The sequence below is a fragment of the Eumetopias jubatus genome, unplaced genomic scaffold (genome assembly GCF_037043125.1).
Source record: "Eumetopias jubatus isolate StellerSeaLion01/CBP00866 unplaced genomic scaffold, mEumJub1_p1.0 scaffold_4, whole genome shotgun sequence".
Taxonomy (NCBI): Eukaryota; Metazoa; Chordata; class Mammalia; order Carnivora; family Otariidae; genus Eumetopias; species Eumetopias jubatus.
The window spans coordinates 179,657,776-179,801,954 of NW_028274810.1; the positions used below are offsets into that span (position 1 = coordinate 179,657,776).

General features: G+C 39.4%; 2 pseudogenes; one reads left to right on the top strand and one right to left on the bottom strand.

Moving 5' to 3' along the window:
• Positions 1-24,039: 24,039 nt before the first annotated feature.
• LOC114216419 (non-histone chromosomal protein HMG-14 pseudogene) lies at positions 24,040-24,573 on the bottom strand (annotated as a pseudogene).
• Positions 24,574-51,919: 27,346 nt separating this feature from the next.
• Positions 51,920-80,525, top strand: LOC114213899 (large ribosomal subunit protein uL16-like; annotated as a pseudogene).
• The last annotated feature ends 63,654 nt before the right edge of the window (positions 80,526-144,179 follow it).

Consider the following 144,179-nt stretch of genomic DNA (forward strand, 5'->3'; position numbering starts at 1 on the left):
TAGAATTGAGCTGTCTAATGATATGAAGAGAAGTTAGCTGGATACATTGACCTCCATAAGAAAGATAAATGTATTACTTAGACTAGCTATATCATGTCCGTGCACCAGAACACCCTCTTGCAGGATAGTGCTTGGATTGATACTGCTAACATTACCTCTCTATGCCTCCAGGGCTGATCCCTTACAAACTGCCCCTGGAGACATTAGCACATCCTTTTAGTTACCATCAAACTAGGTGGCCTGGGAGCCATCCCCTCATTTATAGCTACCTTTACATATCTTTTCTCTGACCCACTACACATTGATTATAAACTTAATTCCTGAGTGGTGGCCTGATGCTCCTTATTCCCAAGTTCTTGGAGGAAAATAGTATCCCAGTAGCCATCATTTATAAAGAATAGTAATATAATAAGATTAATAAAAATAGGAAGGAATTACCCACAATCTCACACCCTTTAATGATCATTTTAACATTTTTGTACATCTCTTTCTATCTTAACATGCATTTTGTGTCATTATAATTATAGTACACTATCCATAGATGATGCTTTTCTCTCCATTCCAGGCTTTCCAATGGAATACAGTAAAAAACTGAAAGCAAAAGCTGAGAGGCTAGAAAAGATTCAGAAAACAAAAGCTGAGAAATAGGAAGGTTGATAAGGGCAGGTATAATGAGATAGTAAACCAGAGAATAAAGAATAAATTTTGAGTGAGAGATGTGACAGAAGAGGTTGGCAAATCCTTTCTACAAAACTAATGATAAAACTGAACAGAATAGTCAAAAACATTTCGGGCTCTAAAAATTGACCACAAGTAAATAATAAATTGAGACACATTTATTGACAGATAAACTTCTGAATTTCAGGTATGAACAGTAAAAGTCTGTGGTGTTCTTGTCCAGGGAGGTTGCCTTGCCCAACACTACCCCACCTCTACAAGGACGAAAACCAGCAGCTCTACTGTGGGGGCTGATTTGATTTAGAGTGGAGGGGGAAAAAAATCCACACTCAGAGGCATTGCCAGTAAAAGTAACAATCTTGTAAACATATGAATAGGGCAGATCTAAGGTTGCAACCCTGGTTGAGGGAGCAGCGGACTAATAGACTGTCCAGAAATTTAACAGGGAGATCTCTAAAACTCAATGAGCCATGTGGTAGATAAGGTCTTCTTACCTCCTGGCTGACTGGGAGGCTGCATTCATGTGCAGGAGTGACCAGAGAGAGGACATGCTTTCCAAACACTGACTGGAAGGCTATATGCATGCTTAGGGAAGATGTGAGAGGGCCTGGCAGAAAGCAGAAGCCATCAGACTTGAAAATGCCTGAACTTCAAATGTGTTTCCAAACCACGCATGGATACATCTGCATAGGGTTGAACCTAATTGGCATCAGATATTTGAGCACAGTCTTTAACCAATCATTAGCTGACTACTAAGCCATGCAGACACATAGGCAAACTCTAGAAAGTCAGACTAGGATGTAAAAATAAGATTATAAAAAATAACCAGAGATATCAGCACCTGTACATCATGGGGGTTACAGATACGGCAGATTTAGTCCAGAGAAAATTACTAAAAACAAACAAACAAAAAAACCAGGCAAAAAAATTCCAACAACAACAACTCTCTTACATACACACACAAAATCAGAACCCAGGCCTATTATAATACATTACCTAAAATTCTCAGTATTCTACAAAATATTATGCAATCATGCAGAGAAGCAGGAGAGTGTGACCCACACTGAGAGAAGAAAGCCAACATTATAACTTATAATGCTTATGGTAGGCCTAGATGTTGTATTTAGCAGACCAAGATGTCAAAGCCAGTTATTATAAATATGTTCTAAAGGAAATCATGTTTAAAGAATTAAAGGAAAATCTGACAATGACTCAATAAATATAAAATATCAATAAAACAGAAACTTTTAAAAAGAAACAAATGGAAAAACTAAAGTTAAAAGATATTAACTGAAATGAAAAATGCACTAAACAGATTCAACAGCAAAGTTAATACGGCAGAAGAAAGGATCACTGCTCTTGCAGATAGACCAAATTTATCCAATTTAAAGAACAGACAAGGAAAAGACAGAAGAAAAATTAACAGACCCTCAGAGATAAGTAGGACAACATCAAATTTACCAACATAATAATGGGAGTCTCAGAGGGCGAAAACAGAGAAGCAGAGAGAATATTTGAAGAAATAGGACCAAACACCCCAAATTTGATGACAAATATCCAAGAGTTCAATTAGATAATGAAGATAGACATGAACTTGCTTAACCTGATAAATGGAATCTATGAAAAACATACAGATAACATTATATTTCATCATAAAAGACTGAATGTTTTTGTCTTAAAATCAGGAACAAGACAGGACATTAATTCTCACCTTTTGTACTCATTGTATTGGAGGTTCTAAGACATGTAATAATAAAAAAGCAGAAAGAACAAAGAAAGGAAAGAGAGGAAAAAGAGAAAGAAGAAGGGGAGGGGAAGAGAGAAGAGAGGAAGAGAAGGAAGGTTGGAAGGAGGGTCACCCAGGTTTGAAAGGAAGAAGTAAAACAGTTTTTATTTTTTGATTGTCAGATGACATTATCTTGTATATAGAGAATCCGAAGGAATCAACAAAAATTACTAAAACTAATAAATGAATTTAGCAAAGTTACAGAATACAAGATCAATATACCAAAATCAATTTCAAAATACCAGCAGCAAACAATCTGGAAATGAAATTAAAACAATATCATTCACAGGAGTATCAAAAAGAATAAATACTTAGGGATAAATTGAACAAAAAGAAAAAGACTTGTGCACTGAAGACTACAAAATATTATTGAGAGAATCTAAAAAGATATAAGTAAGTAGAGAAATATCCCATGTTTATGGATTGGAAAAAAATAGTGAGGATGTCAATCCTCCCCAAGTTGATCTATAGATTCCATAGAATCCTTATCAAAATCCCAGCAGATTTTTTTTGGAGAAATTGGTTATATGATCCTAAAATTTATATGGAAATGCAAAGGAACTAGAATTGCCAAGACATTTTTTGAAAAACAAGAACAAAGTCAGAGCATTTACATTGCCAAATTTAAAAATTTATTATAAAGTCACAGAATCAAGAGTGTGTGGAATTTGCATAAATATGTAAATCAAAAAGCAGAATTCAGAGTCTAGAAATGAATTGTTACATTAATAGTCATTAATATTTTATAATTAAACATTTTTATTTTGAGATCATTGCAGATTCACATGTAGTTGTAATACATAATACAGAGAGATCTCATGTATTCTTTACTCAGTTTCCCCAATGGTAACATCTTGCAAAAACTATAGTATAATATCATGGCCAGGATACCGACATTGATATAGTCAAGACAGAGAACATTTCCATCTCCACAAAATTCCTCTTGTTTCCTTTATAGTCCCACACACTTCTCTTCCCGCCTCTCATTCTTGACCTACGGTAATGACTAGTCCCTTCTCCATTTCTATAGTTTTGTCATTTCAAAAATTCTATATAAATGAAATCACATATATGACATTTTGAAACTGGATTTTTCAGCTGGCATCATTCTCTGGAGGTTCATCCAAGTTGTTGGGTACATCAATAGCTTTTTCTTTTTTATACTGTTGAATTTTTCTTTTTCTTTTTATTGCTGAGCAGTATTCAATGTATATATCTACCAACAATTTGTGTAACCAATCACCTGTTAAAGGACATTTTGGTTGTGTCCATTTTTGGCTATTTACAAAAAAAGTTTGCTAAGAAGAATTGTATACAGTTTTTGTTTTGTTTTGTTTTGAAAGAGAGAGGATGAGTTTGGGGGAGAGACAGGGAGAGAAGGAGAGAGAATCTTAAGCAAGCTCCATGCCCGGCACAGAGCCCATTGTGGGGTGCAGACTCATGACCTTGAGATCATGACCTGAGCCGAAACCAAGTTGGATGCTTAACTGACTGCACCACCCAGGCGCCCCTGTATACAGGTTTTTGAATAAACACAGTTTTCATTTCTCTGGGATAAATGTCCCAACTGCCAGATTTATAATAGTTGCAGTTTATTTTTTAAAGAACCCTGCAAACTACTTTCTGGATTAGCTGTACCATTTTACAGTCCCATTAGCAACATAAGAGTGATCCAATTTTTCTGCATCTCTGCCAATGTTTGGTATTATCACCATTTTTTATTGTAGCCATTTTGAAAGGTACGTAATGGCATCTCATGGTGGTTTTAATTTGCATTTTTCTACTGGCTTTGCTGATACACAGTGTCTTACTTATTACAGCTGTATCCTAGGCCTTAATAATGGAGAGTTACATTCCTCCCATTTTATCCTTTTTTTTTTTAAGGTTGTTCTAGTTATTCTAGTTCTGGTCAATTGTTTTTTGAGAAATGTGTAAAGACATTTCTATGAGGAAAAGATAGTATTTTCAACAAATGGATCTCTGACAATTGGAGATATATATATATGCCAAAAAACAAACATAGACTCTTATCCTCACATCACACACGAAAGTTAACTTAGATGAATCCTCGACCTAAATGGGAGATCCAAAACTATAATTCCAGGAAAAAATATAAGAGGAAATCTTTATGGCCTTGGATGAGGTAAAGATATCTTAGTTATATATCCAAAGTACAATCCATAAATAAGAAAGACTTCATCAACAGTAAAAGCTTTTGGTCTTTAAAAGACCCCAGTTTAGACAGTCTCCTCAAAACATGGTGTTGGGAAAATTGGACAGCCGCATGCAGAAGAGTGAAAGTGGACCATTTCCTTATACCATACACAAAAATAGACTCAAAATGGATGAAAGACCTAAATGTGAGACAGGAATCCATCCGAATCCTAGAGGAGAACACAGGCAGCAACCTCTGTGACCTCAGCCACAGCAACTTCTTCCTAGACATGTCTCCAAAGGCAAGGGAAGCAAGGGCAAAAATGAACTATTGGGACTTCATCAAGATAAAAAGCTTTTGCACAGCAAAGGAAACAGTCAACAAAACCTAAAGACAACTGACAGAATGGGAGAAGATATTCACAAATGTCTTATCAGATAAAGGGCTAGTATCCAAAATCTATAAAGATCTTATCAAACTCAACCCCTGAAGAACAAATAATCTAATCAAGAAATGAGCAGAAGACATGAACAGACATTTCTGCAAAGAAGATATCCAAATGGCCAGCAGACACATGAAAAAGTGCTCAACATCATTTGGCATCAGGGAAATAGAAATCAAAATCACAATGAGATACCACCTGACACCAGTCAGAATGGTTAAAATTAACAAGTCAGGAAATGACAGATGTTGGTGAGGATGCGGAGAAAGGAGAACCCTCCTACACTGTTGGTGGGAATGCAAGCTGGTGCAGCCACTCTGGGAAACAGTATGGAGGTTCCTTAAAAAGTTGAAAATAGAGCTACCCTACGACGCAGCAATTGCACTACTAGGTATTTACCCCAAAAATACGAAGGTAGTGATCCAAAGGGGCACGTGCACCCCAAAGTTTATAGAAGCAATGTCCACAATAGCCAAACTATGGAAAGAGCCTAGATGTCCATCGACATCTTCTATCCATTTGGATAAAGAAGATATGGTGTACACACACACACACACACACACACACACACACACACACTGGAATACTATGCAGCCATCAAAAAATTGAAATCTTGCCATTTGCAATGATGTGAATGGAACTAGAGGGTATTGTGCTAAGTGAAATAATTCAATCAGAAAAAGATAATTATCATATGATTTCACTCTCATTTGGAATTTAAGAAACAAAAAAGAGGATCATAGGGGAAGATAGGAAAAAATAAAACAAGACAAAATCAGAGAGGGAGACAAACCATAAGAGACTCTTAATAATAGGAAATAAACTGAGTGTTGCTGGAGGGGAGGGGTTGGGGGGATGGGGTAACTGGATGATGGACATTAAGGAGGGCACGTGATGTAATGAGCACTGGGTGTTATATAAGACTGATGAATCACTGACCTCTACCTCTGAAACTAATAATACATTATATGTTAATTGAATTTAAACAAAAAAATTTTTCAAAATAAAAAAAGATCCCAGTTTAATAAGTAATCACCATGGTTTCACTTTACTTTTAGGAAAGCCTGACTTGGAGAAGGAAAAAACTTAATTTATTTATTCCTAGACTCTTCCTATATCTCTCCAAGAATAAGTAGATACAGAATGCTCTTGAGTAATAGAAGTTAGTGAGCTGGAATAATGGAGCCATATCATATCAAAAGACCATTTTTCTTCACTAAAGTGAATTTTCAAAGGTGGTATTTGTTATACAGCCAAGCATTTCCTAAACGAGCTCACAGTCAGCTGCTGAAATACCGAGGAATCACCATGCCATCATACTTCTCCAACTTGTGATATGTGAATGATATAATATGAATGATTACTTTTGCTTAAAGACCTCAAATTCTCTTATGATGAGCAAATAATATTCTTCAACTGGAATCACAATTGTTTGCAAATTAATTATCTATGTTTCACTTGCCTGCACAGTAATCATGAAACTCTAAAGGAAATGTGGTGCTTTTGTACCTGTATCAATTCAGAGTACAGCTGTGTGATCACTAGTTTGGATCACTGAGATGGAATCATCAAAGTCTAGTCAGTGATAAGAAATTATGCAATTTTTGTCTTTTCCAAGCATATTTTATATTCTGCTGGTCATAAACTATATTCTTTTTGCAATAAAATGATTGCTCAACAGGACAAATGTGGTATTATTTTCTAAATTCCAGTCTCTCAGATTGTTTAGTATACACCAGCCTTCAACATTTCTACAGTCAGCCATGAGTGTTTATGTAATAATCAACCGAGCCCAATCACTTAAGGGCAACTTTGTTGATGACCTTGCCAGAGGCATTCTGTTTGGCACACAGGGTTGATGGACTCTTGGTCAGCACACAAGTGACAGAAAACACTTCTGTCTCAGTGAATTGACTTCTTTGATTCACAGAGTTCACATTAGAGATTGAGTTGCCAAAACTCAGTAGTATAGCAAATTATACTTCTGTGTCCCTGACTCATTTCTTCCCAAGGTGTTTGGGGTGGTCACCTGTGGTTTAATTTGCAGAAGACCCCTCATTAGAATGACACAGAGTGCTTCCATACTTCAATTTTTAGCCTGATTTCAATCTCCAAGTGACAATTTTTTCCCTTTTGGCTGAAACCTAACGATTAGTTTCACAATTTGCTTATTTTGGCAGATCATATTCATAGGAACCCTTTCCAAAGATGGAAGAGGCACATGAGGAAAGGTAAGAATGAAGAAAGCTATAAACCACACAGGCTCTCATGTCAGCTGTTTTTCATTGAAAACTACTCAAGCTCCACCTCTGGTGATCACCTCAGGTGATCATGGGCAAGTCAATTAATATCTCTAAGACTCATCTTTAAAATGGAGATTGGTTGCTTTTTTTTTTCTTTTAGTACAAAGAAGATATTATATGTAGAATGCTTAGCATAGAGCCTCACAGAGAGTAAATGTTCAGTAAATGTTGGCTGTTATTGGCATTAATTTTTTCATATTTTAAATCCATGATGACAAAGTTTTTTCAGGGCAAATATTTCCTTCACTAAACTTTAAAATCGTAAGAACAGTGATAAAGAAATGAAGCACTAAAGCATTGAGCAGGCCATCGTATTTAACTTTATAGTTTATTTAAGATTTGCCTACACCTCAAATTTTGGAAATTTGGTTAATGGTTGTATATATTTAAAAATTGGAGTGGTTATTTTAAGAACTAGCACTGGGAACGTACAAAATAAATTTTTCTTAAGTTCCAGTTTCTTCATTGGTAATGTTGGATTAGTAGTGTCTGTCTTAATGACTATATCAACAGGCGCACTAATGGTAATGTCAGAAGACTAAACCTACCTCATGGCACACTTTTGGTGATGATCAAAAAGAGCAACAACCTGAAGAGAAGGTGAGGAGTCTAGTACTTCTAAGATTAAATTTAAGCACAAGTAGAACAACTTTCACAGCCATATTATTTTTCTGCCTAGACAAATTTCCTTTTTTGAGGTGCAAGGAAAATCTAACAATCTGCCTTGTTACTGGGGTGTTAAAGCCTTTTAATTATTCATGTGGATAGACTTATACCTATCATCTTGCTATTTTGTTTTCCATTTGTTTTATTTGTTCTTTGAGTTTTTCTCTCTATTCCCATCTTCTTTTGGATTAATTCAGTGCTTGCTAATAATGGATTTTATTTCCTCTATTGACATATTAGCTATATCTAATTTATTTATTTATTTATTGTAAGATTTATTTGTTTATTTGAGAGAGAGAGAGAGAGAGAGAGAGAGAGAGGGAGAGGGGCAGAGGGAGAGGGAGGCAAGCCGACTCCCCATTGAGCAGGGAGCCTGACATGGGCCTTGATCCCAGGACTTCAAGATCATCACCTGAGCTGAAATCCAGAGTCAGGTGCTTAACTGACTGAGCCACACAGGCGCCCCCCTCTCTTATTTTTTCAAGTGGTTGCTCGAAGGCTTACAATAAGCATCATTAACTTACTATCGTCTAGCTTTGTATATTATATTATGTCACATATAATGTGATACATTACAGTGCATTATGCATTTTTTACCCATTGTATGCTTTTTGCTATTTTTGTCATACATTATACTACTCTACTACATATGTTATATAGGCTATATTATTATTATTTAATTAATCAATTATCTTTTAGAGAAATTGAAAGAAAAGAAAATTAGTTTATATTTACCCACATTTTTACCACTTCCAGTGTTCTTCATTGTTTGTGATGATCCTAAGTTCCTCTTGGTAGCAATTCCATTCTTGTAGTGCAGCTCTGCTAACGATGAACTCTTTCAGCTATTTTATTCCTGAAAATGTTATTTTGTCTGCATTTTTGAGGGATATTTTCACTGAGCATTGAGTTCTAGATTAGCAGGGGTTTATTTTCAAAGCACTTTAGATATTATTTTATTGTCTTCTGACTTTTATGATTTCTGAAGACAAGCCCCTGTACATTCTTATTTTTATTTTTCTTATGAAAGCTATGTTTTTTCCTCTGAATACTTTCAAGGTTTTGTATTTGTCTTTTGCATTCAGTACTTTGACTACAATGTGCCTAGGTATGCTGTTCTTTATTCTGTTTGGTTTTCCCTAGCTTCTTAGATCTGAGAGTTTTTGGGTTTTTGTTTTTGTTTTGTTTTTATTAAATATAGGTAATTTTTGACTCTTATTTCAAGTATTTTTGTGCTCCATTTCCCCACCCCTGAGTTTCTGGAACTCCAATTGCATTTAGACTGCTTTATGTTGCCCCACAGGTCATGCATCGATATTTACTTTTCCTGATTTTCTTATCTCTGATCCTCATATTGTAAAAATTCTATTGATCTATCTTTAAGTTTAAGTACTTCTTTTTGCTGCTTACAACCTGCTGTTAAAACCATATGGTGAGTTTTTGATTTCAGATATTGTATTTTTCAATTTTATAATTTCCACTTGTGTGTGTGTGTGTGTGTGTGTGTGTGTGTGTGTGTGTGTGTGTCCTTACATTTGACCTTCCACTCTGCAGTAACTTGTGCCTGGTTGAAAAACTTCAGAAGGGAAACTATAAGGATGAATGATAAAATGAGCAACCAGTTACCCTTTATATAATCAGTAAAACAATATAAATTACTACATTCCCAAAACATTTGATGTATATACGTGTTAATTTTCACATTTGTTCTAAACGAGACTTAAATTTAGAAAATACAGTTTCTAATTGGATCATAATAATGTAATGGCAAATGAAAGTGTGGATATTAAAATATGAGACCTTCACTTATTCTTTAGAAGAATGAAAAGCTTCAGAGTAAATAGCCATGGTTGCCTCCCTCTTGAAAGGTCCTAACAATTATGTTTCTTCCCTTCACTTTGCTCCTGACTCTTAGTCATTTTATCCTGGGGGAGGGAGGAGGATGGGCAATCCCTGGCCCTGGGGAAAATCAGAGGAATTGAACTTCCAAGACTGAGGTAAAAAATTTTGGGAAGTAAACATTTTGTAGTCTACCCAAGTCCAATTCAATTTGGACTGTGTTCTAAAGGAAGATTTAGGAGAGACATTTCTCAGCTTTAGGACTAGAGAAAAAGAGCCATGTGAAGTCACCCAGGATGGAAAACTGAGGCTTGAACCTCTGGTCTTTGCCACGTCCCCCACTGGTGCATTGCAGGGGGGATGTATACAACCCCTTATAGCTCATTTTTGTCTATCCATTTGATTTTTTTATAGTTCCCATTTCTCTGCTATTTTTCACCATTGTACATTCATTCATCTTTCCCTACATCTGGATCATGACTGGCTCTCTTTCTTTGAATTTCTTTTTTACTTTAATTATGAGCTATGCATTCCTGCTTACTTAAACATCTGTTGTATTTATTATTGTTTTATAATTGTCATTTCTGTTGTGTATTTTATAGTGTGGATATGTTCTATAGAGTCTGGATTACATTACCTTCCTCTAAAGGGTATTGAGTTTTGTTTTGGTAGCCAGTTGAATTAATGGTGAGTTCTTATCATCCTATGCATCTTTTTTATATTCTTTATTAGGAGACTCTCTTTTGTTTTGAACTTCGTCCTAAGGCACCTCTCTTATTTGAGTGTGTGGCTGCTCAGCAAGCAGACTATACTCTGATTGGACTGGAGTGCCAATGTTTCTTAGCACTCTGAACCTCTGATGTCATCATATGGGTCGCAGCTCCAAGGCACGGGAGCCTTGCTTCACAGATATACCTGCAGATGCAAAGCCCTGGGCCCAGGACTCAAGATTTCTGCAGATGTATGGAGTGACCCTCTGAGCTTCTCTAATAATCTGTCCTGCAAATTCCAGCCGTCTCAGCAGTGTAGTCTGTTCTGCTCATCTCAGCTCACTGAGACTGCTGCTTTGCTTGGGTTCCACCTCTCTGCCCCAGAAGGAATTCACACCCAGGCAGAAAATTGGGTTATTGTGGAGCTTATTTTGTGTGTCTTCCTTCTCACAGGGATCATAGTTCTGTGCTACCTATTTTTCAATACCCGAAAGCAATTGCCTCATATATTTTGTCCAGTTTATGGTTGTTATTGTGGGAGGGCAAATCTCCTAGTTACTCTGTCAAAGATGCAAGGTGGAAGTTCTATATTTAACTTCTGTATTCTGATTCCAGATGATCAAGGGTAAGCTTTAAATCTCAATACGATTTATCCCAATGCCTACTTCCCTGGGCCAATCCCTAGTCATTGTAAATGTGCTCCGGATAGAAGAGTAAAACATATCTTAAAGGAAGTATTTTCTTCCTAAGAGAAAACAGTTGATAAAATAAATCTATACAATATTATAAATATTAGAGTCAAGTGTTAAATATTTTTGCTTTGTTTTATTTCTTGATTCTTGCAGATAATTAAGAATTGACTATCTTACTAAGAAGAAAGTATGTAGCAATACAAGCCTTTCTCAAGAAACAAGAAAGGTCTCAAATACACATCCTAAACCTACACCTAAAGGAGCTGGAGAAAGAACAGCGAATAAAGCCTAATCCAGCAGGAGAAGAGAAATAATAAAGATCAGAGCAGAAATCAATGAAATAGAAACCAAAAGAACAGTAGAACAGATCAACGAAACTAGGAGCTGGTTCTGTGAAAGAATTAATGAGATTGATAAACCCCTGGCCAGACTTATCAAAAAGAAAGGAGAAATGACCCAAATCAACAAAATCATGAATGAAAGAGCAGAGATCACAACCAACACCAAAGAAATACAAACAATTATAAGAACATATTATGAGCAACAATATACCAGCAAATTAGATAATCTGGAAGAAACGGATGCATTCCTAGAGATGTATAAACTACCAAAACTGAACCAGGAAGAAATAGAAAACCTGAACAGACCCATAACCACTAAGGAAATTGAAGCAGTAACCAAAAATCTCCCAACAGGGGCGCCTGTGTGGCTCAGTCGTTAAGCGTCTGCCTTCCGCTCAGGTTGTGATCCCGGGGTCCTGGGATCAAGCCCCGCATTGGGCTCCTTGCTCTGTGGAAAGCCTGCTTCTCCCTCTCCCACTCCCCCTGCTTGTGTTCCCTCTCTCGTTGTGTCTCTCTCTGTCAAATAAATAAATAAATTCTTTAAAAAAAAAAAATCTCCCAACAAACAAGAGCTCAGGGCCAGATGGCTTCCCAGGGGAATTTTACCAAACATTTAAAGAAGAATTAATACCTATTCTCCTGAAACTGTTCCAAAAAATAGAAATGGAAGGAAAACTTCCAAACTCATTTTATGAGGCCAGCATTACCTCGATCCAAAAATCAGACAAAGACCCCATCAAAAAGGAGAATTACAGACCAATATCCCTGATGAACATGGATGCAAAAATTCTCACCAAAATACTAGCCAATAAGATCCAACAGTACATTAAAAAGATTATTCACCACAACCAAGTGGGATTTATCCCTGGGCGGCAAGTTTGGTTCAACATCCGCAAATCAATCAATATGATACAACACAGTAATAAAAGAAGGAAAGAACAAGAACCATATGATCCTCTCAATAGATGCAGAAAAAGCATTTCACAAAGTACAGCATCCTTTCTTGATTAAAACTCTTCAGAGTATAGGGATAGAGGCTACATACCTCAATATCAGAAAAGCCATCTATGAAAAATCCACAGCAAATATCATTCTCAATGGGGAAAAACTGAGAGCTTTCCCCCTAACATCAGGAATGCGGCAGAGATGTCCACTATCACCACTGCTATTCAACATAGTATTAGAAGTCCTAGCCACAGCAATCAGAAAACAAAAAGAAGTAAAAGTCATCTGAATCGGCAAAGAAGAAGTCAAACTCTCACTCTTTGCAGATGATATGATATTTTATGTGGAAAACCCAAAAGACTCCACCCCAAAACTGCTAGAACTCATACAGGAATTCAGTAAAGTGGCAGGAAAAAAAAAAAATCAATGCACACAATCAGTTGCATTTCTATACACCAACAACAAGACAGAAGAAAGAGAAATTAAGGAGTCAATCCCATTTACAATTGCACCCAAACCCATAAGATACCTAGGAATAAATCTAACCAAAGAGGCAAAGAATCTGTACTCAGAAAACCATAAAATACTCATGAAAGAAATTGAGGAAGACACAAAGAAATGGAAAAACGTTCCATGCTCATGGATTAGAAGAACAAATATTATGAAGATGTCAATGCTACCTAGAGCAATCTACACATTTAACGCAATCCCCATCAAAATACCATCAACTTTTCTCAAAGAAATGGAACAAATAATCCTAAAATTTGTATGGAACCAGAAAAGACCCCAGTTAGTCAGAGGAATGTTGAAAAAGAAAAGCAAAGCTGGTGGCATCCCAATTCTGGACTTCAAGCTCTATTGCAAAGCTGTAATCATCAAGATCGTATGGTACTGGCACAAAAACAGACACATAGATCAATGGAACAGAAGAGAGAGCCCAGACATGGACCCTCAACTCTATGGTCAACTAATCTTCAACAAAGCAGGAAAGAATGTCCAATGGAAAAAAGACAGTCTCTTCAACAAATGGTGCTGGGAAAATGGGACAGCCACATGCAGAAGAATGAAATTGGACCATTTCCTTACACCACACACAAAAATAGACTCAAAATGGATGAAAGACCTCAACGTGAGACAGGAGTCCATCAACATCCTAAAGGAGAACACAGGCAGCAACCTCTTTGACCTCAGCCGCAGCAACTTCTTCCTAGAGACATCGCCAAAGGCAAGGGAAGCAAGGGCAAAAATGAACTATTGGGACTTCATCAAGATAAAAAGCTTTTGCACAGCAAAGGAAACAGTCAACAAAGCCAAAATACAACTGACAGAATGGGAGAAGATATTTGCAAATGACATCTCAGATAAAGGGCTAGTATCCAAAAATCTATAAAGAACTTATCAAACTCAACACCCAAAGAACAAATAATCCAATCAAGAAATGGGCAGAAGACATGAACAGACATTTTTCCAAAGAAGACATCCAAATGGCCAACAGACACACGAAAAAGTGCTCAACATTGCTCGGCATCAGGGAAATCCAAATGAAAACCTCAATGAGATACCACCTCACACCAGTCAGAATGGCTAAAATTAACAAGTCAGGAAAGGACAGATGTTGGTGAGGATGCAGAGAAAGGGGAACCGTCCTACGCTCTTGGTGGGAATGCAAGCTGGTGCAGCCACTCTGGAAAACAGTATTGAGGTTCCTTAAAAAGTTGAAAATAGACCTACCCTACAACCCAGCAATTGTACTACTGGGTATTTATCACAAAGATACAAATGTAGTGATCCGAAGGGGTATGTGCACCCCGATATTTATAGCAGCAATGTCCACAATAGCCAAACTATGGAAAGAGCCAAGGTGTCCATCAACAGATGAATGGATAAAGAAGATGTGGTGTATATATACAATGGAATATTATGCAGCCATCAAAAAACCCGAAATCTTGCCATTTGCAATGATGTGGATGGAACTAGAGGGTATTATGCTAACGGAAATATGTTAATCAGAGAAAGACCTGTATCATATGATCTCACTGATATGAGGAATTCTTAATCTCAGGAAAAAAACTGAGGGTTGCTGCAGTGGTGGGGGGGTGGGAGGGATGGGTGGTTAGGTGATAGACATTGGGGGAGGTATGTGCTATGTTGAGCGCTGTGAATTGTGTAAGACTGATGAACCATAGACCTGTACCTCTGAAACAAATAATACATTATATGTTTAAAAAAAAAAAAAGATAGTAGGAAAGGAAAAATGAAGGGGGTGGAAATCGGAGGGGGAGACGAACCATGAGAGACTATGGACCCTGAGAAACAAACTGAGGGTTCTAGAGGGGAGGGGGGCGGGGGGATGGGTTAGCCTGGTGATGGGTATGAAAGAGGGCACGTTCTGCATGGAGCACTGGGTGTTATACACAAACAATGAACCATGGAACACTATATCAAAAACTAATGATGTAATGTGTGGTGATTAACATAACATAATAATATTAAATTAAAAAAAAGAAAAAAGAAAACACATGAGTGTAAACACCTCCAATTGTCCAACTTGAAGACAATGGTTGGATTTGTATGCTTCTCCTCTCACTCCTTACTGTCATGGGAAGATCTAGGAAAAATCCCAGTCTTGTAGTCTGAACTCCCTTGCTCAGACCACATTCCACGTAATGACTATTATTTTCCCTCATGTATATTAAATAAGAGTTTATACTTGTGTGGTTGTTTTGTAGAATATAAAAGTACTAACTCCAAAAAAAAAAAAAGAATTGACTATCTTATACTAAATGTTGTTTTCTATATCTGGCTTTTTATCAAATAACAATTTCTTTTTTTTATGTTTGATAATAGGACTTTGGTCATAAGGCAGATTTAAATATCTGTTCATATAAGAATCATCAAAGAGATGCTCTAACACTAATAGTATGGTCTTATCAGAAGACTGTTGATCAGAATTAATAAGCATCTTGGCTTACAAATTCAATATTTATTGTAGATTTCAGCTTCTAGGTTTAGTAGTGGAATGTACTGGCTTCCTAGAGGGTCCAATAAAGCTTGTAACCAGCTGTTCTGGTTAATTGTATCCTTTAGTGTCTCTCAGAGAAAAAGGATGCTAAAACTTTAACCTCAAATTTATTTTTGTACCTTGCCATATACCCTAGGATGAAAGGTCGAATTTCATACAAATTCAGTGCATCAGAATATTGAATGAAATGTGTTTTCATATCATTGAATTGCAGATTTGCTGGACTTTTATCTTACTGCACTCTTTCTATTATGAAGCTTTGAAATCCACACTCTCCTTGGTTCATTTCTCATATACACTTTTGGGTCAATTACAAGTCTGCCTCACTGCCTGCCTTGTTCTCTGCCAGCAAGATAAACACTGAACAGAGCCTTTTATCTTAGCAGGGCCTCTCCAGACACTGCATTAGAACAACTTTGCTCTCTTCAATGTATTATTTATGGGATTTCAAGTTTTTCTTTCACTGTGGGTGTGAACCCAAAACTTTCTTATGCAATGTGGCAGATGTAGTGATAAGTACAAGTGATTACCTGTCTTCCTGTGATTTTGTCTGTGGCACTTCCTTTGGCTAATGGCTTTCAGCTGAGCTATTTTCTGGCACTAACATTATGAACTTGGGTTTACAGGATTTTGTGGCTGAGGACTATTTTAAACTCAGGCATGTTGAAAGGTGACATACTACTGTGTTGGGCAGAGGATATTTATGGTGACAATGGCCATAAATCCATTCACAACTGTGTATCATTGCTCTACTTACCAAGATAACCTGACCACATTAGAATGCTAGTTGCCCTCTGTTTTTGGTGAATGTTCCCTTAGACAGTTTCTCGAAGACACCACATCAACCACCTCCATCAAAATCATCCTGGGTGTTTGAGCCACACCTAGACCTGTATCAAGTGTTCAGGGTTGAAGCCTGGAGCTTGCATTTTACTTATTTTTATTTTTATTTTTAAAGATTATTTATTTATTTGAGAGGGAGAACAGAGCATGAGAGAAAGCATACACAAGTGGGGGGTGGTATAGAGGGAGAGGGAGAAGCAGACTCCCCGCTGAGCAGGGAGCCCGATGTGGGGTTTGATCCCAGGACCCAAAGGCAGATGCTTAGGGGACTGAGCCACCTAGGTGCCCCTGGAGCTTGTATTTTAAACAAGCATCTGAGGTGGCTCTCAGGCACAGAAAAGTTTCAGACCATTTTCTTGATGAGATTTTTTTTAACTAACATATAATGTATTATTTGTTTCAGGGGTACAGGTCTGTGATTCATTAGTCTGACACATTTCACAGCAGTCACCATAGCACATACCCTCCCCAATGTCTATCACCCAGTCACCCCATCCCTCCCACCCCCCACCACTCCAGCAACCCTCAGTTTGTTTCCTGAGATTAAGAGTCTCTTATGGTTTGTCTCCCTCTCCAGTTTTGTTTTGATTCATTTTTTCCTCCCTTAATGAGAGATATTTTAAGATCCAAATTGGCAAAATATTGACTAATTAAGTCTATGATCTGATAAGTTCATATAGCATATGATTTCACATAAATTTTTGGTCTGGAGTTTTGCATATATATACCTATTGCAGTAAAGTTTTCTGTAGCTTGGACAAGAGATGGCACCTCCACAGGGTGTGAAATTCCTGTTTTGTCTGTATTGTCAATTTCAGTTAACAGCCACACCATTTCCCAACTTTCCTAATGGGATATAGCAAAGTCACCCTTATGGTTCAGGTCCTTCTTTTTTAAGATCATCAGTTTTCTGAGCCAATTTATTATTACAATTGTAGAAAGTGATTATGCCATTGTCTCTCTCTGAAGTGGGACTGCTGTTGCCTCCTGAGATCCACGTAACTTTCTTCAGACTTTGTTGCTCATGTCAAAAGTATAAGTGGAATTCTCCAAAGGATGTTCTGATTCTCTGATATGACTAATGAAGAAACTGCTGGGATGCCTGGGTGGCTCAGTCGGTGGAGCAGCGGACTCTTGGTTTTGGCTCAGGCCATGATCTCGGGGTCCTGGGATCCAGCCCTGTGTTGTCTCCATGCTCAGTGGGGAGTCTGCTTGAGGATTCTCTCTCGCCCTTTCTGTCTGCCTGCCCTGCCCTGGCTCATGCCCACACTGGTGTGCGCATTCTCTCTCTTTCTAGGATGAAAAAATAAGTCTCAAAAAAAAAAGTGCTCTTAAAAAAAATTACTCTGGATGCCTATTAGGCTTCATACTGCTTCCTGGTTTATTTTTTAGAATGTGCAAGACCAGATGCCCAAAGTGGCCACTTACCTTTTAACTGGTCTCCATGCTTCTTCTCTTACTCCCACAATAATTTCTCACAGCAGCCTGAGTGACCCTTAGAAACATAATTCCAATCAAAACCTTCCAATGGCTTCCTGGAGTGGATGCTCTGTTGCACCGCCCAGATACCCCTCCCCAGGACTGAAGTACTAATTTCCTCAGATTCTGGGATGGGTGGCAGCTGACAACCCTCTGCTGGGTCTCTTTAGGAATTGCTCTGCTGAAGAGTGTTACCTCATCCAAGCCCCCCTCATGGCCACCTGCGTCCATTGATGGTTGATGCAGGCATACCGAGCCTGCGTTTTTAGCCTTTCTAGCTTCAAGCTCCCAGTGGAATAGGCTACATCACAGTTTGACTTCTCCCTCTGCCAGTCCTGCTTCTTTCACTCTTCTGTAGCTATAGATGCCTAAGATCCCTTCCCAGAAACATCCTGCCCAATGCATTTCCACCTCGGAGTCTATTTCAGGGAACTCAACCTGCCATACTTCCCATTTCAAAACCCATCCAGACTCCCTCCCGGCAAAACCATGTGCAGATTAGACCTGCCTGACTCCATGCTCCTCTTCCCATTTGGTCCTTTCCATGCATTCCATTACAGCCACCCTTGGTTTTCCTCAGACACTGCAGGTTTGTTCTGTCCTTAGGGTTTTTGCATTTCCTTCTGCCCAGAACAGAATTGTCCCCCAGAATTCTGCATGACCTACTTCCTTCTCTCTCAGGCCTTTTCTGACCACCCTTCCTAAAGAGAGTGTCCTGCTCACCCATCAGTCTCCTTTCCCGGCTTCACTTCACAGTGATTCTCAAGCCAACATTTTATTACGTATTTATTTGTTTCTTATGTTTCTCCTACTTGAATGGAAGGCTTATGAAGTCAGTGTCATGTGCTGCTCAAGAGCAGTGCCTGACAAGTAGCAAGCACTCAAGAAATATTTTTGAATGGATGGATGAATGAATAAATGAATGAATACATGAATGACCCCAACTCACCTGACCCACTCATACAAAATAGTCAAGAATGTACACCTATTTTGTTCTCTGCCTCTTAATCTTCGTATCCAATAAATATTTTCACATATTATTTTATGTGCATTTCTTAGCTCCCCCATGTATTGGCTGTGTGACCTGAGTTAAATTATTTAGCCTATGTGCCCCAGTGTTCTCATCCATAAAAAGCACACAGCAGGGTTCTTGTAAAGATTAAAATGGTTAGAACAGTGCCTGAAATGTGGCAACTACTTCATAGGTATTAATCAGCTGTTTTTAGAATTATTATTATTATATCCTTTGACCTGAAATTAAAATTTACATTAAATGATAAAAATATCCCATCATAAATAAATTTACTTACTGACTTCTGTTTGACCTTTTGGTTGCTTCCAAGTGGCTTCATGATCATAAAATACTGTAGTAACATGGTTGGACATGACTTTTTTGTGCATCTGTGATTATTTCCTTGGTCCACAGCCTGTAGGTAGAATTGTGGCTTCAATACCATTTTCAGAGTGGGCTACCTGCTGTAGTAAGTAGACTAAAAAACTTGTGATGGCTCAAATACAGTTTATTTCTTACTCAGTACTCAACGTGGGTGTTGATGTGCCTCTCTCCTCTGGTGGTACTGAGTTCCACCATCTTCCAGACAAGCCCTCTAGGGTTATTGCACAAGTCTGCTCCAGCCAGTGGAAGGAGAAATAAAAGATGGGGAAAGCACACCCCCTAACCTGTGTGGCAAAGAAATGATGCTCCTCTCACCCGCTTATGTTCCACTGGTGAAAGTGAGTCCCATGGCCTCATTTAGATGGTAGAGGGATTGGAAATGACCCTGCCTACCTTAGTCACTCCTCCCTAGGTGAAGGGACACATGAATCTGTGGTGGACCTGTAGCTCTCTTAGCCATAGCACATTTTTAATACTGTTCATAGATCATGCTAGAAAATCATCCAGAATGATTTTGTTCACGTACCTAATGAGTCAAAATTCATACTTCTCACAACAGAGGCAATGTAATAAAATAAATAATTATTGGGCCTTGTAATATTTCTTTGAGGTGTTGCCCTCTCGTTTTGGGGTTTAAAGGTGCCAAACAATTACATCCTTTTTTTCTCTGAAAGTTCTGAAACAAATTGAGAAGTACACCCAGAAATCAGTTGGTGAACATAATATTGGAAATCCCATGAGTTGAACAGAGACTGTGTTTGGGTCTGAAGTCAAAAAAGAACTTTCAATGATTCCCCCGCTCCTTCCCAATCTGTACTGGTGGCTTGCTACTGGAAAGGGCTGTGTCTAAAGAGCATGGTTTATAAGGGGACTTACCCAGATAGCTGCCCTGAAAGTGGTAGCCTATGTTGTACTCATCAAGCCTAGGAAAGCAGAAGCCAAAAAAGATGGGCTTCCTGGTCTTCCCAGGGAGGCTGATTCTCTTTACCCAGGTATATTTATTAGCTAGGAATAGAAGGAACTAAAAAGAAAATTAACACTTTGAGGATAGCACAGTATCCAGAATAAGAGCCACCAGACCAGGCCAGACATAGAGAGTGAATCTTGTGCTCAATTTGACTAGTCAGATGAATCACTCCCCTTCCATTTGGAAAAACCTGTGAGAAGTAGAGAAAGAATGGAGGTTTCCTTTATAATAACTCATGAAGAAGCAGAAGTCCTAAGTGTATGGGCTGGGATTGGGGTTGATTACCTCTTCTACTCACATTAATCCTTCTAGTAGTTTCCAGTTTTCACAAAGGAAAAAGAAGTAAGGTTCAGACTCCATAGAAATAGCATATCTCACTTTTTTAGTGGAATTGTGGAGAACCTAGCCACACCGTCACCCATAACTGAAAAGAAGACTGTATAATATAGCCTGGAAATATGCTCAAAGCAAGACAGATTTTGGTTGGACACTCAAATGACTCCATAACACCGTCCTTTTCCCTGAGCATTGATTAACTCTTCTGAATCTCCCTTTAGTAAATACAAGAGTAGTAATGTAGGGAGAGGAAACAAAGGATTGCTTTTTCTCCCTTTGAATCTTAGGTAGTTTCCATACTGCTCCCAGGTTGGGGATGATGTAAACCAGAGGATGCTGTTGCTACGTCATGGCTCTGTTTCACTGACTAGTGTTAGAGGGGCAAAGGTTATATTTGATAGACCTGCTAGCCCTTTCTCATTTTTCTCCCCTTAACCCACACAGATGTGGTCTAGAAATGTCCAGTGCCTTGAGTAAATCCCCTCACAATTAAGTTGTGGCATATTTGTTAGGTATGAAAATTCCTGGCGGAGCTAAGAAGTGTGCATTGACCTTCTAATGCACTTGAACAGATTCACTGAGAGCTGGCTAATTTAAATAAAACCTTTGGTAGTTAAGAATTTCCGAGAATTGGGGCACCTGGGTGGCTCAGTCGTTAAGCATCTGCCTTCGGCTCAGGTCATGATCTCAGGGTCCTGGGATCGAGCCCCGCATTGGGCTCCCTGCTCCGCGGGAAGCCTGCTTCTCCCTCTCCCACTCCCCCTGCTTGTGTTCCTGCTCTCGCTGTGTCTCTCTCTGTCAAATAAATAAAATCTTTAAAAAAAAAAAAAGAATTTCAGAGAATTATGCTAGGCAGTCATTGCCAACCAGTATTCTTGGCATAACTAGGGAGCTACTGACAAATTTTACTTATTTTATTTTTTACTTTTTAAAAAGATTTTATTTATTTATTCGAGAAAGAGAGACTATCACACACCTGGGAGCAGGGAGGGGTAGAGGGAGAGGGAGAAAGACTATGAAGCCGACTCTGCACTGAACACAGAGCCCCACTCGGGGCTTGATCCCATGACCGTGATATCGTGACCTGAGCCAAAACCAAGAGTTATTAGATGCTTAACTCATTGAGCCACCCAGGTGCCCCTACTGATAAACTTTTAATCCAAAATATGATCTTGCTCTCAAGTAGCTTAGCATGGAAATTAGCATGGAATTAAAAAAGAGTGGTTTCTAGAAAATGTGAAAAAACAGCCTGTTTTAGAAATTATACAGTACATAATCTGCCCCTACCTGATGATCTTAAAGGAGGCTATCTTGCTTCTCCCTTCCTCTTCAAACTTGGGAACAATAGCGATGAATAACTGCATGTCCTTCAGCATTTTAGCCACTTACACAGATGTCTTGAAAGATAAGATTTTATTTTGGGCAGATGACAACTGAATGATGTGCAAGCCTCAGGCCCAAGTTTAATAGGATAGGCTAAAAATGTTGACAATATTTTAAACTGTGAAAAAAACTTTTATCATTTTATTTGGAATGATACCCCGAGCTTATTCCATATATCTCTGTTATGAAAAGAAAATATTTTATCTAGGAGTAAAATCACTTTCTAAAACACAATTTCTTCTAAAAACATAAATCAGCACACTTTTCAAAACTGTTTAAAACTGTAATTCCTCTGGGACCTTAAAAAAATGCCTACAGGTATGTTATCACTGAATGTCCCAACTCAAACCGCATGCTTTATCAGTAAGGACAAAATCCATCCTACATCTGCCAGAGAATGGGTTGTGGTAAGCTCATTCACAGATGCTGTTGGTGGAAAGCTGGCTATCTTAGCTCAGGCTACTGTAACAATACCATAGACCTGGGGCTTAAGTGAAAGACATTTATTCCTTACAGTCTGGGAGGTTAGGAAGTCCAAGATCAAGGTACCAGCAGATTCTGTTCCAGGTGAGAATCCTCTTCCTGGCTTACAGATGGCTTCCTTCTTGCTGTATCCTCACATGGTAAGGGGGGGGGGGGGGAGAAAGAGGGAGAGAAAGAGTTCTCTGGTATTTCCTTATAAAGGCTCTAATCTCATCATGAAGACCCATCTTCATGACCTCATCTAGACCTAATTCTTACCCAAAGGCCCCATCTTCACATACCATCACATTTGGGGCTAAGGATTCAACATATGAATTTGGGGTGGGGAGATACAAACATTCAGTCCATAATCATGGGTTTACCACATCTTGTGTTGAGTCTTTGAGACTCTGGACCCAATCTAAAAGCCTGTATCAGGCTGGTGGAAGAGTCAGGGGCACAGGAAAGAAATGCAATCCCACAAAATTTCTGCTTCTCTTTAATTCTCAGAGCTGATTGCCTTGCTCTAGCATTCAAAACTAGAAAGTGTTTCCATCCATGGCCATGCCTGACTCTGAGGCCATGTTAGAACATCAAGGAAGAGTGTCCAACAGGAAGAAGCAAACTCATGGAATATGTCAAAGGGTAGAATTTGAAGTTATAACTTAAGATAACTTGGCAAATATCGGGCATAGAGTTTTCTAAATATTTAATGCTATTAGTATTTTGAAAGATGGTTTGTACATTTCCAAGAAAACTAAAACTTTCTTGAATAGTTATAATTACATTATTTTTAAATAACATATAACAAATATTGAATCTTTCGTTCTATTATCCAGTATTACTTATTGAGTTTTAGAAATAGATTCCCATTGAGCTATTAAAAATTGGACCTCTTCAACTAACTTTAGTAGTTTTTTTTCCTTAATTGAGTTTTTATTGGTTGTTTTGAGGGTCAGTACAAACATTTCAATTTGTACACAATTCTTAACGTAGGTACTGAAAATCTAAAAAAAACCATGTAGTTGTGATTCTTTTCTAAAAGTTATTCCAGTGACCTTCCAGCTTAAAATTTGGAGGCAAATTTTCCTTAACAGTATATCAAGTACCAAGATCTTCAAATGCTGATACACTGTTACATTGTTAAGTCCCATTACTTCGCGATTTAATATCATACACTACATACTCAAATTCTCAATCTTGCACAGTACATTACCAGAGTTACTAGGAAAACTGTACTACCACGACCAAGATGTTACAGAGTGCCCAAGAATTCTGACCGGGAGAGCCAAGATCTAGGAGTGGTTTTCTTTCGGAAACAATTCTACCAAAAACAACATGGGAATAGAAGTAATTTAAAATATTCAAGACATAGTAAATGCACGACCGACTCCAAATTACCATTTAGTATTATAGGATATAAAAACTACCCCATCTATGGAATGTTGAGCTGACACCCAAGACAATCAAAGCCTCCCACATTCAATATCCCACTATTTCCTGGTTGTACCAAAAAATAAACCAGCAAATGATTTCTTAAAAAAAAGCATTTACACTTAAAAAAAAATGGGATGAGGCGGGATTCCCTCCTTCTTAAAAATGTTTCTAGAGCTACTAAAAAACTTGCATTTACAAAATAGTTGATAAAAATATCCCTCTGGATTGTACAAGAAGGACGACAGGGACCACTGATAAGACATGGTTTATGGTATTAATCAGACTTGGCTTCTTTCTCTCCTGCTTCATCGGAGGCTGGACTCTCCTCATTTTTAGTTTCTCCGTTTTCTGCAGGTAAATCTTCTTTCGTTTCTTGGTTGGCCACTTCAGCCTGGTTTCCCTTTGCTCCCCCTTTCCCCTTTGTTTGCACTTTTTCGTCTGAAGATTTATCCTTTCCTGCCGCCTTTTTTGGCTTCGTTTCCACTTTTGCAAGAGCAGGGTTAGCTGACAACCTCGCCGACATCTTCTTGGGCGCCTCCTTCGCCGCCCCCTCGGCGGAGCTGACCTTCCTCTTGGGCATAGTGGCGGCGGGGCGGGCGCGTGCCGGGTGCCTGCGGGCCGCCGCGCGCCGAGAGCCTTCGCGAAGCTGGGCTGCCTGGCCGCTACCGCTCCTCCCGCCGCCGGAGCTGCTGCGACCCGCCGCAGGGGCGGTGGGAGAACCGGATGGAACCGGATTGGGAGCCAGCCCCCTCCTCCCGCCGCGTCCCACGGCTGCGGGCTCCCCCCGCCCCCGCCCATTGGCTGTGGGGCCCACCGCGCCGCGGCCCGCGCCCGGAATAGGTGAGGCGGGCAGTCCCTCGACCTAACTTTAGTGGTTTTTTAAACAGTGTTATCTGTGCTATATGTTTACTCAGTTTTAAATCATTTTTGAGGAACTAGTAATACACCAGAAACATGGAGATTTACATAAGTTGAAGGACATGATATTATAAAAGGTGACTGTATAATTTATTATCCAAACCAGAATGATTTTTGAGAGTGATAAGGGGCATATTAATAATGATATCGAGACAACAAGCACATACTGAGATTATCCTTGTCAATAGGAGCAGGGGTCACCCTTATTCTTTGTGTCAAATTACTTTGTCTATATTTATGAAATGACCGAGTTGGTTTAAATCAGGAGTCTGTAAACTATATCCCCAAGGCCCAATTCAGCCTGATGTATAGCTTTGTAAATAAAGTTTTATTGGAACATTGCCCCAGGCGTTTGTTTACATGTTTTCTGTGACTTTTGCTCTACACTGGCCGTGCTGAGTCAGTATAGCAGAGGCTGCATGGGCCACAAAGCCTACAATATTTATTATCTGGCCCTTCACAGACAAAACCCCGGGCTAGATCATATCTAAGAGCTAATGTAGATCTAACATTTTGTGATTCTTTATCATTCTTGTTGCTTTAACTAACATATTTTTTGTTGAATAAAGAAAATACTGTGCTCGGGAAATTTCATTTCACGTTTGCTAGATTAAGTCTTGGTGCAAAGCAGCTGTTAGACATTAACCCTGGAAGTGAACCTGGTGAGGGTTTGCTGATCTGTTTCTGGGAAGGTGTGGTAGAGGTGTATCAGATGACACCTGAGTAGCCGGAGGAAGAAGAAGGGGAGTGGGTAGGTTGTGGGAGGCTCTCAGGATCCTGGAAGAAGATGATTCATCAAACATCTGGAGTGGGAAGGACACCATAATCCCAAGAGCCCTGACATATTTTAAGCTTACCAGTATGTCTGGCAGTCACTCATTAATCCTAGCTTCATAAGAACATCTAAATAAAAAATCCTACATCGTGCTCATTGATTTGAATAAAAAATTTTTTTGTCCTAAAACTTTGTGTTTGAATTGCAATCTTTTGAATGCATTTGAATAATTGAATTCTGCCTTGAAGAACTTGAACAGTGCTTTAGAGGTAGATCTGTGTATGTGTGTGAGGGGAGTGGATCATGTAGATCCTTGTATAGACTTTGGCTTTTTCTACCAGTGAGATGAAAGCCACTGCAGGGGTTTGAGATATCTGACTTATGTTTTTAAATGCTGAATACAGAGAGCCATTATGTGGAGATCAGAGTAAATGGAGTTGAACTGAATGAATATATAATGAATACATATTTATTCCAGTTTAGTCAGACTTCTGTATTTCAGGATATACATATTTTAGGATGGAGTAATGAACACACACACACAAGTCATCAGCATAAATGATATTCACAAGCATGAGACCAGAGGTTGTGAAGGGAATAAGTACAGATAGAAGTCAGAGACCTAAGCCCTTGGTATAGCATGCTTAGGAGTTGGAGAGATGAGGCAGAATCTAGAAAAAAGAGTAATGAAGAGTGGCAGGCCAAAGAGGAGTAAAATCAAGTGTTATGGATGCCAAGCGAATGATTACCAGTAGGAGGAAGTAATCTGCAGCAAATGCTACTGATTGGTCAAGTAACATGAGCACTGGAAATTGACCATTGGATCCGATCACCTAGAAGTCGCTGGTGACACTGAAGAGCAGTTTCAGTGGTTTGGTATGGTTGAAAGACTGATTGGTGTGCATTTAAGAGAGAATTGAAGAATAATGTAAGTCACTGGGTGAGGCAACTCTTTCTTGCTTCTCCAGCCAGAGACCGCCAAGAATATACTGTGAGCAAGCTGGGTTTGTTGCTCATTACAGTGAGGAGACCACACACCATGGAGAATGGTGGGCATTTCAGCAAGATGTTTGGTAATTTGGGGGAAGGTGTAAGTAACTGGATCTTTGCTCTGGATTGGAACTGTCTGGAAGCAGAGATAATCCTATGACTGGCTATCTTAATAAAGCTTATCAACAGAGCTGGGCGACTTGAGTGAGGTCAATGTTGTCATTAGGAAAGAAGTAGCCATCACTTATATTAGGAGAGGGTGGTGGTTTTGTAGTTTGCACAGTGACCTTGTTTTTGTCTGTCCTTAGATAAAATTATGAAGTGTTTTTGTTTTTTTTACTACTTTATCATGGTCACAGAATGACCTTCTCTGATGTCAATGTTCTGTGAAGTTGTTGCTGTTCAAAGGAAAAACACCAAGGTCTAGCTGTGAGTGCTGTGTTATTAGTAGACCATTAATGAGGAAGGACTCAGAGGGAAGAAGTAGTTTGTACAAGGTTTGAGTTTTGTAACTGAACATTATTATTTGAGATCCATCTCTTGTTCATGAAACAAAAAAGTTAACATTTTTTTTCTGTCTCACTTTTTCCACCTCTGAGGCTCCAAGTTTTGGGGGCTTAGCAGTTACCTAGCACAGGTAACTGCAAGTTTCATACACTGGCCATAAGATGGTAAGATGTGAAATCTTAGTAAAAGTCTGTTGTAACGCAACAGTCTCATTAGGTTTATTTGGCTATAGAAACAAATAGGTTATCCATTTCAAACTGATTAATAAGACACTTGGAAATATTTCCTTGAATATGTCAAAGCCCAGAGTCTTTGTGTGGTCTCTTTATGATTGTGTTTCTTATTTGGGAGAGATGAACTACTTTTCTGTATAATTGGGAAATAAAGGCCATTAGGCCATGGGTTAGTACCTACTAGCAGTACTTAATTCTATTGAAAATTGAATAGTTACTTAAAAAATCCTTCTTATTAAATTAACTGGTAACATTATTACATTAACAATTATTTTGGATAATAAGATTTGTATTTTCTTAGTATATTTTTGTTTTGTACACTTGGTGAGAGAATTCAAAAAGTATTTTCAAAAAATGAAAATTAGTATAAATTTGCATAAATTAGTCCCATGGGAAGTTTAATTTTATCTCCCACAGTTTAAGTGATTTTTTTTTTTCTGCGGTTATTCAGTTGGATGAACCAAGAGTAGTTACCATAACAACTGTGGTTATTACCACTGAGATAAGTGGTCCTGTATTCCACCAACACATTTATCAACATGTTCATAGTACAGACATTAAAAATTCACAGCATAGAAAGAAAGTATCTCTCATAACACCAGCCACCAGGATCCCTCTCTAGATACACTCATGATTATCAACTTCTTTCATATCAAGAGGTAATCAATGCTTATACAAGCATGTAAAACGTATTCTTTTTACCTTACATGAATGATTTGCATTTTCTTTTTCACTTAACAATATATCTTGAGGATTGTTCCATTACAAAAATATATAAATAAACCAATTTCTTTCTTTTGAGCTGTTAAAGGAGTATGTTTTATAGCTATGCAGATGTTGTTTCAATAACCCATGTTGTTGAATGTTTAAGTTATTTTCAACCTTTTACTATCATAAATAATTGGTCATTGAACGACCTTATATATGCCTTGTGTATTTGAGGGACAAATTTCCAGGGAGGCAAAATTTCTGGGTCCAAGGTCATCGACATTTTAAATTTCAGTAGCAATTACCAAATTTCTATGTACGGAGATTGTACCAATTTCCAGGGTACTAAAGTTGTACCCTGACATCTTACTAAACTTTATTTTTGTTATTATTTAAAAATTATTCTCAAGTATTTTTCAGTTTTACAACCAAATTATCTACAATAATGACAATTTTATTTATGCTTTTCCAGTTTTATATATCTTATTTGTTTTCTTTTTGATTGCTTTAGCTAGTATCTACTAGCACTGTTAAATAATAATGGTAGGAGTAGACATTGCAGTCTTGCTGCTGGTGTAATAGAAATGTATCTACTATTCTCCACTAAACCTTTTGTGACGTGTGTGTATACACAGTCATTTATTCATCTTAAGTAAAATTACACTTATACTTACCTTAAGACTTAAAAAATATTAAAAATGGATATTAATTTTTTACAAAATGTTTTCATAGCCAGCATCTATTTGGGTGATTCCTAATGTTAAACCAACCCTGTATTACTAGCATAAACCCTGCTTAATCGAATGCAATATTGTTTTATAGTATGCATGGATTCTTTTGGTTAAATATATTTTATTAGTATTTTTTCATAAATATATTTTTAAAGATTTTATTTATTTATCTGAGAGAGAGAGAACACTCGAGAGAGCACAAGCAACAGGGAGGGGCAGAGGGAGAGAGGAAGCAGACTCTCCACTGGGCAGGGAGCCCTACATGGGGCTTGATGCTGGGCTCGATCCCAGGACCCTGGGATCATGACCTGGGCGGAAGGCAGACGCTTAACTGACTGAGCCACCCACATGCCCCATTCATAAACATTTTAAGTGAGGTTGATCTCTAGATTTCTTTTCCAGCATTGTCTCTTATGAATTTGGGTATCAAGGTTTAAATAAAATACTTTCCTTAAAATAATTGGGAAAGTCCCCTTTACAGTATATGCAGGAACAGTTTAAACTCACGTTAAAATTATCTATATGGTTTGCAGAATTCTCTTGTGAACACATCTGGACCTGATGCTTTTTGATGGGGAGGAATCCTTTGACAATTTCCTTTATTCTTCTATGAAAAATAGTGAGTTTATATTTTTGCTATATTCTGAGATCGGTTGTAATAAATTATGTTTTCCCAGAAAATTATCCTTTTCAGGTTGTAGAGTTTAGTTTTCTTGTTTTGTAATTGACTTTGGTTTTAATGTATTATCATGTGTACTTAAAATGAGTGGGAATTCTCTTTTCAATACATAAAAATATTTCTTTCCAGTATATAATATATATTGAAAAGATAATTCTTTTCATTTAATATATGCATGTATGATCAACAGGATTATGCTAAGTTTTATATGCCTTTGATGTACATATCTGATAAAGATAAAATTAATGGAACTGAATAATTCCCACTGTGTTTTTCCTGTTTTTCATGCTCTCTTCCTGTTTTGTTAATGTTAAAGCTATGTTACCTAGCAAATAGGGACTCCAAATAGTCATCAGGTCTTTGTTGTGGACTCCATCTTTTGTCAGTTTAAATAACATTTAAATTTGGCTCTTATGTGTCATTTTTGGGGACTTTCTGTTCTGCTCCTTCTGTGTTCTTCATCTCCCACCAATGTGATAATCTCTTAGTTACTACAGCTGTGTGAGAACTCTTTACGTCTAGTAGGACAGTCTGTCCCCATTCTATCCCACTGGGCCAGTCATTCTTCAACATTGTCTTATCTCTTATTTGGTTCTTTGCTCTTTAATGTAACTTTTAGAAGCAAATTGTCATGTTTCAAGATGCGTGTGTTGGAATTTTTATTAGAATTGCATTGTACCCATGAATCATTTGGGGCAAAATTGCTATCTTTACAATATTAAGTATTCTTGTCTGTGGATAAGAACATCTTTTCATTTGTTAAGTCTTCTTTAATTTCCTTCAATAAAGCTTTGGAATTTTCTTTCTTTCTTTTTTTTTTTTAAGCTTTGGTATTTTCTATGAGTGGATCTAGAACATCTTTTGTTAGATTTATTACTAGGTATTTTATAATATTGTTGCTATAATAAATAGCATCTTTTCAAATCATACTTTCTAATGGTTTGTTGCTGATTAATGTGTAGAAATGCAATTGAGCTTTATATACTGGCCTTACATCTTTCTGCTTTGCTAAAGTCTCTAAATATTTCTAATCAGTCATGCTACCTGCACATAATTACATTTTTATTCCCTCTTTCAATCCTTATGTCTTAAAATTTTTTTTCTTGGCTTTTTGGCTGACTAGAACTTCTACTACCAGGTGACTAGGAGTGATGTTAGTGCACATCTCTGTTCCTGATTTTAAGAGAATACTGATAATACTTTCTGGTTCAAGATGATTATTCTAATGTATTTTTATAGATGTGCTTTATCAGGTTAAGAAGTTCCCTTCTATTTTGAGTTAATTAGCAGTTTTAATTATGAATCATTGTTAAATTCTTTAAAAACTTTTTTAAGATTTCATTTATTTATTTGAGAGAGAGAGAGCGGAGTGAGAGAGAGAGAGAGAACACGAGCGGGGGAACAGCAGGAGAAACAGAGGAACAACAGAGGGAGAGGGGGAAGCAGACTCCCCGCTGAGCAGGGAGTTGGACAAGGGGCTCAATCCTGGGACTCTAGGATCATAACTTCAGCCAAAGGCAAACGCTTAACCGACTGAGCCACCCAGGCACCCATACACTTCTTTTTCTGAATTGTGTCTTCCTTTTGTCCATTTTACTGAGCTTTTTGTATTTTATTATCAATCTCTAAAAATTCTTTATATATTCTAGAGACATGTTCTTTGATACTCACACACATACAAATATATATACACAGTGGAGTCTCATTATTCATGGATTCCATAATTTGCTAAAATGAATTTGCACCTTCAAAATCAAACTCAGGGCACTTCTGTGGTCTCTTACAAATGTGAGGAGAGTTGTGAAAATTTTGAGTCACCAAATGTGCATGTTTCCAGATGAGGTCAAAGCGATGCTCTGCTTTCTTGCTTCAGCTCATTCTATAAATAAGGGTCCTTTTTAAAGCCTACTGAGTGCCAAGTTTTACATTTTTGTTATCTCATCTGCCGATGATTTTGTTGTTTTAAATGGCCCCTAAGTGAAGGCTGAAGTGCTGTCTGGTGTTCCAAAGTGCAGGAATGCTGTGATGTACTTTATGGAGAAAATACATGTGTTAGAGAAGCCTCATTCAGGCAGGAGTTAGAGTGAATCAATAATATATATTATATCAAGTGATGTATTTAAAGGGAAATACACACGAAACAAGGTTACGTATTAGTCAGGTGATGAAAATATTGTGACCAAAGGCCTGTAGGAACCTAACCCTGTATTTCCTCTAGGCCCAATATTTTAGCATTTGCTAATTTCATGACTTTATAGAATTTAACTATTGCAAATAATGAGAATTGACTATATGTATCATCTATCTATATACCTACCTATCTATCATCTAAATTTTCTCCCAGTCTGCAAACTGATGTTTCATTTTGTAACTGGTGTCTTTTGAGGACCAAAGTTTTAAAATTATGTGAAGTAGCATTGATCATTTTTAAAAAAGATATTACTTTTTGAAATTGACCTAAGAAATAAAATCTTTGTGTATTTTAAGTTTTCAAAGATATTCTATTTCTATCTAAGACCTTTATTTACCTTTTACACTTGTGTGTACAACCTATGTTAAGTTCATTTTTGTGTGTGCTGTGAGAAACGGGTTGTGACTTGTATCCACACGGCTCTCTTGGTTCTTCAGTGTCATTTGTTGAAAATACTTTTGTTTCTCCACTGAATTTCATCGGTGCCTTTGTTGAAAAGTAGTTGACCATCTCTGTGTGGGTTTATTTCTGAAGGCAATTCTGCTCTGTTCATCGGTCTGTTTATAATAGAGCATTATCATAATTACTCTGGCCTTAGAGTAAGTCTTGACATCAGTTTGTGTGAACCCTCCAACTTTGTTCTTCATTTGCAAGATGGTTGTGAGTATTCTGTATCCCTCTAATTTCCACATAGGTTTCGGTATCTGCTTGTCAGTTTTTACAAAAATGTTTATTGGTGCTTGGATTTGAGTTGCACTGAATCTAGAGATCGGCTTGAGAAGAACTTGCATTTTTAGATTATTGATTTTTCCAACCTATGGACATGGTATAACTCTCCTTTTTTTCTCCATTATTAAGGGTGTAAAATTTATCCCTGCAATGTTTTGCAGTATTTAGTGCAAAGATCTTGCACATCTTTTGTTAAATTTATTGCAAATACCTCTACCAATCAAGGAAAAGGTAAAATGTAAAAAATAACCAATGTCAGAATGAAAAAGGGGGCCTCATTATAGATTCTCTATTCATTAAATAGTTAAGAAAATCTGAGCAAATTAATGTTAGTAAATTATTAGAAACATAAGTTACTAAAATAGATACAAAAGGAAACTGAAAATATAAATACTGGGATTTTTAATAAAACAATTCTGTCTGTAATTAAAAAGTCTCAGAAGTGAAACTCTACACTCAGGGCATTCCTAGTGAATTCTATCAATTATTAAAGGAATACATAATGTCAATCTTAAAAATTCTTTGAGAAAATAGAAAAAAAGAGCTCTTCCCAATATATTATTTTAGGCCAGCATAACTCAGATACTAAAAATGGACAACACTACAATAAAAAATTGAAATATCAATATCACTAATGAGGAAAGATGTAAAAAATTAATCAAAATAGAATCCAACAATCTGTAAAAAATAAAAATAAATCAAAATCAAATTGGATTTATTTTTTTAAAAAGCAAGGTTAATTTCATACTTAAAAATAATGTCACTATATTAAAAGAATAAAGAGAAAAATCATATATCAGTAGAGGCAGAAAAAACATTAACTAAAATTTAACATTCACTCATGATAAAATCCCTCAGCAAACTAGGAAAAGAAGGGAGTTTCCTTAATTCATATCTACCAAAAAAGAATTTTTAAGAATTACAAGTAGCACACATAATAGTGACATGTTAGAATCTTTCTCTCTGAGACCAGGATGAACACAAGTATTTATTCTGACTACCTTAAAAACACTGTAGGGTGCCTGGGTGGCTCAGTCGGTTAAGTGTCTGCCTTCGGCTCGGTCCCACATCGGGCTCTCTGATCAGCAGGGAGTCTCCTTCTCCCTCTCCTCTCACTCTCCCTCTCTCTCAAATAAATAAATACAATCTTAAAAAAAATAAAATAAAAACATTGTATCAGAGGTTCTAATCAGTGCAGTAAAGCAAATAACTAACAAACTTAATTTTTTAAAAAGATTTTATTTATTTATTTCAGAGAGGGGAGAGCAGAGAGGGAGAATGAAAGGGAGAAGCAGACTCCCTGCCAAGCAGGGAGCCCAACTTGGGGCTCGATCCCAGGACTCTGAGATCATGACCCGAACTGAATGAAGGCAGATGCTTAACCGACTGAGCCACCCAGGCACCCCACTAACTAACTTAATTAATGAAATAAAAGTATAATGACCAAAAGGAAGAAATAACTATTATTTATTCACAGATTATACAATTATGTCCATGAAAGTTAAAAAGAATCTAGAGATAAATCACTGGAATTAATAGATAAATTTAATAAGTTTCTGGATATAAGTTCAGTATTAATTGCAATTCTGCATAATGGCAATAAATGGTAAGAAAATAAATATTAAAAAGATTCAATTTGCAGTAATATAAAATATCAAATGCTTCAGAGTCAAACTAGCAAAATATGTATAACATCTTTATGTAGAACTTCATTATTGAGAAAAAGGAAAGAATACCTAATTTTTAAAGTATTTCACTTATGTGTAAGACTCACTCAATACTTAAGGGGCGCCTGGGTGGCTCAGTCGTTAAGCATCTGCCTTAGGCTGAAGTCATGATCCCAGGGTCCTGGGATCGAGCCTCGCATTAGGCTCCCTGCTTTGTGGGGAGCCTGTTTCTCCCTCTGCTGCTCCCCCAGCTTGTGCTCTCTCTGTCAAATAAATAAATAAAATCCTAAAAAAAAAAAATACTTAAAGATGTCAATTATCTCCAAACTGATCTGTGAGTCAAAGCAATTCCAATCACAGTAACAATGGTGTGTGAGAAGATATGTGTGTGTGTGTGTGTTGTAACTTGATAAGCTGGTTCTCAACTTTATACAGAAATGTACAGGGCCAAGAATAGTCTCATAGCTGAAGGAGAACAAAATAGAAGGGCTTACCCTACTAGAAATCAAGAATTACTGAAAAACCACAGTAGTTAGGATTGTGTGGAATCGGATCGGAGAGACTAATAGATCAGTGGAACAGAACACAGAGCCCAGAGGTCACTCGTACATAACACGGACATTTGATTATGAGCAGGAAGGATGCACGGTGCCTGATAGGCTTCTTCACGTTCTAGAGACAGCATACACCACACCTGGGTAAACTGTTCCGACTCATACACAGAGGCCACAGGGGCTGCCAGCTCTGAGTGGAGCCAGAGTAGCAAAGGGCTTAGGAGCAGGTCCAGACCACAGGACACACAGCTCTGCCACTTGGGCCATATGACCTAGTCAACTTGACCTACTATAGTAAAGTTGTCAGAGGTGGAAAAAGATGCTACATGGCATTATGGCAATCCTCAGTGAGAGAATCAGCACACAGATGCCTTGAATGTTAGAGGATTGCATTACAGAAGAACCACAAACTTTTCTATAAACAGCTCCAAGCACGCTACTGGACCCCGGTTGAGACCAGAACTTGATCTTGGACAGCAATTGGCTGTGTTCCCAGAAGCTGAATAAGCAGGTAGCACAGACCCCATGTCATCAATCATGGCTACACCATCACCTCTTGCTCAGCTTACATCTGCTGCCCTATAAGGGGATCTCTTATGATAGAGAAAGGAAAAGCCTAAGCCTAGTTCATGGATGGATTGGGTCTAAATATCAGTGCTAGGTAAAACCAGATGGTGGGTGTATTGGCCTGCACCCAGGGGTGACATTGAAAGGCCTTGGTGAAAGAACATCCTCCCAAGACAGTAGGGTCTCTGGTTCTCTGCTTTGCATGGACACAGAAGCTGGCTTCTATACACGTTATACAGGTTATAGCTAGAGGTTATGATATACATATGGACTCATGAGCAGTGGCAAATGTTCAGAAAAAAGATTGGAAGATGGCAACTTGTTTTGCTTTCTTTATACCAGTACACAATTTTAAATTTTTTCTTTAATTGTTTCATCAAGAGTTAACACAACTCAAAACTCTCTCCTACCTAAAATCATTTCCGTTGAAAAAAAGACTTCAAGTTGTATTGGTAGGAACAACCCCAGGATTACTGTCAAATTTGTTTTGAACCAGATTATTATAATTGTGACAAATAAATATTGGTAAACCAAACTAATTTACATTTACCACCTCATCGCATCAGATATCCATGGAGCTTTACGAATTTCCTGTGTTCAATAGCAAGTTATGCAGGTAATAAAAGTAGACTTTTTTTTTTTTATCCCCCAAAGTCCTCTGGCTCATCTGTGTGGAGGTAGAGGATATCTCCTTTATCTCTGCAACAAGGTAAATAGTCTAATCAAATGCCCTTGGGCAATCACAGACTACATGTCCTCAGAAGGCTTTGTAAGCAATGTGTGAGAAAATGTACTTAAAAACAGGAGCATTAGATTTTGGCTTATTATATAGCTTTAGGAAGCTTGTCTTTAAAATAATTATATGTTCTTTAAAACATTTACTGTTTCACATTTTTATAATAAACTACTAACTGTACTTGGATCTTTTGATTCATAAATATTAGTGTCTGATATTTAATGCTTGTCTCAAGAACTTTTCTTGGTCTAGACCTGCACTGTCCAACATGGAACCCACTAGCAACACATGACTATGGAGCACCAGAAATGTAACTCACCGGATGAAATAGTAAGTAGACTTCAATGACAAAGTAGAACAAACACATAAAATATTTTGTCAATAATATTTATTTCAATTACATGTGAAATGACACTATCTTTTTAATTTATTTATTTGAGAGAGAGAGAGAGATAGCAAGAGAAAGCACAAGCAGGTGATAGGGGAGAGAGGGAGAAGCAAGCTCCCCACTGAGCAGGGAGCCCGATGCGGGACTCAATCTCAGGACCCTGGGACCATGACCCCAGCTGAAGGCAGACGCTTAACTGACTGAGCCACCCAGGCGCCCTGACACAATTTTTGGTATATTGGGTTAACTTAATCAGTATAAGCTTCTATAATTACCATGAATTTAGTGTAATACGCAAAATATTTGCACATGTGGTCTTTAAGTTGTAATACTGTTGTGTATTTCATCACATTTCCTACCGTTATTAAGTATTTAAGTCTAATATTTATACTGGTTATTGTTTGTGTCTTTACCCTCTGATCTACATGCTGGCCCCACCGCTGGGTTAAGCGAGATGGCGAGGACTGCGAAGGGAGTAACAACAGTGAGGGCAAAAAGCAAAGCATGTAGCCCTAACTCAACTGTAGTGATCGTACAGAAACCTCAATACCGCTCAGGCACCCATTCCAGAGAGCTAGGACTCTACCTTTCCCTTCCCCATTCTCTAGCCAGCATTCCTGCAATTCTGCCTCTTAAATAACTCTCAAATCTGTTTCTTCATCCTCACCTAAATTGCTACATCTTGGCAAAAACCCCTTGTTATCTTTCCTGGAATTACTGCAGTGTCTGTGGCTTGGGTCCCAAATTCCAATCCTCCTTGTCCTACTACTTATTTTTCAAATGTGGACCAACTGGTTTTTTTTCCTAAAATGCAAATCTGTTCAACTCCTTTATTAAAAAGTCCTGCAAAAATAAATAAATAAATAAATAAAACGTCCTGCAAATATCCTGAGTGCCCACATGATAAAGTACACACTGCTTAAAAAACATTAAAGACTTTCCCTTCTGTCTTTCCCTTACCATCCCCTCCACTGTCAGCCATGTGGGACTGATCTCCATTCCCCTAACCTGCTGTGTCTGCCTACCCCTTTCAACCTGTGCTCACAGATGTATTTGCCAGGGATGCCATTCCTGATCTGACTACTTTCCACCTGGCCAACTCCTACCACTCTGAAGGTGCTATGGGATTCATATGAATCCTAACTCCCAAAGTGACTGTGTTTGGAGATAGGGCTTTTAGGAAGTGATGAGGTCATAATGGTGGGGCCTTGACCCCATAGGATTAATGTTCTTATGAGAAGAGACACCGGAGAGCTCTTTGTCTCCCCATTGTGTGAGGACACAGTGAGAAGGTGGCCATGGGAAAGCCCGGAACCAACTTTACTGGCACTCTGATATCATATTCCCAGCCTCCAAGAGTGGGAGAAATGAAATGCCTGTTGTTGAAGCCATTTGGTTATGCAGCCTGAGCTGACTGATACAGAAGCCTCTGCTCAAACCTCAGACCCTGGAGAGTGTGCTCCAGTATCCAAGGCTAGGTGCCTCTCCTCTGCTGACATGCCATCCCTGAACACATTCATCAGGGCCCCACATCTTCCTGTGGTTACCGTCATTCTGATTTTCTATACTGCTTTTGTGAACTCCTTGAAGGCAAGGGAGTCTTTTATTCATCTTTGTTTCAAAATCCCCACCATGTCATTTGTTTATTTTAATGTTGAGAGAGGTACAGAACAGAGATATTTTGTTGGTTGATCATTTAGGAGTATTTTGCAAAAAATCTTTCAAGGCAGCTAAAGAACATTTTGGGAAATACATTTCATGTAGAGCTCTCATAAGGAACTTCCAGCTTGAAGCCATCTGGACAGAGGGAGTAACAGGGATCCTGAGCCAGCCAGCTGACGTGACTGGGGAGGTTGTAGGGAGCCCTGCTTCTTGGGAAGGGTACCAGCCACCACGCTTGGTTAATGCTCATGACAGGTGGGGTTAGCCCACTGAGGCATCTGTGTGAAAGGGATTTGCTCCCTTGTTCTGTGACCTCAGATGCAAAAGATTAATGACAAGGGACTAAGAAAGAATCTTCAGTTACCAAAACACGGTAACCCAATCCCTTAGAGAAACACATGAGGTTGTGTATTTCAGATGGTCCCGTTTCTCTACACACATCCAATAAAACAAAACTTACTCAGTTTTCACACTTCCCCTTGCAAAAATAATGGGGCTGGGTGGTGTCACAGTTTTCTCATGCTTGACTAGGGCTGCATCATGTATTTCTCCCTTCAGATGAGGTTTGTGAACCGAGTCAGTTCTTTGCTATTTCATGAGAGCCTGGGCAGTGGAGATAAGAGATCGTGCGTGTTCTTGAAACTTTTGCTTCTAATTTTTCTCTCTGTCTTTATCACTTATCTTCCTTTTTCCATCTGTGGCTTACTTATTTGCTAGTTTTCCAGGCATGCAGTATTAAATGAGTTGTACAAATTAGACTTGGCAGATTTGGGGAGATTTCAGGAGTAGAGGAAGCCTATGAGGGTTTTGCTGCTAAGTTACTTGGTGACGGGCTAAAAAGGCATGGTTTGCCCATGAGGTCATACAGGCTTGTGCATAGACAGTCCTGGGTTAGAATTCTGACTACCGTTTATTTGCTATGTGATCTTTTACAAGCTACTTGACCTCTCTGAGCCTCAGAATCTGGAAACTGGAAACAATGGGGCTTATCTTGTAGTGTTGCAAAGATGAGAGACAATAGGCATACAGCGTTTGGTGAACGTGAGCACTCAGCAGATGTGAACTCTTATTAGTGATGCCACTTGTTGGTTCATGCCCTTGGAAGGCATTTACCTCTAGTCACAAGGAAGAATTAAAGGTGACTCAGGCATATGGGCAATCTGGGACAGAGAAGGACCCTAAGGAACTACTATTTTCCTCTAAAGGAGTGTCTAAATCATTCATGATAGATAGTTTTGATTTCCTTTTTTAATATCTCTGGGAATGGAGACTCTTAATACTTCACAGGGAATTTTCTTCTAGTGTTTCATCATCGTAATGGTTAAGAAGCTCCTCCTCATATGCAGCAGAAATCAGCAAGCTCATTTCCTTGGATTCAGACCTCAGGGGAATAGGAGAACAGCTGTTGGGTTTCTCAATCCAGAAAATCTTCGCCATATTGCATCATCACTCCTTTCCTGTTTCCCCCTGAGTCTGAATAGCGAAGGGCCTCGACTGGTTCCTTGTAGTCACTGGTCCCCATTGCTTTCTCATCTTTGATCCTTTTATATGAGTAGGGTTTACTTTCTTCACATCTGGTTAAACATTTGTCTCTGTGTTCTTGGCAGAGTTGAATGATTACAGATTGTAAGGGAAGAATATCTTCTCAAGGCTGCAGGAAAAGACAACTTATTTTGATGGTATACTAACAAATCCCCGAGCTTATTAGAAAAGAGTTTCCTGTCATAATCAGGGGCTTTACGAAGGATTCTAGTATCTTCTGTGATGAATCATGATAAAACAGCGTGGTGGCTAAGAACATGTGTTCTGGAATCGTACAGACTTAGGTTGGAGCCCCTGTTCCTCTTCTTGCTATGTATGTGACCTTGTACAAATTATATAACCTCCCCAAGGCTCCGTTTTCTCCTCTCTAGAAAGGGACAACTAACCTCCTAGGTTCCCGAGGTGACCACCTGCTGTCATTATCAATTTATCACCCCTCTCGGATCCAGGCTCACCTTCTGTGGATGCTCTGCATCTGAATGGACAGCATTCCTTTAAATATCTCTCCTTCACAGTGAGCTGGCTGGTGAACTTTCTCAGGGCCACGCCCTGCAGGGACACTGAAGGAGGAAGGACACTCCGCACAGTGGGTCCCAGCATGAGGGTGAAGAATCTAGTGGAGCTCTGCCCCCAGCCTCTTGCCCAGACCCTCCGTCCAGCTGGCGGATCCCATGACTCTCAACACGCTGACCAGAGTCCTGAGGCCTCCTGCCCATGCTGGCCCCCAGCTCCCTCTGCAGGCCAGGTGTGGCTGGCCAGCCTACACCCACAATTTCCCTCTGAGCTAGTGCTCTCTCTGCTGATCACCAGCACCCCGCGTGTGCCCCCAGAGGGCTGTTTTTTGCTTGCCTGGTGACAGCAGCCCAGCTCTAGCTGGGACAAACCAGCAAAGCGCCTGCTACCTGAGGGGCTGAGCTACTTCTGCAATGAATTCTGAACCCCAGCCTTGGGGCGAGGGCCCTTTTAAGTCTGTCCTCTCTTGGGTTGTCTCCTTAATCCCTGTGTATAATACAGAGTGTCTTTGGGTTTTATAATCATTCTTTTATCAGAATTTAATTATTCTTTAAGTTAAACTTCTCCTGTTTAACTCACAATGTGGTTCCTCTCTGCTAATTGGACCCAGACTGATGGCGCACGAAACTGTCCCTCTCAGATCTCTAATGGGACATACGGTCCCATTGCTATGCTCTGATACACCACGGTGTCCTCGCCAATGCCACACTCCTCACCGCCAATGACCAAGTGAGGCACAGACAGGGAGCCATGCTTGTTCTTGGTTGATGTGGGCTCCCTGGACAGGCAATCTTGGCTCAGGGACTCTCCATAGTCTTCCAACACAAAAGTGTGTTGTACTCTAAGACTTTTCCTACCCAACCTTCCTTCCCGCCCAATCTTTTCCAGCGTAGCCTGCATCATGACCTCCCCAGCTCCCTTCCCATTCCCCTCAAATCTGTTTCCCCTTAGATCTCTTACAGATCTAATCCCATCTTGTTGTCTGCTCTGCAAAGGACCCAAACAAACACAGTTGCCATAGGGATGAAATGAAATCATAGAGGTAAAGCAAGTAGTAAGTGCTTGAAGATGCATGCTGGCTATGAGGATGCTGAGGATGACAACAGTTAGCCAGAGTGTCAGCCTCCTGCCTGTTGCTGCATCAATGCAGAGTAGCATCTTGGTTTTCTCTGCTGATGGGGCAATAATCATTGTTCTCATTACCATCGTTCAGGTCCACAGATGTGCTGTGTGGCGACCTCTTTGATTGGTGGTATTTCTAAAACTTTTCAGTCATCTTCTTTCTTTAGAACATTGTTTTTCTGGACAATAGACACAGTGCTAGCAAAAGCCCTGCTTAGTAATTTGGAATACTGTGTGAAGGTCTCCTTGCTTATGAACATTTTATTCTGATAAATTGAAGACGAATGCAGTAATGGGGTTAATACCTCAGCTGTACATGTTGCCGGCCACTCTCTTCATCTCAGAAGCTTTTGGTAAATCTTGTTCCTCTGACTGAAACCTCACAGAAGCAGTAGAAACCGATATTCAGGGTCTGATCATTTTAGGCTCCCGTGGTCCTAATCTGGTATCCTTAGATGCTTAGGGATTAGTTTTTCCCTTTTTTTTTTTTTTTTTGACAGATAAGAAAAATAGTGTTGGCTGTCCACAGTGTTTTTGAAATTGACTAAAAAATCACTTGTTTTCCTGGTTGTAATTCAGAGGTAACAAGAATGGGATCTTTCTTCATCTCTGGAAACTGTATACTGATCTGCACATCCTTTATGCAGATGATGGAGAGTTTGTCCTACCTTGTGCAAGGCAAAATAGCAGACAAGACATCTAAGACAGTTGGTCTTATCCTGTTTAATGTGACTTTGATAAATGACACTGGTTTATCATTCCCAAGACTTCCCCGCCTGTGGCTCTAAAATACCCTTCAAGGACCCAGGCCACTGAAGGATGTGCAATCGCTTTCCTTGCCCAATCCGACATGATTTGTTAGATTTCCAACTGCACAGTATTTGGCATCCAGTGCTTTGGTGACCTGTGTGGGTGATGTATAGCATGCTATGGATAACCGGTGCCAATTTTTGACTAAGGTACTGATTGCAAGAGATTTTACTGTAAGCGAACAAGGAATAATTTCATAGGGTTTGATTCTCTAGGGAGCCCAATGGGATGCATTTGGGACTTTCCAAATTAATTCAGAGTCAGAGCCAAAGAATGTGGCTAAACATTTTGGCTCATTCAATCACAGCCTAAGTGGTGTGACTAGTAATATATATTCTGTAACCCCGAATTGAAGAGCAACAATTTAAGCTCAGAAAGCTAACCTGCATGGGGTGTGCTATGGTACTTTATGGAAATTTATTCTTTCAGTTATATTCTTGTTGCAGCAAAAGAGATAATTTTGGTAATCAGAAATATTTCTAGACTTGTATGCTCAGCCACACACACCATTAACATAAATACTTCTTTTCACTCAGACCCTGGAAATAGTAGCTGTGATTAATATGCTCATCCATATGCTTTTTTCATACCCTTTAAAAGCAAAAGATGATTTTAAAGAATTAAACATGGATCGGAATTCAGTCTGTAATCACACTAACAAATGGCATTTTAAAGGATATAGCAGAAAACTATTGTGCTAAGCAGAAATGGCAGCTAAGAAAGTGATTTCTTATGACAAAGAGAAGCTTCTTGCCTCCTCATTTTCAGCGGAATAGAAAGAGGATCCTAAAACACGCAATATAATCAGGCTCTTTCTTGTCTTTAGCCAAGAGCCAAAACTATAGTTTTACATTGTCATGCTAGGTTCTGTCTGTTCCCTGCCTTGCTCTTCCTGCCCCTGCCCCTGCCTCACCCACAGTGATTCTCTTGTCTCTTGGCAGGGGCATGCTGGGGTTTGCAGGGATCCCCCTCTTCCACCTCCCCCCAGAACCTCCATGCCTTTACCTGGCCAGCACAGTTCTCCAGATGCTTCCAAGTCACTAAGAGGGCTGGGGCACCTTGGAAATTTAAATTGTCCTCACTCAGCTACTCCCGCAGAGAACTCAGTGGGTCAACGAGAGGCTCGGAAGTGCCTCTTGAAAGCCCACGAATGGACTCATGCCGACTCCTGTTCAGATGAGTGAGCCACATTTGAAAAACTGAATTAACAGAGCCAATCAGTAATATATTCCTGAATGTTTTCTTTTATCTTCCGATAAGCCTTGTGTGCCAGTTTGCTGTAGGGTGACTCATCTATACAATGCCCAGTCCTGGGAAATTGTCTTTTATGAACTTGTCTTGGAAAGGTGCGAATTCAAGGAGAAAAATGAATAATAAACTACAGATAGGGCATGGGTTTAGAAGAGATATTATTTCTGTCATATTCTGACATGAGAGTGGCATCTGATTTAGGATGACAAAGAGCGGGAGAGGACAAGCCAGAACCTCACACGATCCAGCTTGAGACATGCACGTTCCCCCTGCGTGTGCAAATGATAGTGTCGTCCCAAAGTCTGCCAAGAAGCCTGGACGGACCTCTGCTCTCAGCTCGTCGTCCCCTGTGGTCCTCACTTTATGACGGTCAGCAAATTTGTTATCTTGTCCAACCTCCGTTGTACCTGGCAGACTAGAAGCCTCATGAAGGCAGGGCTCTGATTTGCTTGTTGCTGGGTCCTCATGGCTAACGTACCTGTACCTCTAAGTGCTCAGTCCAAGCTGAATAGATGTTATTAATACTAAGAGGAGAGACCAGTGGGCAGTGGCCAGTGGAGAGGAAAATGGAAGGTCAGAGTAGAAGCAGGGCATGAGTCCTCAGCCAGGAACAGGAGGCAGAGGAGGGCAAGAGCAGGTCATCATGGTCTGGGAGGGAGCTACCCAAAGCATGGCCGGGAGGCCCCAGCCTGGGGATAACTGAGCCTGGAGACCAGGGCTTGGACCGGTACCCAGCTGATGGCAACAGGATGATCCAAGATAAGCCAAGTTCACAGGTAGGGTTTAAGGAGGCCTAGCTGAGAGAGGACAAAGGATGTGGAGCCGAGATCTGGGCTCAGCTTGATGCTCTGCCTATAATAGAAACATGTACCTGGATCGATGTTGGGATGCTAATTATCAACAGGTGGCAGGAGTGATGACCTTGTGATCTGATTCTTTGGGTCCCAGTCCTGGTTCTGTCACTTAATAGCTACAAGCAGGTCAGTTAACCATGCTTCGTCTCACATTGCTCCATGGAAAAATGGTTACAGTAAAGATCTTACCAAATGATATAATAGTTTATGCCTATTATCAAAACTATGTAAACATTAGTAAGGAAAATTACATTACAAGAATATACTTTAAAGTATTCATCACAGGGGCACCTGGGTGGCTCAGTTGGTTGAGTGTCCGACTCAGTTTCAGCTCAGGTCATGATCTCAGGGTCATGGGATCGAGCCCCGTGATGGGCTCTGTGCTCAGTGGGGAGTCTGCTTGAGATTCTCTCTCTCCCTCCCTGTACTCCTCCCCCTGCTCTCTCTCTCTCTAATAAATAAATCTTTTAAATAAATAAATGAATAAATAAATAAATAAATAAATAAATAATATTTACCAGGATCAACTCAATCATTCTCTTGCAGCCCCAAATGGGTCAGATATCAATTTTTGTTGCGTCCCCCTGGAAAAATTGCCTCGACTCTTCTGTACTTTCTCTCTCACCGTCAAGGGCAGGAATAAATCTTAGAAAGTAACCTTAAAGCCTGAAGGGTAGAGAAGCAAGACTGAGGGAGGGTGTCCAGCCCAAGACTGATGCATATCCCCAAGGACTGGTGGAGAGGAGCCAGGGCACCCTGGGCAAAAGAGCCACCCTGCCCATCCCCCAACCTCCCTGCTCCTCCCACCTCTGCCATTCTTTAGGAAAGGAGGGGTGTGTGTGTGTGTGTGTGTGTGTGTGTGTGAGAAGACACCAGACTCCCCCAGGGGTCAGGATTCATTGGCCTATTATTTATTCACTCACTTATTCCACAAATATTTGTGAACCCTTTCTACATGCCTGGATCTATGGTAAGCCCTGGGCAGAAAGTTGAAAACCATCACTTGGGTCCCAGCTTCAACCAACAGGCAGACCCCAGACAGCACCTCACTCTCCAGTTCGTGGACTGCTACCTTCTCTTGAGGGACTCACGCTCATTTATGCTCTTATTTGTGGTTCTGTCATCCACTCAAGTTATTTCACACAAGACTTTCCCTCTCTTACATATTTATATACATACCCCCTACACTTTTCAGTTTGTGCCCAGTTGCCTGAGGAAAATCTCTCCTTTCCACAACCTTAACTAAAGCGAATAAACACACATATATGGGTAATGATCCCCCTATATCAAGAGGCAGGAAATCCATATAACATTAGGAACGAAACAGATCTTCATAATTTTTGTGCTAATCTGTTTCATTACTTCTGGTTAATTTCTTTCTATCTCGTGAAACTGCCTTTTAGGTCATTGTTAACTATTTCAAATACAAATTTACTTGTTTTGGTTCTGTACTATTTTTTTGTTTCATTTAAAATATGTGGTATTTTGGCAACTCTAGGGACTGTTCAAGAGTTTTAGGGGTTCCTCTGAGGCTCCAAGCAGCATCATTTACTACTTTCATTGAATAGAAAAATGTGTTTCAAATTTGAAATGCATGCCAGTAGCAAGCAGGAGTTTTAACTCATTAGAGAATAAATTGTGAAATTGATTTGAAAATGTACGGTTATAAATCTATAAAATACTGGTACTTCCATGCTGTTTTAAAACAGATCTCTCTTTTATATATTAATTCTTCCATTTTCACGTTCTTTGGGTCTCATCATCCTAACAGCTGGGGCAACAGTAGACTCTGGGCCTGCAGAAGACCCTGGAAAAGAACTTAAAAAAAAAAAAATCTCAGAATGCCGTCTGCCAAAGAATGTCCCTAATGCTCTCCAAACAAAACAGCTGATTGTGGGCTAGACTTTCTGAATTGATCCGAACCTGTATTCGACAAACCGAGAGTACACAGTTGTTTAGTTTTTTTTTATGTTCAGATAGATATTTAAGTATTCTATGAGTTTTCGTTCACTTGAAGCTGAAAGCATACGTTTTTAAGTTTCTGAGTCTCATAATGCACATCATGTATATTTTTTATGTAACGAGCAGTTTAAAGCAGGCAAGACATTGAAACCAGGAAAGCTTATCTTCTGAAATTTTTGTCATTCCCTCTTTCCAGATGGATCCCTAAGTATTTGCCAGGAACACTGCCTTATTCACAACTTAGAATAGAAATACATAGGGAACTATAACAATTGTTCACACTAAAACTATTTTCTGCAGTTACCAACGGAAATAACAGAAATGCTAGGGAAACACACATTCATCAAAATAGCAGATTTTTTTCTTTGTGAGCTGTAATTAGTTCCTGTGCCAATTTCCATTCTCTGAATTGTATACTAGTTGATAGGCGTTTTAATTTTTTTTTGTGAGAGAAAAATGAATGTATTAAACTCATAAGCATATCCTGACCAGATTACAAATTAGTTTCTCTGGAATACATCAGTAAATAACACAGTCTTTCTGAAAGAGGAGCACCATCTTCCTAGAAACATTGATTTGGAAACATTAATTTCCACAGTTCTCGTACCTTTGTGTTTCTTGGCATATGTTAGGCCTTGCAATGCCACTAGAGAAGAACAACCAGACCTCCTTTGAATACCATACACATGTACTGCTGTCATTTCAGGGTAAAATAAGAATTACTTCATTGCAGCAACCCCCTCTTACACCACTTCCCCTTTGTTCAATCCAGTAAACTGGAATTTATAATTAATATGGAAATTTGATTCCATTTTAAAATAAAAATCATCGAGCACTTCCTATGTGCTAGACACTATCTTCGGCGAGTAAGAAATAAACACAGTAAAATTCCTGCCTCAAGAGCCTGTGGAAGGTTCCTGTGATCAATGGGAGCCTTCTGCCCTGCCTGAAAAGGATAGTGGCGCCCACCGTCTTCAGCTCATGGATACTGTCCCAGACATTAGGCCCAGTGTTGCCAGATGATCTTTTTTTTTTTTAAGAAACATCAACAATGTGGTTTTAAAGTATAGCTATTGATTTTTAAATACTGACAATGAATTTAAAAAGTTTAAAACCTTCTGCAGGACAACAATCCATATCTGCCTAAAAGATTGGGCCCACGTCTACTTTAAAAAAATTATTTAACTTTAAAAAATAGTTAATACATGTGCACAGCTCAAAATCCAAGAGGAACAACGAGTTATATAGTGAAAAGGAGTCTCCCTCCCAACCCCTTCCCCGTCTTACTGCCCTCCCTGAGGCAGTTCCCATACCGGTGTCCCCCAGACCTACCAGCTCTCTTCTGTCCCCAGACATTTACAAGCTGATGCACACACAGTCTTTCCAGTGCACACCAATAGTGATACGGTATCCACACTCTTACACTTGGTTTTTCTCACTAACCATACTGTACATTATCACAATTGCTCCAAGCCAACTTACACAGAATTGCCTTCTGCCTAATTTTCCCTCATCTGGACGCATCGGATCATCTAACTGGTGCCTCGCTGACAGGTTACAGGCGTGTTGCCTATCCTTGCACCTGCAAACCATGCCTCAAGGACTCATCTCTTTTGCATATAATGTTATGTGTGCAAGTATATCTGCAACCTGAATTCTTAAATTCCTTCCAGCAGCGATTCTCAACCTGCCTATACATAGGAATCCCCCAGAGAGCTTAAAACTGCAGATGCCTGGGTCTCTCCACAAAGATTCAGGTTATTCTTTGGCCATCAGGAATTTTTAAAGGGCCAAGGTGATGCTAAAGTGCAATCTGTGTTGAGAATCACTGCCTTCCAGACCAGCTCAGGGCACACATCCCCCAAAAGGACAAGTGCTTCCCTGCCAGAGAAAGCTTACAGAGCTCCCATGTGTGCCTTTTGTCCACCTGAGCAGTAAAAATCCATGTGCCATTGTAGTTCTAATTGCATTTAAAAACAAATTTTACAAGAGCAGTTGAACAGGGATGCCTGGGTGGCTCAGTTGGTTAAGCATCAGCCTTCGGCTCAGGTCATGATCCCAGGGTCCTGAGATCGAGCCCCACATCGGGCTCCCTGCTCAGCGGGGAGTCTGCCTCTCCCTCTGCGCCTTCCCCTGCTCATGCTCTCTCTCTCTGACAAACAAATAAGGAAATAAATAAATAAATCTTAAAAAAAAAGAGCAGTTGAACACATTCCATGTCCATATTACCTTTTTTGGTGAACTGTCTGAAAACATATTTTGTCCATTACCTATCATACTGTTGGTCATTCTCCTTACATATTAAAGAAATTAGTTCTTTGCAGAATAACTTTTTGAAAAAAATATGTGTTTTCTAGCTTGTCATTATCTTGACTTTGCTTTTGGCATTTTTCTTTGTGAGGAACATTTTTATGTCACCAAATTTATCAAAAAGTGTTGGCTTCTGAGTTTTGCATCACACTGAGAAAGATCCTCTTCATTCTGAGATTATGTTTCAGAAAGAATATTTTATGGCTTCCTCCAGAATGTTAATGGCTTTATTTTTGACATTTAAAACTTTTATTCATCAGAATTCTGCATTTATTTTGGTAAAAGTGTGTGGTATGGTTCCCGCTTCATTTGTTTTTATTTTATTTTATTTTATTATGTTATGTTAATCACCATACATTACATCACTAGTTTTTGATGTAGTGTTCCATGATTCATTGTTTGCGTATAACACCCAGTGCTCCATTCAATACGTGCCATCTTTAATACCCATCACCAGGCTAACCCCTCCCCCCAACCCCCTCCCCTCTAGAACCCTCAGTTTGCGCTGTGAATTGTGTAAGACTGATGAATCACAGACCTGTACCTCCAGCTTTGTTATTATTTTTTCCAGAAGTTCAGACACCGTAGATGGAATAATCAATTTCCTCCCCCGCCATTGACTCTAATTATCATTTTTATCATTTACTAAATTACCTTATGTATTTGAGTCTAATTCTGGACTTTCTATTCCATTCCTTTGATCAATCTACCCATGTGCTAGAACCACCCTATGTTTTATTAGAGTATAGATTTGTAATATGTTATAATAAATGATGCCTTATTACTCTTACTCTTCAAAAATGTTCTGGTTTTCTTGCTTAGTATTTTTCGTTATTAACTTTAGAGCCAGCTTTTCTAGTTCCATAATAATCATATTGTATTTTTACAAAACATTTTGTGTAATTCATTTAATTTTGGGGGAGCAGAGCACAAATGATCTACATCTTCCTAACTTCTACCCTCATTTCTGTTTTCTCCCTCCTTCTGAAAATTCCAGCTCTAATAGTAGACTTGAAGTACCACAGACCAATCATGTTTACCTCTAAATCTTTAATTTCTTGAAAGAATTGAAGGCAAGATCATGAAACACCTTCTCCTCCCAGGCTTGCTACTGCCGGCCCTGGAGTGTCTTAGCTTAGACACCGTTATCTTCTATCTTCTCAGAAGACTTTGCTGTTCTCCACGGACCAACTAACACATTGTATCGCAAATGTCTGTTTGCTGGTGTAAGAGAGGAGGGTCCCAATGTATGAAATGCTAAGACTCAGGCATGAAAAATACCATAAAATTTGTTTTCTGTAACTGACTTCATCTTACTTTAAAACTTCCGTATCCGCTGTGAATGGGGAGAAAAATGCCTTTAAGCTTGCTAGCTAATATGTCACTTTTAATTTTAGAAAGTCTTGAGAGTATTTAATCAGTGCAAAGCTCAAACTTCCTTCAGGGCTGTCTCTCAAGGTTCTTCCCTCACCGTCTTTTCCTCTGAGGGCTTCTGAGTGGAGGAAGGGTTTATGGTGATCGCAGAAGAGGTCTCTGCACAGAATGCTGCCTCTTCTGGGCCTCCTGCACTGGTGTCCCCTGAGGTGTGGCAGGTGCCTTCTGCTAGTTTTGAACTTTGTGCTGGTGCGCACTACTGGCCATGTTTCCACAGAGCCTCGGGTTGTGAGGGTTCCTACACTCTGCAGCCTTCCCATCCCAACCCGACGGCTTTCCTGTGACTTCGGCACCTCCTGTCTAGGATGGGCTTTTATTCTGTTCTCCCTAAAAGAGTGAGTGGCAGTCTCTGAGCTTGCCTTCAAGTATCTCTACAAAGCTAATTTGTCCCTTTTGTTCTGCCTGTTGACCACAACACTCTGCTGAGGATATTGACAGTCTCTTAAAATTTCGCCCAGGGAGATGCCAGGGCCAGCTCTGGCTGTCTTTGGCTACCCCTGAAACATCCAGGCTCCTTCACTCTGTGACCTTGGTCAGGTTACTTAACTTTCCATGCCTCTATTTCCTCAGCTGTAAAACAGGGATGAAGATAGTACCTAAGTCATCATGCCATTCTGAAGAGCAAATATAAGCACTCAATAAATATTTGTGATTTTATTTATTATTTATTATTTTTATTTTTTTAAAGATTTTATTTATTTATTTGACAGAGAGAGACACAGCGAGAGAGGGAACACAAGCAGGGGGAGTGGGAGAGGGAGAAGTAGGCTTCCCGCGGAGCAGTCCCGCGGAGCAGGGAGCCCGATGTGGGGCTCAATCCCAGGACCTTGGGATCATGACCTGAGCCGAAGGCAGACTCTTAACGACTGAGCCACCCAGACTCTCCAAATATTTGCTATTTTGAAAATTATTCTCCTCTGCTTCCCCCTTGAGAATTATAGAACCTCACCTCCCAAGCGTTTATCGATTGATTTGGTATCTCTACTGATTTCTTACAGCAAGTGAACAAGGTAGCTTTTTTAACTCCTTACATTACATTTAGATTAAAAAGTGTTTTTTTAGTACTTAAAATAGAGACTTTTCACCTGGGTACAATATTATTTAAAAAATAAACTTATGCAGGGACGCCTGGGTAGCTTAGTCGGTAAAGTCTCTTGATTTTGGCTCAGGTCATGATCTCAGGGTCCTGAGATCAAGCCTCCTTAGGATTCTCTCTTTCCCTCTCCTTCTGTCCCTCCCCCTGAACTCCTGTGCATATGCCCCCATGTGCTCTCTCTCTCTCAAAACAAACAAACAAACACACAAACTTATGCAGACTTCCACTTATGAGTCTGATAGACTAAGACCCTACTGGACAATTCCCTCCCTTGCAGAAAATCACCGTGGAAGCAGGTCATAGGAAAAGACTACCTGATAGTGTCAGACAGTGAACTGAAGCCCAGACTGATAGGGAGTGCAAATGTGCTTCCAGGAAGATGGATCTATCCAGTCAAGTTTCCATTTCCATGGCTTTTAGTAGCTATGGGGCTAAGTGCGATCTGCATGGCTCACACAGCAGTGGCAGGGGTACTTTTACTGAGAAACCATAGTGAAGCCAGGAAACTGAATGCAAGTAGGGGTAATGCTGGAAGGGAAAGAGGTTAGAGGAGGGATCCCCAGTCTCTGTCCAACAGTATCTCTGATGGCTCCCAGAAACACGCATGCATGGAACAATCTCAAAACAGCTCAGCTAAAGACAAAAGATCTGAACTGAAATGGAACTGCTGTCTAAGCAACCATCTGCACTTCAAGACCAGCCAAGAAAATTCCCTGCTAAAACAAAGAAAACAACACTACCAGAGTGAAAAAAACAGTATCCAGGATCTGTTAACATTTACAAGGTCTAAGATACACTCAAAATTATCTAATGTACAAAGATCCCTCAAAATGAAACACATTCTCAAGACAAAAGACAATGAATTGTGTCTGACCTGGAGATGAACAAGTTGCTGGAATGAACAGATAAAGATATTAAAGCAGCTACTATAACAATAGTCTATGAAGTAAGACAGATGTGTTTTCAGTAATTGGGAATCTCAGCAGAGAAATGGGAAGTCTCAGCAGAGAAATAAAAACAATAAAGTCAGAAGCAAATGGAAGTTACAGAACTGAAAATTAGAATTATGAAAAAAAATTCACTGAAAAAACTTAATAGTCAAATAGACATGGCAGAGGAACAAGTAAGTGAACACAAAGATAGAGCGATAGAAATGACCAAAAATGAAAAATAAGAAAAACCAGATTTTGAAAAATAAACAATGTCTTGTTAGATTGGATAGAATGATCAAACACACAGGAATGCCAGAAGGAGAAGAGAGAGAGAATGGGACAGAAAAAAATATTTGAGGACATATTAGTTGAATACTTCCTAAATTTGATGAAAGACAGAAATGTTTAGGTACAACATGCTATACAAATAACAACCACAGTGAACACAGAAAATCCAAGGCTAAGTCACATCATGGCACATTGTTAAAAGCCAAAGATAGGAAAAAATCTTGAACACTGACACATTGCATATAGAGGAACAGTGATGGCTAAATAGGCACCTTCTCATCAGAAACACTTAAAGACAGAAAAGAACAGAATAACCTTTTGAAAATGCTGAAAGAAAAACAACTGTCAAACTAGAATTCTATATTTATTGAAAATATCATGTAAGAATGAAGGCAACTGCCTGGAGCAGTGGTATATTCTCTCAGATCTCTCTGCAAAAACTTGCACCTGGGGCCAGAGCCAGATGCTGTTTCAGGGGTAATGATGAGGTGTTCTGAAACATTCTTGATGCTTTTCAATTCCATTGGACATTCTGTTTACTGGCATTGACATGGGTGAAGGACCAAATGCACTATCCAGCACTATCTTTAAAGAAGGGCCATATACATAGATATAGGAAAGATAAAAAATGCAACAGATCTGCAATCAAAGACTTCATAGTGACAGCAATGAGAAGTCACATAAAAAATTCATCAGTGGAGGAGGACACATAACCAGATCAAGAAACAAAAGGAAAATGTAGTTGCATGCTGAAATTCTCAGTGCAGGGTAAGTGGATTGAAAGTAAAAAGAAATGTTCAGATAAGATATGCTCTCACTTAGGACATCCTCACCATCTGTCTTATGATTTGTTCTTTTTCTATTTGAGATGTAATATATAATATATAAATATGAAGTCTAAGAAAATAGCACTTGTCTGGCCAGCACAGTGGGCAGAACAGCACACAAGAAGAGATGATATTTGAATTGTGTGTCAAAGTATGAGGATAGAATCTTCATTCAGAGGAGGGGAGGGGAGGAGAGAAAAAGACTTATCATACAGGCATAAAACATGTGCAAAGCACAGTGTCATTTCAATTAAGCACTCCATCTCATTAAGAAGTTTAGAAAGTCTTCAAAGGCAAGGCTTAAGAGATGTACTTAATCTGTATTCTTCACACATAGTATTTTTCCAAAAATGAGACCAAAAAAAAAAAAAAGGCATTTTCAGGTAAAAGAAAATTAAGATAATTTGTCACCAGAAGACCTGCATTACAATAAATGCTAAAGGACGTTCTTTAGGCTAAAGGAAAATGACAGCAGATGGAAACTTGAATCCTCAGGAAAAAAAAAGAAGAGCACTGGAAATGATGACTATCTGGAGGATACAAAAGACTGTTTGGGGCCCCCTTTACTTCCAGTTTCTTTGTAAACAATTGAACCGTGTAAAGAAAAATATAATCTTTCTTGTAGGGTTTATAACATATGTAGTTAAAACACAGATAACGACTATTATTGTAGTAGTAATATTGTTCCAGTAAGTAGACAATGAAAATTTAAGAATGTATATTATAATTCTTATAGAAAACACTGAAAAAGCTGCAAAGAAGCATAGCAAAAGAGTCAGCAGAAATATTAAACTGTAATTTAAAAAAATATTCAAATAATCTAAAAAGCAAGAAAGGAGAAATAGGGGAACAAAAAGCAGGGGAGACAAATGATTGCTTAAATAATAGACCCAACTAAACTATATTAATAATTATAATAAGTGTTAATGGATTAAACACTCCAAAAGATTGTCAGAATGTGTTACAAAACAAACAAAAACCAACCATTTTCTACCAGGATTCCATTTAAATATAAAGATGAGAGAGGTTATAGTAAACAGATGGAAAACAGATAGGCAATGCAAACAAAAAGCATAAGGATGCTCAAGGGTCTCTGTTAATATCAAATAAAATAGATTTTAACAATATTGTATTGCCAGAGATAAAGGCACTTCATAAAGATAAAAGGGTCAATTCATCAGAAATATATAATAATTATAAATGTGTGTGTACCCAATACATGCAGGAAATTTGACAAAATCAAGAGAAGAAGCAGTCAATTCTACATCAGTTGGAGAATTTAACAGCTATCTCTTAGCAATTGATAAAATTAGACGAAGTCATCAGAGATGTAGAATATCCAAACAACGTTATCAATCACTTTGATTGAAGTGATACTTAATGGCATACTCCACCACCACTGGCAGAATAAATATTTCACATTCTTTTAAAATGCAGCTACAGATTCACTAAGATAGACTATTTTCTGACCCATAAAACAAGCCCTAGTGAATTTAAATAGATTTAAATCATATCAATTAGGTTCTCTTAACACAGTAGAATTAAATTAGAAATATTAAAATAAGGCAACTAAGAAAACCCAAAATATCCTGGAAATTAAGTGACTCACTTCTAGGGAACTGGATCAAAGAAAACTATCACAAGAGAAATTAAGAAACATATAGAGCTAACGCAGAACATAGAGAAACAACTGATAGCATTAAATGCCTATATTAGGAAAAAAAAGTCTCAAATAAATGATCAAAGTAAGCTTCTACCATGAGGGGAATAAATTTAACCCAGAACGAGCTAAAAAGAAGGAAATAATAAAGGTAAGCACTGGTATCAATAAAATAGAAAACAGAAAAACAATAGTTAAAACTCTTCAAACTAAAAGCTAATGTTTGGAAAGATTAATGTAACAGATAAACCTCCAACTGGATTCATTAGGGAAAAAGAAAGCAGACAGATTAGCAATATTAGGAATAAAAGCAAGGGAACCACTGCAGAAACTCCAGCCATTAAAAAAATAAGAAGGAAATTTTATGGACTTCATGCCAGTGAATTTGACAACCTAGATGAAATGGACAAATTCCTTGAAAGACACAAATGACCAAAACTGACACAACAAGAAATAGCAAACATGAGCCCTGCCATCTCAATTTAAAAATTGACTTTATAATTAAAAAACAATTTCATAAATAGCTTTCTCCTTGGCACGCCACTGAAGATCCTGGTGTTGCCAGGGGACACCCCCCCCCCGACCTGGTGTCACAGTATTGTAAGAAAAAGTCATATCCAAACTCTCGCTTCTGCAGAGGTGTCCCTGATGCCAAGATCTGCATCTTTGACCTCGGGTGGAAGACAGCAAAAGTGGATGAATGCCCACTATGTGGTCATGTGGTGTCACATGAATATGAGCAACTTTCCTCTAAACCCTGAAGGCTGCCAGTATTTGTGCCAATAAGTACGTGGTGAAAAGCTGTAGAAAAGATGGTTTTCTCATCCGAGCGTGGCTCCACCCCTTCCACGTCATCCATATCAACAAGATGTTGTCCTGTGCTGGGGCTGACATGCTCCCAACAGGTATGCTATGTGGGGTGACTCTGTAAAGCCTCAGGGCACAGTGGCCAGATTCCACATGGGCCAAGTCATCATGTCCATCTGTACTGAGCTGCACAACAAGGAGCATGTGATTGGGGGCCTACACAGGGCCAAGTTCAATTTCCCTGGCTTCTGGAAGATCCATATTACCAAGATCCAACTTTACTAAGTTTAATGTGGAGGAATTTGAAGATATGGTGGCTGAAAAGCAGCTCATCCCAGATGGCTTGTGGGCCATCTACATGGCCTCCTGGACAAATGGTGGGGTCTGCACTCATGAGAACCTCAGTATTGCCCCCTCCTTATTCATGCCCACCAATAAATCCTACTTCCTGTTAAAAAAAAAAAACTCCAGCAATTTTACAAATAAAATCCAGCTAATTTCACAGTTGAATCCTATCAAACATTTAAGGAAGACATTATACCAATCCTATACAAACTCTTTCAGAAAAAACAGAAGGAAAGGAAACACTTCCTAATTCATTTTATGAAAGCCAGTTTTAACCTGATTCCAAAGCCAAAGTTCTCACAAAGGATGAGAACTACAGACTAATATCCCTCAGGAACATAAATGCAGTAAATGCAGAAATGTTTGATAAGATATTAGATTAGAAAATCGAATCCAGAAATTCATATATATATATATAAATGATACATCATGAACAAGCAGAATTTATCCTGGAAATGCAAGGTTTGTTCAATATTTAAACATTAAACAATGTAAATCTACTATATTAATAGAATAAATGTCAAAAATATAATTATCCCAATAGATACAGAAAAAACATCTGATAAAATTTAACAGTAAAAACATGCAGCAAATTAGAAATAGATATGAACTTCCTCAACATGACTAAGGGCATGTACAAAAAAACCTACAATTAATATACTTCGTGGTGAAAGACTTAACGTTTTCTATATTAAAAACATAGCAAATATTTTGGTTTTCAACACTACTATTTAACATTGCACTGGAGATCCTGGCCAGTGCAGTAAAATAAGAAAAAGTAATAAAAGGCATATAGATGAGAAAGGAAGCAATAAAAATTTTCTTATTTGCAGATGACAGGAATCTACAAAAAAGCTATTAGAACGAATAAGTGAATTTAGCAAGGTTGCAGGATACAGAGCCAATATATAAAAAGCAGTTGAAATTCTAGATATAACATCAATTACAAAATGAAATAATTAAAAAACCCACCTCATTTGCAATAGCATCAAAGGTATTTAGGAATAAATTTAATGAAAGGCACATAAGGCCTTTACACTGAAAACTAGAATAATTTGCACAGGGAAACTAAAGTAGACCTTAATGGAGAGATGTACCATGTTTATGGATTGGATTGGAAGACTTGACATTGTTAAGTTGGTAAGCTTCCCTAAGTCGATCTGTAGATTTGATGTAATTCCAATCAAAGTCTTAACTGGCTGCTTTTTTTTTTTTAAGATTTTATTTATTTATTTGACAGAGAGATAGAGAGAGAGCACAAGTAGGCAGAGTGGCAGGCAGAGGGAGAGGGAGAAGCAGGCTTTCTGCTGAGCAGGGAGCCGGATGTGGGGCTTGATCCCAGGACCCCAAGATCATGACCTGAGCTAGAGGCAGAAGCTTAACTAACTGAGCCACCCAGGCGCCCCTTAACTGGCTGATTTTGAAAGAGATTGACAAGCTAATTCTAAATTTATATGGAAAGGAAAGAGACCCAGAATAGCCAAAATAATTTCAGTAAAGAAGAAAAAGGTTGAACTTAAACATTGCCTAATTTTAGTCTTACTATAAAGGTACAGTGATCAAGACAGTATGTTCAAGTGTAAGGCTAGACATATAAATAAATGGGAAAGAATAGAAAATCCAAAAATAAACTCACACTTTTATGGTCATTTTTTTTTCAAAGTGCCAGATTTGATGAGAAAAAGATAATTTTGTTTTTCAAAAAGTGTTGCTGAAACACTTGGATCTCTGGAAAAAAAAAAAGTAATCTTTGATCACCGAATCAAGCCACACACTCAAATTAACTCAGAATGTATCATCATCTAAATATAAGAGCTAAAATTATAAAACTTCAAAAACAAAACATAGAAAGAAATCTTTGTGGTATTAGGTTAGACAAAGATTTCTTAAACGGTATAAAAAGCCCAAACTCTAACACACAAAAAAATTGTAAAATGGACTGCGTTAAGATGAAATCACTTTCTCTTTGAAAGATATAATTGAGGGAATAAAAGCAAGTCACAATCATATTCAGAAAAAAATAATTGTGAAACATACGTTTGACAAGGGTTTATCCAGAATACATCAAGAATTCTTATAATTCAATAATAAGGGTAAATAATCCAATAGAAAGTAGACCAAAGATTTGAATAGATACAATGTAATATCAATGGCTAGCAAGCACATGAAAATAGGCTCAACATCATTAGTCATTAGAGAAATGTAACTTACAACAAAAATGAGATACTACCATATACCCACTAGAGCAGTAAAAGTTAAGGAGCCTAACAATACCAAATGTTGGTGAGGATGTGGAGCAAGTAGACCTTCACACGTTGCTGGTGGGAATGCAAAACTGGCTTACATGCTTTGGAAAACAATGTGGCAGCATCTTATGAATTCAAACATAAATATGCTATCAACCCCAGCAATTCTACTTCTAGGCATTGCCTAAGAGAAATAAAAATATGTTCACACAAAGACATGTATATAAATAAATAAGTTCATAGCAGCATTATTCATAATAGCAAAAAGCTGGAAGCAACCCAAATATTCAACTAATGAATGGATAAGCAAAGTGTAGTGTATCCTTAATCCACAACAAAAAATTAATACACAAAACACGAACGGCCCTTGAAAACATTTTGCTAAGTGAGAAAAGTTAAACACAAGACCCTACGTAATGGATGATTCCATAAATATTAAATTCCAAAAAAGGCAAGGTTATGGTGATTGCAAGGGGTTGGTTGGGAAGAAGAGGAGGTTAACTTACAAGGGACAAGAGGAAAAGTTTTAGGTAGAGGGAAATGTTGTATAAGTGATTTTGGTGGTGTTTACACAACTGTTTAGAATTACCAAATTTTATCAAAGTACACATTTAAATGTGGCGAACGATACCTCAATTTAAAAAAGAAAAGAAAAGAAAACTTAGACCTCTCATTTGGCAAAACAAACAAAAAACAAGCAAAAACTTCTTTTGTTTACGTATTTTCAACAAAAAGTTCCATAATGAAAATGATTTGAATGTAGAGTCTTGAATTTGGGCATGTTCTGTTCACTGGAATTCCAGTGAGAGAGGAGAGGTTCAAGCCCTAGCTCTTCTTTCCACCTCCTGCAGTTTTTACTAATAGCTATTTCCAGGCAAAAGGAAAAGATGAAAGAAGAAAAGCTCATATTTGCCTATATGCTTACATTTGTGATTTTGCCCCTTTTCCACAAGTACCGTTGAATTCCATCACGCAGCTATGAGAAGCTACGATTCTGGTAGAAAAAAAAAAAATGTCTCCCCCTCCAGCCACTCTTTTTCACAGGAAAATAACTGTTGTAAACAATTTGGGAAATAAAACTAAAGTACAAAATGATACTTGTTTGCCACATGCAAAGACCTAGGAGTTGAACCAGCTGTATGTGAAGTGGGGTAATGTTTTTACATGTGTGATAAGAAAACCAGCATGTTACTCTTTTCTAGTACATGGAGTGTGTCCTTGCTGTTAGCTTGGCACCTCTCTTAAAAAAAAAAAAAAAAGCCACCCTGCCAGTTATCTAGGTAATATCCCTTCTCCTCTTGCTCTCTACAGAAAACTGACTTTGTTCAGGATAAAGAAGTTCGCAGTTTAAATGCTCACCTCTCCAGATTCTTCTGCCATTTTGGATAATGAGATATAACTGAGCCTACTTACATTTCAGGGGCACTTGTAGAACTGTCGCTTTCCTGATAATTGATGATCAAGTCAGATGACCCACGCCCTTTGTGTTTAGCCTTCAGAAAGAGGCGCAGCTCTCCTGTGGGTATGAAAATGAAAGCCATACCCTAAGAGTAGCCGTGGTTTGAGGGATTTGGGCGCTGATCAAGAAAAAAGATATGGCCACCGGGCACAGTGACACACAACAAGCTTGATTGGGCGGTACTTGGACAGGGTTGCACAAGATGGGTTCACAACATGGGGCTGTCCAGAAGCTCACGGTGAGGAGGGGCCGCTACCCAGAAGGGGCAGGAGGGCAAGGAGACTCCCAGAGGAGATGGGGATGGGAGAGGGGTCTCGTGCCCAACTGATGTCCCTCAGCTGCTCAGTGGGGAGTGTGTGGGTCAGAGAGCCCTCAAGGGCCATAACAGCTGGAGGTCTTATAACCACAAGGCTCTATACCATCTATTGCTAGCAGATGTGGAGTGAGGTTTTGTGAAGTATGCAAAGCAGGCAGGCTCTAAGTGGCTACTCGTTTGGACTGTCTTTAAAATAATTGCACGTGTAAAATTTTGAGTTTGGTACTGGCAGGCTTTTGTGCTGATGGGCCTCAGCCTGCCCTGAAGGAATAAACAACCAGGGGCTGATACACAGAGGCTTATTTCCGTAACAGAGTGATGAAGCAAGAGCTAGATGGGGCTGGGTCCGGGGTGGTGTTCTTAGGCAGCACCATCAGCCCTGGTTTATGTACCTCTGCACTTCTCGTTACTTGAGTAAAAGAAAACCCATTTGGTTGAATCACTAGATTCAGGGTTCTGTACAGTATATATGATTCTATTTTAGAAATCTCGTTAAGCTCTTTACATATCCTGTTCCATTTACTCCTTATAGCAATTCTATGCATAACTACTATTCTTATGCCTTCAGGGGAAGAGACCAAGGCCCAGAGACCTAAAAGAACCTGTCCATAGTCACACAGCTAAACAAGTCTTTGGAGCCAGTATTTAGTTTACTGAAAATAAATGGATGAAAGAATGTCAATAACGATATGTAGAAGCACAGAAAGCCAGACTAGAGGACATGATCCAGATATACTGATCCAGCTTCTTCAAAAAGCCAACAGCACAGTGAAAAAGAGAGGGAGAACTTTCTGGATTTAGAGACTCGAAGTGACTTGTAGTGTTGGCCAAGTTGGACAAAACTGACAACAGCCCATTTCTACCACCGATCACATCTAAAAACTCTGAAGAGAATATAAAATGCGGCTACTTGAAGATCTTGAAAAATAAACAATGGTGGACTGGGGACAAAAGTCAAAACCTGACTCATGATGCAAGACACAGACAGCTTCCACTGTGTGGAACTGTGCGTCCGTGTAGGAGGCTAAACTCCGAGAAGTCCATCTTTCTGGATAGAGGACTAGGAAAGACAGCATGGGGCCAGAGACTGTAGGACAAATCCTAGATTGCAGAGAGCTAGAGAAGAGCACCCCCTAATTCTGTGCATGAACTGACATAAGTCTCGGTGTCCCCCGTGAGCTATATATGTGTCATAGACCAAATACACATAGCGAAGTGTTTGAGAACTAAATTCCATTGCCCCAGTGCCAGACCAACCCTTGTGTGGTGTCTGCGCTGGGCCAGACGTTTCACTAAAGAAAATATATAGTAGGCGAATAAGCACATAGAAACATTCTCAACATTATTTAGTCCTCGGGAACATGCAAATTAAAACCACAAAGATGTAGCTCTACGCGCTCTCAGAATGACTACGATAATCAATGGTGACAACACAAAATGCTGGCTAAGGTGCAGAGCAACTAGAACATTCCTACACATCCACTGGGAATAGAAAATAATATAGCTACTTTGGAAAAATAGTTTGGCCATTTCTTTACAAAGTTGAACATGCACTCACCTTATGATTCAATCCTACTCATGGGTATTTACCCAAGAGGGATTAAAATAGTCACATAAACACCTATATATGAAGGTTTATAACAGCTTTATTTATAATCCCCCCCAAACATTGGAAATAACCCAATGTCCTTTAGCTGGTTCATGGATAAACAATTATGGCATATGTAAGCAATGGAACACTACTCAGGATTCTATGACATGCTGGCAAAGACAAAATTATAGTGATGGAGAATACATTGCTCAGTAGCTGTTGAAGAGAGTGTCACTATGGTGGGGCAGCCAAAGGGAATTTTTTGGTAGTGATGAAAACATCTGTATCTTATGGTGTTGGCTCCACAAATTTAGGCATTTGTCTAAACTCATAAAACAGTACATGAAAAAAGGTGAATTTTACTATAAATTCTTCTTGTTTATTTTTTTACTGTAAATTCTATAAACAAAATAATTAAAAAAAACCACATTCAAGTGATGTAGCAACCAAATGTAACATGTAATCTCTTTTTTGATTGTGATTTGAACTAATTGAAAAAAGACATTTTGAGATTTCTGCAGAAACTTACATATGGAGTCCATGTTAAGTGATACCAAGGAATTGTTGTTTTTGTTAGGGGTCATGTGGGCATTGTGATTGAGTGAAAAATATCCATATGTTTAAGAGATGCTTACAATAGCATGGCATACAGCCATTCATCGTACCATTCAATGTTGGTTATGTCTACAGATTTTCAAAAATTTTGGCAAATAATCAAAACAAAAAACTGCTTGGTGTCAAAATAAGCAAAAATAAATTTTTTTAAAGTAGTGGATCTAAGATCCATACCTATTTTTAATTATGCTGAAGTCCTTACTCTTTCCCACTATGCTCTATAGCTATCCTGTGCATCCCAACTTATTTGCTGCAACTTTCCTATTTCCATATATAAAATAGAAAATATGTAAATAATCTAAGAGTGACTACTGACATTATTCAGGTAATATGCAAAAACATGGCCTCATGAACTGTTTTAATATGTTGTCGTCTCCATTGAGAAGCTATTCCCCCACCCACAGCCAGAAGAATGCTATTAAAATGCCACTGGAATTTTTCTAAATAATGGAAAGCTGTCAGGAATTTGAAACACTCACTTCTTTTTTTATTTCATTTTTTTAATTTAAATTCAATTAATTAATATATAATGTGTTTTGTAGTTTCAGAGGGAGCGGTCAGTGATTCATCAGTCTTATATAATACCTGGTGCTCATTATATCACATGCCCTCCTGAATGTCTATCATCAGTTACCCCATCCCCCATGCCCCCCTCAGCAGCCCTCAGTTTGTTTCCTATGATTAAGAGTCTCTTACAGTTTGTCTCCCTTTCTGATTTCATCTTGTTTTATTTTTCCTTCCCTTCCCCTATGATCCTTTGTTTTGGTCAAACACTGACTTCTTATAAAGACCTCAGAAATTTCCCCATAGTTCCCCTCTGTTGATATATCTTAGTTAAAAAACAATCATTTCAAAAATATTTCAGTGGGGTCAGATAGATGGTAGATACTTTGAAAATTATGAGAAGGCATTATGTTAATTCATCTGAGGATGGCACACACAGAATGCGGAGGATTGGGTGATACTCCAGCACTCTTCTTGTGGTATCCTCACCACCATGCACCTGGCCGACCCTCGTAGTGCTCTCAAGTCATTGCATCATCAAGAGAAATACGTTGCTGTACACATTTCAAGGTGAACCTAGAAACTGCCCACGGTAGGACTATAGAGAAGCCATCTGGACCCACAGCAGAATAACCATCTGTTTGCACCTTGTTTGTTGCTTAGCCATTAGGATGAAATGTGACCCAGGAAATATTGCTGTAATACAGCACAAAATAATAATCTCATGAGGGCCTTCTGCTTTGTGAGAGGACCATTTCCCCGTATATGTATTTCCCTTATACATCTAAAATATATGCTTTTTATATAGTTATACACACTTGCTTTCACTTATACATCAATCTAGATCAATTAAAAAAATAAACATTTACTGAGCATTCACTGTGGACCAAGCAATGTTCTAGCACTTGTATGTATTAACTCATTTCACCTTCACAAAACCATATGACAGGGTACTCCATTCATATCCACCTTACAGCTAAGGCAGGTTGCTTCTCAACTAGGTACACTGGGCTCTAAAGGTCATTCAGAATTGTATATGGAAATTTAAACTTGTATTACTGAGAATTGCTCAATAGAACTGATATACTACATAAAAATATATTTAAGTGTTTAAAGCAAAATACTACCTGTTCTATAAATAATTCTCAACTTTTTTAAAAAAGATTTTTTTCATTTATTTGACAGAGAGAGACACAGGGAGAGAGGGAACACAAGCAGAGGGAGTGGGAGAGGGAGAAGCAGTCTTCCCACAGAGCAGGGAGCCCGATGCGGGGCTCGATCCCAGGACCCTGGGATCATGAACTGAGCCGAAGGCAGATGCTTAATGACTGAGTCACCCAGCACCCCAGTGATTTTCAACTCTTAAATACATCCAGGTACTATGTCCTGGTATGGTGAACATTTGTTTTGTCCCCACACCAGCTTTCACCATCATGTGGTCCTGTGGAAAATGACCCTAGCTCGGGCTGATAGTTGATGGGGCATCTGATTCCGGTTGGGCCAAAACATAGATATCTGATTCATTCTGTATTCTTCTTCAGGACTTCCATAACCAGAAGTGGTAAAGAGAGGGAGTCACTCATTGTTAAGGGAAGAATGTAAGAGTTGGGAGCCAGACACAGCCATGTTTTTTTGCCACATGATGGAATCTAATCTTCTTTGGGGACAAAAAAAAAAATGAAGAGAACACCCATTGGTGGGAGAGAGAAACAGAAGTCCAGCTGTATCAAGACTTTGTTTCCCATGTTCTTGAGGTACATCTGTGTGTCTACCATGTTCATGACTTACTTGTTCATCCCTTTCTCTAATCAGTGGTCTTTTTCAGCAAATTCCCCTTTTCCACCAAATTATATTAAGCTGTTTTTGTCACTGGGCATATATGGTAAATTGCATTATTGTTACAAATTTTCTCTTTTCACCTTGAATAAACTAAATATCCATATATACCCTTTGCCATATGACTTGCTTTCCTCCTGGTGGGGGGTATATATCTCTGCCTCATTGACTTTGGGTTTGGCCCTATGACCCATTTGGTCCAGGTGTAGTGTGAGAAGTGACAGGGTGGCAGTTTGAGCAGAATTTTTTAAGACGTTGTGCATATTTCCACCATTACTCTTGAGTTTCTGCCCTCCATCATGTGAACAATGTGCATCAAATAGGGGACACTTCTCTAGCCTGGCTCTTAGCATAAGCAGAGATGTAGAGTTGACCCATCATCCACCTGCTGCCTGCAACATAGCCTCAGACCCACAGAGCTGCGGTCAATTAGCTCCTGACATGCAACCTGAGTGACAGACTGTTGTTTTTGAAGTCTCTCAGATTTTGAAGTTGTTACACAGCATTATCTCAGCAAGAACTGACTGCCATGGGACTATTACAGTCTTGATCAATTTGTCTTATGCAAAAGTGCTTTTATATGCTATAAGTCCTCGAGGATAGGATTATTACTATTGCTTATTTTGCAGTTGTGGAAACTGAGTCTTAATTAGAGTGTATAAGCAACTTTCCCAAAGCTACTGAAAGAGGTGAGAATCAAATATAGCTGACTCCAGAGCCCATGCTTCCTCAAGCCGTATCACACTTTTATAATCTGCCCATATAACATATTGAGTTGTTATGTGTGGGGAAATACAACCTGAATGGGAATATATCTAAATTGGTGTACCTCATTACAAGATTCTAATAAGTGACTATATTGCATAAATATGCAATACATACATGCATCCTTACAAGAGTATACTAGTTTTAAGAAATTCTAAAAAAGTAAGATATTAACAGTACAGAGAAGATAAAGTAGGCAATTTTTATTTGCAATATTACATTCTTGCTCTCACCTTCAAATGGACACAGTATGGGCTTTTTTTTTTTTTTTCAGATAAGAAAGCTCTCCAAGCATACTTAAAATGTTATACAGTTTACAAAATTAGATTTGTATGCATTTTTTCCAAAATTATGTAAAAAATTATGTTACATCTGTACCAGACTATCTGCAATAAATTATATTAACAGAGGAGGTTTTATGGCAATTAACAAGTGCCTTTAAAAAGTAATTGATGATTCAATAGCATTCCTAACTATTATTTTTGAAAGAGTTTTAGACATTTTAATGAGCAGTTTCAGGGGTAGTTGTTACTGTTGTTATTTTTAGAAACATGGCAGAGTCTAAGTACCAATTTGTTCTGCTATCTACATATTTGCCTAATTTCTACAAGTGATGAAATGTATCTGTCCTCACAGGAGTTGTCCTTTGGCAGTGTGCTGGGATTTAGTTCAGGAGAAGGAGAGAAAGGGGAAAACTGGTGTACGACAGAGCCTAGCTGTCTCCACACCCATGCATCTGTGTGCTTTGGAACAAAAGCACACCATGTCAAACAGCTTTATATTGTGGTGAGCAAAGGGCAGAATATTTAGAATTCTCTTCCCTTAAAATCTTGTCCCCAGAGTATCGATTCTTTTTAAAGGGTATCTTGTAAGACTGCCAGAGGCTCCCCCTTCAAACAGTTCTTCCTCTCCATCACTAGGAGATTGACTCAAGGATGCCAAATCAGTATTTTTTTTTAAAATGTACATCTTTTACTTCCTATTGATTGGGTTAATAACTTTTGACTGGCCTTTCAAATTCTTTGATCCATTAGGGATAACATCTTCACTATATGTAAAGCAAAGTTTAAGACTTGGTAATAAAAGTAAACAAGTGAAGTTCTTGAGGCAAGAATCAGAAGAGCTCTGCACATGGGTCATATGCTGGAGATGTTGGAGCTAGGAGTACTGATTTTTTTTTTTTTTAAAGATTTTATTTATTTATTTTTTTGAGAGAGCGAGAATGAGAGAGAGAGAGCACATGAGAGGGGGGAGAGTCAGAGGGAAAAGCAGACTCCCCGCTGAACAGGGATCCTGATGCGGGACTCGATCCCGGGACTCCAGGATCATGACCTGAGCCAAAGGAAGGCAGTCGCTCAACCAACTGAGCCACCCAGGCGCCCAGGAGTACTGATTCTATCTCTGTGTCTACTTACCTATCATCTATATCATGTATCTATCATCCAGCTATATCTACCTACCTATGTCTCTATCTCGACCTACCATCTTTCTCCCCCTCTCTCCCACCTCTCCCTCTCAATTAATCTTTGCGGCTGGTGGAAGAGGTGGATCTGAAAAAGGCATTCATTTCAGATGGGTCTCTGCACAATCACTGTAACTTGCTGTGGTCTGTGATCAAACTGCGGGCAAACATTAGACAACAGAAACGAGTGCAGACATGACTGCATGGTCTCTGCGGGTTTTAGAAACAGAACGAGTCTGCTATTTGGTTGAGGGCTGGAGGACTCTAGTTGCAATCACAAATGCAAACTGGAGCAGGTGAAAGATATTAGCAAAGCATGCGTGAATTTGAATACGATATAGTTGGGAGATGGAACTTAAGCATTAACACAAAGCTTTCCTTATTCTTCCTGGCATCTCCATTTGGGTCACTTTAGAACTGTGCCAATTTTTCTCAATGGAGCTTTTTAAGATCACACAAAATTTCCAGTTCAAAAACAGAATAAGCACTTGTAATTTTCCATTTTTCAAGGTCACCTATAGAATGTATTTGGATTCTTCTTTTAGTTGAAGTGAACTCTGTGTCTCTGTTATCTGATTCATAAGATTTACCCCATTATTTAGTATTTGGAGTTGGGTTTTCATAGAAAAAATAAAAATATTTTGACAAGATTGCCTTTATTATTAGTAATACATTGGAAATATGTTCACCATATATATCGCAACATATATTGAACGTATATTTCAAGTGGCAAATTTTTCACAGATTTAGCCATAAGCTTGTTTTCCCAAAACAAGGGAAAATGCCATTACTGTCATATTTAAGCCCTAGCATTATATCTTTTTTTGTGTATATATATCTTAAAAGAAACAAAGACAATTTTGTGTTTACTCTGTTAGTCTGGAATCTATTATATTCTGTTTCTAATGTTTTCTAGAAAGCTTTGTTTGAATCCATATCAATCTATCCATATCTCTCCATATCTAACTAAGCTGTGTCTCACATATCATTAGTCTTTTACTGACAATACCAGGCTCCAGGAAAAGTGATGACTCATCAAATACACGGTATAACAGCTTAACTGAAGCTGACATAGAAAATATGCAAGGAGACTAGTTAGAGTATAAACAAGCTCATGCCTGTTCTATTAATGGGTGACATTTTAAACAATAGAGCTGTCAGACCCTACTGCGAATAAAGGGGCTTAATCATAGCAGGAATTAGTGCACACGACAGGTGATTATGCGTTGGAAACATGCCAGGACCATCTGGGATGCTTCACATTATTTGTAATCTCAGTACGTGCAGCTTTGGGGAAAAAATTATTTGGGATTGGAGAACCCAGGGTTGGGGGAAGAAATAAACAAAACCCACATATAACTCACTTATTTCAACAATAGAGGTCTCTACAAATGGGAAAAGTTCAACTCACATTATCAATTGAAGTCCATCCCCTTTCTCACCAATTCAACAACAAAACAATATAATCATGGTGTTTTTTTCCGTTTCTCAAAGTCCAATTATAGTGCCTCCTTGCCAATAAAATAAGCCTGCTATCATCTACTTACTAAATTGAGATGAGAATTTCTTCTAAAATTATTTAGGCTACACTATCAGAAGCCACTCAGGAAAACATGAGGCCGGTTGAAAAGGTATTTTCCCCTGTTGGATATTCTGCTATTTAGCCATGATAAATATTTGATTACCTTCCGTCGAGGTTTATGAAAACAGATAATTCTTTAACCCCGATACAGTTTGTTGAGAATGATCCAGTTGGAACCATGGTTTGGAGAATTCCAGACATAAGAGACTGGAAAGCAGAAGAGAAAAATGAAAAAAAATACCAGTAAAGATTCGCAGAGTTGGGAAACAAAATTCTGGTCTCATGTTCCAGTTGACCTATAGCAATGAGGAAGCGTTTTAAAAACCAGCTTTGTCTTAGCCATTGATCTTTAATTGTATTGATTGCTTTTCAATGGAAATAATACCTCAAGTCTTTCTATTTTCTTCATACCGATGTTGCTATCACTGCAAAATGCGATCTTGGCACTATAGCTTTCCTTTACATATGTTTTGTTTTTTGGTAGCTTTTTATTTTGTGATAGTTTCAAATTTTCAGACAGGTTGCAAGAGTAGTGTTGGGAGCTCCCTTACCCTTTTGTCAATTTCTCCAGTTGCTTACCTTTTGTGCCATTTATTATTCTTCCACTGTATGTTTGTTTATATTTGCATACTTTTCTGAGCCTTTGGTAATATGCAGACATTGAGCTTATTTGCTTCTAAATATTTCAGACTATATTTCCTAAGAACAAAGATATTATCCTATATAAACACAGTACAGTTATCAAAGCTGGGAAATTTAACACTGATACACTACTATTATCTGATCCACAGGCAAAACTGTCAATTTTCCCAATAATGTTCTTTGTAGCTAATTTTATTTTCTCATGCAGGATGTAATCCAGGATTACAAATTACACTTTATTGTTATGCTAATTCGTCTCTTTTATCCCCAAACAATCCTTAAGCCTTTTAAAAATCTTTATGGACATTGCCATTTTTAAGGAGAACAGACATTTATTTTACAGCCTCTTTCTCATTTTGGGGTTTGTCTATTTCTTCATGATTAGACTAAATGCATATTCTCAGGGATCCCAGAGAAGTGATGTTGTGTCCTTCTGAGCGCATTCTATCACTAGGCATATGAGTTTGGTTTATCCCAATAATGATGGTGTTAACTTTGATCCTTTAATTTAGATGATGTGGTCCATGATTCCTCACCATAAAGTTATTATTTTTGCTCTACAGTTAATCTGTGAGGAGATACTTGGACACTATGTACATATTTTCTCCTCACCAATCTTTGCAGAGTTTAAGCATCCATTGATGATTTTCTAGCTATGCCATTCCTTCTTCATTGGTTGGCATTCTATGGTAGGAAAGGTTGTTCCCATCTTTCTCTGTATTTATATTTATTCATTTATTTATGTTAGTATAGTATAAGACATAGAGTCTTATTTTCTTAACCCATTATGGATTTTGATGTCCGATATTTTCATTTGGGGTAAGTAGAAGCCCCTTCAACCTAGTTGCTATATCTTTTTGATATGTTGCCATCATTTTGTACTTCCCGACTGCGTCAGTTAGGGCTCCACCAGAGAGACAGAACCACTAGGAAATGATAGATAGATAGATAATAGGTGATTTATTGCAAAGAATTGACTTATATGACTGTAGGGCTACCTAGGCAAATCCACAATCTGCAGAGACCCCGGGAAGACTGGAAACTCTTATGCAGTAGTTGAAACTGCAGTCCCCAGGAGAATTTCTTCTTTGCAGGGCAACCTCAGTTTAGGTCTTAAAGCCTATTTTTTTTTAAGATTTTATTTATTTATTTGAGAGAAAAAGAGAGAGAAACAGCATGAGAGGGGAAAGGGTCAGAGGGAGAAGCAGGCTCCCCGCCGAGCCAGGAGCCCGATGTGGGACTCGATTCCAGGACTCCGGGATCATGACCTGAGCCGAAGGCAGTCGCTTAACCAACTGAGCCACCCAGGAGCCCCATGGTCTTAAAGCCTTTTAACTAACCGGTACAGGCCCATGCAGATTATCCTGGATAATCTCCTTTTAAAGTCGACTGGTTGTAGATGTTAATCGTATCTACAAAATACCTTCTCCAAACTAGTGTTTGGTTTACTCCCTGGGGCTAGAGTCTGGCTTGTTACTGGATGGTGAGTCACGGAACTCCTCCATCCTTATGTTCTCCAAGGAAAGAATTGGGGCGAGAGAATCTATAGAGTTGAAGTAGCGGAGGTTTTTTTTTTTTTTTTTTTATATAGCAGAAAGTGACAGTACGCTCCCAAGACAGAATAGGGTTCATCCAAGGCTGGGGGGCAGCATGTTGAGTGTCTTATTGCGTCCTCGTACCGGGATTTATTTGGGCTCGTCTCCCCCATCTTATAGTTAGAGTTCCACCTTTGGATGGGACTTGGTTTCCTCCACTCCAACCCTTTGAGCAAGTTTGTGTTAGTCATCTTCCCTGAAGGCCTAAGCTGGAGGTGGGGGGTGGGGGTGGGGTGCAGCCGCAATGCAAATAGTATTGTAATGATATTATAATAGCCTCAGGGTACAGAGGCGGGCACAGGGTATGTCTTAAGTGCGCATGCTCCAAAGTTGGAGCCGTCCCCGTAGAGTGTGTCTTCTGCTTCTAAGTCTGTGCTAAATCACAAAAGGAGTTGGTCTAAGGGAGATGGGGGGAGGAGGGGGGACACGGGGGGTCCCTAGCAGTTGTCCTTCTATTATCCTCCTCATGTCCAACTGCCTACTCTAAGCAGTTGATACATAAACCTGACCATGACACTTTTCTTCTGACACAAACTCCTGCAATTTCCTCTTGTTTCCCTGCCAGTCGTGGAATCAAACTTTTCTTCCGGAAGGCCTGGCTTCTTTAAGTGGGTAATGGTATTTAGAAACCAAAATCTATGTGCCAAGCGTGCTTATTGCTTTGATGTTACAATTATTTATAGAAGGAAAAAATAATAATGTCTTTCTAAGAAGACAGCTAGGAAGTAGGCATGTGTGTATACATACATATACAGAGAGAGAGTTTCAAGAAGAAGGAGTGGGTGAGGAGAGGGAGATGGAGACCGATGAAGGAAAGGAAAAGAAAGAAAGAGAAGAGAACGTTTTACACGGAGTTAGGAGTACAAGTTCATACTGATACATCCAATTCCATTACAACAATAAAATGCCAGAGGATAAATTCTAGTCCTTGCCTTTTTATATTTGTAACTTTTATATTTGTGACTCTCTTCCATCATTCTACATAGTTACTCCTTTGCTCATTCCTATAATAAACAGAAAGTAGTTTCCAAATTGCTCACCATACCCACTGTGGAAAGCAAACTTACTAACGAGAGTATAATTTTTGTTTACTGGGATTTCTTTAACATAAGTGTATGTATACTTATATCCACGAATATTAAGTGCACAGTTTGATGAGTTTAATAAATGCATCCACCTGTAATACTCTATCCAGAAATAGGACATTTCCATTACCTTAGAAAGTTCTGTCGTGCTACTTCTAGGTGAGTATTCCCTTCCCAGAGCCAACATTGTTTTTTTAAAGATTTTATTTATTTATTTATTTGTGAGAGAGAGAGAGAGAGAGAATGGGCGAGTGGGTGAAGGGAGAGGGACAAGCTGACTCCATGCTGAGTGAGCCTGGATCCCATACCCTGAGATCATGACCTGTGTCGAAATCAAGAGTTGGTGGCTTAACTGATTGAGCCATCCAGGCGCTCCCCAGAGCCAACATTTTCCTGATATTTTTAGACACTGATGAGTTTTGCCTATTCTAGAACATTCTATAAACTGTATTATATAGTAGGTACTCTTTCATGTCTAGCTTCCTTCACTCATAATTTTTGTGAGATTCAACCATGGTTTTCATTCATCCATTGATTGTTCATTCCTTTTTATTGTTAAGCAGCATTACATTGTATGATATACCACAAATTGTCTACCCATGCTGCTGTGAATGAATATTTGCAGTGTTTCCAGCTTGGAGCTATTATAAGTAAATGGCTATGAGCATTCTGAAACAGACAAATATTTTCATCTCTTTAAGTAATATCTAGGATTAGGACTGAAATTTCTAGTTGATAGGGCAGGTAAACATTTAACTTCATAATAAACTGCCAAACCTTTTTCCAGAATGGTTGTACCATTTCCCCAACAATGTATTGAGTTCCAGGCACTGCACATCCTTACCAACATTTGGAGTTGAACTCAAGGGTTTTTGTTTTTGTTTTTAAAAATTTAGCCATTTTAGGGGCACCTGGGTGGCTCAGTCGGTTAAGTGTCTGCCTTCTGCTCAGGTCATGATCCCAGGGTCCTAGGATCCAGCCCCACATTGGGCTCCCTGCTCAGCGGGGAGTCTGCTTCTTCCTCTCCCTCTGCCTGCCACTCTGCTTGCTTATGCTCTATCTCTCTGTCAAATAAATAAATAAAATCTTTAAAAAAATTTAACCATTTTAGTGGGTGTTAGTGACATTAAATTTGCATTTCCTAGATGATTACCAATGCCAAACTCTTCTTCATGTGTTTATTGGACTTTTGTATACATTCCATTTTAAAGTGTCTTTTGGAGCTCTCTCTTCCCCTTATTTTTTGGAGTTGTCTTGTCATTATGAAGTGGTAATAGTTCTTTAAATATTCTAGACATATATTTTATATATTTACATATTATATGTTATAAATTATACATATTTAATATGTAAATATATATATATAATATGTATATATGCAATACTTTTTCTAGTGTGTCCTGCCTATTCATTTTCTTGACAGTGCTTTTTGATAAGCAGAATTTTTAGGCATGATGAAATATATTTTACCAGTATTTTCTTTTATGGAGAATGTTTTCTGGATCCTAAGAAATTTTCCCCTACCCCAAGTTTGTGAAGATATTTTCCTATGCTTTCTTCCAGATGTTTCTATAGAATTTTAGGTTTATCTTTAGCTCTATGATCCATCTTGAATTAATTTCAGCCAGTTGTTCTATCAGAATTTGTTGAAAAGACTTTCTCTATTATATTAATTTGGTTCCTTGGTTAAAAAAAATCACTTGATCTTATAAGAATGGGTCTATCTTATTAGTCTATATATATACATATATATTAAAGATTTTATTTATTTATTTGACAGAGAGAGAGCACAAGCAGGGGGAGTGGCAGGCAGAGGGAGAGGCAGACTCCCCGCTGAGTAGGGAGCCCAATGTGGGGCTTGATCCCAGGACCCTGGGATCATGACCTGAGCCAAAGGCAGACGCTTAAGGGGCCCCTCTATTAGTCTATTTATCAATCCTATATCATCACCACACTATCAATTAATATAGTTTTATAGTAACTCTTGAAATCTGGTAGTGAAAGTCTTCCAAATATTTTCATTTTATTTCCCCAAGATTATTTGGCTATTTTAGGTCCTGAACATTTCCATATAAATTTTTAAGTCAACTGGCAATTATCTACCAAAAATATCCTGCTGAGATTTTAGTTGAGATTGCATTGACTCTACAGGTCAATTTTTGGAGAAGTAATATTTAACAATATTGACTCCTCTGATCTATGAGTATGGATTTGTTTATTTCTCCATTGAATTCTGTCCGTGTTTGCTTTGTGATTTTTTAAGCTCTTCAACTATTGCACAAATTTTATAATCATTATGTCTTTCTGGTAAATTAAGCTTGTATCGTCATGAACTATCCCTCTCAATCTCTGGTAATAATCTTTGTATTGATGTCATTTTTCTTCTGGCATTAGCTTAGCCAATCAGATTTCTTGTGCTGTTACTTTTCATGGGATATCACTCTCTATTTTTTACTTCCAATCTATGTACTTATATATGTAGGTTGCCTTTACATTTAAGGTGTGATTCTCACAGATGGTTTTAAAAATTCAGTCTGAGAATTTCAGCTTCTTATTGGGAGTCTTTAATTCATTTATATTTAATAATTATTGATATGTTTGGATTTAGGTCTATACATTTTACTATTCATTCCTCTTTGTCCCAACAGGCATATGTTAATTTAATTTTCTTTCTCTGTCTTCTTTTGCTTTATTAGATACTTTTTTAGTGTTTCATTATAATTCTTCTATTGGCTTTGTAACTATGCCTCTTTACAATGTGTGTGTGTGTGTGTGTGTGTGTGCATGTGCCCTAGCAATTACAATATAGATACTTAATTTATTACTTAGGGCTAATATTGTATCCCTTCATGTAAAGTGTAAGGATCATGCATCAGTTCATTGCAATTTATTCACCATCCTAAGTGCTATTGTTGTTGTGTATCTTACATCAAATACATTAGAAATTATAATACAGTGTTAGCCCCTCTTCTGTTTTTGTTTTAAACATTCTTATGGTTTTAAATATATTTAAAAAGCAATGAATATGTAGAGGGATTCATACATATAAGATGTGCATACATATATACGTAGGCAAAAAGAGGAAGAGAGAGTCTTATGTATGTACCCATATGATTAGCATTTGAACACCCTTTATTTCTCCCTATAGATCTTAGCTTTTATCTGTTGTCATTTCCCTTTCAAGTGAAGAATATCTATTAGTATTTCTTATGGCATAAGTTTGCTGGTGTGTTTTTAGTCAACCTCCAAGGCCAACATATAGTTGTTTGTTTATTTTTTAAAATATTTTGTCCAGAGTTTATCATTGTTGTCTTCAGGGAGGTTAGTTCCATAAAAAGTCCTTTACCATGACCAGAGTTGGAACTCCCATTATACAATTTTAAAAGACATTTTTGGAAGTTAAATAATATATTCAATTACTTGTGTAGATTAAAAGATTATGTTATTATCTTTCACTGAGTGTCACCTATCCAATTACGTTACAAGCCCATTGAGGGCTGACTCTTGGTCTTCTAGCTCTTCACAGTCTTCTTCCCTATCTCTGATACTCAACAAAAGTTTTATGATCATAAAGAATGCCTCTCTTCTTCATTATATGGTTAAAGAAGCCATATGCAAACCTTTAGTTTTATTTTTCTTCTACATCCAAAAAGAGAGGTCTCAGTTCTGAAAATGTGTGTCAGATTTTACTTACGGGATTAGAGATTTCATAGCTTTAGTTTACAAGTCAGCAAACTGTAGCCAACGGGCCAAATCTGGCCTGCTGCCTGTTTTTGTATAGAAATTTTTATTGAAACACAGCCAAGCTCATTCATTGATGTTTTGTCGATGGCTGCTTTCACATTACCATGGCAGAATTGAGTAGTTGTAACAGAAACTGTATGGTAAGCGAAGCCAAATGTATATAAGGTCTGTCCTTTACAGAAAAAGTTTGTTGATCTCCGCTCTAGATCAATGGGAAATAATCACCAGTACTTAAAGGAAGCAGTTCAAAGTGCATGCTGCATTGCGCATCAATATTTTGAGAAGCCTCTTTTTTTTTTTTGTCAATATGCTAAACAATAGACTCATTGTGTCAGGCAGGATAATGGCCCTCTAAAGATCTCCATGGCCTAATCCCTGGAACAGGTGAATATGTTACCTTACATGGCCAAAGGGAGTTTGCCGATGTGATTAAGGGGATTAAGGGTATGACCTTGCACTGGGGAGAGCAATCTGGATTATTCAAGTGGACCCAATAGAATCAGAAGAGTCTTTAAAAGCAAGAATCTTTACTGGTTATGAAATGACAGTGGAGGAAAGACCAGAGATGTGATGGTCCTAGCATAAAAAGGAGAAGAAGGGGGCCAAGAGCCCAGGAAAGCAGGTGTTTTGTAGAAACTGAAACTGAAAAAGGCAAGGAAATGGATTTTCCATTTCTCTTAGAGAAAGATTCTCCATTCTCTCTTAAAGCCTCCTGAAAGGAAAAAAAAAAGCCTCCTGAAAGGAACACAAACTTGAGGACACCTTGATTTCGGTCCAGTGAGACCTAAGTCAGATTTCTAACCTGCAGAACGATAAGATAATAACTTTCTGTTGCTGTAAGCCACTGTGTGTTGATTTATTGTGGCAGTAATAAACAACTAATACATTCACATACTCTAATGCACAGAGGAATGAATTCATTTTATAATTACTGAAAAATTATATTACAAATTAAAAATATATTAGCTAACCAGAGCAGAGCAGAGTATCTCTTGCTGAATCAACTTCATTTTTGCAGCAACGCATTTAAAGCAGGTACTTTTGTATCTGTTCCTGCCCTCCGTGATGTCTGTAATCATTAGAAAAAACTTCATGTGTGAAAAGAAGTCAGTTCTAAGGGCTTTCATTGGGTTATGGTTGCCAGGGAAACCATTTTACTTGGTAATCAATATGTTCAGTATGTTTCTGTGGCTTTATACTTAACTCCTAAAGAAACCACTGCAGAGTGGGTCCACGGAAAATATTGAGAAGGAAAAGAGGAAAACCTTGAAATATTAACTTCAGCAAAAGCCATTCTGGATAACTTTTTCCCATTCCCAGGAAGCCGAAACAAAATTAAGAAGGTGAATGGCTTTGTTTGACTTTTGTGCAAATTGAATAGAATAGGATGTATTTTTCAATAGCAAATTGGCAGGGCTAAGTAAGGTCCTTGGGATTCTCTTGCAATGCCATGGAAGCAAAGGTACAGCTCAACCAACAGCAAGCCACAGCTTTTTAAAATTTCCCTTCCTTTCTCTGTCTCTGTCTCTGTCTCTTTCTCCCCCAACGTCCCCCCACCCCCAAATTGTCTTTCAATTAAGAAATATGAAAAAAATGAAATGGACTTGTTGTTTTTAAGGCCTCTGGTCAGTACAGAGTATTAAATTCTATTCACCGCCACATAGAATCATAGACTGCTTTTACACAGCCTAGAAAATGAAGCACTAGAGAAACAGAGTAATTCCCTATTACGTGGAAGTAGAGAAAATAAAAGAAATTATTAGGGAGGAACTCAGGGCACGAAGGGACCGTTTCATATGTTACATTTTGAGGTTATTGAAGTACTTTTGCAGAAAAAAAAGTAAAGTTGACTCTTGTGTGCTTGATCACAGCCAAGCAATTCAGTAGAAGCATAAGAGAGTGACACCATGACTCTTAATATGCAAACACTTTCCAAAAATTAGCAAAGGCTGGTTCTTGAGAAATAGTCTGTCTTGGAGCCTGCGGGATTTAACATTTGCACATCAGTGCAGTTGCTTTTCTTTTTTTGCATGTAAATCATTTTGAACTACATTATTATGAGCATGATTAAATTTGAAATCATCTTGGTCAGAGAGGTAGGGCAGGCAAAAAGAAATGACACAAAGTGATGAAGTAATAGAAGAGCAAATATGAAAGAGATTTTAAAAATCCCTGTAAGGAAAGTGGAGAATTACAAGTGGATAAATGCATGTATTAGTATCTATGTTTACCCAATTCAGTAAGAATTTTACTTTTGCATTACTTTTTTTGAGCTCAATGAAATTTCTGAACTGTTTCGTTATGAAAGAAGAGCAGGGTAAGATGTATTGATCTAATTTCTCTTTCAAAGGACATCAGCTAATAAATGTAAAAGACTAAAAGTAGATTTTACCTGGTCCTAAAATGGTTCAGAAGGATGTCAGAAACAGTGTAAATGGAGACACACTAGCAGTAACATTTCTGCATTGCTTAAAAAAAGAGAATAAAAACTGCTTCAAAGATATTATTTAAAAGATAATACAAAATCTTGCCATTTGCAACGACATGGATGAAACTAGAGGGTATTATGCTAAGCGAAATAAGTCAATCAGAGAAGGACATATATCATATGATCTCACTGATATGAGGAATTCTTAATTTCAGGAAACAAACTGAGGGTTGCTGGAGTGGTGGGGGGTGGGAGGGATGGGGTGGTTGGGTGATGGACACTGGGGAGGGTATGTGCTATGGTGAGCGCTGTGAATTGTGTAAGACTGATGAATCACGGACCGGTACCTCTGAAACAAATAATATATTATATGTTAAAAAAAAAAAAAGAAGATAGTAGGAAGGGAAAAATGAAGGGTGGGAAATCGGAGGGCGAGACGAACCATGAAAGACTATGGACCCTGAGAAACAAACTAAGGGTTCTAGAGGGGAGGGTGGTGGGGAGATGGGTTAGCCTGGTGATGGGTATGAAAGAGGGCATGTGTTGAATGGAGCACTGGGTGTTATATGCAAACAATGAATCTTGGAACACTACATCAAAAACTAATGATGTAATGTATGGTGATGAACATAACATAATAAAATAAAATTTAAAAAAAGATATATAGTTACCTAAAAGATATATAATATATGGATACATAGTTTCCATGTGACTGTCCCCTGGGGTCTTGTTCTTGACTCCCCTCTGACAACCTCTGTCTTTTTATTGGTGTATTTAGACCATTCATATTTAGAGTGATTATTGATTCTGATGAGGAGACTGTCTCTCTCTCCTGTTTCTCTGTAGGTAAAGTTGTTTTATTTTCCTTAGCTTCTTTCAAGTTTTTTTTTTTCCCCTCTGTCTTTGGTTTTCTGCAGTGTGAATATGATATGCCTAGATATAGACCTTTTGGTATTTATCCTTTGGGTATCCTCGGAGCTTATTGATTTTTTTAATTTGTTGCCTATCATTATTTTTGTAAAATTCTCAGTAATTATTAGTTAAAATATTTTTTTCTGCTGCATTTCCTCTTTCTTCTAGTTCTGGTATTTCCATTGCATATATGTTTTACTTTTTGAAACTGTACCATGGTAATTAGATGTCCTGTTCTGTTTTACTCATCCTTTTTTCTATTTTCATTTCAGTTTAGGAAATTTCTATTGACCTAGCTTCAAGTCACTGAATCTTTCCTTGGCCTTGTCCAACTACTGACGAACCCAGCAAAGGCATTTTCATTAATTATAGTATTTTTGACTTGTGGCATTTCCTTTTGGTTCTTTCTTAAGGTTCCATTTTTCCCACTTACATAACTGTTTTATCTTGCATGTTGTCTACTTCTTTCATTAGAGCTCTTAACATATTGGTCACAGTTATTTTAAATTCCCTATGTGATAATTTCAAAATTTATGCCATATCTGAGTCTGGTTCTGATACTTGCTTTGTACATTCAGAGTGTGATTTTTTTTCCTGACATTTTAGCATGTCTTATAGTTTTTTGATGAAAGGCAGATGTTTTGTATTAGGTAATAAGAACTGAGGTAAATGGGACTTTAATATGAAGTTTTATGTTAATCTAGCTAGAAGTTGGGCCATGTTTAATGCTTTGTTGTCACTGTAAATTACTGTATTGTACCCACTTTTGTCTCTCCTTCGATCTCTGGGCTTCCCTAAGTACTTGTCCTCGGATAGACTCTGCATCTTGCAGCTCTTCTGTTGTAATCCACTGTTATCCTGGAGCCCTGTAATCTGGTGGGAAGGTGTGGAGGAAGGGCAAAGTTCTATAATCTTGTGATTAAATCTTAGATGTTTAGTGGGCTGCTGTTTGTGGGTGAACATCTTCAAGAGTGTTTCTTGAATACTTCATTTTCCCCCCTTAGCTGAGACAGAAAGTCTAGAGAGGGCTGGAGTTGGTAGTTGCCTTTCACCTTCCTAGTGAGGTAAGGTACTGGGAAAGACTTTCTCTGGAAAAGTAAGCTTTGTTGAAGAGCCTCTTGACACTTCATGATGATGACTCTTCTCCCTCTCCTAGAGACTCCAGGGCACCTTTCTGGGACCTTCACCATGAGAACCTGGGGAGATTCCTGGAGTTACGACCCACCAAAGTGGTTCATGCTCACACTCGTCTATACTTGGCCTCCAGTAGTTTGTCAGAGGTGCCATTTAAATGCTCTTACTAAGTGTGGCTCCAGGAGCAGATGTCAGGTGTGAGACTCCCTCGATTCTGCTGTTTTTCTGGATCTCTGGGTAGGGGATTTGCTCTGAAACCTCAGTTCTCTGGTGGGTCCAAGAAAAGTCATTCCTTTTTCATTTGTTTCACTTTTCTTATATTAAGGGCAGGAGTGACAAATGTCTAAGCTTATTTCATGTCAGAGCTGAAACCGGGAGTGGTTTCCTATCTATTTTGTCAAGACTAATCTTTAGTTTGAGGCTGCGCTTGTTGAGTGAGGTTAAAAAGAAGAAAAAGATATTGCAAAGAAATTATAAGGAGCTATTTTCATACCATTCGGGGGGGACATGGACTAACTGACAAGTCATATTTTCCTATCTTCTTTAGGGAAACAACCTACAAGATGAATTGAAAAAGGTACTCTTAGACATTTCTTCTTTTTTCTTTTCCTCTTTCCTACTATAATTTGTGCTTTTGGTCTTTGGTTCACTGGGTTTAGACTTAGAAAACTGACATTTTACTGGATTTCTTTCTAGTCTTCACAGATTACCAGCGGAGACGGGGAAGAAGCAGAGGCCTCTGTTCCCACCACCATCCATTTCTTTTCGTCTCTGTGATGGCCTCCGAGTAAAACCCTTTTTGCTCTAGATTGCCCAATCGTGAATGCTGCCCGGAGTTCAGAGAATGCCGTTCTCTGTGGTCAGTTCTCCTTCATAGCAACTTCATCTTTGTGTCACGGCTTGTACAATTTCCCCTTAAATATGGGTGGAAAATTTTGAACAGTGAACTAGTAAAAACGGGGTGTGCAGCTTTGAGAGCTAAGACCTCTAATCTGCACTTCCCATAATGAGATTTTCTTTGTGAGATGAAATTTCTACTTTTTCCCAAAAGCCCCAATTTTCCATGCCAAAAAAAAAGTCTAAAGAAATGTCATAGCTAAGGAAAAAGCTTCCGTGTGACACAGTTTTCCCTTATGTAATATAGTGTCACTTAATACTTCAACCCATTTCACATCGCAGATAAACAATATCTTGTCTTTCCATTTCCTCTCACTATCTTCAGGCTGGACTGGCCCTCTAATATCGTGTTAGAGACTCCGGCTCATCTTGTACAAAATGAGTTGAAAGAAAACTGCTTATGGCTGAAATTGCTTTTGCCTATAGCAGAAATGTGAAATGTGAAAGGCTGTAATGGAATTAATTTTACAGGCGCATATATTTGCTAAGAAACTTGATGCTGAAGTGCTTATCATTAGAAATTCTTTAGAAAGTGCATGTCTATGAGGAAAAGAGCTTTTCCTTCACACAGCATTAAATAGAATTCGGTTCCCATTAACACTCCGAGGCTGCCAAAAGCACATTAAAAAATGAAAGTTCCTGGAGTGCACAACAACTTCATATTTTCCCAAAGGCTTATCTGCATTAGGGGGCTTCAGAGTAGAGTCAGGCTAGGGGGACTCATTATGAAAAAGTTTAAGAGGTTAAAAATGTTTGAAGGTGATGAAAAGGGGGAGGGGCAAGGAAAAATGACTAACAGTATGTTAGGATGACTCGTAAAGAAAATTTCAGAGGTGACTGTTTCCCTAGGGCAGAAGAATATATATAAATGGTGAATATGGTTATATTAAGAATGAGTAACTAGACCCCTGATTTACATAGGGCCTTCTTTCCCCCAGTCATTGAAGGCCCCCCAGTGATTACCACACACATCTTCCCTGTGTTCCCTCTATAGGCGGTTGGGATGGTCTGTCTGCAGCTGGGAAGTGAAATTCACCCTATAGGTTTGCTGATCAATCCAGGTTTGGACTCTCACAGTTAAATTTGTTAGAGCCCCATGTGTCCTAATCAGTGGTTTGCAGGCCGCACCGGTCTAAGATAAAGTTTCCACAAGTCCTTGGGGGAAAAAAAAGAGTTTTCATAAAGCCAAATTCATTTCATTTGAAAGAATGACCTCTAAATTGCAATTATGTTCTTCCTAGTTTTTTGGTTCTAGGAAACTCACTATATTTTTTCTTATTTAGCAAAATTTAAAAATGTTCACTCTAATTTTTTTTAATTCATTGGTCCTGAAATCCTAAAGACTGTTTATTGGCCCTTAATCCCCAAATTGGAATATCCAACTTATCTGACAATCATAAGTAACTAATGAAACATACAGAAGACATACCCACGTGTATTAATATAGGTAATTTTTTCCCTATTAATATTTCTGAGGGCCTGCTCATTACTTATTGGACCACACTGCTGCTTCTGGCTGCTATATACTGAGCACTTACCCTCTGCTAAGCATCGGATTAACGGCTTAAGTGAATTATCCCATCTAAGCTTCACCCCACCCTAGGAAGGGAATACAATTATCCTTGACTTATAGATGAGGGAACTAAGCCACGTGGAGTGTGGCTTCCCAAGGTTCCACAGGTTTAAATGGAGAAACAGTATTCAAAACCAGGAAAAATTCAGAACCTTCCACCTTAACTATAATGTGGTTGTACCATTTGAACTTTTTATATGGGAAATATTGAGAAGGTAAGATAATCATGAAATAATATGTTCACTTGAAAAAGCAGTTGGGTGCATAACCTTTTGTACATATTTCCTGTTTTTATGAGTCTCTCAAATTCTGGCCATGGACTGAATCAGAATAATAATAAAAAAGATAGCAGTCAATATTTATTTGCTCTTACTATCTGCCAGGTACTGCGATGGTCACCACAAATAGATTATCTGATTTAATTCTCACAACAATACCATGAGATAGAAACCTTTATTATCCCCATTTTCAGATAAAGAAACTGAGGCTTTGACCAAATAATTTGACCAAGATCCCAGTTAATGAGTGCATAACAGCCTGCTGCAAAATCCAGTGCTATTTTCTCTTATCAATGTAGTTAGACTAATGCACTAATCTTTGGGCATGTGAGTAGAATAAGAAAAATGAATCAAGTATACTTTTTTGAAGGAGCAGTTTGTTGGCCTTTTAAAATTATCATCTGAATATTCTAAACTGGCTCTTCTTCATTCCTTGGTTCATGTTTTGTTCTAACTCTACAGTCAAATTGTTCAAGGGCAGAGAGTTCTTCTTCACCTTACATGCCATCTACAAGTATCCTCTTTGTCTATTTTCTTTTCTAATGATAAAAGATATGAGAATTCACTAAATCCATGGGTATTTGACTCAATTTCAATCCTGATCATGAACGTGCCGAACAGACCCCCAGTGATCCCCATATCCCTGTATTTGTGCCCTTGTGTAACTTACCCCCTTGAGTGCGAGCAGGACCTGTGATCTGTTCCTGAGCAAAAGAATATGGCTGAAGTGATGGGATGTCACTCCCATGATTACGTTATGTTGTATGGCAGCAGTCATGGGAGTTCCCACGTGTATAAGACTGTCTTTTAGGCAGATGTTCTAGAAGGAGTCACTTTCACTGGTTTTGAGGAAGCACGGTTCCATGAGGTAAATGCCCATGTTGACGAAGCCCACGTGTCAAGGAACCATGAGTGGCCTCTAGGAGCTGAAGGCAGCCTCCAGCAAGAAACCACATCCTCAGACCTATAGCTCAAGAAAATGAATTCTGCCAACAACTTGAGGAGCTTGGGAACAGATCTTTCTCCAGCGAGTCTCTAATGAGACCACAGCCCTGCCAACCCATGCACTGCAGTTCGCGAAGACTGTGAAGCAGCAAACCCAGCAGGCTTGTGCCCTGACTCCGGACTGACTGATAGAAACAGGGAGATGACCCACGTGTGTGGATTTAAACTGTTAAATTTGTAAGTTTGTTAAGCAGTTATAGAGAACTAATACAAATAAAGATGAGAGCACACACCTAAGTTAAAGTATTCTGAAACTTCAACATAAACTTATGTTGCTAATAATACTGTTCATGAATTGTCCATGCCCCTATGTAAGGCTAACCCCTCTGCTTGTCCATTACACCCAATCCTTTCCATCCTATTTGAGGACATTGCTTCAATAACTCTCCCCTCTCCTGCATTATCATTTTGACTTTCTCTGTTGGATCATTATCATCTGCTTATATGATAGGCTGATAAGGGCTCCCCAAGATATGTTCATGTTCTAACCCCTGGAAGCTGTGGGTGTGAACTTATTTGGGAAAAGGGTCTTTATAGATGTGATTAAGTTAAGAATGTTGAGATGGGGGAGATTAGCCTGAATTATCTGGGTTGGCTGTAAGTGCAATCACAGGTATCCTTATAAGAGAGAAGCAGGGGAGATTTGAGATACACAGAAGAGGTAGAGGTGGTGTGACCATGGAGGAAGAGATGGGAGTGACATGTGACCCTAAGGAGGCCACAAGAAGCTGGAAAAGGTAAGGAAGGATTCTCCCCTTGAGTCTCTGGAGAGAGTGCAGTCCTGCCAATAGCTCAGTTTTGGACATTTGGAACTCTGGAACTGTGAGAGAATAAACTTGTTTTAAGCCAGTTTGTGGCATAAAAAAAAAGACAGTCTTAACTCAACTCCACTTTCCCTTCAGCTACTGCCCTTCTCTGTATAGCAAAATTGCTCAGCCCGGTTATCGACACCTCCAGGCTCCAAGCTATCTCCTCTCCGTCTCTCTTGGGTCTATTGCAAGCAGGATTTTGCCTCTCTCATGCTACTGAAATTGCTCTCAATATTGCTGGTGCCTTCTACATGGCTAAAGGCAATGGTCAACCATGCTGACCTCTCATTTACAGTGGACACCGCAGATTATGCTCTTTTCTGAAAAATGTCCTTCATTTGGTGCCCAGGACATGGCATGGGGCTGGTTTTCCTGTCTGCCCTTTCTTGGTCTGTGCTGGTTCCAATTCCTCTTCTTAAGGATGGAAAGATCAAGGGCCCTTCTCTCTTCTCATTTACTCCCTTCTTCTTTCCAAAGACAACCAAATGGATATCTATATCCCAGGTCTTTCCCTTGCTTTCCAAACTTGCGTATTCAACTGCTTACCCAACCTGTCTACTCAGCTGGCTCTTTGGCATCCAAAGCCTCTACCACCCAACAGTTGCCTCTTTGTTAACTCTATCACCCACCTTGCAGTGGCTCCTGTCTGAATCTCTGGGGCCCTCTTTACCTTCTCCCCCTCACATTTCACATCCAATCGAACTGTGCATCCTGTTGGTTCTCCCTTTCGAAATACACTCAGAATCCCGTAATTTCTCACCGATTCATGGCTGGTGCCTAGGGCCATGCCACCTTCACTTTTCACCTGGATCACTGCAGTAACTTCCTCACTGGTCTCCCTGCTGCTACCCTTGCCTCTTTCATACTCTTCACAACTTGCAGTCAGAGTGGTGCTGCCGTATCTTGAGTGAGGTCCTGATATGCCTCTGCTCAGGGTACTCCAGTGGCTTCCCACGGCCCTATAGTTTTCCACGTGTGGGTTACCTTCTGACTTCATCTTCTGAGCTCTGCCCCATCCCTCTCCACCCCTCCCTGGCAGCCGCCCCTCCCAGCCCTGCCTGCATGCCCCTCTCTCACTTGCTGTTCCTTCCTTCTGGAAGCTCCTTCCCCTAATAGCATTATGGCTTGCTCCTCATTCCTTCAGGTCTTCACTTGAATGTCATATTTCCAGTGAGGCTTTTCCTGACCATTCTATCTAAAATGCTAACTATCCACCCCTAACTATCCAACACTTTCAAGGCACTTTCTTTGCTTTACTTTTCTCCTTGGCCATTATCACTATCTGATATGCTTCTGTTTTACTTGTTTATTGTCTAGCACCCCACTAGAGTGGTAAGCCCACTGGAGGCAGGAAACTGGGTTTCACTAGTGCAGTAAGTGGAACATAACATTCATCAAATAACTTAAATGAGTATATGAACATGACACATGGACTATTATAAATAGCATGAAATATTATAAACTGACAAAATAAATTCACTGTGAATAGATAGGAATAGCCATTACAAGGGCCAATGGGGCTAAAGTATAATTATCATGCAAACAACATGATGATTACAAATAAGATTAATGGGGCTTATAATTTACGTTAAGACCTTTTGCCTCCCACGTGATGTAAAGCGTTCATGGTTAATATTTCATGTGTCTTCCAAACGTCTCTGGGAGGTGGACCAGGAGCTTTATTTTTATTTCCTTTATAATAATTGTTGGAGCCCCTTAAACTGCTTTTTGAATCATTCAGATCATGGCCTTGATTTTTCCCTTTGTTTTTGTAGCGGAGACAAGACCAGTTGGTTCTTAGTACGTAGACAAATATTCTCATCAGGGACCAAGATGATGTGTATAACCTCCTGAAAAGACACTTTGATTCCTGTCTCAGTGGTCAAGGATGGTTTTTCCCTGCTGGGGGGTGGAGGGCAGGAGGGGGTTTCCATAACACAGCACTACATCTGCCGAAATCAGGCTGCTCCTCTCCACTGGGTAGAATGTTAGTGGAAGTCTCTTTCTGGATAGAAACTAGTTTCAGTATCAGTTGAACAAAGGCCAAAGTCAAAGCGAAAAAGTACTCTCTATGGCATCTGAATGGGTATTACGAGAAAGATACAGTATTGCCTGATTCTCATGAATATAGAAGGATAAGAGAATAATACTAAAATAAGGGTGTGCATGACGCGGTTCGAGGACATTTACATCTGTTCCTTGTGCCAAGTGCATGCAGTCAGAGAGGGGTTGACACATGTGACAAGGCGGCTGAGCATTCTCCAGGCCAGAAAAAAACAGTCTCAGCTTTAATATCATCAAACAGCTTGGCTTTTCTGCACATCTTCTCTGGGTGTTATATTCTAAAACACCTAAGTGAACACATACAGATTAAAGTAAAATACAAATTATTCGATGTCGATTATGTTTTATCAGAAGACAACATATTTTCCCAGTCCGGTGCACATTTTCTTTTGTATTTTTCGATTTCAGGGACTAATGGGCTCATACAATTCTCGGTACAAAAGAATGTAGACTGGACTGTCTACTTAGATTTTGGCGCATTTACTCACATTTGGAGGGTCTATAAGCAACTCTTTATTTTCCAATGCACCTTTGGTTATTATGTATTAGAATAGATAGACCTGAGATGAATGGAAATGATTTAATGTTCTGGGACATTACAACATGTTAAAAAGAAGACAGGTTAGTAAGAGGTGGATTTAAAGCTCCTTAAGGACAAGAAAGGTACCCAGTGCATGTCTGTCTCCCTCACTGAGCACAAAACAAATGCTCCATGTATATTTTCTGTGGAGTCTGAACTGTGTTCTGTCCCCCGTTAAAGAGAGCAGTGACAGTGAGGATGAGGACTTGGAGGAAGAAGAGTGTAGTTGGGAGCCTGGGTGGCTCAGTTGGTTAAGCGTCTGTCTTCAGCTCAGGGTCCCGGGATCGAGCCCCACGTTGGGCTCCTCGCTCAGTGCGGAGCCTGCTTCTCCCTCTCCCTCTGCCTGCCGCTCCCCCTGCTTGTGCTCTTTCTCTCTCTGACAAATAAATAAAATCTTAAAAAAAAAAAAGAGTGTGGAGCAAACAAGCTTGCGAAGAGATACATACGTCCAGACACATCTGCTGGCCTGCTTTCTAAGGAGCCCAGCAGGCACTGGGAAGATTTGACCTGATGAAACTCCATTGCCCCTTATGAGTAAAGCGGACACCCGTTCCTGAGAAACTGACTGGCACCCTCCTGGTCCTATTGTGTCCTTGTTGGCCAAGACAAGAGAGGAAATCAGAAGCTCCAGTCAGTTTCCTTTGTTATTGGGGGATATTTTTGGCATCGCCGGGGACCACTGGCCTCGCTGAGCTCCACGATAAGCTTTATTCCGGGAATCATGACTTTGTATATTCAAGGTCACCAAAGACATCTCTTCTCTCCATCAGGTAGGAGTAGTTTATAGCCCTGGTCAAAGAGGCCTGAAGTGTGACGTAATGGTCGTACTTGAGGCCGAGTCTGTGGAAAAGTAGGTTGAGGGGGAAAAAAAAACATACAGAAAAGGACCAACAAATGCAGAGATGTAAGCGAGTGTGAATGAGTGTGTGTGTGTGTGTGTGTGTGTGTGTGTTTGACTGGGTCAGACAGGTGGAGATGAAAACAGAGACATGCAGTGCTTAAGATTTGTTGTTTTTTTCTTAAAAGATTTTATTTATTTATTTGACACACAGAGAGAGAGAGAGAGAGAGAGCATGAGCAGTGGGGTGAGGCAGGCAGTGGGAGAGGGACAAGCAGACTCCCTGCTGAGCAGGGAGCCCGATTCGGGACTCAATCCCAGGACCCTGGGATCATGACCTGAGCGGAAGGCAGCTGCTTAACCAACTGAGCCACCCAGGTGCCCCAAGATTATTATTATTTTTTTAATAAACTCAAGTGTTTTGGATTCCTGCAACTCAGTAGTACTGAAACTTAGAATCAGGACTCAGAAGGGAAGCCACCGCCGAAGTTCTCAGGCTGCCACCACACACCAACCTGAGATACTCAATTCCTAAGAGCAGAGTCAACCAACAGCACCGTTGTATGTTTTTCAAGAGAGAAGATGGAGAAACGCTGACGTCAGCTACTAGACTCACTGATTACTATTTTCTTTTCCCCTTCACACTTTCATTCTCTCTCAACACTTGGTGGGAAAAAGCAGGGCAACCAACTATTTGTGTGCAAAAAGCTAAGCAATGGGTCACCTGGTCACCCCTTGCACACACCCCGGTTCTCCACTCAGCACAGTGCTCATCACCAGGGGATGCAATACAAATAGGCTCTTCGGAGTTTTGCATTATGAATAACTGCTTAGAGAACTTTTGCTATCACTGAGCACTTTTGGCAGCCCTGGAGATGTGTTTTATTATTCCTCCATGAGGAGACTGAAACTAGAGGAGGTGGGCTGTCTTGTCCAAAGCTCCACCACCTGGTGACTGGAAGATCTGGACTGTGACCCAGACAGTCTGGCTCCACACGCCATTCGCTCAGCCACCACGCTCAAGGGCCTCTCTGTCTTAGTAGCTTTTAAAACATCAGAAAGCATAACTTTTGAAAGTAAAACAACACTGGAATGTGTAAAGAACATGCCAGTATTATTCCTCAACTGTTCTAAATTAACATATGACAGTAGGTCGGTCTGTCTCTTTCCACAGCATCTTTTACTCCATTTTTTTTCCCTGCATGCACAAATGTACAGATTTTGTTTCCGTCTTTGATTATATACAACGGGACGACAGGATGCACATTATAGCACCACTTACTTTTTTTCACTCAGCAGGATGCCTTGGACATGGCCTCAGGTCGATAGTCAGGGACCTAACTAATTCTTTTCAAAAGCTGAGTAACATTTCTTACAGATGGAGATGTGCCATAAAATATTCAATCATTCTCCTAGTAGTAGAAATTGAGGCTGTGTGTGTTTCTTTTTTTGGTTGTTTTTTGTTTTGTTTTGTTTTTGCTGTTTTCCAACCACTGGAAACGTTACTGAAAAAAATTCTTTGTACACGTGTTCATAAGTACTGGAATATTTGTTTCTATATAGGTAATCCACATGTTGAAATTATTAGGTCAAATGGTATGCAATTATTCTGGTAAAATTTTAATAGATATTGACAAATGTACGTAATTCGGTCTCTATCTATAACGTATAAAAATGTCTCTTTATCTTCATTTTCAAGGCAACCAGTTTCTTCTTTCAGTGAACCAATTGCTCTTGCCAGAATATTTCCATTACAGAGGATTCCATGTCTTTAGAGTTTCAAGTTAATGAAAAAATCTTACTCCCCACATGGGCCTAATGATTGATATCCCAACCAAGCCACCCCAACTAAACAATCTTAATAAAAATGTGTGTCCATAACTTCTAGGAAAGCACCCCTGCCCACCCTGCTTCAACAGGACTGCCCCTTCCTAAGACCGTCCATAGTGGAAATTCCAGAGCTGCTTCTCTCACCCTGATGATTTCCTTGAAATGGTGAGTCTGTCTATTTTAGTCTTCACACAACTCTTCTTTTTTCCGTTTCAGGAGGTATCTGATAAAAGATTAATTCTAGAAGATTCTCCAATATTGGTCTTGGGAAAAGGAGCAAGTAGATATGTTATAGTGAAAATATCCAGAGTATGAATTTTAATGAGGAGAGGCTAACTACTAAACAAACTACCTCAAATCTCAAAGACTTAACCAATAAATTTTATTTCTTACTCATGTCATCATCCAGTGACACTCAGTAGGTGATGGGGAGAGGGAGCTATGATGGTGTTGTGCACTATGTAGTCCACTCAGGATCCCTATTCCTTCTTCACCCCCTTCTAGGTTTTCTGCATTTGCTCCATTTAGCCAGTGGAATGGAAAAAATAAGGATTGGGAGTGGGAGTCTCATATGGGTTAGGGTTGGAAGTGGGACACATCACATTGCACTAGAGAAGAGTCCATGGTCCATGGCTCACCTAACTGCAATAGAAGCCAGAAATGTACTCCAGCTGAGTGCCCAGAAAAAAAGGGGACAACATGGCTTTGTACTTCATTTTCAACCATGAGGAGAGTAAAGAGTATTTGTGAGAAAAGAATGGAGAGTATGGCAATCAGTAATGAAACCCTGAAATGGGAGGCAAGTTACCAGTGACTGAAGACAAAAGAGGAGATTGTTGTGTTGGCTGGCCCGGTGAATATGAAAGGGAAGGTGGGATGGGCAGCCCTGATGTTGAGTGAGCATCAGGAGATAAGCTCCTCTGATATGTCATTTGCAAAGATCTTCTCCCATTCTGTCGGTTGTCTTTTGGTTTTGTTGACTGTTTCCCTTTGCTGTGCAAAAGCTTTTTATCTTGATGAAGTCCCAATAGTTCATTTTTGCCCTTGCTTCCCTTGCTTTTGGTGATGTTTCTAGGAAGAAGTTGCTGTGGCTGAGGTCGAAGAGGTTGCTGCCTGTGTTCTCCTTTAGGATGTTGATGGATTCCTGTCTCACATTGAGGTCTTTCATCCATTTTGAGTCTATTTTTAAAACCACAGCACATACAGTTTTAAGTGTCCAGGTCCCTTTCTACATCTCTGATCACATGTCATGGCACATCTCCCATCCTACCCTAATGCTCCTATTGCATTGCTCTTCTCTGTTTCTTGACTATGCGAAACTCAGGTCTACTTCAGTGCCTCACATTGACTGTTCATTATTCCTGCGATGCTCTTCCCAAATCCTCCCAGTCTGCCTCATTCTCATTGGATAGATTTCAGCTGAAGTATAAACTCTACAAAGAATCTCCCTTAACCTTCCTATCTATTCACTTGATCACTTTCTATTAAGTAATTCTTTTATTTTGCTCATAACATTTATCACTACTTAAAACCATATTATTTATAATTTTACCTGGTTATTGTTTGTCTTTCCCAATAGAATTTAAGCTTCAGGATAACAGTGACCTTATCTCATTCATTATTCTATCACCAATGCCTGGAACAGTGCTTGACACATCCACATTTGTTGAGTGAGTGAAGGTCCATGTTCTAGAGCTATCTCTACCTTGAACTTGCTGTGTGACCTAGAATTAGTAATTCTGAATTACTAATTTCGGGTCCTGAATATCTTGTCCTGGATGAGTGAAGATGTTGGAGTATTTAATTTCTAAGTTCCTGTCCATTTCTATAATTTGTTAAAATCTATAAACGTAAACCCTCTTTCTGCCTCATGTTTTAAGAATCATTAAAGGTATTTCAAATAATTAGTCTATATACATAAAGGAGTACCATAAAAATGTTTTAAGAAGAAGAAAAGAAAAATGAGAAAAGAGGGAATAACAGAGAATGAAGGATAATGAGAAGAAAAAGAAGAGGAGGAAGAAGAGAGAGAAGAACCTCCTATGGTCCCACAAACCAGAAATAGTCGCTGTTTGAATTTTCGTGTATTCTACCCAATATTTTTGCTATGGGTATTTCCCTACCCATCCTTAAAAATGGGATTATATTGTACTTTTTTTGGTAAATTCCCAGTTACTCTTAATGTTTTATAATAATCTTTTTATATGTATTAGTTATGGTTCTCATTTGCAATCAACAAAACTTGACTCTGGCTTAAATTAACAGAAAAAGAACTTAGGAAAAGACATTGAGTAGCTCACCTAAAATGCTGGAGAATCAGGGCTGAAGCTCACTGGGCAAGACAGCACTCAAAATGATACCACAAGATTGGAAACTATGGATATAACTATTGCCACCCATGCAATCCATCACCAGAATAAGTTTTTTACATCACCTACTTTTCATTTCAATACATGACTGGCGAACGCCTATGTTATGTGCACACACCTTAGCAGCAAGAGAGCCAGGAAAAGAAGTATCTGGTATTTTCAGCTTCTATGAAGCCAAATTTGGCTCCATAAAATAAGGAATTGCTGCAGTATAATTCTTCATAGATGCTACATGGCCTGAAAAGAAGGCAAATTTCCACTACAAATCACCTCTTAAGACAGACACAAAGACATGTACACACACACACACACACACACACACACACACACAGTGCAATTATAATGCAACATATAATGCAGTTAACCCTCTCACAACTGAAAATATGCTCACCACTTCCCCAAAAGTGATCAATCCAAATTCTTTAATTACTGCAGCCATTATGATCCAAAATGTCCAAATTATGTCCATTCTTTCTTTAGTTCTTCATAATCCTTTCTTTTTACCCTGTAGCCCATGGACTACATGGTACAGTCAACAACCACCAGCACACACACACAGAGATAAAAGAAGGAAGAACAATAGTGGTTAATAAATATAAGCATGAAAATACAAGGAATAAAATGCAACTACATGCTGTAGTCCTTGTTTCTGCAACCAGTCCCAGGCTTTATTTGAGAATTATGTCTTGCCTCTTCCTCTACCCAGTCCTTTTGCTTTCAGCCAGCGTTTTATGAGGTGATGAAAAGTTTTGTTTCTAGAGGATGTGTTCCCTTGGTAGTACTTCTTTTATAGGCTTCCTTTAGTTTTTCCTGTACTGGCTCATGTCCTAACTACTTCTGTAGTTTATTAGCAACCTGATTTTCCCTAGAGTTAATCACCCCAGTAAACCATAACCCTATTTTCTTACCTGTTTTTTCAGTGAATGAAGAGCCTGAAATAGCCAGGTAACAATCTCAGCATGACCAGCTACATAACTTGCAAGATGAAATGTGGGTCCCTAGTTAAAAATGTATTAAGAATTTCAAGATGGCAACAGCAGAGCATTAAACCAAGCATGGGGTGTTTCTAAGCATGGGACACTGGGGCACTACAGTGACCACATGCCCACTGGTTGGCCCTGAGTCTCAGTTTTTAATTCAATGGAACAAGTATTGTGTCCTATGGTAGACTGTATTTTATTGCTGCATCAATACATATTTCATTCTACATGCTCGTCTTCCAATGTGCTATTAACACTCTTGCACTGAGAGGTGAGGTCTATGTCCCCTCCCCTTAAGCTTGGCAAAATCCTTGTAATTGCCTTGACCAACATAATGCTTCTCTCTCCCTCCCTCTTTCTCTCATCTCTCTGCCCACACCCCCCTCTTCTTCCCTACCTCATTCTCCTTCTTTCCATGTACTCTGGGAACTTTGAATTACCCTGAAGTTGCCATGCTGGAGAGATCATATGAAGAGACTACTTAGTGAGATATTCAATGAGCTCCAGCTGTTCTTGCCCCCAGATGTTCTAGTCTTCTCAGTCAAGGCACTAGACTAAATGAAGAAGAAAACTTGGACCCAAGTCCCAGCTACCATTTGACTACAACCTCATGAGAAATCTCAAACCAGAATCATTCAAATATATCCACATTTTTTAACGAAAGTAATCATGATGGATAATAAATGATGATTACCATTTTAAGCCATTAAGTGTTGGAGTGAACTCTTTTTCTACAGCAGTAGATAACTAAACATATCTCTTGAGCAATAATCTTCAGCCAGCAAAGTCCAAGTCTTAGGGATGGGAAGCAAAAAAATGATGCAAGAGGGTCATTAAGTATAATAGTGAGAGATACACTTATCCTTATATCCAGTGGTTCTTGGATGACTGTGTTCTATTTATAGAGAGAAAAGCACCATATATAGAGGTGGGTTCAGACCTACTACTGAATCCTAAAGGATAGCACCACAAACTTACAAGGGTGGTTTCCCAGTTAAAGCTATAATTGAAATGTCAATAAGTAGAATGCCCATATAATTTATCTTTTAAAGAAGGACATTTTGAGAGCAAAGGGAGCACTTTGAATAACTATTCTGGAACAACAAGGCATAAATCAAGGCCATCTTAGGCACAGCAAGATGTGTGGTCACTCTATCAATAAAACACTTCTGGGTCATGGGATATATAGTAAGACCGGTAAGTCACATGAACATTAATAGTCATCTTACATCTACTGACGTAGAGTAAATTCCTTGGTCAAAAATAATGTTGTCAGGATACCACGATAGAAAATAAAGTCTTCAGGGTGCCTGGGTGGCTCAGATGGTTAAGCATCTGCCTTCGGCTCAGGTCATGATCCCAGGGTCCTGGGATCGAGTCCCGCATCGGGCTCCCTGCTCCTTGGGAGACTGCTTCTCCCTCTGTTTCTCTCTCCCTCTCTCTCTTCCTCTGTCTCTCTCATGAATAAATGAATAAAATCTTTAAAAAAAAAAAAAGAAAATAAAGTCTTCAGCAAATCAATGATAAGTTATTTGGGGCATGAAAGTAACTTCAAATAGAGAATACCTGTGTATATTTCACTGGGGACAAATTGCTGCACCCCTATGAAAGGCACATTAGTCTATCGCCAGGTGACTGGCTGGTCCACCCAAGATGTGTCACTCTATTGGGACTCACAGTGGTCACTGCTGCTGTAGTTCAGCAGCCAGACGGCCATAGGAGATGTTCAGTAAATGGTAGCTGGGAATTACAAGTTTATGTTTCAGTATCTGGTAGACACAACTCCTGTCTTATTTTTTTTTCCTAAAGATGCTTCACTTCTTGAGCCTGTATTATTTTAGCTGAATTTCAGAATTCTGTTCCAGTTTCCAAAAATCTCTTAAGGGATTCTGATTAAAATTCTATTACATTTATAGATTAATTTGGGATTTAATGAAGGCTATAGAGGGAAAGTGGCATTCTTAGACATGTAAAGTAGTAAAGGTGTCCTTGAAACGATTTCCCACTGCTTACTTAATACCTGGCATATAATACCTCATAACAGGTCCCGTTGTGAGCACTTTAAAACTGACTGTTTTCAAATCTTTCCTGGAAGAAAACAAAATCAAATTTTCCCAAATGGTTGTCGAGATTTGTTCATAGGAACAATTCAAGTAGAATGTGTAATAATAATCTGCAGTTCCTCAGAAAATATCAATTAGATATTTTGATGTGTTGGCTCCATTCAATGGTAATCAGACATACGGTCCTTGGAGCTTCATGTGACTTATAAAAGTGATCATTTCAAAATGGTTCCTATAAAATATTTCTTATATTTTTAAATGAGCAGCTTTTCTGGTGGGTCAGCCGTATTGGTATGAGCTAGAATTCTATTTCTTTTTTTAAAATTTTTATTTTCAAGTAATCTCTACACCCATTGTGGGGCTCAAACCTACAACCCTGAGATCAAGAGTCACATGCTCTACCAGCTGAGCCAGCCAGGTGCCCCTGTTTGACAAAAGAATTATTATGCATTAGTTTCTTGCTTGGCAAAAGAAATAAGATCTAAACAAAAGATTATTACCATTTATTTTTTGAGAGCGGGAGAAAACTACATATGGTAGTAGATAGGAAACTTTTTTTAAAAGTTCTTAAAAACCATTAATCAGGTAGATAAAATACAGTGATCTGAAGATTCTGTCTTGCTTTTCTAATCTCTTGAGACAACTTTACAAATTACTTGGTGATGTTACAAATCTTGTCAATTGTATTAGCATCTAGCATAATTAATATTAAAGTGCATTTCTGTGGCATTTCCATATTAAGAATTACTGATGCTAAACTAACCTAAGAAATGGATGAAGATATATGAAATTTGCTGTAAAATATCTGGCTTTCTGGGAAAAAATTTACAAAAATTTACTATATAGACCTTTATCCTTGTAACTTCTAACGCTTCTAGTTAGAAATGATTTTCTTGCACTTCAGCTGGAAGGAGATAATAACCCCGGAATAAAAGTCTTACAAAAGAGGTTTAAGATTATATAGTTACAGAGACATCCAGGTAGAAAAGGAAAAAAAAAAAACCCATAAATTCCTTACTACTCACTTAACAGAAGACTCATATTAGAACACACTATCCCCCTTTCATTTAAATTTTTATTGAGGTACATCATTTATACAGTAAAGTACCCAATTCTTAATTGATGAATTTTAATACGTGTATATACCATGAATGAACCCCTCCCCCAGATCAAATGACAAGACATCCCAGAAGGCTCTCTCGAGGGTCTTCCAGCCAGTATTCTCCCAGCCAAAGGTAACTGCTATTTACTTCTATCACTGTAGATTAGTTTGCCAGTTCTTGAACTTCGAGTCAATGGAACCACTTATAAATATAGTATGTACATTTTGTGACCAACTTCCTTCACTCAACATCATGTTTGTGAGATTCATCCATATTGTTACATGTTGCATCCATTCCATTTTCATTTCTGCAATTGAAGAGTAAAAATTGAACAGTAAAAACTTTGAGAAGAGCAAAGAAATAACTAAAACTTGGTTAGTTAAGCATTGGTCTGCATCTACATTTAATCTCCAGATGAAAAGCACCAGGATTACCTCCTTACTGTTTATACCTCTCACATCCCAGAATGATCAGCCATGAACCGCAGGGGACTCAAAATGGAAAGCATCCATAAGAAGCACCTCCTTAAGGAAGAAGAGAGGTGAGGGCACTCATCCTACAGGATCAGGACAACGAAACACTTTATAGAGTAGTTATTGAATGAGTATCTTGAGTATTTGGTTGAGTCAAAGGGAGTGATTCTCATTCTGGTAAAAACATGCTAACAGGTTGGAGTCTTAAACTGAATAGGTTATGACACCAAATTAAAGATGAGAAAGATTTAATACCTATGAGAACATGAAATAACACAGAAGGCGATTATACTATCTCCTTCTCTGGGAAGTTTGGGGAAAAAATTGAAAATAAGCATTTCCAATAAATACAGGAAAGTATTCAACTTTATATCACAACTTTAGAGTTGACCCTTGAACTGTGCAAGTCCACTGATATGCACATTTTTTCATTAAATACAATATGGTATGATAAATGCATTTTCTTTTCCTTATGATTTTCTTAACACTTTCTTTTCTTTAGCTTACTTCTTTGTAAGAATACAGTATCTAGTACACATAACATACAAAATATGTGTCAATCAACTATGTTATCAGTAACAGTGGGCTATTAGTAGTTAAGTTTGGGGGGAGTAAAAAATTATACATAGAATTTCAACTGCACAGAGGGTTAGCACCCCTAACCCCCATTGTTCAAGGGTCAACTATATTAGAAAAATAATAATGAGAATTTGCAAAAGTTAAAAAAGATACCAATATCAGTGCTGGCCAGAACATGGGGAATGAGCACTAAAACACAGCCAGTAATTAGAGAATAGTTTCATGAATATCATAGAGCAATATGATGGACTATTATCCAGCCATTCAAGACTTACTTTTAAAGGAATACTAAATGGCATGAGAAAATACTTCTGAATAATGCCAGGTGAAAAAGAAAGACATAGGACTATATCCAGCAGCTGTCATAAACTGTTTTCTGTTTGGCCTACATAATGCTTTAAAAAAGTTAAGGTTTATGGGGCACCTGGGTGGCTCAGTTAAGCATCAGGCTCTCGGTTTAGGCTCAGGACATGATCTCACGGGTCATGAGAACAATCCCTGTGTCAGGCTCTGCACTCAGGGCAGAGTCTTGGGATTCTCCCTTCTCCTCTGCCCCTCCCTCCCACTCACATGCTCTCTCTCTCTCTCTCTCTCTCTCTTTCTAAAATAAATAAATAAATCTTAACAAAAAAATTTTTTTTAAATTAAGGTTTCCAGGGCCCTTGATGCTCTGACTTTCTGTAGAACATCATGTTAGTCCCCTGTATTGATGACAGGGTGCTAATCGAACACAGGAAGGGATACATACTCAAGGTGTCCTAGTAAGTGAGAGAGTGCCAAAGAGTAGTAGATTAACCTTACAAAAATAGAGTGGCCTGCTGTGGTCTGGGCAAGCCAGGTCAACCCCTTTATGATAAAGGACAAGATATCGCATATTGTATCACTTGGATATGTAGGCAACGTATACCATACTTGGGACCACCACTGCTCCAACCATTTATCAAATGACTCCAAAGGCTGCCTGTTTTGAGGAGAGTCCAGAGCAACAGGAGCCTCTGCTGCAAGTCTGTGCCCTGCCATTCATGCTGCATGACCCAGCAGAGCCCGCCAGTGCTAGAGGATTCCTTGTGTGGCAGTCCCTAATTAAAGAGTTGTAGCCCAGATCCCTAGAGTTCTGGAGTGAGGACTTGCTTTCTGCAGCAGGAAACTGAACAGCGGCTCCCAAGTGCTCCTGGGCCCTAGTATAGATGGAACACTTGACAGTGGGATATCAAGTGACCGTGTGATCAGCCTGGCCACCATGGGCTGGGATCTGTCACAAGCTAGAGCAGGGCTGGGAGCAATTTGTTGTGCTATGGAAATGGCACACAGTGGGGGATCCTATCAGAGAGGACAGGTAAAATCCAGCCATATGCCACTTCCTTTAGCTCATACCTGTGGCCTCCAAGGATGTTGACAGAGGAAAAACCTGAGGTTCCTCCTGGATTAACTCAATATGTATTTGTGTGAGCTGAAAATGGATTCATGCTTCACTAGAGCCAATTCTGACAAATGGCCACATTCATATAACCCACACGTTTATCAAGACAAGGAAGTCATCTACTTCTAAGGAGTGATTTGTATACAGACTTTCTCAAAGATAAGAATATAAGCTAATCTCTCAAAACTCTGTTTCACAGCAAAATGACATTGTTCTGTAATTACAGTACTAATCTTAAATTAACTGTGGCTTTACTTGTTGTAGTCAGGTTCTTTAGCTAGAATTAATGAAAACATTCACAATTTAGCTAGTACACAATTACTAGACTTCTTAGGCCCGTTTTAAATGAACTGTCAAAAGATTTTACATCATATATTGGCTTATATGGGCTATAAATAAATATATAATTTTTAAATTCTTGGTCATTTACTATACTTCTCAGGATAATATTTTATATTCGTAATATTAGACATAAACCCATTGTTTCTCTCCACCACCTATCTATCATCTATCATCAGTGTATCTCTGTACCTACCTATCTACATATCTGTTATCTATCTGTATCTTGTATTGTAGCTCAGCTAGGGAATAACCTTTGGGTTACATTAGTTTTTGCCATAAATCAGAGATGCCCTGATTCAGGTACTCATGAAGTTTTAGTGACAGTTTGTTTGTTTGTATTCAGGAAGAGAAGGAATAGAATAGAGCTTCAAATGGATCCTTTGGTACTAGCGGCTGTTCTAAACATATCTAATTTGAATTTTTCATTTACACAGCTGGTTTTATTTGCTCTGAGGTATTATTGCAAAAAGGATAGAAGCAGCACATGTGTTATACTAAGCTCAAGGCTCATTTAAACATTTTATCTTCCAAATCCTGAACTACAATTGACCCCTTCAAAGTTCAGATTTATACTTACTCTTGGAATTACTAAAATCCCTATTTTTATAAAAGAAGTCACAGAAAAAATATTGGGAATAAAAACTGTCTCTCAAAGTCTACTAAGTAATTATAAATGGAACTAAAATTATTGACTTAATTTTCCTTAAATAACTCCAAAGGGTATGATTTAACTATACAAATAAAGGAATTCTATCTTTGCTATTATTTCATTTGTTTAAATTCTTATTTGTTTCTACTTCTTTATTATCTAGGCTCCCGGATTCAAAAAAGCCAGACACAAAAGGCCTCTTAAATGTTGTCCTATCTTCAAATATTAGAAGACTTACTTACAAATATTAATTTTATGTTTTGCTGATGACCTTTTTTTATGGCATCTTTTATAAAGCTACTAGAGAAAGAAATGTAGTGATGGAACCATAAAAAATACATAAAATACATCATGTGGAGTATTTTATATTCGTTTAAGGCTAAAAGCTACTGTAAACCGGGATATTCTGAATAAAATAAATCATCTCTTTGGGTGTCATATTTTTTATCTTGTTTCCCTTTAGAAAGATGAAATGCATTATTTGTAAAAAGACTGGTTTCCCCCCACCAAATGTACAATTGGTTACCTATGGAAGCAGAAACATGCCTTTAGCAAACGTGAGGAGTGATCACTACGATTTGCATCACATTAAATTCTTGCTGCAGTGATCGGTCCTTTAACTTAGTGATTTATCACACCCTTGGAAGATGGGCTAGGGACAGTTAAGGAGGAAGATGATTGGTGTCTCGGTAATGGCAGGACTATGGGTATGAAGGCAGATGAGCATGGAACAATACTGGGAAGGGTGTGTCCTTTTCTATGGCAAGACCCTTGGCATAAGAGCCCAGGTGGTCAGACACGGTGGAGAGAGAGCGTGCCCAGGCATGAAAGCTCTTGGCTGCAGAGAAAAAACTTTGCTCTGGGCGATAAAGGTAGGCTATTGAAAGATTGTTTGTAAATAGGCCTTGGCATAAGTGACTGGTTTAGGAAGGGTACTTTAACATGTGTTTATTAGTTCTTTTATTTAACAAATAACGCTGAGTTCTTAAACTGTGCCGGGTGCATTCTAAATGATGGCACCACAAAGAGACATTTGGATGGGTCTTTCTCTCAAAAATTTCATACAGCCTCTGGTGAGACTGTATAGGATGAACTGGAGAAACAGAATAATGAGGGCAGTTAGAAAACATTTTCAGCAGCCCAGGAGACAAAACCTAAGCTGAATTGGTGCAGTGGGAATGAGGATTGAGCAGTTGAGTTGGGTTCAGGATAAAAACCTATGGAAAGTTGAGCAATCATTTTGTATGGAAAAGAAGGGGAAATCTTTTTTAAAGATCTCAATAATTTGGTAAATTAGAGGTATCAATAACACAAGCAGCAGCCTGCAAGTGTAGGTTTTCAGAGAGAATTTGGGTTAAGATTGGGATGAACTGATTTTCGAGGTCTTTTGAGGTATTTAGTTGAGTCAGGAGTTAGAACAAGAAACCACGGTTGGGTTAGGGAAAGAGTGACCATATACTTTATCATCCAAACCAGGACACCTTTGAGAGTGCACTGGACACTATTAATACCTACACCAGCACAGTAGACAAAAATTGGAACTTCCTCAGGAAACCCAGCATGGATGGTGACTCTTAGTGATAACCATCCACATCATCTCAATAGTTGGCTTTGTAGGATAGTATAAAATTGTTAATTCTACCCCATGAAACATGCCATTAAATTGTGATTTGGGAGACATTGTTGTTAGATTACAACCAGGGACATTTTCCAAAGCTGTATAAGAAGCTTTGGCCAAGCGAGAGTTAAATAAATGCCCCATTTAATCTTTAGAAGTCCATTTCATAGTCATCATTTTGCCACAGAAAAAAATCAAATGGAAGAGAAGGTAAGTAAGTTACAGTGTTTCTGCAATCTCTGTTTTCAAGACCATGTCCAGGGTGGGCAGGGTACACTCCTGTCTGATAGTATCTATATAAATATTGAACAACCAGTTCCTGTCTGAGCAGTTAACGTGAGTTGTGGGCTGTGGCAAGTACGGGATGGGGCAAATGGAAAGGCACGGTGACTGGACATGCAGAAGAGGGACTGTGAGAACGAAATGCTTAGGGATCGACGATAATGTGTTCGCTCACAGGAAACATTTATTTCCTCATTGCACCCCAATGTGTGTTGGAAGATGCCTAAAGAAGTGTGAAGGGGATGGTGAATGAAATGGAATGTCTAGAAAGTACTCATCTAGATGCTAAGTGAAGGCCTTCTAAATTTTCATCCTCAAAATGAAATTTTTTTTTTAGGAAAAGATTACTTAGTTCTGAAAGTCTTACCGTGACTGCTCATACTAAATCACAGGAATCCATTGTTAAATTTTTGGCAATTTTTCAAGCCCATTGTTAAATATAGCCATTATTAAAAATTGCATAATACATTATACAAAATTATGTTAAATTATTTTATTATATAAAAAGGTACAAACATTTGAAACTCAATAGTTTCTAATTATTTTATTGCATTGTACTCTATGCTCTTGAGGGCTTTTTGCTTCTTTTTGTACCCATTTGGTAGAAAGAAGAAGGAATGTTGGCTACTTGTACATCGCACCCCCCACACCATAATTTGTGATGGTTGGTAGCTTGAGATCGATCATGATGGGCATATTAACACCTAGAGTATAGGTAAGCATTACAAATCAGGGCATTCCAACCCTCAACCTCAAGAACTGGTTGTTCAATATTTATATAGATAGTATCTACCACTTCAACTATTTATTTTATGAAAAGAATTGATTAAGGGGGGCACCTGGGTGGCTCAATCGGTTAAGCATCTGCCTTTGGCTCAGGTCATGATCTCAGGGTGCTGGGATCAGGCCCCTCCTCCGGCTCTCTGCTCAGCGGGGAGTCCCCTTCTCCCTCTCCCTCCACCAACCCTTCACCCCCCACCCAGCTCCTCTGAGCATGCTCGCTCTCTCTCTCTCTCTCTCTCTCTCTCTCAAAAAAGAATTAATTAAGGGGATTGCAAGTAATATTAACTTCAATACAAACCAGTGACCGGGTGAATTGTTAATTGCAAATTATAGCAGACAGATTGTTAAATGCTTCTATAGGACTTCTTTCTAGAAGTAAACTCTCAAGAGTGACAGCAGCATATTAACACTCCCAACAAAAAAGCAACAGTGTAGGAACTCCCTGACCATTCACTTAAACTGAAACATTTTGTGAATACTTCTCTGAAACATTTGCACTCTAGTAACCATACATTCACAACAAAAACCAGAATCTTAACTTGGGGCACTGCTGTGTGTTAGAAAATACAGATTGTATTTTGTATTCCTGGATCATAGGCAACAAATCTCAATTTTCTGAGACCTGGCTTCTTCCTCAATTAATTGTCCACTCACAGACTGGCTGGGCTCTTTTGACATTGTTTGTATTAATTTTACGTTTGTATTTACTGCTTTATCACGTTGATTTTTTTTTTCTTGATGAAAACATGCTAACAGAGAAAGCTTACTTATAAAGCCTAATGTCTTTTTAACTACAGTAGTTTTGCCATGACATGTTTATGTGCCAGAGTTAAATAAACTTATATTTAATTTTTCTCACCAAGGATGTAGCTCAGATTTAAATAGCAGTGGCCCCAGTAACCTGCCAGGAGAACAAAAAGCCAAGACCATCTGCATTTGCTAAGGCAGAATTTCAAGGAGTTGCTACTCAGCTGATTTTTATTTTAACTTTACAGTGGCTCCTTTAATTTGTTGCTTTTGTGTGCTGGTGTAGATTTCATTGAGACTCCTCCAACAGATTGGATTACCTAACAACAACTGAAAAGTTTGATTTCATTTCTCTTCCTTCTGCCTGTTCTAAGAGGCTTACAAAAGACTAGCGTGCATAAGCAGTGCCTTTTAATTAATAAATCACAAAATAGAAAAAATAAATCACAAAATAAGCTTATAGCCTATCAAATTCAGCAGACCAAGAGGAAAAGTGATTTACACTAGGCACCTAAGATGTAGTATTATTTAAGAAAAAGATGCAGTTTAATATAATACATTAAATATAGCCATTATTTGTAGTTGGTAGTTGGTAGGCTCCATCCTTCCCTAGATGTGTGGAGTCAAATAGGAAGACATGATTCTAATGACTCTTCCAAAACATCGTGGTAACTGTGAGGGCCCTTTCAACGAGTTACCGATATGAAGAGATCCACGTATGAGAGTTTGGAAGGTCTTACTGTACCATTTAATTTAAGCCTTAGCTAGAGGTATGTGAGTTGGTGCCCAAGGCTGGTCTGGGCGCCAACTCACATTCATTCAGCATTCACCGGGGACTGACAAAGTTTGGAGCTCCACTTACCTTTCATAACGCTTCCTGAAGGGGTCTTATGGAAGAACACAGCAGAAAAAGGAAAACAAGTTGAACACAGAGAATGACTGAAACTTTATCTCTTCTTCCAAAAACATTTTCAGCATTAGAGCTAAAAAATGTTTGGCTAAACTTGAAGCAAGAAAGTCATTAGCTAATTGCATAGCAACAGGCTCAGTGCAAACCAAGAGTGGAGAATTTTTTTTCTGAGGTAGTACATTCTCCAAAGACATTTCTATAATAAATAAATCTTATGGGTGTATACTCTCTTTAATAGATAAATAGGTGCTAGACAGGTAATAGAGATAGGTAGACACATGTATCTGAGGGTGTGTGACCAACCCCATTTCTCTCCCTTCACTCTGGGCCTGTCCTGTATGGGATCCAGGAATATAGGGTCTTGTCGATCTCTTCCTTCTGTGCCCACTGAATAAATGTCCAGTGCATAATGTACCTATGTAGGCTAAGCCACCGTCCTCTCCATTTTGAAATTTCAGCTCCACACTCAACACAAATATGGCCACCTATCCAGGGTGAGGAAAGTGTTTGGCTAAAGAATTCAGGGACGTCTTAATAGGATCCCAGACCAGCCTTGGGCACCAACTCACAATTTCTCTCTTTACCCTGTAACTCTCCCAGGAGTGTCACTGCTTTAGATAAAAGCCTCCTAGAAGGAGCATCTTAAATACAGAGCATAGGGAGGCAATTGGCTATGCCCCGCAACTGAGAGCGAGCTGTTGTCAGTAAATCAAGTTCCTTCTATTGTAAAGTCCATTTTATGTTGTGAAGGGAAAAATAGCCCTGAAACATTAGTCACCTAGAGTATGTTTTTCAACTCAGAAAGCAACAGAATGTATCTCTGAGGAAAATTCATCTGAGGCTACCTCCTCAAATGAAACAGGAGGTTTCTGAGGCTGGAAATTTGATTTAAGAATCATTTTTGCATAAACAGATTTATGCTCACATTTTTAGATAAATGTAAATAACGCATCACCTATTTCATAGGTAACCTTCCAGCTAAAAATGGTGGTGGTGGGGGAGGTTGGTTGGATGAGAACAGTCGAGGAAAATAATAGAAGATAATTATTCAGGGGCCCCTGGGTGGCTTGGTCAGTTAAGCTTCTGACTCTTGATTTTGGCTCAGATCATGATCTCAAGGTGGAGGGATTGTCAGCGGGGAGTCTGCATGAGATTCTCTCTCCCTCTCCCTCTGCCCCTCCACTGCCCGTGTGCGTGCACACACACACACACACACACACACACAAACACACACTCTCTCTCTCTTTAAAAATAAATAAATCTTTAAAAAAAAAGAAGAAGAAGATAATTCTCCAAATGAAATGATATGATAATGTTGTAGCCTGGCAGTTTTTTTCTCCTTTTCTCTTAAATCACTTTTTGATTTAGACAACAAGGAAAGAAAATTATAAATACTTTTAGTAATAAACCTGATTTCCACACAATTGACAGTACACGTGAGACTGGCAGGTGTTTTGATTGACATTAGAAGTCTACTCCCATTCATCTAATTCTGAGTTAACCATTATTTTGATATTACGCTAATAGGGAAAAGACATACCATCATCATGTCGAGCTACGCAGAGAAATAGATCTGATTTCCTACTGGGAAAGTATAAACATATCTTCTTTCCTGCTGGGATAAAATCAGAACTGCAGTTTATTTCCTATTGGCCTTATTCTGGCTGTCTCTGTGTCGCCGAGAGTTGTAGACGTGGTGACATTGTTTGTATATGAGGATCATGATGGTGAAAAATATCTATGCAAGAAAAGGATGCAAAGGGCAGCCTGGAGTATAGGAATATGAGATCGTCAAATGCATATTTTGTTTCTTCAACTATATTTGGAGAATAAATTCTCTAGTGTGCCTAACTAGCATGTGCTTTTCTTCAGAGGGTTAGTTTTTTTCTCTTCTGAGTATGTCGGGGTTTTTTCCCCCTTTAGCTCAATGAGTATTTATCAAAAGACTCAATTTATTGAAACTATGGGTTTACTTCTTGTAATTACATGTTTATCAGAAATAGATGAACAGTATTTAGAATTTCTGGTCTATATAGGGCAAAGTCTGACCTAAGGGACTTCACATGAAGTGAAATCCATTTCCCTGAGGTAGGGAAGCAGAAGGGGCTCCATTTTAGAAAGACTCCATCTCTGCCGTTTTTCTGTTAAGCCCCATTTACTCATGTTCTGTATTTTGCCTCTAAATAAACCACAGAAGCTATGTGCCCACTCCAAGGCAGAAGCAAGGAAGTTAAGTATTCTCTGAGTTTTGTCCTAGGCCCCCGAACACCTGATAACATCTAAAAAGAGCCAGATCCCAAACATGTTCTAGGACGTTAGCTTCAAACAAACCTTGGCAGATGCTGGTATCAGAACCCCCTGCCCCGGAATGATTTACACAATAACATCTATTATTCACCTGTCACTCACCTTTGATTGGACCCTACCCTGGATCCCTGAAGAAGTATGGACCCCGGGCCCCTTTTCAGTATAAACCCCTAACCCCAAACAACAACAGGACTCATTCCTGCTTCCTTTCCGAGTCTCCCAGACACTGTCTGCTATGCTGTGTCTGTCATTCACACTGTTTAATAAACTCTGCTTTCACTTTCTCCTGCTCGAGTTTGATTTCCATCCTGCGCAAAGCCAAGGACCCTCTTGGCTTGTCCTGTGGGAACCCTTCTGGGTCCTCAAACCCAGCCTGCCTGTATCGCCTCCATGAATTAGAACTTGATGGGAGTTAGCCGTTCCGTGAAGCTTTTCTCTCCCTCCACGGACGTTTGAGAGAAAATATGCGTTCTTGCATTAGTAATAGACGGTTGCCAAATGTGATAACCACACAGACCTGGGATAATTAAGGAAATTAAGTCTCCTCTACGGTAACCAAACACAACCTGAGCGACCACCACCATTCTCCCCTCTGCTTTATGTGATGCAGGTCAGTTCCCTTAATCTCTAACCATCCTCTGTTCTTCTTCCTAACACAGCCCGGGTCCAGTCCTCTGGTATCTACAAACCTAATCAAGAAAGGGATCTCTTCTACTGTATCATTAAGGCTTCAGTGCAGAAGCCAAAGTAAGAGTAAACTGTAGATATTTAATGGACCTTTAATAGAACATCAAGTCATTTTTAAACTGCATTTCAGTGTTTCACAGAGTAGAATTCTTTCCTCCCCTGTCAATTTTTTACTTTAAGATTGTAGAAGCCATTCTTCCCCTTATAATGATTACAAGGACATGAAATTAGATAGAAACGACTTTTTTTTTTTTTACTTATTCAAATAATAGTTACTGCACGCCTACTATGTGTTAGGCACTATTCTAGACCCCAGGATGTAGTGGTGATTAGACAAAGTTCCTGAAAGGGTTTATGTTCTAGGGGAGAATCCAGACAATATAAAATAAACATGTAACACCATGGCCACAGCGATAAATGCTTTGAAGAAAAACAAAGCAGAAAAGTTGAGTGAAGGGTGACCTGGGAGAAGAGAGATAGGTGGTCAGGGAGGATTTCTCTGAGGAAGTGACATCTGAACACAGAATCTTTGCTCACAAAGGTAAGGTAGGGAGCCACATGAAGAAAGCCTAGGGAGGGGCCTCCCAAGCCAAGGGAATAGGAAAAGTAAAAACCTTGAGAGAAGAAAGGCCTGGATGTAAAAGGAATAGTAGAAACGCTGATGAAGCCAAGATGGATGAGGCATGGCCAACTTTAAGAGGCGGTCAGAGAGCCTGACCAAAGTCAAATCGTGGTGGCATTCTGGATTATGTGAAGGGCTTTGGATTCTCTTCCAGGATGGGAAGCCACTGGAAAGTTTACAGCAGAGAAATGACATAACAGATTTATATTTAAAATAAAATCTTTCTGATGGCTGTGGGAAGAATCAAATGTAGGGGGAGGGGGAGGAGAAGGAGAAATCAGGAGCAAGAGTAGAAGCAAGGCAGACCAGAGACTTAGACCAGGAGATAAGAGACAGAAGTGGCAAGGAGATGTCAGACTTATACGCATTTCATAGGAAGAGCTGATAAGATTTGCTGATGGACTGGACAGTTAGGGGAGGGATGAATGGTGGGAATAAGAATAATTGTAGGATTATAAATGGAAGAAGGGAGTTGTAAGTTATGGAAACAGGGAACACTGGAGAAGGGGCATGTTTTGGGAATGTCTTCATTATGGCCTTGTTAAGTCTGGGGTGCCTACAGAGAAGTCAACATGGAGTTTCAAGAAGTGGTCTGGGCTGGAGAAATACATTTGGTAAGCATAGGGATTGACTGGTATTTAAATTCACAGGACAGGGCAAGACCCTCTAGGAGATGAGCGTAGATAAAGAAGAGATCTAAGGACTGGGCCCTGGGCTCTGAGACCTTCACAATTCAGCAACTGAGGAGAGGCAGAGCCAGCAAAAGAGGCTGAGGAGGCACGGGGAGGTGGCAGAACACGGGAAGGCTATGGTGCTCCAAAAACCAAATGAAGTAAGTGTTTCAGGAGGAAAAGAATTATCCCTCTGTCATATCCTCCAGAGATATTGAATACAATGACCTTGTGGCCCTGACAATTATGCTTTCAGTCTGGGGATATGGGTAAATGCTGAGTGGGGTGGGTGGAAGAGAAAGTTCAAGATGAGGATGTGGAGAGGGTCTGTAGAGACATGTCTTTCTAGCTGGATGGCTACACGGCAACAGGTAAGTATGGCTGAGGCCGAAGGGGAATGAGGATTCTCGGAAGAACATTTTTATTTTTATGGGAATTGTAGTATGCGTGTTGACTGTCCCGATCTAAGAGAGAAAAAGAAGCTGATGAAACAGGAAGGGGAGGGAATGCTTACAGGATCAAAGTCCTTGAGTAGCTGAGATCCAAACACACATCGAGTGGTGGCCTCATGTAGGGATAGAGGGGGTTTAAGCATTGCAAGAGGGCACAGATGTCAATAGGTTGACAGATTCAGTGGAAGGCAGTCAGAGTATTTCTTTTCCTAACAGTTATTATTTTTTTAAGTGAAATGAGAAGGAAAGTTATCATCTAAGAGCGTGAAGAGGAAAGGGTGATAGGAATTTTTAGAAAACAGATGTGCAGTAGTCCTCTCAGAGAGTGGAATCATTCATTGACTAGGGAATTAAGGTGAATTTTTGAGCAGTGTTGAAGAGTTACTTAAAAAATATGGCCTTCAATGTACAGTGAGCATGTCCATCTTAGGCTTGGGCTTTTGCTCAGCCCATCCTGCTGCTCACAGGTAGAATAAGCAGATGCAGAACTTCCGTTGTTCCAAGTGAACATGATGGACAGTGTTGGGCATAGATTAGAAAACCTTTCTTATAAAGGGTCAGACAGTAAAGATTTTAAGCTGGCTTTGCGGGCCATATGGCCTCTGTCACAACTATTCAGCTCACAATTTCAGTGCAAAAGCAGCCAAAGACAATACATAAACCAATGGGTGTGGCCGTGTTCCAATTAAACAGTATTTATAACAATAGTCAGCGGGCTGATTTGGCCTGAGGACCTTAGTTTACTGTCCTGTTGTCTAGGGAGTTGAGAGTGCATGCTAGGGACTGGTTGTACTGATGAACTCGAGGTTGGGTGATGTATGGAGTGGACACAGGAGGATGTGATAAATTGCAAATGATTTGGAGGTCTAGAGGGAGTTAGTGAAGTGTTGGAATAGGGACTGGAAAGAGAGAAGTTAGCTGTTGGACTGTTGGCTGCTTGACATCTCGTTGTGAGAGACGATATACTCATTGGGTAGGAGCCATATGAAAACAGGAGCCTTGGAGTTTTAGAGGCACCCTTTAATGTTCTGGGGCTGAGTCTTGGTGAGCAGAAGGAAGCAAGGTTCTTACCAAAAAGCAAGTGGTTCTCTGGAAGCTTCTCTCAAATCAGGGGTATCTAGAGTTTTAGAAGTCTCCTTTGCGGATTGCCAGGGAGCAGCAGGATGGGTTGACATCCCAGGATTCAGATCTCTCCCCAAACCTGTGAGTGATGGCATGGCTAATTAGAAGTCATTTTGGGAGAGTACGTGCACCCTGAAGTCTACTTTAATTCATTTGTTGGTTACTTCCAGTGTATCTGGTACCACATCTCTTCCGGATCATCACTTGTTAATATTCTACGGGAGGGGATAAAACAAGGTTATTATTATTTTTGCAAGATCATCTCACTTGGTATCTACCACATGACATTCTTGATATACTTCTCACAAATAATGCAGTATTTATGTTGTAAGTCTTCTCATTAGGAAAATTCAATGGCCATTACTAATGTAAAATATTATTATTGGTAATTCAAATATTGGTAAATATTATTACTTACAAATTAGCTCATCTATTTGCTTATTCATTCATCTTATATGCTAGGCAGATAAATATTGTTGACCCTGAGCAATGCAGGAGTTAGGAGCACCGATGCCCCCCTCCCCAACACAGTCAAAAATCCCAGGATAACTTTTGACTCCCCCAAACGTGTAACTACTTACAGGCTACTGTTAACCAGAAGCCTTAATTATACAGTAACAGCTGATTAACATATATTTTGTATGTTATATGTACTGTATGTTTCATTCTTACAATAAAGGAAGCTAGAGAAAAGAACATTTGATTAAGAAAATCGTAAGAGAAAACACATTTACTGTATTTATCAGAAAACATCTGCATATAAGTGGACCCATGCAGGTCACACCCACGTTGCTCAAGGGTCAACTGCATATTTAACACATAGTCTCTGCCCTCAAGATACTTAAGGTGGAGTGGATTTTGTAAATAAATAGTTGCAAGACATTGAATTAATTGCCCTGACAAAGCAAAGAGAGTACTTCCTTTGTTATTCATCATGTTTCTTTTTTTTAATACTTTCTATGTGCCTGACAGATAAAAATGAATAAGATAGTTTCTTTCACTGTCAAGGTGCTCAGAGGCCTGGCCCACGTAGTGGTGGATACGGAGACAATTTCCAGATACTATAGTTATTGCTACTACAATGAAGAGGTACAAAAAACCATGGTGGGGGCACAGAGGAGGTAGAGATCAAGATTGCTTGGAAGGTCAAAAAAGGCTTCACTACTGGGTATTTACCCCAAAGATCCAGATGTAGTGAAGAGAAGAGGCACAGGCACCCCAATGTTCATAGCAGCAATGTCCACAATAGGCAAATTGTGGCAGGAGCCAAGATGCCCTTCAAAAGAGAGATGGATAAAGAAGATGTGGTTCACATATACAATGGAATATTACTGAGCCATCAGAAAAGATGAATACCCACCATTTGCATCGACATGGATGGAACTGGAGGGGATTATGCTAAGTGAAATAAGCCAAGCAGAGAAAGACAATTATCATATGGTTCCACTCATATGTGGAACATAAGCAATAGCACGGAGGACCACAGGGGAAGGGAGGGAAATCTGAAGGGGGAGAAATCAGAAGGGGAGCCGAACCATGAGAGACTCTGGACTTGGGGAAACAATCTGAAGGTTCAGAGGGGAGGGCGGTGGGGGGATGGGGTAGCCGGGTGATGGGTATTAAGGAGGGCATGAGTTGTGATGAACACTGGGTGTTATATGCAAATAATGAATCGTTGAACACTACATCAAAAACTAATGATGTACTGTAAGGTGACTAACAATAAAAAAGAAAAGAAAAGAAAATTAAAATAAAGAAGAAGAAAGAAAGAAAGAAAGAAAGAAAGAAAGAAAGAAAGAAAGAAAGAAAGGAAGGAAGAAAGAAAGGCTTCAAAAGGGCAAAGACTCCTGAACTGGTTTTCATAAGGTGGTTAAGATATCACTAAGGGCAAGGGAACATTCCTGGAGGGAGGAATTGCAAATATGTCCAGTGAGGGTTGGGCTAGAGAATCAGGACAAAGGAGTTGAGTAATAGGCCCCAAGGCTGAAAGGTAGGAGAGCCAGAGAAGGGGAGGAGCCCCAAGGAAACTGCAGGCTAAATCTGGCAGGCTGGGGGAGCCCCCTAAGGGCATTCATCAGGAAAGTGAGCATCACATTTGCACCTCAGAGACATGGTGTTGGATGGATGGATGGATGGGAGGAAGGCGAGAACCGGAAGCAAAAGTTTTCTAGTTTATTTTTTATTTATTTCTTTTTCCAGGATTAAGCAGTGGATTTGAGTACTCTAGTAAAACATTTCGGAGGGGTGGATAGAGGAGTGGAAGGCGCTTCTCCGGGAAGTGTGCAGGGCCGGGCAGGGGGCATGAGCCACCCGCCTGCTCCCAGGACAGGGGATGCCGGAACTTCTGGGTCAAACAGAACACGGCGGCCTCTCTCTCGGGTGAGTTTGGCGGCCCCCATACACTGTGGCAGGTGTACCCCACACCCGCCGGGATCCCTGCGGTGTCCCTGCGCTCGGTGTGAACTGAGAGCCTGGGCTGGCGGCTGGAGCCGGGGCTGGCGGCTGGAGCCGGGGCTGCAAGGTGTGGTGGCTGGCGCTCTGCGTCTCTTCGGGGCTGATCCATTCTGGGCCCACGTTGACAGCTCCACGGGAGCTTCTGGGAGCCCACGCAGAGGCGGCTCTGGCTTTCTGAAAAGTGCCAGGTGCACCTTCTGGGGGGTATTTGTTTCCAGCCCCCTCCCCTTTGCCCCCCTCCCCCCCCTCCCGCCCCCGGCCCCAGGAAGCTCCTAAAATGTCTTGTAATTCCAGTGAGCTCTCTGTGCCTTGGATGAAGCCCTCTGGGGTGCTGGCGGGAGCAACTTTCAGCTGGCCCGGAGCCCGGAGCCCGGAGCCCGGGAGCAGTCCTCTGGCCAGATGTGGCTGTTCCTCAGCAGGGGCTCAGCACTGCAGCTGTGCTCCACAGTGGCCTTCTGCGAGGGCGGGGCGGGAAGGGGGTGCAGTGAGGTGGGAGGGCTTCCCAGAGGGGGTGCTTCCAAGTCCCGGCTACTTTATTTTTTCTTTGCTTTTTTAAAAAAAAAGTTGTTTATGACCAATTAAATTGATACCATGATCACTGATGGGCTGAGTTATGAAACACACAAACTCAGAATTGAATGCTTCACTAGGTCTTTTAAAATTTTCATCTATGCTGCTTTTAGGTCCCTTCTCTGCTTACATCTATCATTTTAAAAAATATTTTATTTATTTATTTGAGAGAGAGAGAGAGCAAGAGCAAGAGAGAGAGCAGGAGCCAGAGAGAGCACAAGCAGGGGAAGGGGCAGAGGGAGAAGCAGACTCCCTGCTGAGCAGGGAGTCTGATGCCGGACTCAATCCCAGGACCCTGGGATCATGACCTGAGCCGAAGGCAGACGTTTCACCCACTGAGCCACCCAGGTGCCCCTGCTTACATCTATCATTGCACATACCAGGCCCCAGGGTAAATATTTCGACACCAGACTGGGAATTCCTTATGCATGAGGAGCAAGACATATTTCCCAGTGTGCATCTACCTCAGGTCTCACTGTGCAAGCTCCACAAATTACTGAATTGAAACAAATACTTACTGCTTTGTATTCAAGAGCTATGGTGAAATTGGGGGGTGGGGGAGAATGCCTACTAGCCATATTCCTGGTGCCCTGAAGCCATTTCTACCAAGAGTAGAAATAAGGTGGAAAGAGGGCAACAGGCTCCAACTTCTAAAACATAGCTTAGCTGACATTACAGAATTGAATAACCTGAAGGAATAAAAAAAAAAAAAAAAGGAGGGGGGAGTTCTACTGGACTTAATGCTATTCTAACTTCTTCAAGGTAGGTATTTTTTCACTTGCTTATAATTTATTTTCAAAAATGCTTACTCATCACCCAATACATGAACATGGCATCAAGGCAATTTTGGAGGTGATATTAGAAATGCTAAAGTTGGGGTCTAACTTAAAAGGACCGTCAAGAGCCACGGTGGAAAATGATGTTGCACACAGTCGGTCAGCTGTTTGTGTCTCTATCGGACCATGGTGCTTAAGGCAGTGTTTGGCATCTCTGTGGTTTTATCACGTTCTCCTGCTTACATTGAACCCACGCTGCTCAACTGAACAACCAGAATGGCTGTCTTAGCAGAATTTAGGATTTCATTTTTCTCCTCTACGTTGCCTAACGCTGTTTGGTAGCAGCGGCACCATTTCACTAGCTATTGGTCACTGGCTAAGATATAACATCAAACACGAATTCCATATTGTATTCTCCTCAGCATAATTTAAAATATACCGATGCCCTTCAGCATCGTGAAATAGGAAAAAAGGCAGGCAGTTCTGTCTTGAAGCCCTAAGATGGAGGTGGTATCTTGAAAGTGGTGCCATTTTTACAGAAAAGTGGCAAATAAGTTATTTACATTATTTACATTTAATAAATTATTTGTAGCTCTAAAAAGAAAGTGATTCTCAATGTGACCTATAGGAATGGGAGGGGCAATATCCCTCATCATCACTGGTTTGATACCTGTGGTTATGGTATCAAGAATAGGTGTGTCTTTTGTAGGCTTACAGCACATGACGTTTACAACCTAATGTTAGAATGCTTACCTTTATGGTTGATGTATAGACAGAGGCGCATTCTCAGATAGGATTCGTTTTTCTTTCTCTGGACAATGAAGACCCCAACTTGATAACTCATAATCTCTTCACAAGACCATAATAATACTTTGCACTTGTATAATAGACCCACACACTTTAAGAGATTTATTGATCATGAATCAGTTTGCCTCTAGCACGTTTCTACAAATTAGGTCTTGTGGCATTGTTTATATAGCTGATATATCAGAGACGATAAACAGGTTGTCTGGCTTTTCAAGAGGAAGATGAGAGAGAGCAAAAAGAGGCATTCTCTAGTGAGGAATCTTATGATGTAGTCACAGCATCTGACAGTCTGTTTATCATTTTATTTCTTGATGTAAAAGTTAGTAAGCAATCCAGGAATTTCCAACATGACAGAATGTACTTAATCATTGTGAAGCAATCACTCATCCACTGGTCAAAATAGGACACTGCAGAGCTACCAGAAACCCAAGGGAGCCTTTCATCAGGGAGATTCTAGCAAGATGGCATAGCCACTTCCCTCTGCTAAAGGCTCCATCCTCTTCATATCACTCCCTGTTGCTCTCCTCAACAGTACCAGACATGGGAAAGTTCATAAAATTTAATTAGGGAAAAGCCAGAATGATTGAGGCTAATGAAGAAGTGAATTCAAATGAGTTCTCGAGGAAGACTATTGAATCATGTTCACTCTGTGCTACCTGAGCTGTTTTGGATATGATCCCCTAAAAGTATGTATGATGGTTAGTTTTATGTGCCAACTTGGAGGGTGTGTTGGGTAAGATTAACATTTAAATCAGTGAACTCCGAGTAAGCAGATTGCTCACTGTAATGTGGATGGGCCTCATAAAATCTGTTGAAGGCCTGAGTAGAAGGAAAAGACCAGCTTTCACAAGTAAGAGGGAATTCTCCGGGAGAGTGGTTGCAGAGTTCATCTGCACCATTGGTGCCCCTGGGTCTCCAGGCTCCTGACCCTTGGACTGGAACTTCACCATCAACTCTCCTGGGTCTCAAGCATATGGGCCCACACTGGGGGTGTCAGTCTCCATACTTTTGTGATCCAATTCCTTATGATAAATCTCTTCGTGTGTGTGTGTGTGTGTGTGTGTGTGTGTGTGTGTGTGTGTGTGTTCTGTTTCTTTGGAGAACCTTCAGTAATACAGTCCGATATTCATCAACAGACCATTTGTGCCAGTTGTTCATCCGTAGACTTACAGAACTCTGGATCCTATATTTATTGGTCTCTAAAACCACACTAAAGATGATTACTAGAGTAGATATGTTTGGTTATCAATATCTGGCTTACTTGCCACTCTTTGAACTTCTTCAAGACCCTGAGAAGGCGCAGGTCGGGGTGGTCATTATTGTACCGTGTAACCCAACCCCCTTGGCCCAGAGGTGGACCAGAGGTGGATAATGACTAGGGGGCACTGGAGGGTAGCTAATCCATCTGCTGATCTGAGCTAAATAAGTGTTTGGTCTTAGGGCTCTGAACTAAAAGACATTGAAACAGTCAGAGTAGACATTGTTGATGAAAATAAGTACTTATGGGGTGCCTGGGTGGTTCAGTTGGTTAAGCATCTGCCTTCGGCTCAAGTCATGATCTCAGGATCCTGGGATTAAGCCCCACGGTGGGCTCTCTGCTCAGTGGGAGTCTGCTTCTCCCTCTGCCCCTCTCCCCACTTGTGCTCGCTCTCGCTCTCTCTCTCTCTCAAATAAATAAATAAAAATCTTAAAAAGAGAGAGAGAACAAGTACTTATAGGAGGCTTTGCAGCTGTCTTCTAAGCCTACAGGAGGTTACCCAAAGGCACAGGAGGTGGGGAGCATGCCTATGGTAAGCTAAAGTGGGAGGGACCTGAGGCTAAGAGAAGGAGAATCAGGACATGCTAAGAACTACAAAGGCTAAGAAACCTGCTCTGCACAGAGAACACTGAGAAGAACCCACCCTTGCCGACACACTGTGGATTTGGCTCCTGGCTCCAGCTGCACCATTATTTGACCTTGGGATAAGTCACTTCCTTTCTCTGGGCTTTAGTTTTCTCATCTATATAATAAAAGGCTTACCTTTCATTATGGAATTCTAGAGAATCCGGCAGTTTTCAGTTTGTCCTCTGAAGTAGAGATTGTTTAATGATGAGTTTTCCTTTAATATTTTTAGGCTCTGTATTCTATCAGTTGCATCTGTGGCAACAATGGGGTTGTTTTCCTTAGAGAACTAATTTTCAAACTTTTTTTAATACCAGGGAGTCCTTTGTTTAAAGGAAGTCTTACAGGGAGATTTAAGCAAATAAAACAGATTTAAAAGCTGAGCGGATCTGATCAGAGTGACTGGGGCCCGGAGCTTCACCCCGGTGGCCTTTCCCAACCGACCCCATCCCCACACACCCCTACATCTCAAGCTCTGCAGTCTCTGGCGTGGAAAGCCTTGGCCCTTGAGAAACAGCTAAGACGAACACGGAAGAGGGAGAATGAAATAAGTATAAACTGCGGGAGCAGCTGGAGACCAGCGGGATTTTAGAGATAGACAATCTGGAAGTATTTCCTGCCTTGGCATGGTGAGCTCCAGCCAACAACACAGACGGGGCAGGGGCAACAGCTGCAAACTGGGGCCAGCGGTGAATGGGTATTATGGCGAAAAACCACGGGAGAAAGCAAAGGGGTATGGTGTGGTGTTTTGTGTCCCTGGCTCCAAATGACACAGAAAATAAAAGAAACAGTGAAGGAAGAAGAACATATTTAAGATACTGTTAAGAGATTTAAAAGAAGGAGACTTCTTAAAGAGGTATCATAATTAACTGAAAAGAGGAAAAGGGACTTCTCTTACATATTTGTTAGGAAAGACCAGATTTGGTGTTGTTTCCATCGGAATCAGAGGAGTTGAGAACACCAACAGAAAAGGTGGAGTAAAGACCTCCAAAAACTCTCTCCTCCGTAAAAACAACGAGAACAATGGCAGAAATCGTCAGAATCAACTTTTTCTGAACTCTGCAAATTAACCAAAGCTTGCAGCAATCTGGGGAGGACTTACTCAAATAAAAGAGCTAAATCTCAGTAAGTGGTGTTTCCACTGCTCCTACCTTCATTGTCCCCAAACTCTGCAGCAACCTTGAACACTTGTAGCTAGAAATCATGGTGAAAATCAGCATCCTGGCAGCTTGGAGGAAGAATGGGGCTGGTTGAGCTCCTTTAAGACCTGTCCCCAGAGAATTAACATTATCTGACCTGTGTGGTGTTTTCCTGCAATATTCCACTTGCAAGATTCTCTTTATTTGACCTTATTTAGAGCTCACCCCATACAAACAACCTTTTCACATGGACATTTGTTGAAAATAATCAGAAGCAATTGACTATTGTGGCTACCTGAAGTAAAAGATAACAGTTGGAGCAAACAAAACCTGATCAAAATGATTAATAGGAAAAGCTGTGGCATGAGATGTCCAAAGGGAGCTTTGAAAGGCTACAACATGTTGCTGGGAATCTAGAAAGCCACATGCTCGTATAAGCCTATTTGTACACCCAGCATTGTGCACATGCCTCAGAAAAGACCAGAGAAGGCACAGAGCACTCACTTTGGGTTAACCTTGAGGTTCTGTGCAAGCAAGAAGTAAAAACCAAGACAGTTGCAAATTGCCTGGCTGAATGTTGAAGGCATGCCTCAACACACGCAGAACTTCTTAGCAAATACTGATAGAAGTACTGGTTTCAGGTAGTAAAGAATATCTCTTTCTAATCATTGGTTGACCAATACGCTAGCCAATCAGAGATGTCAGTGGCCACACAAAGAATGAAGACTTTATAGAATTAGTACAGAAAAGTCGTTAAGCAAATAAACAACAACAAACGGTCAAAAGAACAAACCTGGGAAGGAGAGAGAATCCGATTTCCAGAGTTTCCACCTTATATTATTTAAAATGTCCAGTTTCAACAAAAAACTATGGGACTGGCAAAGAAACAGGAAAGCATGGCTCATGCACAGGAAAAAAAAAATCAATTAATAAAATCTGTCCATGAGGAAGCCTGGACACTGGACATAGAAGTCTTTAAATCACCAAACAGAGACTATCAATAAACAAAGAGAAGTTACAGAAAAGAATCAACTAGGAATTCTGTAGTTGAAAAGTACAATAACTAAAACTAAAATTTCACTAGAGGCTCTCAATAGCAGATTTCAGCAGGCAGAAGTAATAAATAAACTTGAAGATAAGTCATTAAGATTACCCAGTTTGAGGAACGGAAAGGAAAAAGGTTGAAGAAGAATAAACAGAGTTTCAGAGACATGTGAAATGCTATGAAATAGCCCAACATATACATATATGAGTCCCAAAAGAAGAGAGAAGAGAGAAAAGGACAGAAAGAATTTTGAAGAAATGAAACTTCCCACATTTGATGAAAAACATTAGTTTATACATTCAAAAAGCTCAATAACAGCCAAGAATAATAGTGCAAAGGGATCCGCACCAGACAGGTTATACTCAATGTACACTTCAATGTCCCACATTCAGTAATGAATAAAAGCACTGTACAGAAGATCAGTAAGGAAACAGAGGACTTGAACAATGCTATAGACCAGCTAGAACTCACAGACATCTATAGAATACTCCACCCAACAACAGCAGGATGCATATTCTTCTCAAGTGCATGTGAAACATTCTTCAGTATAGACTGTATATTAGGATACAAAATAAGTCTTCATAAAGTTTAAAAGATTGAAATCACATGAAATCTATTCTCTGGCCACAATGGAATGAAGCTAGAAATCAATAACATAATGAAAACTGGACTTCACAAATATGTGGACTAAACAATTCACTCTTACACAACCAAAAGTTCAAAGAAAAAAAACTTACGGGGAATTAGAAAATACTTAAAGACCAATAAAAATAAAAACACAACACACCAAAGCTTATGGAATGCAGAGAAAGCAGGGCTCAGAGTAAATTTATAGCAGTAACACACACATTAAAAAAAAAGATATCAAATCAATAACCAACTTTACATCTGAAAGAAAGAGCAAAAGAGGAGCAAAGTAAACCCAAAGCTAGCAAAAGGAAGGAAATAATAGAGTGGAGATAAAATAGAGAATAAAAGACAATAGAATCAATGAAATCAAAAATTGGTTCTTTGAAAATATCAACAAAATTGACAAATCTTTAGCTAGACGGACCAACCTAAAAAAGAGAGAAAATTCAAATTACAAAAATCAGGAATGGAAGAGGGAAACATCACTACTGACCTTACAGAAAAAAAAAAGGTTTCTAAGGCAATACTATGAACCCTTATATACCAACAAATTAGAAACTGTACTTGAAATGGACAGATTCCTAGAAATATACAAACTACAGAAACTGACTCAGTAAAAAGTTAAAAATATGAATTGACCTGTAGCAAGAGACTGAATTAGTAATTAAAATGTTATCACACACACACACACACACACACACACACACAGCCTAGGACCAGATGACTTCACCAGTAAATTCTACAAAATGTTTAAAGAATTAACACCAATACTTCACAAACTCTTCCCAAAAATAGAAAATAGGGAACATTGAGAAGGGAACTCATTCTATGAGGCCGGTATTATCCTGACAGAAAAAGCGAAGACTTCGTAAGAAAAGAAAAGTGCAAGTCAGTATCACTTATGGATATAAACACAAAAATCCTTAACAAAAGATTAACCACTTGAACAGCAATATATTTTTAAAAAGGATAGTACAGCATAACCAATTGAGATTTATCCCAGGAAAACAAGGTTGAGTTAATCAATCAATGTAGTACATCATATTATCAGATTAAAGAAGAAAAAGTGCAGGATCATCTCAATGGATGCAAAAAAACATTTGACTCAACCCAACACCCTTCATGAGAACAACAGTCAGAAAAAGAAAACTTTCTCAATCTGATAATAGACATCTGTGGAAAACCCATAGGTAGCTCGCTTACTGGTAAATGACTGAGAGCTTCCCCTAAACATCAGGAATAAAGCAAGGATGTCTACTGTCACCATTTCTTTTTAATATTGTACTGGAGGTTCTAGCCAGGAAAATTAGGCAAGGAAAAGAAATAAAAAGTTTATAATTTGCAAAAAGGAGAAAAAGAAGCAGCAGCAGCAGCAGCAGCAGCAAACATGTCTCTATTTCCAAATGACCTGATTTTTTATTTAGAAAATGCTCAGGGATATGCACACACACACACACACACACACACACACACACACACACAAAAGTATTAGCACTACTAAACAAGTTTATCTAGTTTGCAAAATGTAAGATTAATTTACAAAAAAAATCAATTGTATCTCTAGATACTAGCAATGAACAATTAGAAAATAAAATTTTTAAAAATCCATTTATAATAGCATTGAAAACAATAGGATACTTGGAAATTAATTTAACAAAAGAAGTGAAACCCCTAAAAACTACAAAACTTCATTGAAAGAAATTAAAGAAGTTCTTAATAAATGGGAAGTTATCGCATGTCCATGGATTGGAAGAGTTAATATTGTTAAGACAATATTCCCCAAACTGATCTACAGATTCAACAGAGTTCTGATTAAAATCTCATCTGGATTTTTTTGGAAAAATTGGCAAATCCCTCCTAAAATTTGTAAGAGGAAATGTAAGGGACCCAGAAGCAAAAACAATCTTAAAAAAATCACAAAGTAGGAGGATTCACATTTTCCATATTCAAACCTTACTATAAAGCTACAGTAAATCAAGACAGTGTGGTACTGGGATAAGGTACTGATATAGATCATTGGAATAAAATTGAGAGTCCATAATAAGACCCATATATTTATGATGAGTCTATTCTTAACGAGGGTGCCAAAACAACTTAATGTAAAATTTTTGCTGGTATAATTGGATATCCATATACAAAAGCATGAAGCTGGAAGGAACCCTATTTCATACCAATACAAAAATTAATTCAAAGTGGATCAAATACCTAAATGTAACAGCTAAAACCATAAACTTAGAAGAAAACGGATGTAAGTTTTTGTGACTTTAGATTAGGCAATGGTTTCATAGATATGACACAAAAGCACAAGCAACCAAGGAAAAAATAGATAAATTGAACTTCATTAAAATTTTTAAGTTTTTGCTTCAAAGGACACAACCAAGGAGTAAAACCAACCAACCAACCAACCCACAGAATTGGAAAAAAAAGTCTGTAAATCATACATATAATAAGGGTCTTGTATCTAGAACTTACAAGGAATTTTTACAATCCAATAATAGAAAAGAAAACAATTTAAAAATGGGCAATGAATCTGAATAAACATAATCCCAAAGATTTACTGATGTCCAATAAGCACGTGAAAAGATGTCCATTACTCATTAGGGAAATGCCAATCAAAACAGTAACGAGATACCACTTCACACTTATTAGGATGGCTATAATTTAAAAAAAATACAGTAACAAACGGAATGTAAAATGGTGCAGACACTTCGGAAAATAGGCAGTTCCTCATATGCTTAAATATAGATTTACCATATTATCCAAAAATTTCAGTTTCCAGGTGAATGCCCAAAAGAACTGAAAACATATGTCCTCATAAATGCTTGTACATGAATCTTGAAGAACAGCTTTACTGATAATATCCAAAAAGTGGAAATAACCAAGGATCCCAAAATATCCAGCTGATGAATGGATAAACAAATGTGGTATAACCGTATAATACAATATTATTCAGCCATTTATAAAAAGAATGAAGTACTGATTTATGCTACAACATGAATGAACTTTGAAAACATCATGTTAAGTGAAAGAAGTCTGATACAAAAGGCCACATATTGTATGATTGCATTTATATGAATTGTCCAGAATAGGCAAATCTATAGGTACTGAATATAGATTTAGTCGTTGCCAAATGCTGAGGGAAAAAGGGAATGAGGCACCAACTACTGTGTTATGGAGCTTATTTGGGGAATCATGAAAGTGTTTTAGAATTAGGGAGTGGTGATTGTTGCCCAACTTTATGAACATACTAAAAAACCCCACAGAAGTGTACATTCTCAAAGGTGAACTTTATGGTATGTGAATTGTACCTAATTTAAAAAAAAATCATAGGAACTATTCTGGGGCTCCTCACTTGAGTGGCCTGAGCGAAGAACTAAAAAAAAATTTCAGCTCAGTTATTATTACTTCTTACTGTTGTCCAGTATGATTCAAATTCTCTTTTCTTATCGTCTAGCTCATCTAATGACAACCCGTCCCCCTCTGTTTTAGGATGACTTACCTTTTTCCTAGTGACTGTGGAAGATTCTCACTTATTCTACTGATCAAAGGACGGGAGACATGGGGCGGGCCCCATGAGACACATTGAGCTAAATGTCATGAGATGTTAGTAGTTCAAAGCGGGAAGATAGGAAGGGACTTCTAGGGCAAGCATGCTCAATCAGGGGTGCAGTAGCGGTGGCAGGGGATTCTTCTGCTTGTGAAGGTGATCAGCCTAGAAGTGGCCTGCGAAGTGCTTGATGAGGAGAAGGGGTTTCATATCCAAGCCTAGATCTCCAGCTTCCCACTTGTGCAAGCTGCACTTTGGGGGCTGGGGACACCATAACATCAATCAAATCTCCTAAGATTCTGTGAGTCAATCCTGTGTTATCCCAGTACTCTTGGAACCACAGCTACTGGAGATGTGTCCTAGAATTAAAAATAAAACCAAAACAATAGATTTACGGGGATTTAAATCTCTGGATACATGTCAGATTTAGATATATGCATATCTATGATATTTGGGGGAAAAATATGAGAGCTAAACTGACCACATCTCTTGGGATTTTATGATAATCACACAAGAAAGCCAGGCTGAAGACAATTTTCGTTTGCCTTAAAAATTGATGGTTTTAAATGATGTAAAATATGGTATTAAAATACTATGTATCTGATACTAATGGTCCCAAGGATCATGGCCCCTGGTTGAAATATGAATTGAGCAATTCAATTGTTAAAAGAGGAGGAGAAGGGCAAACTTTTTGAAAGCCAAAGCTCATTATTCATGCAATTCCTGGGGCATTTGATCTTCATACATCTTAAGTATAATAGTTGTTATTCATATCCGGAGTGTTAGCATTTCCTGAATCAGAAAATACAATAATACTGGTATTTATTTTCACATTCTGGCTACCAATAATTTTGTATAATTTTTCCATGGAACAAAAGGAGGAGGTATACCTGGCTGTCATCAGAAGCCCAGAAGGAAATTATAGAAAGGTATTGTTGGTTGTCCAAACCTGAGCTTCAAGGATTATATAAAATAGCTGATTCAGTGCAGCTCCGGCTAGGTACATGCAGATCTATCAGAAACTTGTTTCCAGAATGAGGAAGATGGACACAGAGCATTGCAACAAGAGGTAAAAGTAAAGAAGAATGGCATTTGAGATTATTGTGATGCAACACAGGGAAGGGCAGAGAAAGGGACAAACATGCTTTTTTTTTTTTTTTCATTTTTCTCCCAGAAAATATTTTTTAAAGGGGATCTGTGAAATAAGAGAGAAAATAAGACTGCAGGATAGAAGGACAAGATACCATATGATTAAATAGTTGAAAGATCTAAATCAAGGTAAAAAATTATTAAATAAAATGTGTTGTATTTTGATAACTATTCCTTTGTAACCTGGAAGGCCAGGTCACATTTAGAATTTTTGTGCTCCTTGGAGTTTTGCGATGAGAGCTTCCCTGTGGGAGAGCCTGGATGCCTGCAGCCCTGCGTCTCTTCTCTTTTCACTCTGACTTCATCCCATAGACAAGGCGCCTTCTGCACTTGCCTGGGGATGCCTGAGTCCAAACTGTCCACATTTATTTAGGCAAACTGCAGCTACTTGATAAGTTATATCTGCCTTTGGGAGCATGGTTTCCATGAAGAGATCTGTGGAGACCCAGGAAGTGGGCTTGGGCAGGGAATTCTATGGTTCCAGTTACCTAAATGTGACCTGGAAGCGGACATTCTAGAAGGGGACATGGGATTCTCCCCCACAGATTCCTCACCATATGGGGAAGGGTACTTCCAGAGGAAAGCCTAAGAGAGGCTCTCTCAAGCCCAGAGCCCAGGGCAGGGACCCCTCCAGGCTGGGTCAAGGGCTGGTGTTGACAAGACAGTTCTATCTCAGAGATAAAACTCTTCTACTGATGTTCAGTAGAGCAGGCAAGGAGGTAAGAAAAGAAGTGAGATAAACAGAAAAATGGTAAAGACAGTAAGACTTAGTTTGCGGCAAAACAAGTTGAGCTTCAATAAGACATTCTAAAAAAGAAAGAGTAGAAAAAAAAACAGAAACAAAAGGAAGGGGTAAAAACCCAGAAGAGGAAACTTGGAGAGATCATTCCAGAAAACTTAATTCATCACACTTAGGTCTATGGACAAAATACAGCCAAATTTAGAGCTGGGTTGTGAAGAAGTGAAATGTGAAAGAAAGAGATTTTGATGAGCACTTTTTTGTTTGTTTTTAGCCTAATTTAAGAAACATTTAGCACCCACAAAGATTAAATTTGGTCAGTAGGAGAGGAGTCTTGCAAAGCAAGACAGACTATTGATGATGAGGCAGTCAGGAAGGCAGACAATATGGCGGAAGGAGCTGGGTGTGGAAGAAGAAGGCTGAAGAGGGGAGCTTCCCTCCTTTCACCCTAAGTAAAGAGTCCTGAAGCTGAGTGGGGCCCTGGGGTGGAGAAGCAGGTCAGCTACAGTTTGTCATGGAGCAGCCATGAGTATTATTTTAAGCAGCATCAAAAATAAACCCGTATTTTTACTCTTGAGTTCTTTCCTTCTCTTCCAATATGGGCATACAGAGAATTCTATTTAAATATTTTTCCCATCATCCCAAATCCTAAAGAATCTAAAGTACTGCTTCTTGTAAACAATATTAATCTATAAAATGTCTAACAATTTACGATTAAAATTTCCCTCCATAGATGGAGCATGGGAGTCTATCTCATTTAGAAAATAATTTTTGCCATTAATGAAAAATTTCTTTTATATGAAGTCATTTCCTAGCCATCTTTAATAAAATATGATAAACTGCTATTTTATATTTTAATCATTACATATGCAGCTCATTATTTTAAACCTTAAGCTCTGTTGAATTTAAAGCAAAATGCCTTTGCTCTGGGAATAGTGATTTAATTGACTAGTGACTTAATTGATGACATTTAAGGAGCAGAAAAGAGAGTATCAGATTTGTACACAAAAGCAGAGACTGGAAAATTTCCTCTTTTTATTTCAGCTGGATATTCTACATGACAGGAAAAATTAAACTGGGATTTAGAGACTCTTTCTTACACGGTAGAATGGAGAGCTTTTACAATTTTACTTTAATTACCTTCAGATTTTTATTTGTTGTCTAAATTAATCAATGAAAGTTTTTGTCTTCCATTATTATCACCATATCTCTTGAGCAAAATTACTTTCTGTCATATCAGAGACAGACCAAATGAAGAGTTTTCAGAAATAAAATACTACTTTTCTGAACTTTCTAGAGCATTGATATTCTTTCGGTACCCAATTCAATAATCAATATGGGTCCATATTTAATTGATTAAGAATACTGTATTATAGGGTAACTCAGGCTCCCAACTTTTTCAAGTTTTCCCAAATATTTGCCCCCATCCTCTATTTGGCAGGTCCATGGATATATATTTGGTGAATACTTTTCAGTGGAAACAAAGGGGCCTGTAATATTGCAGATGTATTAGTGTCCAATTTTATTAGCTGAATTGCCACCAAGTTTAGGTCTCCAACTTTTTCTGCTCTATAACCAGGCTCATGAATAACCACAGCTAATATAGTCTGAGCACATCTACCACATAGTGTTCTGAGACTGTAACATGTATTAAAACAACCTTCACAACAACCGTATGAGATAATGTTATGATCCTCATTTAATAAATGAGGACATTGAGGCACAGAGAAGATATGTACCATGCAAGGAAGCACCAGCATGAGGACCTGAAACTTCAACAGTCTGGTTTCATCCCACAAACTTTCAACTACGTTCCCTCCAAATATTATCATTTATGTACTATTAATTAAGAACATGCTATTTAGAAGTATGATGAAGGTAATTTAGAGGTTATCGTGCCTCTTTTTAAGTCTATCTTTTTGATAGCCTAATAGTTGCTGCCTCTATGGAGAGAGAAAATCCAATCCCTAAATAAAGTTATTAAGATAAAGAACTATGAGCTGATATTTCTGATTGTCTCAAAAATCACTTTTCTTTTATTCTGCTTTCAAACTTAAAAATGTATTTATTAATTCTAACATTTGGGAAAGAATCGAGAAAGTGTTATTTATAACTAGTACACACTTGTATGTGATAATTTTAATACATACACACTTAGAAATAAGGGCGTATAATTTAATTGTTATAATTTGTTTACTGTAGTACATTATTATATTGCTGTAAAAACTATAAAAATTCTTTGTGTCACAATGCAAAGCACAGATACATGGAAAAAATCCCCTCCTCTACCCCTATTCTCTTCACCAATTGCTTCAGTACCGGATGAGGAAAGAAGACAAAGAACTAAAGAAAAGAAGGAGAAATGTCCATCACCTTCTTCCCAACAGGGCTATCTGATCTCTAGGTTGAGGGCATAGTAATAGCCACTCTGGCTAATATTTAAAGTGGTACTTTCTAGGGGCACCTGGGTGGCTCAGTTGGTTAAGCATCTGCCTTTGGCTCAGGTCATGATCTTGGGGTCCTGGGATGGAGTCCCACATTGGGCTCCCTGCTCAGCAGAGAGCCTGTTTCTCCCTCTCCCTCTGCTGCTCCCCCTGCTTGTGCCCTCTCAGTCTCTCTCAAATAAATAAATAAAATCTTTAACAATAAAATCAAATGGCACTTTCTAGTGGGATCTCTTAGAGTGGGAGGATCAAAGGGAGCAGATTTGCATGGGTCTGAACATCTTGGAGCGTCCATAAAGTGAGGTGAGAAACTCAGTGGTAATTTACCATCTTTCTCTGGTTCACGTGCAACACAAAGTTGCTCCTGATTTTCATAGCTCATGGTGTCTTTTCAACTCTGTCTCTCCCAGGTGGGTTCTTCATCACGCCTACACTGTAAATATCATTCATTATAACACTGTGTTGTCATGTTTCTTGGATGTTGGCAGTCTCCTGCTAAAAGTGTTATAAATTCTTTCATGGGATGTATGCCTTAGTGAAATGTAGTGATAACTTTCCCTTCATCGCTTGACTAAAAAGACACACACACACACACACACACACACACACACACACACACACACACAAGCACACTTACCAGGTAAAGAAGGAAACCACTTTGTAGGACTCAAATCAATGGAAACGGCTCTATGTATGAGCAGTACTTTTTCTTAGGTAGAACTCAAAACCATCCTGCCAAATTCCAAGACAGAAAAGTCACTCTAATGGTATTTTGTATCCTCCAGCCTATTTGAGAAGAAAAACATCAGTGTTCCTTGAACACAAATGGGAAGCAAAGGTTGTGATTATCATATGCTGCATCTAGGAAAATATTATGTCTCTATTGTCCCTCTGGGAAGTAATTAGAGGAAAATACCAAAGGATCAATGCAAACTCCAAGTTGTTTATGAAAGTCTTTTCTGTACCAGCAGAACTATTATTTCAGCCTCTCCTGTGATGAAAAATTAATATGCAGGAGAGAGAAATTATATCCAGTATAGTGCCTTAAAAGAAATGATTTAATTTAATAATTTATTATATATGGTATTTCCTATTTAGCAAACAGATGATTACTAGGGATAGATTTAGGAAGTCACCTAGCAACTTGATCCTTTGTACCAGCTCGTAATGAATGGGGCCCGTTTTGGTTTGGTTTGTGATAGGACAGCTTTGGTTGCCTTATCCACATTACTTAGTGATAGAAGCACATAATCCATTGTGGCACTTAGGAAATCCATTGTTACAAGAGGTCTTGGATTCAAATTCTGTAGCTGAATTTGGACAAAATTAAATCATTGGAGCAACTACAATAAAAAATACACCAAGAAATTAAGTCATCATGAGAAGAGAGAAACCCCAAATCCTTGGACCTTAAAACCAGTGACTGGTCTGGAATCAAGAGAGCAATGCTCTTTTTGCTGGACCTTATGTGGGGGGGGGGGTGCCTTTTTCTCTAAGAATCAGGTTAAAGCTGTTTCTGAAGACAGAATGTCCAACTCAGAAATAAGCGAAATATGCCCCACCGATCTTTCTTGGCTGTCTCCCCAGGGGTGTCAACAAGGTTTCAGGGTAATGTTTTGTTTTATGTTTTAAGATTTTATTTATTTATTTGACAGATAGAGACACAGTGAGAGAGGGAACACAAGCAGGGGGAGTGGGGGAGGGAGAAGCAGGCTTCTGGCGGAGCAGAGAGCCCGACGTGGGGCTGGATCCCAGGACCCCGGGATCATGACCTGAGCGGAAGGCAGACGCTTAACGACTGAGCCACCCAGGCACCCCGAGGATAATGTTGTTTTTTTAAACTGAATGGGATGTCTGATCTGAAAAAGTTGCCACAGTTTTTGAAGAATCCATTCTCAGACCCCTTGAAATGGTGGTTCACATTCAGTCTTGAGGTGCAGAGCCTCTCTTGATTGCAATAAAGGGCCGTCAGGGAGGGAACGGAAGAACAGAACATCTGGGATGGTCACGTGATTTAATATCAGAACTCTGTTTTTAGCTATTACACACACATACGATGATATTCACCAGAGAAACGCTTCTGTGGGATGTTGTAAGAAAAATATAATATTCTGAATTTCATGCTTCTAAAAGTAGAGAAATGCGGACTTTTAAATATTTGCTGCAGTGCTAAGGGCTTTCTGCTGTGTAGCTCCTAGTCTGTATTGCAAGCATTTTGGAAAGGCGTCATGTGATTGTGCATGTTTTTAAATGAATCAGTGGACTACAAAGGAGACCCAGAAAGAAATATTCAGAAAGACCCCTTCCCCACACCCCAGTGCTTGACCAACCAAAACAAGCAAGCAAACAAACAAGACAAACCAAACAAGCAAAACGAACAAACTGTGGACACTTGAAGAAAATTAAGGCAACAGAAAGTAATCACACTAAAATCTTAAAAGAGGAATGATAAAGGCAAAATTATATTTCACCCTTACCTCATAAATGGTGAATTTGTAAAACTAGTCTCTCACTCTTTATTTTTAATAACATTATTTAATTAATAATAATTTAATAATATTTTGAATTTTTGCTTTGTTTTGTTTGTTTGGGAGAAAGAAAAGAATTTCTCAGATCTAAAACTATGTCTGTTTGTGAAAGTTTAAAGAATTGTAAAATGGAATACAGATTCGCACAGCTCTGTCCATTGGAAATATAATGAGATGCACATATGTGCTTTAAAATTTTCAAGTGGCCACATTTGAAAAAGAAAAAAGCGAAATTAGTTTTAATAACATATTTTGTTTAATCCAAAGTACCTAAAATACTCTCACTTCTACATTTAATCAATATTTAAAATTATTGGGATATTTTGTATATTTTTTCATACTTTCTTTGAATTCAGTGCGTACAACACATGTCACCTTGGACTGGCCACATTTCTCATTTCTAGTGTTCGGTAGCCACATGTGGCTACTGGTTATGTACCTCCCATATCGGACCGTGCAGTTTTAACACAAAGGTGAAGGGCCCCATCTTTGGATCGGACCAATTTTTGTTCAAAACAAAACATCAGAACTCTGTTTTTCGCCATTACACACACATACGATGATATTCACCAGAGGAACGCTTGTTAGCCACTTGCCTTAGGCAAGCAACTTCCCTTCTCCTTTTTCTATAAATTGGAGAGAATAACATCTAACTCCTAGAGTTTTGCGAGAATTGAAATCAGTGCTGTAGGCGAGACCCTTTCCCTTGCACCTGCCTTGTGGCCGTACCCAATAAGGAAATGGCTAGAGAGCCATTTGGAATGCAATGTAGATTAGTATAGGTGCTGCCATTAAAGTCAGTTAAAAACAGTTCTCCTAATGTTGTAGTACCTGCTGTATTCCATGTAAAGGGAAGGCGTGCCCAAACCAAGTGAGGCCAAGCCGTCTGGCCCCATGGCAAAGTGTGAACACTGAAGCACATCGCTTCTGTTTAGGTTTTGAAATGTATATACGTTTTTGAGATTGGACTTTTCTAAACCGCACATTAGGGGCTGCGAGTGGGAAACCTTTTGGAACTTAAGCATGTGATCCTCATAATAAGAAAGAGCAAATGAGCCTCTCCACCACCTCAGAAGGGCTACTGACATTATTGGTAAGTCATGGAGGACCTCAGGCCACAAGGGCTCAGTCAAGTGAGGTGAATGAATTCCCAGAGCTCCTGGATATCATCTAGTCAGGCATGCTGTCTCACACCAGGATACACTCATTTAATATTTTGGAAGAATTTATTGTCCCCTCTTGCTACTCAAAGAACGGTTAATGGTACTGGCTCCTCAGAGGAGACTAGTGGCCTCAAGACTAGGATTTAAAAACTTGACCATGATGTCAGTGATGAAGAGGCTTGTGAGCCCCGTGGTACACACCATGCTGTTACTGACTCCTGTAGAACCCAGTCATCTCTGACCCGACCGAATTTACCCTCCGTAGTCCAGAAGTGAATGGTTCGGTGTTTCTTTTTCTTTTTGGTTTGTCTGTTTGTTTACATTGCAAAATCATGCTTATCAAGATCTCTGCACCCTGATTAATCAGTAATTTTAGAATTATTGAGAAGACACAACCAAAGAAAGTCACAGCTGTTCATCTTCATGGCTGAGCTCCCTTTCTCTCGAGGGAGGGGAGCATGGTGGTAAACGAGGTGGCCGGTGACTCAGGGAAAGGCTTGTAAATGCTATCCCTGAAAGTGTATCATGAAATCACCTATGGCAAAGTATCTTCTCAAGAGAGCTCAGGCTTCTATGTGTGTGGGGAGGCACATGGAGCAGGACCCTGTGACGATGAAAGCAATCATTTTTCTTTTTATTTTCCCAGCTCTGCAACATGGAACTCAAATGCAACAGTAATCTGAATAGACTTCCAATGACTAAAAGATCCCCTTTGATTTTCACTACTCAGCAGCAAATGCAACGCATTCTGAGCATGCAAAGTAGTTCAGCTGAGTTGAACAGCTGAGTCAATGCTTTTCATAAACAGCCACTCACAGCCCAAACTCAGGGAATCAATATCTTGACCCATATTAGCAAAGCAGCTGAGGATTTTAAGGCTCATTTAAATCAGACGGGGTACCAAAGGCAATGCCCCACTTGCCTGGCGGTGGGGCTCGATGGATATTTACTGGGAAAGCGAAGCGAAGTGCTCTTTGTCATCCTCACGCCGAGGGGACACAGGCTCTGAGGCATCCAAGGCTGAAGTCTGGTCTGACGTGACGTAGTTAGGCTACACACCAGGAAGGAGGAGAAAATCACATCCGTCTGTCTGGGGTGGAGAGAAGAAATCTTCTCTGTGTCGCCTGTTCTGTGGCAATATGCTGAGCACAGACAACATATTCCATCAATCTGCGACCCTGTCTACAGGAAGAGCATTTCATCACTTTTCAAACTGCGAGGTGAGGTGTTTTCTGGCCTCACAAGACATGCTGCTTCCTTATAAATCAGTGTGGCAAGGCTGCCCCATATACCTAGTTCTTGTTTAGCAAGAGACCTGAACCAAAGCATTGTGCCAAGTCTAGCTGTTTGCAGTGCACGCAAAACAGCCAGAAACCCCATGGTGTTTAGTATAACAGGCCCCTGTGAAGATAATATTTAAGCATAAATGTGCAATAGCGAAATTTTCCCTCACCACCGCCTCCCTGATGGGTCTGTAGGGGAATTCAGTTTGGGGAATGAAGAGACATTCTCGGAGGGGGCTTTGTGATGATCTTGGAAAAAATGCAACATCCCTGCTTAGTGGACTAAACCTCCAAGAAAAAGCTCAAATTCACAACTTCTTCTATTTCTGGTTCTACGACTTGTTTGCCCAAGTACAAAATGCAGATGTTAAGTGGCTTGTTAAATTATGAAAAGGAATTACTAATTAAGATGATTATAAAATATTTTGTGATTAGGAAATTAACTATAGAAGGTTCTGCAAGTTATAATAAAACAAGACTCTGCTCTTACTATAAAATATAGTAGGCCTTTCCAAGATACACACTTTAGCATTCCATGTCACTTATTTTATATCTGTTCTTAAGAGTGTGGGCACCTTCTCGAACAAAAAACTGGGGCGCAAGCTTAAAGTACGCGACTTTAAAAAATACACAAAATGTGACTGGAAGAAGTTATTGCTCTACAGGATACAGAGACTTATAAATGGAATGTGAAAATATCTCGGCCTCTACCCAGTCCCTGTCACTTGTGAGGGGAATGAAATAAATGGGAGAAGCCAGATTCCCCATGGGATATCTTTGTCTCTAGAATGGGACAAACATCTCCCATTGGAGAACCTGATAAGCAGGCACAATTCTTCAGAAAGCATGCAGGCTGTTCTTCAGAAAGCATCTACCTTGGAAGGTAGAAATATGGGGTCTTCTAGCTATGATCCTACTATGGCTCCTGGCACTCAGACTTTAGGGCCAGAACATTCTCCAAGTGCCCTGTCCGCTTCTAATGCTTCCTGTCCCAGGGGCTCCATTGGGAATAATTGAAGAGAACAGGGTTGTGCCATTGATGCCAAGAGAAAAAAATATTTTTGAGTGAAATAATGCTCACTATTTGGGTAAATGGAATTTTTCTTTGGATATGTTCAGTGTTGGATTGATAATAAGCATGTGGAAAATTGAAAATTAAGTATTCTATGCCATTTGGAATTCATCTAGGCCATGACCAGAGGAGGATCTTTTGGTTTTCTGGAGACATGCAGTTATTAGGTTATGATTAATGACCCATGAACAGTTTTGCAAAAGCAAGGACTCTTGACATGTTCTGGGAAAAATCCAGTTATAGCAATTTTTATCTCTTCTATTTCCCTCTGGAGGTAAATATGGGTATGGTGTTCATTGCCATTTCTTTCTATGTACTCTTGGATAATTTTAAAGACCTTGAGAACCCTCATTTTATTTCTAAACTTTCCTTTTTAAGCCATATACAGTTAGGCCCTTTTAGGGGGAGGAGAACTAAATAAACAATTAAAATCAAAGAACATCTCAGTAACATTATAACGCCTTGCCACTTTTCATTTACCAACTGAAATTTGTCTGGTTTTCTTCAATCAAAAGATTTTCTATATCACCAAAGCTTCATTCCACATTATCCCACGGTCACGTCTAAGTTCTTAAAGATTCTTTTTCTCAGAAGTTGTATTCAATAGACAAGCCACCACCTAAATCCCTTCTAAAGCTTCGTGTACTCTTTCAGAACTTAGTAAATGGCTAATTCCTACCTTCGGTTTGATTTCAGAAGACCGGCAAGGTCACTCTGCAAAATCACTTAATTTGCTTCACAGCAAGTCAAGTCCAAAAAATCTGGGCTTTCTGGTGTTGTGTCAAGAAGGTAGAGCAATGTATGTACTGCCTCACAGACTCCGCCCCTCCCCAGGGTCTGTGGGAAGCCAAGTCCTATTTCCTAGGCGGTCCTGAATAACAGAACATTGCAGTGAAATATGGAATTTAAAATTGCCTTTTCTCTACGAACTGCCATATGCAAGAACGAAAAAGTGCATTTCACTCTTCACGGGGACGAAGAAGGAATAATAGCAGGCTGGTTAATGCCACCACCAACCACATTGGTTAACATCCTGGGAGAGCTCATGAGCCCACGTTGTTTTAACCTCTGCATTGCTCATTTAGATCTCCCCATGAAGGAGGAATTATTGTCACCTCCTTTTTATAACTGAGGAAACTGATGTAACCAAGAGGTTAAGTGACTTGCTCATGGTCATGCCACAAGTAAATAGCAGAGTCAGGATTTGAGTCAGGGGGTAAAAAAGGTAGAAAATATCAAGTGGAAAGTAGCATCTAATAGGTCATTGCTTAATTCAACATTCGTTTTTATAAATATTATTGAAAATTACACACAAAAATGACCAAATCTTACAGCAAGCATTCTTTAAGCAAGGATCCATGGATCCCTGGCAGAGTCACAGATGAACTTCAGTTTTATGGAAATCTGGTTGAGTGTATGCATGTGTCTGTAGCAGCGGTCAAGAGCATTATTCAATTTTTAAAGGGACCTGAGACAACATCCCACTCTCCCAACCCCCGGTAATAAACCTCTATTAGGACCCAAGGACACACTCTGTGTACCTTCCCCTAAATTCTGCAGCAAGTCTAGCCATTAGCATTCTGTAAGCTAAAGCCTAGTGAGGTACTTGTTCTGGTAATTTACCAATTTACCTGATCTCATAATCATGAGCAATTGGCTGAGATGTCAGTGAGCATCCATGCCATGACCATGCTTGCTGCCCCAGCTGCATCAGCAATTGGCTATACTTATATCCAGGACACTGGGCTAGATTTGCAATGGTACCAACCCAATACTTTAATCCAGTCTTGTTGGCCTTGCAGTCAGTAAAACTTCCTAAGGTGGCAAGAGTTTGATCATCAGTGTTGTGCATTTTTATTCTTTGCTACATCTGTTTGATTGTCTTAGCAGTAGTTTGGAGAGTCTATTGCAGGCATAATAATCAGGTGCCATGAAATCAGAATCCTCACAAGAGATTTTAGAAACCATTAAAAAAAATTTTTTTTTAAGAAACCATTTTTGATATGCTAAATACTGGTGAAGTCAGTTGCTGCAGGTTATGTTATCCAGAGGCAGATGCATGGTACCTATTGGGAATCAGCACCCATGGGCAGGAGGGAGAGGAAGCAGAATTTGGCAGAAGGAAAAGTCAAATCACGATGCAGGCAGAGCAAAGCCTGAACTCACCCATCGAGAAGCTCTGCAGCATATACCGCCCAGCAGAGTTGCCTGGTTTCAGGATGAAAGGGCGGCATCTTTATACACTTGCCTCAATCAGTCGTTGCATGGGCATGCCTTTGGGAGAGGGGACTGTGCAGCGGAGGCAAACTCTTCAGGAGCTGACAGCTGGAGGCTGTGTGCTGAAAACTGGGCCACAAGTCCTTCTTCCAAGTCAAACCTGGGTCATGCCTCCTTATGTCCACTGTAACCCATGCCCTGAACCATTGCTTCACACCAGCTCGGGGAGCACCTTCTTTAGGATTTGGGAGGCCCTCTCTTCTTCGGGGAAGAAGAGAAAGGATGGTTGGCCATATGAACCAGAGCCCCCTGACACGACTGCAGATCTCAGGGCTACAACGGACACTGACCCTCTTTTGTCTTCCACTCTCCATTCGAGACTGCCCTCCCCTTCCCCCCACCACTTCTGCTGCTCTCAGTGGCTTACCTGATGGCATGACTAACACTCTCATCCCTGAGAAGGCCATGCACTTCTCAGGCCATAGCTTATCTGTTTGTCATCAAAGTTGAGCAGGGGAGGGCCAAAGGGCACCCAAGTGGACCACCTGGATGCCCACTATATTTCTCTCTTTTATGTGTAACAGCAGGCCTACCTCCTCCTCCTGGTGACCAGGGCCAACGGTCCCCTCCAGAAACTTGAATCAACTTCTTGCTTGTTGGTCCCTTTAGTGTCCAGGAGGGAGTAGCAGCTTATAATTAATGGGACACTTGCTGTATCCTCTGCTGGAATATTCTGATACTAAGAACCAAGATCGCTAAACTTCTCTAAACTAGAGTTGTGGGAATAGGAGGCATAGATTCCCAAATTGGGTGACTGGAACTGGAAGTAAGCAGGACCACAGAATGAATAAACAAACAAAACTCTATCCTTGACTATTTTTCTTTTTCTGTTAAATCTTATATGTTGGTACTCTGAGCTGCTCTGAAGAAAAATGCTGTATTTAGAAAGATTCTTACCAAGAATTCTTGTTGAAGAAGGGTGCTATTTTTTTTCCAATGAAAAATGTAGGCCTCCCAAATAATTTGGAAGAAGACATGTTTACTATCCTTATAAGTCCTTCATATTTCTTCTAATATGTGGTCACAGGTTTTATAGCGCCTCATACTGGATCCGGAGCTTTATGGATGTTTTTAAATCTGTATTTACAAATACCCATCAGACCACAGCTTGAAGCCAAGCTGACACCTGCAAGCAGCGAGCAGTGAAGTGATGACATAAGGTCTGGGAAGGAGGCACCTCACCAATGGGGGGAGGGAGGAGAGATTCATTAATCTGCGATTTCACCTGTGCACCTGTTTTGTTTCCCCCAAGCCCCCAGAATTTTAATCATCTCTTTCCCAACTGATGCAAGTTGCTGATATTCGTGCTTTCAACAAAGGAGTAAACAAAACCTGTAACACTGCTTTTTTTTTCTTCAACCACATGAGCCTTCCTGATTTTAAAGTTTAGTAAAGTAATTCGAACATCTCATGCCAGGTAATGAAGGAACATGACAACTTAGTAGCTCATTTTTGAGACACTATTATAGCTGAAATGTTTCTTCTCTTCATTTTTTTTTATGCTTGTGTGATTGCGATAATTGAAAATAGATAGTACAAACAGCTCCTTGGCGGGATCCCTTTTCAGGCAAGCAAGAGATTGAACCAAAGGAATGTAAGACCTGAAAAACAAATTTGAGTAATAACAAGGGACAATGGCTACTGCTTATCCGAGCCCCACATTCTAATGAAACTAATTAGACTCTGAAAACTGTATTTCAAAGAAAGGAATGACAATTCCAATTTAAGCTTTTCTTACTCTGCCTAGTTTCAAGAAATATATAATGTATGTTATGGCACTGCTGATTATAAACTTCCATAGAAAATGCTATAGCAGAACCCTGATAGAATCTGCAACTTCTGAAAGTTTTAGAAAATGAGCTTCACATGTAATAAACAAGTCAACTATACATATTCCTATAGATGATATTTACATTTTAAGCAAATTCACAAAAAAGGATGATAATAAAGAACCGGGTAACTCAATATTTATAGAGTAATTTACTTGGGTATCTATACAGGGAAGAAAATGAACATCTTTGGGCATCCACATTTTAAAAAGCCCGAACAATTCTTTACACAGAAAATTAGCTATAAATTTACTTCTTATATGTGGTAAAGTATGAACAAGTGTCCTCTTTAGACAGAATTAATATATTGGCTGTTCTGTTTCAACGGTATTCAAAATACCAATATATTGTTATCCAAGCATGCAAATAAAAGCTATTTAGTTGGTTATGCAAGCCCACCAGACTCCTCAAAAAAGCATCAAACATCCTCTATTCTACTACATTTTCAATTTTCCTATAGAACGACTTTAAATGGACATAGGGAATATCTCCCACAAATCATAATTATAAAGAACCACTTCCATTTTCTTTAGGATTATTATTTTTCTGGAAATGTTAGACTAAATAAACCAGCACTTTTGAAAAAAATAGAATAAAATGACTTTCTTCGGAAAAGCAAAGCAATGGAATCCACATTCCTGTTTCAAGAATTTTTGTCTGCTAGTCTTAAGACAATCATTTCCAATTTCATTTAGACAATCAGTTCTGATTTTATAAAGCTTTCCCAAGTTTGTATTTAGAGCAATGCTTAAGTAGGATTATTACTTGCATGCCTGAAATTTATTGACGTAGTATATTGCATGAATAAGAGTGAGGAAGTTTGAGAAAGAGCTATAAACAATAGCTTTAAGAACAGCAACATTTGTAGATTTTTAAAATATTAATGAGAAATACAAGCAACAAAAAATAAATATGCACAAGGGAAAATACAATACTCAGAAATAGAAAAGCCAATTTGAACCTTGAATAATTCTGTGTTAGCTGTTAGAACTCTTTGCAGGTCAGGGGCACCTGGGTGGTTCAGTCGGTTAAGCATCTGCCTTTGGCTCAGGTCATGATCCCAAGGTCCTGGGATCAAGCCTCACATCAGGCTCCCTGCTCCCTCTGTGCCCCTCCCCCCCGCTTGTGCTCTCTCTCTTTCTCAAATAAATAAATAAAATCTTTAAAAAACCCAAAAAACTCCTTGCAGTCAAGGGGAGGGTAGATATGGTGTTTTCTAACTCCAGCTTTGTGGCATACTAAGTCAAGCCAATCTGTCTTCCCCAGTTCCCTCATCTTTAGGATGGGGGTAATGGCACTTATTACCTCCAGTGATTACTGTAAGGATATACTAACTAAAGGACTTGGCCCAGAGTTAGTGCTCAGTAAAGTGTAGGCATTACTATCAGAAATTAAAGTGGCAATCTAAATTGAAAAGATAATGTCATTTTAAATGTTGAACTAATGGATTTTAAATTTTCAAATGACAAGAAGGAAACATAGCAAACTGGGCTCTTCAGCATTGTTTGTAACTTTGGAATGTATGCATCTAAATTTCTTCAAAAAGACAGTAATATCACAACCTACGCAGATAATGAGGATGTCTTTTTGCAGTCAATCTATTAGGAGTACTGAGAATCTTAGCGTGTATCTATTTCTGTTCCAAGTTTATATCCCATTGAAGAAAGGGAGGCCTAGAGAAGTGAAGTTACTTGCCCCAAGAACTCATGGTATAGTCAAGATGAGGAGCTTATATCTTTTTTTTTTTTTTTTGATGTACTGCTCCATGATTCATTGTTTGCGTATAACACCTAGTGCTCCATGCAGAACGTGCCCTCTTTAATACCCATCACCAGGCTAACCCATCCCCCCACACCCCTCCCCTCTAGAACCCTCAGTTTGTTTTTCAGAGTCCATCGTCTCTCATAGTTTGTCTCCCCCTCCGATTTCCCCCCTTCATTCTTCCCCTCCTGCTATCTTCTTCTTCTTCTTTTTTTTTTTAACATATAATGTATTATTTGTTTCAGAGGTACAGGTCTGTGATTCAACAGTCTTGCACAATTCACAGTGCTCACCATAGCACATACCCTCCCCAGTGTCTATCATCCAGCCACCCCATCCCTCCCACCCCCCACCACTCCAGCAACCCTCAGTTTGTTTCCTGAGATTAAGAATTCCTCGTATCAGTGAGATCATATGATACATGTCTTTCTCTGATTGACTTATTTCCCTCAGCATAATACCCTCTAGTTCTATCCATGTCATTGCAAATGGCAAGATTTCTGGTTTTTTTGATGGCTGTATAATATTCCATTATATATATGTGTATGTATATATATATATATATGCACCCCGCATCAGGCTCCCTGCTCAGCAGGGAGTCTGCTTCTCCCTCTGCCTCTTCCCCGCCACCCCCCACCACTCGTGCTCTCTCTCTCTCCCTCAAATAAATAAATAAATAAATAAATAAATAAATAAATAAAAAGACAGTATGATCGAAGACAAAAATTAAGCAGAAAGAGTTAAGTTAGCCTTCTGGATTATATTAGAATCCCAAGGAGGGATTGTTAAAACACAGGTTTCTGGGCCACTGCCCCAAAATTTCTGACTCAGTATTTTGGAATTTATATTTCTAGCAATTTCCCAGATGACACGGATGCTGCCGGTCCAGGGATCACACTTTGAGAACCACTGGTCTGGTGTCATATTCTTGGTGACAGACAGTAATATCTTAGACAAGGGTCGTAGCTATGGGGTGAAAAGAAGTAAAGAAATTGGGGATGCATTGTGATGACAAAGCCAATCGGACTGACTTAGTGACCTGAAGGGGGGTTGTGGAATGGCTTGAACTGCAAGGGGACAGAGATGTCAGTCACCTAGATGGGGGAGACTGAGGGGCGAGGAGAGAGGTCGAGAAGTGAAATCAGTGACTAGGTGGCCTTTGGTTGTCATGTATCTCATTTTGGATTTCAAATTATACAGGTGGAGGTAACAAGCAGAGAGTGAGCCTTATAAGTCTGCATCTTAGGTGAGAGGGGGGAGCTGAAGACACAAGCCTGTGTCATCAGCATATTGATGGGACTGAATGAGAATACAGAAAAAATAAAGCAGAGTAGAAACACGGGTTCTGAAGCATTCCACCATCTTTTTAAGTTTGGGCAAAAGAGAGCAAAGGAAACAGACAGAGTGGCCAGCAAAGCAAGAGGGGAAGCAGGAGAGGGTGGAGCCGTGACAGAGGAGGGGAAGGGGTTCCAAAGAGGACACAGTGAATGCGGGAGGGCTGGGAATGCCAGCTTCACCTGGCAACATAGGGGGTATGGAGGACCCCACAAGGGGAGTTTCAGTGACCTGAGAGCATCGGAGGTTGATTGCAGGGAGTTAAGAAGTGAACGGGACATGAGAAAGCAGAAACAGAGAATGTGGGCAAATCGTCCGAGAAGTTCAGCTTTGAACAGGCTGAGAGAAAGGAGACAGGGCAGTTCGAGGAGGTCCAGGGAAGGGGGCTTGTTTGTTTGGGGGGACTCTTAACTTCAGGGATCCCACATGAGGATTAAGGGCAGATGGGCAAGACCACACAGAAGGGAGCGTCTGAGGCTGCCCACGGGGGATCAGCTCTGCAGGGACTGAGTCCTTGGGCCATGGGAGAAGTTGCCCAGGACGGTAGCTGGGAGCGAGCAGAGGGCAGAAGGACACGGTCTTCCTGCTCCCCAGCACAGCGAGACACAGGGCTCCTTCCTTCCTCCTGCGCCCCCCCCCCCGCCACCAAGAGTCACCAAGTATCATAGCACATTAATTAATTGCCATATCTTTGCCAAATAATTTGGGAAGCCGCAGGCAGGAATGGATTGGTTAGGAGGTATAAGAGAGAAGGGAATAGTAGATCTCCTTATGAAAAGAGGTAAAGCCAATGAGACTTGGATATGTCCAGGGAGTTTTGAAAGCACGAGGCAAACTTGGTTTAAAACACAATAAAATAAGGACATTTTGACTAATGAGTGACATGGTGAAAATGTCCCATGAGTGGTGCAGAAGAAAATAAGATACCTTTATAATGGATGGTATATAAATAATCAGGGTAGAAAGGGTTGGCGTGAAATGTTTTACTTCCTCCATCCTGAGGAACAAACGATCTTCTAAAGAGACTCTACGGTGCCTTATTTTAAATCTTCCATGATCTGTGACTTCATTAGTTAATCTGAATACAGAAGCTAAACCCCTAATCAAGGTGGTAAGAATTATGTGTTTTAATTTAAAACATTCAAATACTTAATTTGGTATTCGAAATAAACCAAGTGGCCTGGTATTCAGATGCTTTAGTAAGTTCTAAGTTTTTATACTATTAGTCATCTGCTCAAGCAGCAGACAGATTGAAAGCTCAGGAATAAAGATACATCAAATATTCATGGGGATCAAATAGAAATACATTCTTTAGGGAAAAAAACATTTCCACCTCGAGATGTGCTACAACACACAAATCTACTGCATTTTGTTGTTAGGGTTGTGTCTGCTAAGGGTACATCACAGAGTATTGACTTAGTTTCAGATGTAACCTATATATGCTGACGGTTTTGGCGGATCTGTTCAAAATATTGTCTATCCTCCTTCTGTGGGAAGCCACGAGGAGCAAGGGGGCATTTACAGTTAAATGTAATTTTTATTCACGAGCTCGCTCAGTCTTTCTTATTCTCTTGCTTTCGATCACTCTGTGTGTGACAGGTTGGTTCAGAGGGTCAGTCTTGATAAGCATGTAGAAGTTTGGATGGTTGTTTAAACCTCTTGCATCTGCACAAATCCAGCCAGAATCATTTGAGCGTGTCTTAGAAGCAGCCTTTCTTGGAAGTTTGCTAGTACCTCTGGCCTTCTTTCTGATTAGCAGTCCGGGGCCGATGGTCAATCTCGTGGCATCTTGTCACTTCTGCTCTGAGCCCAGGCAGGAAGGGACAGATGCAGGTACTCAGTGAACATCCACATGTTAAGAGGGAAAGAAAGGGCTGCATTTTTGGCATTGGCTTTATGTGACTTCAAAGGATGCACAGGGATGAAGAGCTGTTTCAGACTGGAGACACTGAATTGTTACCAAATTTGAGGGACACTCTGCCTCTAAGTTGTAAATTTTAATCCTTCATTTAAAAAAAAAAATTTAAAGATTTTATTTATTTGAGAAAGAGAGAGAGCACACATTTCAGCAGGGGTAGAGGCAGGGAGAGAGAAGAGCAGAGCAGACTGCGCTGAGCACTGAGCCTGACGTGGGGCTTGATCCCACGACCCTGAGATCATGACCTGAGCCTAAATCAGGAGTCGGCCACCCAACCGACTAAGCCACCCAGGTGCCCCAACTTTAGTCCTTTAGATAAAAAGTCGTTTTTAGCTCATAGACGTCACTTTATATTAACCTAATTTATTTTTGGTATTCATTCATCTAGTTTATGTTAATTTCCTGCTCAGTGCTGGGTGCTGGATGAAGTACTGGGGATCCATGCATGGATAAGCTTGCAAAAGTCACTACTCAGGGAAGGGCTCCTCTAGGAGGACCCTTTTCTCCAACTTCCACTGAGTCAGTACCTTTTCCTCCACCCTCATGGCACAAGATACATTAGCATTTATTCCTCATCTACCTGTTGGGTGGGTGTTGCCGGATGGAGGCTGGTTTTGCCCACTTTGGTTCTCAACTGTGACATAGGCCCAGGTCTGTTCCATTCATTCTTTATCTTCCTTAGACCACTGGATCCCTAAGGATCTCCTAATGGCATAGGCAGAAGCACAAGAGGGGCAAGTGGAAATGTGACGCTCTTGTGGTCAAAACTGGCATGCTGACCCATTCTGCTAGCCAGACAAGTCACCTGGCCACACTCACCCTTCAGTGGTGTGGCATGTCTGCATCTTTCTTGGAGTCTGGTTAGGGCGGGAGGGAATGAATGTCTGCTGAACGTCATCGGCTTTATCCCAAGCACCTGCCATGTACTGAGCATCTGTCACTAAACAGGCAAATACAATGTGATCAGTTAAAGGCAACCTAGGGAGGGGTTAAGATTTTGGATCCTGGGGGCGCCTGGGAGGCTCGGTCAGATAAGTGTCCGGTTTTGGCAGGTCATGATCTCAGGATCCTGGGATTGAGTCCTGCATTGTTGGGCTCCCAGCTCAGCAGGGAGTCTGCTTCTCCCTCTGCCACTGCCCTGCTCGTGCTCTTTCTCTCTCTCTCTCTCTCTCTCTCTCAAATAAATAAACAAATTCTTAAAAACAAAAACAAAAACAAAAACAAAAAAAACAAAAAAAAAATTGGATCCTGAAGTCAGGCAATCTGTGAAATTTGGTTTATCCGTTCATTAAATCTATGATCTTGTGCAAGATTTTTATCCTCTCTGGGCCCCAATTTCCACATCTACAAATTGAAAGTGACAATAAGGTAGCCGCCCCAGAGGCTTCTGGCAGGGATTAAATAGATAATGCATATAAAGTTTTAAATTTATAGACTGGCAGTGTGTAAATGCTCAGTAAGTGGACACTAGCATCATTAATACCAGGCAATCCAAATAACCAAGAAGAGCATCGTTGCTTTGGAGGTGCCGGGGGGGAAACTAAAGTAAGCTTAGTCTAGCGTCTATCCCATTGGGTCGCATGAGTCTGTGGGCGCATTTGCTTTGCCAAGTGCACCGTGAGCTCTTCAGGGACAATCTTTATGCCTCCACCCCCAGCTGCTGGCACAGGCTGACACTCCATGCGTGTTCATGATAAACCCCCGAAATCCAGTCCCCTCCCCACTGTTTGCCATAGCACTGCTGTTAAAGCGAGCCGCAATGAAGGATCGCTTTGGTTTTTGTTTGTTGTTTTCATTTCCAATCTGTCAGGGGCTGGTGTTTTTTTTGTCTCTACTCTGTTCGGTGAGATGGGTCCCTTGGTCATAGGTTTGAGTGTCATGGCCATATCAAATTGCCATAAGAGTTTCTTTTTAAAAAAAAAAAAAAAGATTTTATTTATTTGTCAGAGACAGAGAGAGAGCATAAGCAGGGGGAGTGGCAGGCAGAGGGAGAAGCAGACCCCAGATGAGCAAGGAGCCCGATGCAGGACTCAATCCCAGGACCCCGGGATCATGACCCGAACCAAAGGCAGACGCTTAACCGACTGAGCCACCCAGGCGCCCCGGCCATAAAGGTTTCTAAATGTTTACTCACGATTTCTGCACTGATCTCTCTGTGAAGAAATAACAATTATTCTGCAGACCAGCACCAG